General features: G+C 50.7%; 4 protein-coding genes across 6 annotated transcripts in view; all 4 read left to right on the top strand.

Annotated features, from left to right (window-relative positions):
• The window catches only part of TBCEL (tubulin folding cofactor E like), a 19,307-nt gene extending 6,748 nt beyond the window's left edge, over positions 1-12,559 (top strand). For both annotated transcript variants that reach the window (XM_058041273.1, XM_058041274.1), the window contains exons 3-8: positions 855-994; positions 2,901-3,082; positions 4,002-4,258; positions 5,809-5,935; positions 6,768-6,884; positions 10,805-12,559. In XM_058041273.1, coding sequence (XP_057897256.1) covers positions 855-994; positions 2,901-3,082; positions 4,002-4,258; positions 5,809-5,935; positions 6,768-6,884; positions 10,805-11,123 — 1,142 coding nt within the window. In that variant the 3' untranslated portion in view covers positions 11,124-12,559. The remainder of the gene's footprint in view (positions 1-854; positions 995-2,900; positions 3,083-4,001; positions 4,259-5,808; positions 5,936-6,767; positions 6,885-10,804) is intronic.
• A 6,437-nt stretch (positions 12,560-18,996) lies between these two features.
• On the top strand, positions 18,997-43,832 carry TECTA (tectorin alpha). The gene is made up of 23 exons (XM_058041272.1): positions 18,997-19,060; positions 20,576-20,709; positions 22,177-22,464; positions 26,554-26,691; positions 27,286-27,451; positions 29,165-29,577; positions 30,214-30,784; positions 31,648-32,240; positions 32,626-33,199; positions 33,825-34,435; positions 34,963-35,524; positions 36,413-36,612; positions 37,781-38,164; positions 38,961-39,247; positions 39,345-39,625; positions 39,732-39,842; positions 40,689-40,891; positions 41,194-41,357; positions 41,476-41,724; positions 42,176-42,338; positions 43,023-43,110; positions 43,228-43,344; positions 43,732-43,832. The coding sequence occupies exons 1-23, from the start codon at positions 18,997-18,999 to the stop codon at positions 43,830-43,832; spliced, it is 6,462 nt and encodes a 2,153-aa protein (XP_057897255.1).
• A 6,909-nt stretch (positions 43,833-50,741) lies between these two features.
• SC5D (sterol-C5-desaturase) lies at positions 50,742-55,467 on the top strand. Its single transcript, XM_058041213.1, has 5 exons — positions 50,742-50,822; positions 51,384-51,601; positions 52,537-52,669; positions 53,163-53,263; positions 54,257-55,467. Exons 2-5 carry the CDS (start codon positions 51,392-51,394, stop codon positions 54,719-54,721), a joined length of 909 nt encoding a protein of 302 aa, XP_057897196.1. The 5' UTR covers positions 50,742-50,822; positions 51,384-51,391; the 3' UTR covers positions 54,722-55,467.
• Positions 55,468-62,212: 6,745 nt separating this feature from the next.
• SORL1 (sortilin related receptor 1) lies at positions 62,213-122,379 on the top strand. Of its 2 annotated transcripts, none has more exons than XM_058041166.1 (48): positions 62,213-62,273; positions 73,603-73,719; positions 74,054-74,179; positions 74,454-74,615; positions 75,841-75,908; positions 76,542-76,722; positions 78,553-78,654; positions 79,351-79,520; positions 80,273-80,465; positions 81,224-81,341; positions 81,823-81,896; positions 83,741-83,829; positions 83,939-84,117; positions 85,023-85,209; positions 86,184-86,312; positions 86,561-86,646; positions 88,926-89,098; positions 89,268-89,399; positions 89,524-89,615; positions 90,646-90,892; positions 91,472-91,610; positions 92,600-92,773; positions 92,919-93,032; positions 94,004-94,126; positions 94,531-94,650; positions 97,088-97,210; positions 98,326-98,433; positions 98,954-99,085; positions 99,478-99,609; positions 100,604-100,738; positions 100,993-101,148; positions 102,005-102,154; positions 103,118-103,246; positions 104,701-104,827; positions 105,362-105,531; positions 106,918-107,030; positions 107,334-107,438; positions 108,528-108,600; positions 109,671-109,753; positions 110,003-110,099; positions 110,672-110,856; positions 112,157-112,276; positions 112,365-112,529; positions 113,853-114,027; positions 114,404-114,510; positions 115,356-115,548; positions 116,722-116,934; positions 117,905-122,379. In XM_058041166.1, exons 2-48 carry the CDS (start codon positions 73,630-73,632, stop codon positions 117,970-117,972), a joined length of 6,327 nt encoding a protein of 2,108 aa, XP_057897149.1. In that variant the 5' UTR covers positions 62,213-62,273; positions 73,603-73,629; the 3' UTR covers positions 117,973-122,379. The 2 variants fall into 2 exon arrangements, with proteins under 2 accessions (XP_057897149.1, XP_057897148.1); XM_058041165.1 differs by having other exon boundaries at positions 97,085-97,210.
• Positions 122,380-140,182: the final 17,803 nt, after the last annotated feature.

Raw genomic sequence — 140,182 nt, 5'->3', positions numbered from 1 at the left:
GTTAGATTTTAATGGGTTTTCCTGCTCCAGAGACGTGGGAAAGCCATGTTGTACATGAAGGAGAGTAAGACTGATGGCTTGCCTTGCCTCAACGTGGATTTCTTGTGTGGAAATTGTTCCCTGTTACAAACCCCCAGCTTTTTGTCATGGTTTAGCCTTAGCACAGCAGGCTGTGATTGAGATCCAAGTCCTTGGTTGCAGTTTTGAGTACATTCACCTGTCGGAGGAGGAGCTGGAGCAAAACCAAAGCAGAAATGGAGAGGCAGAGCAGAGACCTGAATTTCTGAATGAATGCTGAATGCTCTACATTGAACCTTGGGAAGGGAAAGCTTAGAAAGGAAATATTTAAATACCCCCTAAGAAATGTTTAAATACCTCCTAAGAGATATTTAAATACCTCCTAAGAAATGTTTAAATACCTTCTAAGAAATGTTTAAATACCTCCTGGCTGTTACTAGGCCCAAGTGGGCTCAGGGCAGGAGGATAAGGGAGTCTGAGTGTGCAGCTGGCACTCCCCATGTCCTGTGTCCTATCTGCTGCAGCTGCTGCTGGGGAACAGCAGAAGTTGTGGCAAGGACTGATAGGAGACAAGCCATAAATGATAAAGGCAGGCCTGAAATGTACAGAAATACATGGAAGAACTGAAGAGCACTGATAGGAGTGGTGCTTGATGTTTGCAACCAAGACTTCAGGGTGGCGTCAGCTACAAAATCCGTGTTTAACCCGAAACCGGTGTAAATTCTGACATTACTGCTGGATTTCTCTTGCTGGCTGTAACATCCCTGCTTGGGGCTGGGGTCTGTAACTCCAAGGCAGTGCTGAGCAGAGGCAGCTTCTGTTTTTCCCTGTGCCAGACCGCCTGAACCTGCCCAGTGTGCTGGTGCTCAACAGCTGCGGCATCACCTGTGCCGGGGACGAGAACGAGATCGCCGCCTTCTGCGCCCACGTCTTCGAGCTCGACCTCTCTGACAACAAACTGGAAGACTGGCATGAGGTAAAACGGTGATGGGCACCTCAGTGGGTGCCTTTCACAGCTATTACTGCCTGCAAATGCGTTGCTTTGATGAGAGTTCCATTTTGGTGGCTCCTTTCTCATCTCTGAAGGTGATGTTTATTTACTTTGACAGCAGCTGAGCAATATATGTGATGAAATTAATCCAGTGTGGCATTTCACTCCTGTACCTTGTGACTTACAGTCTTGGCCCCTGGGTGAGAAATCTGTATTTTTATTTTATTTCATCGTGCAAAGCACTGGATCTGGCATTTCTGGCACCAAGAAGTTAATGAGCAGTTTAGTTTTTAACAGAGTGGCAGTTGATTCCCAGCTTTGCCACTGTGATGGTGGGCAAGGTATTTATTCCCTCTCCACATTTGTTGCCTTATCTGCAGAACAGATTTAATAATATTTACCACAAAGGGTATTTCTGCAGCCTCATTAATTAATGCTGTTGTAAATGCTGTTGTAAAACCCTTTGAAGTGCTTGGGTGAAATAATGCTCAATAAATGCAATGTAACAGGAGTGAAACAATCTCAATCCATTCAAGTGTCATTAAGTTCCTCACTGGATTATGCTGTCCTTTTAGGTTAGTGTTTATTGTTGGAAATGTTTGGGAAAAAACAGGATATCATGGGGTTTGTGCCATCAGATTGTCATGTCTTTAAGCAGGGAGGGAATGCAGAGTTTGCAGTGTCCCAGCTCATCTCTGGTCATACCCTGCTCCCTCACAGGCTGCACATCTCACACCCTGCTCTGTGTTCAGTCTCTTCAGGCTGCCCTGGAACTGAAAGGCTTCTGTGTGTGCTGGCCCCTTCCTCTGAGACAGGATTCAGTTTTCACAGCCCATCCACACCAGATAAATATCTCCCCACCCCTAAAACCTGCCCGTGCTGGGGATTCCAGGTGCCTGGGTAGCCTGTTCCCATGCTTAGCTAATAACCTCATAGGCTAAACTGTGTAATTTAAGTCTCCTGTGCTGCAGTTTCAGCCAATTTCTGCCTGCTCTGGTCTCAGCAGGCAGGAAGAGCATCATCACTGTTCCTTATACAGCAGCTTTTTATACCCACTAAGAACTTTAATACCTCCTTTCCTTATTTTAATATAATACTGAAAAAAATACCCTTCTTCCAATCATCCACCATAAGCCATTTTTTGGTAAATGCTGTGGTTTTGGTGGACTGATGTCATCCAATTTGCCTTCTTTATCCCTGAGGTGCAGCACCCAAACCATGGCATCACCTGAAGGGGGTGTGGAGTGAGGCAGACTCATTACACACCTGAGTTCATGAGACAATTCCCCCTTTGCCAACAGCTGGGCTAAAATAAATTTATTGACCTCTGTGTGCCATGGTCTGCCCATCCCAGAGCTTTGTGGAGATCTCCAGCCAGCTGTTCTGACTCACAATTCTTTTCTGCATTGATGCCTGCTGGTGTTGGAAGCTCCTTCCCACTCAGTTCCCCCGTCAAGGAGGGAATTGAGGACTGGCTGAGCTCTGTGGGGAGCTGGAGAAGTTCTGAGTGTTGGCCATGGAGGCAGGAGAAGTGTCCATGTCCCCCTGTGAGCAAGGCTGGCTCCTGGAACGTGCTGCTGCTCAGCCTTGGGGTTGAGGTGGATTTATGACCTCTCCCAAGGGACTCCCTTTCTCTTATCAAGCTGCTCCTAGAGTGTAATTAAATGAACTCTTGAGCAGAATGAGCAATTAACCAATCCATCAAGATCAGGAATGGCTGGAGTATGAATTACAGGTAGATATCCCTGAGTTTCCCCCCATATCATTGCTTTGTGATGGTTCCACAGAGCCCCTTTGAGGAGGTGGGATATTCTTGCCAGAGGTTTGATTACTGCCTGATACACATTTCTTTCTTTCTGTTTTTTTTTTTTTTTCTTCCCTCCCCACTTAGGTCAGTAAAATTGTGTCCAACGTTCCCCACTTGGAGTTTCTAAACCTGAGTTCCAACCCTCTCAGTTTGTCCGTTCTAGAGAGAAGTTGCGCTGGGTCTTTCGCTGGCGTCCGCAAACTTGTGCTCAACAACAGCAAAGCTTCCTGGGAAACAGTGCACACCATCCTGCAGGAATTGCCTGAGTAAGCCTGCAATCTGGGGGTTCACTGCACTCAGGTTATGGAGTGAGGGCTGAGGGGGCTGTGAGGATGAAATATCAGTAGAGAAAAGGATGTTTTCCTCTGGGAGTTTGGGGACTCCAGGTGAGGGCTTTACATTGTCCTAAAAACCAAGCTTGGGTGGTGCTGTACAGCCCAGGCCTTCTCCTCCTCCAAACCTAAATACCAGAGGTGGATAATCACCCCAAAAATGTAGGAGGGTCACACTTGCCTCTGAGTCACTGTGCAGGACATACCTGTTAAATGGGAGGTACTCTGAGGGTCTGGCCACTTGTCAAGGAATATTTCATCCTGCTTTTCTGTGCTCAAGTGTTGATTTCTGTGGTTTGGTCACAGGCCACCTTGGCATTCCGCTGCCATGGATGTCCTCAGTGGCTTTGTTTGGATGACAGATCCCTCTCTGTGTGGCTTTGTGAGCAGAGATGAGAAAACCAGAATGTCCTGCATGGCCGACCTACACTTCTCTGGGATTGTGAGAGTTCAGTTGTCAGAAAACTTATTGGGATCTGTTCTTTCTTTAATGGGAATCTTTGATATAGGGGAAAAAAATCATCATCAGTGTTGTATCAAAATCCCATTTTAAATTAAGCTGAGAGCACCGAGAGCAGGTCCCAGTCACTGCTGGAGCTGGGTTGGTGGCTTGTTGGGCACAGAAGCAGAAGACAGCCCCAACCAATCTGTTACACAATACTAGGAGAGACTCAGGGAGCACTTAAAAGGTTTTTTTAATCTCTGAAAATATGGATGGGAGCAGAGATGCAGTTGAAACACTCTATGTGGAGTGCTCAAAGGCCTTCTCTGCAGTGAGGTTCTCAGAGCTGTTACAGAAAGTTGTGTTAAAATCCCATAAAATTGATGATGTGATCCTTTGTGCCCTGTGCAGCTTGGAGGAACTCTTCCTGTGCCTTAATGACTACGAAACAGTGTCTTGTTCTCCAGTTTGCTGTCAGTCTCTCAAGCTCCTCCACATAACTGACAACAATCTTCAAGACTGGACTGAAATTCGAAAGTTGGGAATTATGTTTCCATCCCTGGACACACTTATCCTGGCTAACAACAACCTCACCACCATTGAAGAGTCAGAAGATTCCCTGGCAAGGCTCTTCCCCAACCTAAGATCCATCAACTTGCACAAGTCAGGTGAGAGCCTGGGAGCTGGGATGGGTTTTGTGGGTTCATCAGAGTCTCTCCTCTGTATGACAAGCAGTGAACTTGCCCATCTCTGGGATTTTCCTGCTGCTTTGGGTACTCAGTCATTATCAAAGGATGAGTCAGAGCAGTGTGGAGCAGTTAATCCAAATGAGCTGGAAAGGTTTTTTTTATGTTGGTAGTTTCCCTCTGTTTCCCATCCCTGCCTCAGGTACTCCTGGCTGGGGAAGGATAAATAAATGCCTGGCAGTGGAGGGGATGAAAGAATCCCATTTTGCCTTTATTCCCTGTTTTATCTCAGGTAAAATGAGGGCATGTGCAGGTATGCAGTGTGGATCAGGCATCCCCCAGCAGAATCTGTGCTCACAAGTGATGCTGGCAGCTGCTTTTACACTCCAGCCCCAGAGAATTTTCAGCCAACGCTCCAGAAAGAGAATGAGCAGTTGGAATATTGGGAAGAGCACCCTGTGCTGGGAGAGAAGGAGCTGCAGGGCAGCTCGTGGGGGCTGTGATGTGTTTGTGGATGACACATACACCAGAAATTCATCTGCAGGAGTGCTTCATGCACCAGCAGCTTTTGTTCTTTACAGCTTTATATGCTGTGCAAGTGCTGCTGAAGTGTCAGGCAGGTAGAAGGGACTTTATTAACATGCCCTACAATGTAAGCATCAAGGAATCCCTGTAATAAAAGCTTAACTAGAGGAGGAAAAGCCTGTTAAGCTGCATTTGAAAGCACTGTCTCACCGAGGAACAAGTGCTCTTCTGGTAAGTAGTTTTGCAGTTTTGATGCCAGGTGCTTAAGAAGTGTGGGCTCTGTGTTGCATTTTGATGTTTTGGGAGCTGAAAGTCAAACAGGAATCCCAAGGAGGTTGTTAAAACTTTTTGGGGGTTTTAGAGAAAGCTGCTGCACTCTGAAGTTCTGGCAGACGTGGACTCTGAGATGAGTTGTGTTGATCTCACCACACAATTGTGGCTCTGCTGTGCTCAATCCTCAGCTTTGTTTTATTTTGCCCTCCCTGCTTGCTTTGTTATCCCAAATGTCAGGTCTTGAGGGAGCTGAAAACGAGTTAAAACCTTTTTCATTAAATGGCTGGATGGCTTCTGGGACTGTTTCACCATTGGGTTATGAGTAGAAATGGGACCCAGGGTGGTTGTGTATGTGAGGTAAAGCCATTTGATGGCTGTTTAGTGATGCCTGGAATGAAGGAAATGCTGGTGGCTTTAACTGAAGGCAGCATCCCTTTATAAAGACATCAGTGATGCTGGTCAGCCCCAGCAGTGAGGCCAAAGGCTGAGTGGTCCATAAAAAAGCCATGGAGAGCATCCTTATACACTTGGAAACAGCACAAGAGAATTTCAGCTCCTCTGTCTTGTAAGCCAATGTTGATTTTTTTAGCAGCACATGGTGAGCAAAAAGCCAGCTTCTCAAAGGAGCAGCAGTGACACTCTCCTGTCACATATGTTCTTTGGCTGTGTCTGATTATCTTGGATCCATGATGTGTTTTCTGTGTTTGTTAACACAAATCTTCCCTCCTGAGCAGGTCTGCATTGCTGGGAAGACATTGACAAGTTAAATTCTTTCCCGAAGCTCGAGGAGGTGAAATTGCTGGGAATTCCTCTGCTGCAGTCTTACACCACCGAGGAACGCAGGAAGCTGCTAATAGCCAGGTCTGTTGGTTTGTTCTGCTCAGCAGAAACATGACAAGGCAAAGAGGGCTGGGAGCAGGTGATCAGAGGAAGAGGCTGGCAGGAGATGAAGTTCTGTGTGAAGGCAGAAAGATTGGAGCTTGATTTGTTGGGTGGGAGCAGCTCATCAGAGGAAGAGGCTGGTGGGAGATGGAGTTCTGTGTGAATGCAGGAAGATTGGAGCTTCTTTTGTGGAAAAACCAGAGAAGTGAAAATCTTAAATGTGAGTTCTCTTCTTCTCAGGGGATTTTGTGAGGCTCCTCTGTGCACATTTGGTGAAATAAAAATGCCTAATTTTGAATGTTATTGAGAAATTACATGGAACATTCCCAGTCTCTCAAAGGGATTAAGACCTGAACTTCCTGGCAGGAATTCCCATGGTGTGAAAGCTGAGGCACTTTGATGTGCCAGCCTTGTTGTTGAGCCTGTGTGGGCTCCTGTGGCCGTGTTCACAGAGGCCTTAGGATGAGGGAAGAGACGAGGATCTGACTCCATGTTTCAGAAGTATTTTATGATATATATTACATTAAAACTATACTAAAAGAATAGAAGAAAGGATTTCATCAGAAGGCTAGCTCTCAGACAGAGAGTCTGAGCCAGCTGACTGTGATTGGCCATTAATTACAAAGAAACCAACATGGACCAGTCACAGATGCACCTGTTGCATTCCACAGCAGCAGATAATGTTTACATTTTGTTCCTGAGGCCTCCCAGCTTCTCAGGAGGAAAAATCCTAAGGCAAGGGATTTTTCATGAAAAGATGTCTGTGACAGGCTCCCTCCTGGCTGACTGTGGCTCTTGGTGTGTGCTGCAGGTTGCCATCCATCACCAAGCTCAACGGCAGCATCGTGGCCGACGGCGAGCGCGAGGACTCGGAGCGATTCTTCATCCGCTACTACATGGAGTTCCCTGAGGAGGAGGTTCCCTTCAGGTAGGAATTCTCTGGAATTGGACAGCAGGGACTGGCCAGGTGATGGGAAATATGTGCCAGCTGTTCCATCCCTCACCTTCCTCCAGCCTTGTCTCCTTCAGTCTGTTTGGGTTGAAATTGTTGTATTTATGTTGTCTGATTACGTGTGGGGTCACTCCTGAGTAAGATTTGGTCTTAAAAGTGTGGCAAGTGCCATTAAACAACAGGACAGTTCAGGACATGACCTTCACTGTTTCCTGGCCTCTCCCACAGCTCCCTTCATAATCCACCTGTGTTTGGGAGTGCCCAAAGCCAGGGCACATGGTGCTCTGCACTGCCAGGCCAGGGCACCTAATCCTCGGCACCATCTGGTGTGTGGAATGTGCCTGGCAATGGGAAGCTGGCCCCTCACTTTCAGGCCTGCAAATCACAAGTCTGATGGGTTTTCTTTGCCAAAAAAGTACATCCAATGATCTGCTCATCTTGGTAAACTAATGAACTTGGACAGATGCTGTTCAGTCTGTATCTTTTTTGTGCCAGCATCCACTTACTGCTCCTGATGGGCTGAGGAGGGATCATGGAGCATCAGGCCACTGCTTTTACCTGCCCTCTGCCCTAAAACCTCACGTGCTTTTGGACAGCAAAGCTTTATTGTCCTTTTATTACTGAAAAGGGGTAGGACAGGAGTGTGTGTGTGACTGTGAGGGCACAGGCAGAGGTGGGGACACACTGAAGGTCACAGGTCTGGCCTGGCATGGATGACTGAGGTGCAAATGGCATCTGCTCAGTGTTTTCCTCTGCTTAACTCTCAGCTTAAATCCATGTTTTTCTAAAGCACTGGATATGTGACTTGCCAATCCAGTAAGGGGGTGGGAAGGCTGGAAAGGGGAATGAGGGCATGGCATTTTGTGGGAATATTAATAGGGTCAGTGATTATAATATTTGTTAAAAGCATGCTGGGGTCACTTCAGAGGCAGAGGGCACTCATGTAGTCAGACAAGAGACAAGACAGCTGGTCCTTTTTCTGAGGACAAGTCATGACTTGTAATTTTAGAGGGCCTTGAAGCGTAAAAATTGAAGGAAATATTGGAAAGGATAACAGCAGAGACAGAGAATGCAGGAGAGAGGAAAGGGAAGGGGAGATGGGACTGTGAGCTCATGGTGCTGCTCCCAAAAGGGATTAATTTCCATAACATTTCATATTTCTTATGTTTGGTGTGACGGGGTGTCAGTGATCCATATATTGCTGGGAAGGACACAGTGGGGTACAGCTTTAGGCACTCATGCTGCCTGGGACCTGGGGTTTGGGACCAGGCTGTGTGTCACACATCACCACACACCACTAGGCTTGGTTTGCAGGTGGGATCTCATGTAAAAGATGACTGGCATCTCACCCATCCCAGAAAACCAGGCTCATTTTGACCAACATGCCAGCTTTCTGCTAGAAAAATCACCTCCCCCTCAGATTTCTTAGCCTTTAAACACTAGTGCTGCCTTTTCATGGTCAATGGCCTCTTTGTCCAAATCCCTTCATCTGTGCAGCGTTTCCAGGAGACTTCTGCAGTGCCAGAGAGGGTTGGGGGTCACTGCAGACTCTTTTCTAGTGAAGCTGCAGATGGCTGAGAGTGTCCCCAGTGTTCCAGTTCCTGGACCCACAGCCAGCAGCCCCTGTCCAAAGGGAGAGCTGGCATTCCTTGCAGAGGGATTTTGTGTCTGTTTGTTGTTAAAGCTTCCCCTTCCTCGCTCCCAAATCTGCTGTGGGGTGGCTCCAAAAGGGGTTTGCAATTAGAAACTAATCAGGACACCCATGTTGTGGCTGGGGTCTGACATCTGCATTGCAGTGCTGCCTCGAGCAGAGGGAGAGCAACTTGAGCAGGGAGAAGTCGCCAGTGGGAGCAGCCCCCCTCCAGACTGGCAAGGTGCAGCCTGTGATAAGCTCTGTCACCAGAACCCCCCTGCTTGCTGCATTGCTGTCTGCAGCTGGAAGGGATCAGGCAGGCAGGGAAATGGCAGGAACAGTTTATCTCTGTGGATGTGGTGGTTCCAGGGTGCACAATCCAATATTGGCTGTCTTGTGGAGTGACGTCCTCGCGTCTGGGGGGTTTTAATGAGCCCTCTGCTTGTCTGCTGCTCTGTGTATCTGCACAGTATCACAGACACTTCCAGCCAGGCTCAGGTCTTCAGCAACCTCAGAGTCTGTCAGGCTGCAAGGGGTGATTAGAAAAGTCTCCAGGGTGCCTATTATTGGGGTTCAAAACATACCTGTACCAGTGTGCCTTGGTGCTGATTGGTTTGAGGGCAGCCACTCACTCACACTCCCCACTTTCTGTGCAGCTCACATGCAAAGGAGGAGGGTGCAAAGCTCATTCTGCCTTTCCTCAGCACAAGAAAATTTCAGGCAGTATTGCTTGACCACTGCATATTTACAGCACATATTTGGATAATCATGGCTCTCTCATGGTGGTTCTCTCTCCCAGCTTGTCTAAAATTTGTCCCCCTCTTCATCCTCTCCCCACCACCAGCCCAGTTCATTCTTAATGCATGAATCATGACAGTAATTGTGGCTGGCCCAGAAGTTGTTGCTGCTCTGCAGAGTTAAAGGATGTCCCAAAGGGGGCTGAGGGGTTGGAGCAGCAAGAGGTGGGTTCCCCTCTCCCTCTGTCCTGTCAGATGATGCTGCTGGCAAATCCTTCCAGAGAAGGAGAAGCCCTCCCCACTGCTGCCACTGGCTGGCATTTGCTCTGCCTGCAAGTGGGTTAAACGTGGGCAGTGTTGTTTTCTCTCAGCACTAATGGCTTCCCCACATAAATAGGGCTGCTCCCACCACCCTGCCTGTGAGAGCAGGGCACCATCCTGCCCTTGGGCGTGGGACTGGGGAAATCCTAGTGCCTGGTGGCCCTTACCTCAGTGCCCAGCACACAGAGGGGCTGCTGTTCTCCAGGAACATTCCTGCCTCCAGCAGGACTCCCTGGGGTCAGCAGCCTGCCAGATCCCATGGCTGCCCCGGGGCTGTGACACCGCGCCCATCGCATTCAGCCCCGCCTGGGATCGGCAACACAAAGCTCCTTCTGTGCCGGGCCTCTGAAACGTTACCTGTGCTCAGCAGCTCTCAGCCTTTGTCATCCCAGTCCCATTGTGTTTTGTGCTGCCATTTCTCCTCTTTCCCAGCCAGGCAGGGAGATGCAGCCTGGACCGATGGGAGCGATACCAGGGGGGTGTGGGTGACACAGACTTTCCATTGCAGGGACCTTGGGAAGAGCACTCACAGAACTTGGCTGCAAGGACAAGGTGACAGAGGAGTGTGTGCCTCTGCTAGTAAAACTCCCATCTTGTTTTAGAGCAGGTGTGAAGGATCAGCTGGCAAGAAGTGCCCTGTTTGTTATCAGCTCTCAAACTGTGCAGCAGCTCACCTTGTTTTGGTGATCTTGATGATCCTGTGCTCAGTGGAGTGTAACATTTGGGACCTAGCTGGCCTTTTGGAAAACAGCAGGAATGTCTGATGATCAGTTAAGTCGTGAGGCCACAGATACTGGGAATGTAAACTGAAGGCTGTGTCCTTTTTGTGAGCACTGCCTTGGTTCTGGCACTCTTCAGTGAAGTGTTTTCACTGGAGCAGGAGGCGCAGAGTTGTGAGCACAGCGTCCTCTCTTTCTTCCAAATCCCACTGCAGCCATGGCTGGGATTTCTGAAACTGTAGGAGCCCAAACTGTTGTTTTGAGACCAGTCAGCTTGAACACCTCAGGCTGGTGGTAATTTCACCTTTCTCAGCACGACACTTCTCCCTAGTGGGACACTGAGCCATGGTGCAGCCTGGGCACCGTGGGACAGTGACTGGAGTGCTTGGGACTTTCTGGGGCTTTCTGCTGGAATCAGGGTCAGTGTTGTGTCATGGGAGATGTGCCCTGGTTGTACCTTAACTCTGGGCTTGTTGAATTTTCCAGGTATCACGAGCTGGTCACCAAGTACGGGAAGCTGGAGCCCTTGGCAGTGGTGGATCTGCGGCCTCAGAGCAGCGCCAAGGTGGAGGTTCACTTCCAGGACAAGGTGGAGGAGATGTCCATCCGCCTCGACCAGACTGTGGCAGAGCTGAAGAAGCACTTAAAAACTGTGGTGCAGCTGTCAACAAGCAACATGCTGCTCTTCTACTTGGACCAGGAAGCTCCTTTTGGTCCCGAGGAGATGAAATACAGCTCGCGGGCGCTGCATTCCTACGGCATCCGGGATGGGGATAAAATTTACGTGGAGCCCAGAATGAAATAGCCTTTTTGCCCACACCCACACGCCCCCACACACCCACACACATGCATTGAGGAGTTTGTTGCAAGGTTTTTATTTTGGTTGGTTGGTTGAGGTTTGGTTGTGTTTCTGTAGCAGGTAATTTCTTAGCCCGGAGGAAGTGCCCTGATGTGAGAACCATGCCCACCATCCACTGCAGGTGACCTTGAGGTGACAATTGACTTCAGGACGTGTGTTTCAGTGTGGGCAATACCTTGATGTTTCCTTTGATGCTCCGGTATACTCGTGATTTGGCATGAATGGTCAGTTGTTCAAGCTAAACAATGCCAGGGTCCATAAGGGAGGAGACAGCTCGGTGCAGATTTTGACCTGTTGTTTTCTTTTCCTGAATTTTTTGGTGTTTTGCTCCACCAGATCTCCCTTTGGCCTAGCTATCCAACTGTGGCTCGAGCTTGCTGTAGTATTTTCTTGCAGCTTGGTGCTGTCTCAACCTTTTGTTGTGCTCGAGTTCACAGGAAAGTTCTCCATCAGTATTCTGCTTGATTCAGAGCTCAGGTACTTTAGTGCATCCACTTCACTCCACTGGTTTGCTTTCTGTGAGTGCACAACATGGGGGAAAGAAAAAGAACTTCCCAGAAAGAAACTTTCTTTTCAAAGTGCACGCTCTATATCCACCTGATTTTGGAGGGAAAAAAGAGGTTTTGGCTGCTGTACCCATCTCACACGGTGCCTGCAGCCTGTGGGGATAAAGGATGTGTTGCAAAGTGAATTTTGGGAGGTGGTGGATGAGCGCTGCATTGGAAGGGCTTTTTGAACAACAGGTCAACAAGGGGTTAAAGAGCAGCTTCCCCTGTTGTCCATCCTGATGCTGAAGAGATCCCTCCATGCACTTCACCTTGTACCAGTGGGTGCTGCTAGTGGAATGGCTAAAATCCCTCTCCTGGGAGAGAGGAAGAGTCAAGTTGAAGTTTGTGTTTGTTGCTGTTGCACCAGTTCAAACCTAGCACTTTGCCCGGGACCCCTGCCCGGGGGTCCCTGCGTAGGGTCCGGACTCGGAGGAGGTGTTGGCTTGGATCAGCCTCTGGAGGTGGAGGAACAAAGCAGCTGGACCCACGTTGGGTGTTCAGCAGGGTTCATTCCAACAAAGCAGCTGGACCCACGATGGGTGTTCAGCAGGGTTTGCTGAACAAAGCAGCTGGACTCAGCGTTGGGTGTTCAGCAGGGTTCATTCCAACAAAGCTGCTGGACTCAATGTTGGGTGCTCAGCAGGACCCACGTTGGGTGTTCAGCTGGACCCACGTTGGGTGTTCAGCTGGATCCATGCTGGGTGTTCAGCAGGTTTTACTCAAACAAAGCTGCTGGACTCAGCGTTGGGTGTTCAGCAGGGTTCATTCCAACAAAGCTGCTGGACTCAATGTTGGGTGCTGAGCAGGACCCACATTGGGTGTTCAGCAGGACCCACGTTGGGTGCTCAGCAGGACCCACGTTGGGTGTTCAGCTGGATCCATGCTGGGTGTTCAGCAGGACCCACGTTGGGTGTTCAGCTGGACCCACGTTGGGTGTTCAGCAGGACCCACGTTGGGTGTTCAGCTGGATCCATGCTGGGTGTTCAGCAGGTTTTACTCCAACAAAGCTGCTGGACTCAGATTGGCTGTTCAGCAAGGTTCACTGAACAAAGCAGCTGACCCCTGTTGGGTGTTCAGCAGGTTTCATTCGAAAAAACCAGCTGGACCCACAGTGGATGCTCAGCAGAACCCATGCTGGGTGTTCAGCAGGACTCACACTGGGTGTTCAGCAGGTCCCACGTTGGGTGCTCAGCAGGTTTCCCTCCATGCTGGGTGTTCAGCAGGACCCGCTTTGGATGCCCAGCAGGTTTCTCTCCCTCTCTCTCTCTTGGCTTTCCCTTCGCAGGCATCGCGTGCTGCTGCTTCACGTAGTCCCTGTTTTCTACTGCAGAGCAGATCCCCTGCCTGGTCAGTGAAATCCTCCTCCTTTTTTCCTCTCTCTTGTTTCGCTTTCCTGTGTCTTCCCTGCTCCAAGTTGAAGAGTTTCCCAATTTCCTGTTCCAAGCAGCTGCTCAGCAGTTTTTGGAGCTGTGCAGCGAGGGCTCTAGTTACACATGAACTCCTGACCTTCATTTTGAAATGCTCCCTTTATCCCCACGTGCACTTTCTTTCCCAGGATGCTTTTTCCCACATCACTGAGCTCCTTTGGTATTCTTGGAGTTGTGTATTTCTCTTCACATTTTACCTGGATTGTGGGGTGGGATCATTGGGGAGGGGACTAAGTATTAATTATCTCATTAGTCTTCAGGTTTAGGATTTGGGGATTGTTCAGAGGGGATTAGTTCCTTATCCAAAGCAAGGGTTAAAATGGGAGGATTTAGAACAAGTTACTAATTTGTGCCTCATCCCCCTGCCAAAAATAGCAATTTCTTGGCCCCATTGAGATGAGCAATAGGGAAGGGAGTGAGATTTTCCACAGGTAACATAGATTTTCCATAGATCCATGGTACCTGTAACCTAAACAGCAGGGAGATAGTGGCAGTATAACATAAAATGATGCTTTTATAAGCTAGAGCTTTACTGAAGATGTATTTTCCATTCGGGCAGCGAAAATAATTTGCTGCCTGATAGCAGAACCCTTAAGCCAACACTTCTGTATGATATATACATACCTACCAATAGGAAAAGTTGTGGTTAATAAGATATTTTGTTATAAAGCAAAGTTTTATGAAGATATGGTTGTTTAATATTAGAAACCTATTTCAGCCCTTGACCTCCAGTGTGAGTAGGAGATCCCTGAGTGGCTGCAGAGTCCGAGGCAAGCGACCTGTGGGGATGCAAAAGTATCTCTGACCCAGCTCTCCAGAGCAGGAATTGCCTCTGTGGGTGTATTTATGGCATTGTACCTGCTGTCAGTGAGATGCCGTAACTCTTGTCCAACTTCCTCAGCACAATTAAGAGCCTGGGTTTCAGAGAAGGGAATAAACAAAGGCCATTGAAGAGTGGAATGGGATGATAAAGAAGGGCCAAGTGCTTTTAAGTTTGTTTGCCCATTAAAAATTGGGCTGTCCGTGGAGGGATTGGTGCTGTCACCTGCTCAGAACTGGCAGTAAATGCTGCTTTTATTTGTGACAGACCTGGTGGGAAGATGGAAAAAGAGAGCACACAAGGTTAACAGGTGCTGGGGGTTTGGTGCTGGCACCCAAACCTGCTCCCCTGGTCCCTTCAGGTGTGAAATCACCACCCTGCTGTTTCTCCAGGGGAAGGTTTTTCCCAAGGCATTCACCTTGTGTGCAGGTAGTGGAGCAGTCGTGGGGTAGAAACCAAAAATCTTGGTTGGCTTCCCAAGGAGAAGGAATAACCCCAAAACCAGAGAGGGTTTGTGTGGGACCAAACAGCACACAAGGATGTGGCAAAATACCCCAAGTCATGGTGCCTTGTGGGGAAGGGTCCTGTGTGTGTGCCACCCAACAGGGCACCATGTCTTGGGGAGAGAGGAGAAGGTTTGGGTGCTGAGTGAGGGTGTAACTGTGGCAGGAGGTTTGATTTAAACCTCTGCCACGTCCAGGCATTGCCAGCCTGTGCCCTCTTTAGCTAAAGGTCCCAGGGTCTGTCACATCTGCTTGAGACAACAAAATAGATGTGCCAGCTTCCCTGGTTTGTGTGTGCTTCTACCTGAGGGCTGCTTTTGTGTGTTGTTCATGCATCAAAGTCTGCACAGCAGGCAGAGCACCTGCTCCAGGAGGACTCGGGTGACAGCTGAATACCAAAGTGTCCCACGGCTCCGCGTGCCCAGTTTGAGGCTGTGCTGTGTGGTTTTGGAGATGTTCCTGTTCAATATCCATATTTCTGGCCAGATGTTGCAGGCAGATCGCTGTTACGAGCATGCACGGGGTGCTGGCTGTCCTCTGCTCGCTGGCTGGGGTTTGTAATCTCATTTTTTGGGAGCTGCAGGCGTGCTGGTGGCAGGTGTGACCCGTGGTGGCTTGGGGGACGTGGTCTCCTGCTCTGGGTCTGCAATCCAGTGGAGGTGCCACAGCTCTGCCTCCTCTCTTGTCAGTGACATTCTGTGCAAGACTTGAGAATGCAAATGACTGCTTAAAGCAGCCCAGAGGCTAAAATCTGTATTCTGGCAGCTGTGCCTCCCTGCTTGGGATGTGGCACTTTTGTGGCAGCAGAGACGCCTCCCCCAGAGCAACCTTAGAGGGGCTCCAGCCACCTCAGGCCTTTCCCTCTGTGATTGCTGTTCTGCAGTTCCTGGAAATTTCAAATATAATTTAAACATGAAGATCTGTTCTTGCTCCCTGTTAATATTGCATCCATCTGTAATTTCAAAGAAGAAGAACTGTAAGTCCATCTGGTTTTTGATTCTGGTTTCTCTCCCAGGGGATACACCTCCCGCTCCCACAATTTGCCTTTGGTTTGCTTGCAGACTTAGTGGTGGAATTCAGGCCAAAATAGGTCATTGGTTTGGATCAGTTCAATAAACTTATGTAAGTTTTTACACTAAAACCCCCAGTGTCCTGAGCTTTTAACTTTTATGTCGCCTGAAGCAAAAATATTCCCTGTTGTCACCCCAAAGCTGTGAGTGAAAACTGCCAGGGGTTTTTTTGTCCTGCTGGTGGTTTCGTTGTGTGTCCATGAGCTCGGGCACAGCCACCTCACCTGTGCAAGGAGAGGAGAAGTCACTTCCAGGAGAGCTGGAGGATCTGATCCTCCTCTGGGCTGCATTTCCCCATGACTGGGACTCATCCCCACTGCCAGGTGAGGAATAAAGCTCAGGCTCACTCTGTCTCTCCTCACAGGCACTGGCCTTGGGGTTAAAACAAATTTCACCCTCATGGCCTGCACCAAATGACCCTGGGGGAGGCAGGAGGAGAGAGATGCTCCTGTGGATGGGAAATTTCCTGGGCAAATCCATTTCCAGAGCATCTTCCACGGGCTGTGCTTAAAATGGGAACGAGACAAGGCCCTGCCAAGGTCAAGCAGCCACAGAAACCCTTGTGGCATCTTTGAATCTTGTTTTTCCTCAAGGTAAGGCATGGGAGGAAGTTTTCTGCTGGAAGAATTAAGAAAAGAAGAAGTGTTTGGTTGTTCAGCTGCAATGTGTCCAGCCCTGCATGATGAGAACATCCCTGCCAAAAAAGAAGAGAGGCTGGAAGACAAAATCCTCCCCAAAGAGTCCCTGAGACCTAATCAAACTTCATCAGTGTTCACTTGCCCAGACAAACAGGACCAGAATATTAAACTGACAAAGGAGCAGAGGGAAACCTAATTTCACCAGTTTTCTCTGTGTTACAAAACAGAATGAGGAGAGTCAATTGATTTTCCTGGAGCTGGTTGTGTTTAAAATGTATGGGAGGGAAGGGAAGAGCCAGGATCCAGGCTGGAAGTAATCTGCCCCTGGAATATCAGTCAGTGCTGATATCCCCCTGCCCTCCTAAAATAGCTGTTGCCTTAGAAAAGGGTAAAAATAAATTTAAAAATGAAAGATTCCTCCTAGCAAGGCCGTGCTTGGAGGATGGAGGGAAAGCAGATTCTGGGATTTGATGTGGAGGCAGCGAGTGGAGGCACCATTTGCTGGTGCCCTGATGTGCTAGGAGAGGTAAGAGAGAGTTTTTTTGGGGAAAACTTGCTGAAAACACTGCCAGGAGCACCAGGGGTAAAAAGTCTGGGCTTCTTGTTGGGCTGCTGGCAAAGGGTGGGGAGGACAAGGGGAATTAAGAGCTCCTAAAAGGGAAAATAGGGAATAAAAGGCCCCCACCCCAAATGTCAGCGGGGAAAATCAGCCCAGCTCAGGCTGTTTTCTCATGCTGGGGTTGGACAGTGCCTGTCTGAGCTGACAGGATGGAAAATCAGCTCTGCTGATGGATCCTTCACCCCTCAGCTGCTGTTCCAGCTCTCCCTCTCGTCCAACATGGATATGAACCAACTCAAAGCAGCTGAAATCTTTTTTTTTTTGGGGGGATACAGATTGGGCTCAAACACAGGGCTGTGGTCAGGGAAAATCCCTGTGGAAACTGCAGGTGTACAAGTGAAAATGATAATAACACTCACAGCAGCGAAGGTGCCCACCAGCACCAGAGAGGGTGGAAATGGGAACAGCAAAGAAACCTTCTGTGGGCTGGACTGGGTGAGTTTTTCCTTTTCCACCTGTAAAAAAAGCAGGAGTTGGATGGCAAAGCAGCTCCATTGAAACTCCAGGGCAGTGCCTTTGAACCTAGCACTGTTTAATGCTAATCCTGTAACTTTATATAGATGGGCTTTTTTTTTTCTCTCCCCCCTTCACACAAAGGAGGAAGGGGCTCAATTCTTCTGAGGGTTGGGTTTTCTGTTCCCTGAGCAGCAGAGCTGCGAGCCCAGCTCTGTCTCTGTGGCATTTCCATCTGAATCCACCTGAAGGGGGTGAGCTTTTGGGCAAGAAAGAAAGAAAGAGGCTTCTCTCCCTCTCCAGGCCAGAATCTGATCTCTAGATTAGCCTGCTGGTTATCAACAGAGGAGCAACAGTTGTGATTGCAACTCAACCCTGCTCCAGCCCTGGAGGAGCATTGAGGAAAAGGGAGTTTTCACTTGGGAGAGCAAAGGACTGAGCCTTGGTTTCAGTCAGCAGCAATAATTGGCATGGCAGCACGGGCATGCAGTCTCCATTGACATAGGATTTCTCCCTGCTCTACCAAGACTGGTCTAAAATTTCAGACCTGATTGCTCCTCTAGCCTACAAACAGGTTGGTAATTTATTTTTTCCATACCTAAAAATTTGTATTTTTGGGTGGGATGTGTTCAGAGGCGCGTTCTTTGCTGTCTGTCCTGCTCTGCTCTTGTTCTCACTCTCCCACAGTCCCCACTGGTCCCTCTCTGCTAATGAGACTCAGATTTACAATCTATCCAAAATTCTGCCACTCTCCTTTCACCTTTCCAAGACAGGGAATGTGCTAAAACTTCTCCTTGGTGGAATGAACTTTTCCCCATGGAGAATGTGCTCGCCAAGATCTTTCCTTCCCCTGTGTTCCAAACTCTGAGTGATGGGAGTGATGTGGGGTAAATCATGGGATATTCCCCCCATAATCATGTACTTTGTGGCATTTAGAAGGAGTTGGATCTGTAAATCCACATTTTCCATAAAAACGGATCCATGGGGAGAACACGGAGGGTTTTTAGGGAGATTTTTAAGGCTGGGAGGCTGCTGTTGACACCCTGGCTGTTCATGATGCACACAGTTTGTGTGGGGAGCTCCCAAATCCCTTCCCAGCTCTCCTGGAGAATCCCAAACCTTTCCTGGGAGCTCTCCCTGAGCCCTGCCCGTGCGGAACGAGCACAATCAACAGGCAAAGAAACCAAAGCAGGTGCTTTAGCAATATTTTCTATTGGATTAATAACCAGTAACAAATTGCATTAGGCACAGAAGGAATTAGGGCTGGCACAGGATTTCGCTTTCATTTTGCATCTCCAGCCTCTCATTGATCGCTGCACAAGGAGCTGCCCAGCTGTGTAAATGTTTGTGCTCCTTCCACGCTCATCCAGCCCCCTGAGCGATGGCTCTGGTGGCAGCCAGGGCAGAGGATTAGCTGGAGCTGAAGCCCCTGGACCATGAGAGCTCCTCACAGCTCTGCTGCTCCCCTGGGATCATCCCTGCTCCCAGCAGATCAGGAATTGCTCAGGAGAATAAGGAGCACACGGAGAGCTGCGGCTGTTCACAGCTCCCAGACGTGAAATGAGCTCCTCCAGGTGTTTCTGGGTTTCCTTTGGCGTGGTTTGCTGCTATCACCAGGTGTTTCAGGGACCTCACCTGAAGCTCCACATGTCAGCAGCAGCCAGGCAGCTCCGGGAACCCCCTCAAGGATGAGTTTTCCCACCAATGTGATGCATGGCTGCGTTTGTCTCCTTCCTGTAGGATGAACAAGAGATCATTTCTGGGAGCCTGGGTGGCCCTTTTGGTGGTAACAGCACAGCAGAGAGGTGAGTATCTCCCTGCAGGAAAATATTAAAATATTCCCCAAATGGGCTGTGCCCAGAGACCCCAGAGGGCTTGGGAAATGACCCCATTGGGCTTGGGAAACACCCCAGAGGGTTTGGAAAATTACTCCAGAGGGTTTGGAAACCACCCCAGAGGGTTTGGGGAACAACCCCAGAGAGTTTGAGGAACACCCCCAGCTCCTTGGCTGGAGCAAAAACAAGAATCAGAGTGACCTGAGTGTTCCCCATGGCGAGGGAGGGACTGAGAATACTGAGGGCTGCTTGTGCTTGTAATTTTTTATGGTTGTGTGTGCACCTGGAGCATTCCAGAGGAAGCAGGGGTTTGGGAAATGTCTGTGTTAGGGCTGCTGAGCAGGTCTGGTAGTGTGGCACTTGTAGAGGTAAAGAGGAATTGAGGAATGTCTGCAGCCCTGGAGGAGCAGAACATGAAATGACAGCAGAAATCTGGCCAGGACAAGAAGGGAAATGTGCCCTGGGGCCTGAAGAGGCTGCTTGTGCCCCAAGCCGACGGATTTTAGGCTGGTAGAAAAGCAGCAGGCTGAAATGTGTCAAAAACCATCTTCTGAAGCACTTTTGGGAGAGACAGTTATGTTCTCTGGCAGCGCCTTTTAGCAGGAAAGTGAATTTTGCTGGGAAATTTGGGGGCAGCCGCGACCCCTCAGGCTGTGAGCAGGGCAGGAGGGAGGTGGGCACTGCCAGGAACGTGGCTCTGGGGGCTGGAACTGGGGCTGCTTGCCCCTCCGAGCACCTCACATGTGGAACAGCCTGTCCTGCCCATCCTGGAGCAGGGCATCGTGACCGTGTTCACGGGGTCCCGGGATGAGGGAAGAGACGAGGATCTGACTCCATGGTTCAGAAGGCTTGATTTATTATTTTATGATATGTATTACATTAAAATTATAATAAAGGGATAGAAGAAAGGATTTCATCAGAAGGCTGGCTAAGAATAGAAAAATAAAGAATGATAACAAAGGTTTGTGTCTCGGACAGAGAGTCTGAGCCAGCTGGGCTGTGATTGGCCATTAATTAGGAACAACCACATGAGACCAATCCCAGATGCACCTGTTGCATTCCACAGCAGCAGATAACCATTGTTTACATTTTGTTCCTGAGGCCTCCCAGCTTCTCAGGAGGAAAAATCCTAAGGAAAGGATTTTCCATAAAAGATGTCTGCGACAGGGCATGGACCCACTGTCCTCCCATGCAGCCAACACTGAGGGGGTTTGACTTGGTCACAGTTCCAGGGGAGACAAAACTTACTCAGGGTGCAGCCTGTGGTCACTCTGCTGTGCCCTGAGTAACCTGGGTGATGCTTTTCCTCCTGAGCCTGGCCTAAAGCCAGTCCCACAGCCAGCAGCTCTGCCCTGGCTCGATGATGTTGGGGTTTGGTGCTGATTTCTCCTTTGGCTGCTGATTTTTGGGTTTGGTGCTATTTTTCTGTGGCCTCTCTGGCATCAGGACTGTCCTGACCCTTCTCTCTTCTCCCTCTCCTTCCAGCTCACACCATGGCAAGCCTGTACCCATACTGGCAGAACGACACCAAAACCCCCAAAGTGGACGATGGCAGCTCCCCTGAAATCAAGATCTCTGTGCCATTCATCTTTTTTGGAGCCCCATACAGAAGCATTTATGTAAGTGGAGAAAGCAGATCCTTCCCTTCATCCTTTCCCTTGCCATTATTGGCTGCATTTTAAACATGCTCTGCCTGTCACCAGGAATTGGAAGATTTATTAGCAGCTACCTGACAAGTTCTTAGATTTCATGAACTGATAGGTTTTATGATTAAGAAAGTCAAAGGTATATTTAATGGGATAATGTTCATAGGAAAGGAATCTAAAAGGCAATAAATTTTCTTTGTGGGTGATTAAATGGCACAGCAAAGCGAAGGGCCTGACACAAGGGACATTATTCCTGCTCCATGACAAGAAACAAGAACATGCAGGACCTGCAGGGGGGAGAAGGGGCAGCAGCTTTGTGGGGCCCCAGACAAGGCCAGGCTGCTGCTGCTCCCAGGTGATGGCACAGCAAAGCCTGGCTATGGGGACACCAGGCCTGGGTTGGTGTCACCTGAGCTCACCCAAACCTTAGACAGGGCCTAAATCAGCCTGGCTGTGCCACGTCCCAAGTTTTGTAGTCTCTGTGGGATCAGAAGAAGAGGCAAAGACTCGTCCCTTCTCCAGCTGGTGTTGGTGCACAGCAGCACTGGGAGAGCAGAATCCCATTCCAAACCCTTCTCTGGTGGGGATTCCAGCACCCAGGGCAGCACTGCCGTTTGTTGTCCATCCTTTGCAAAAATGTTGTTTTGGGGAGCATCTTCAGCAGACCCTGGGGAGGCTGAGGGGGCACCTCCCTGCACTTGGGGAGCCCCAGGATCTGTCACAGGTGACAAAGCCAAAGGCAGATTTTCCATGCAGCCACCTGCACCACCATCCACATCCCTCAGTGCTGCAGGGCTGAGTAATCCCAAAAATTGAGCAATCCCTCAGCAGATTTGGGTTCCATCCTGCTCTGATGGGTGCCTCTCCTGTAGAACCCTATTTTGAAGAATTTTCAGGGTTTTGGGGCTTCCTGCACCAACTCTTGCCCACCATGAGTAGGATGAAGCTGAATCATGCTCGGGCTGCTCACCCTCTGTCCGTGTATGAACCCAAACCCTCTCTCCTCACCCTTCCCACCAAACCAGCCTCTCTGTACTGATTTATTCTGCCAAACCACCTCTTGGGGAGCCCCAGGATCTGTCACAGATGACAAAGGCAGATTTTTCCATGCAGCCAACAGTGTCATCCGTGTCACCATCATCCACGTCCCTCAGTGCTTCAGAGCTGAGTAATCCCAAAAATTGAGCAATCCCTCAGCAGATTTGGGTGCCATCTCCTGCAGAACTTTGTTTTGAAGAACTTTCAGGGTTTTGGGGCTTCCTGCACCAACTCTTGGCCACCAGGGGTAGGATGAAGCTGAATCATGCTCGGGCTGCTCACCCTCTGTCCGTGTATGGGGAGAAAAGGTTTGGGTTCACACTTCCCACCAAACCAACCTCTCTGTGCTGCCTTATTCTGCCAAACCACCTTTGCTCAGACACCCCGGGGGTCTCCACGCAGGTCAACAACAACGGAGTGATCTCCTTCAACGCCCTGGTCAGCCAGTTCACGCCCGAGGCCTTCCCGCTGACGGACGGCCGCGCCTTCGTGGCGCCCTTCTGGGCCGACGTGCACAACGGCATCCGCGGGGAGATCTTCTACAGGGAGAGCACGGAGCCAGAGCTGCTCCTCAGGGCCTCCAGGGACATCCGCAGGCACTTCAGGGACATGGCCTCCTTCTCTGCGCGCTGGCTCTTCATCGTCACCTGGGAGGAGGTCACCTTCTACGGGGGGAGCAGCACGACGCCGGTGAGGGGCTGCTTGTGGGTGTATATCATGTCTTGCCCTGTAAGGAGGGGAGTTTTTTGTTTTGTGTCTTGTTCCCTCCAAAATGGGGAATTCTGGGGGTTCGTTCGCCTCCAAAGAGGGGAATTTTGGGGGTTGATGGAGGTGTTCTTCTTCATCTGTGTGTAAAATTGAGGAGGTGACCTTCTATGGGGGAACTAGCACAACGCCGGTGAGGGGTTTCTCGTGGGTGGATTTTATGTCTTGTCCTGTAAAGAGGGGAGATTTTTATTTAATGTCTTGTCCCCTCCAAAGAGGGGAATTTTGGGGGTTAAATTTTGGAGGTGTTGTTCATCATCTGTGTAAAAAATTGAAGAGGTAATGTTCTACAGGGGAAGCAGCATGATGCCGGTGAGGGGCTTCTCATGGGCGTATTTTTTGTCTTGTCTTCCAAAGAGGAAAATTTTTTATTTTATGTCTTGTCCCCTCCAAAGAGGTGAAATTTGGGGGTTCGTTCACCTCTAAAGAGGGGGATTTTGTGGGTTGATGGAGGTGTTCTTCATCATCTGTGTGTAAAATTGAGGAGGTGATGTTCCACGGGGGAAGCAGCATGACACTGGTAAGGGACTTCTCGTGAGTGTTTTTTAAGTCTTGCTCTCTAAAGAAGAAAATTCTTTATTTTATGCCTTCTTCCCTTCAAAGAGGTGAATTTTGGGAATTGTGGGGGTTAAATTTTGGAGATGTTCTTCATCATCTGTGTGTAAAATTGAGATCACCTTCTATGGGGGAAGCAGCATGACACCAGTAAGGGGCTTCTCGTGGGTGTATTTTATGTCTTGTCCTGTAAAGAGGGGAGATTTTTGTTTAATGTCTTGTTCCCTCCAAAGCGGTGAAATTTGGGGGTTCATTCACCTCCAAAGAGGGGAATTTTGGGGGTTGATGGAGGTGTTCTTCATCTGTGTGTAAAATTGAGGAGGTGACCTTCTATGGGGTAGCGCCACGACACCGATGAGGGGCTTCTTGTGGGTGGATTTTATCTCTTGTCCTGTAAAGAGGAAAATTTTTTATTTTGTGTCTTGTTCCCTCCAAAGAGGTGAAATTTGGGGGTTCATTCCCCTCCAAAGAGGGGAATTTTGGCCGTTGATGAAGGCATTCTTCATCATCTGTGTGTAAAATTGAGTGAGACGCTTTGCGCTCCTGCTCCCCAGTTCCCTTCTGGGCAGAAGGGATTTTTCATTCTCTCCCCTGAGCTTCACTCCCTGCTTTGGGATCCCCAGGGAAAACATCTCCTCCTCAGTGTTTGCAGGATCCAAGCAAGGCTCTGACACCAATTAGGGCTTTTTGGCTCGATCACAACGCATTTCTTGCATACAAATTCAGCTGTTTCTGATGGCAGCTCCCTGCCTGCATGGGAGATTGATCACGCTGATCAGAGTCACACTAATGACTTGGCCACATCACATGGCCACAAATGTGCGAGCTGCAGCTCACAGGAGGGGGATGGCAGTGGGATGTTTGTCAGGGCAGCTTTTAAATATCTGGTGAATTTGTGAGCTGTGACTGCAGCTGATGTCGGGAGGCTCGTGCTGGACTGCTGGTAGGGGTGGAGATAGAATCAGAGTGGTTTGGGTGGGAGAAGATCACCTCCTTCCACCCCCTGCCGTGGCCAGGGACACTTTCCTCTAGACCAGGCTGCCCCAAACCTCATCCTTGAACAGCAAAATGAGGGATCCCAGCTCTTGTCTGGCTTGTTCAGGCTTAGCCTGTGTGCTGTGAGTGCCAAAACCCAGCTTCTACTGTCTCAAGGAGTTGGCTCTGATAAACACTTCAGCTCTTTTCCATTTGTTAGAGAAGCTTGAGATTTCATGCATTTTTTTTTTTCCTGGCAGCACTTGCAGAAAAACCCCACATATATATATTTATATATATATATATATTTTCAGACATCAAGCAATATAGAGATTCGTGTATTGCCTGAAGAATTACATTTGCAACACAATGCAATTTATTTTGCTTTAGAGCAGCCTCCCTGCTCAGCAGCAGCCAGGGCTCGGGGTTGGCACGGGGAGTAGCACCGTGCAACTTAAGCAGGAATTTCATCGCAATGCAGAAAAACTGCAGGAAATTTGGGAACATGGCCTCAGGGACGCTGCACTTGCTGCCTGGAGATGACACCTGAGAAAACAGGTTCATTCTCTGAGGGCTGGACAGAGAGAGTGCTCCATGGCCTCCAAAGAGGGGAATTTGGGGGGTTGATGGAAGTGTTGTTCATGAGGAGAGCCAGGTGTGAGATTCTCCTCCTGCCACCCTCCCAGAGGCTCCTGAGCATGGAAAAGCTGCTGTGGCATTCTCCGAGGCACTGCCTTTGCGTGTGACAGGTTTGTGATCTCCCAGCACTGCAAAAAGCTTGGCAGAGGTGGGCAAGAGGAAACCAGGAGTGGGAGAGAGAATCTCAGGGAAAGGATGAGGAGTGGAAGTGGCTCTGCTGCACTCCCTGCCCTGGTGTGAACTGTGCCATTTGCAGCTGCTCAGAGGCAGCTCTGCCCACACCTCTCCCTCTCTCTCTGCCTCTCCTGACAGCTCCCAGAGCTGCTTCGTCTCCGAGTTCCCGAGTTCTGCTGGCAGGGGCCTCGTTTCCCTGGCAGTGACATCCCCTGTGGCGTGCAGGCAGCCCTGGGCTCCCCTCTGGGGCATCCTCGGAGCAGTGGGTTTGCTCCAGAGCTCCTGAGATCATTCTCAGTGCAGTGGGTTGGCTCCAGAGCTCCTGAGATCATCCTCAGAGCAGTGGGTTTGTTCCAGAGCTCCTGAAACAATCCTCAGGGCAGTGGGTTTGCTCCAGAGCTCCTGAGATCATCCTCAGGGCAGTGGGTTTGCTCCAGAGCTCCTGAGATCATCCTCAGAGCAGTGGGTTTGCTCCAGAGCTCCTGAGACAATCCTCAGAGCAGTGGGTTTGCTCCAGAGCTCCTGAGACAATCCTCAGAGCAGTGGGTTTGCTCCAGAGCTCCTGAGACAATCCTCAGAGCAGTGGGTTTGCTCCAGAGCTCCTGAGATCATCTTCAGGGCAGTGGGTTTGCTCCAGAGCTCCTGAGATAACCCTCAGAGCAGTGGGTTTGCTCCAGAGCTCCTGAGATCATCCTCAGGGCAGTGGGTTTGCTCCATGGGGATGGGACGTGGTGCCAAGTGACCCCCAGCCCTCCCCTTCCTCCAGCAGCCACCAACTGCTCTCAGTGCTCAGGGCTCCTGAGATGATGCAGGATAAAGCCCAGTGGGAGATGTTTGGGTCTGTGGGCTTTCCCAAACACCTGGGGACTGTTTCTGTGGCTGCAGTTTCCTCCCCAGTGTGCAATGCCCACATAGCCAGGCTCAAAGGGTTGCTCTGCATTAATTAAAAGAGAGGCAGCCCACATTTGCTAAAATCCTGCTTGTTCAGAGGCCCGAGGAGCTGCTCTCAGGGCATGGATGGGAAGGACAGGGAAATGCAGGGAGCTGAGAGAAGGGGCTGACTGAGCTCCCTGCTGCTGGACCTGCAGGGATGGAGGGGATGTCTCAAGGGAAGGAGCTGCTCCTGTCCTCCTGCACGGCCCTAAGAGGGAATATGGGCTCTTCCCACCTGGATCCTGGCCGGAGTTGGTGGGGCTGGAAACGCAGAGTCATTTCAAGCGAAGGGAGGAACGCGAGCAGAGGATTTAGCAGGTGGGGAGGGGATTTGGCAGGCAGCAAAGTGCAGGATATACGTGGCTGGCTTGGATGTGATCCACCCTCAGCAGCGTTGTGGGATGTGAATGTGGAAGGGAACCGGGGAGAGATAATGCAGGAATGGAGCTGAGACAGGGTAATGGGAGATAACAGATCACAGCACCAAACCCTGTCAGCTTGTTCTCATGCTGCCATCTATTGGTGTTCCCCTGGATCAGAGATGGTCCTCACGTGCTCCCAGGTGGAGGAAGGAGCAGAATTGGAGCTGCTGGAGCTGTGGCAGCAATTTTGGGAATTTTGGGTCTAATTCCACTCCTGCTCCTCACGGTGAGGCTCACCCTGAGCCAGACCTCACTGTGGGCAGGAGGGCAGGAGGAGAGCAATGCCCCCAGTGAAGGTGGCCGTGGTTTCCCACAGGTGAACACGTTCCAGGCTGTGCTGATCACAGACGGGGTGTCCTCCTTTGCCCTGTTCAACTACCACGAGATCAGCTGGACCACGGGCACCGCCAGCGGAGGGGATCCCCTCACGGGGCTCGGCGGGGTGATGGCTCAGGTGAGGCTCCTGCTCCCGTGTCCCCATCCCCGATGAGCTCCTGATGGCTGCCTGTGGCTTTTCCAAAGCATCCCTGCTTCCTCAGGCTCCTGGGTCCCTCAGCATCCCCAGCACTGGCCTTGCACTCAGCTGCTGGGGTGAGCACTCCAAAATGTGGTGGTGGCAGCAGTGCCATAGCCAGTCCCTCTGCCTGAGGAAGGGGACATTGCTGCATAAAGAATGCAGGAATCCTGCACCCCCACATTGTTTCCTCGTTCATCTCTCCCTGCATTGCTCCCCCACTTTATTTTGGCCCCTTAGTTCGCACACCCTTAGATCTGTATGTACATACATATGTATCTATATAAACATAAATCTGTGAATATACTTCCCTTCTGCTTGTAGTGCTTGTTTAGCTTTTCATTCACATCCAGACAACCTGAAAACAGAAATTTAGACAACCTGAAAACAGAAATTTAGACAACCTGAAAACAGAAATCTCCAGAAAGAGCTGTTAACACTAAAGAAGATGCACTCAGGGGGAACAGAGGAGCGAGGAAATGCAGCACTGCTTTCCCAAGGTGGGTGATGGAATTCGCTCTCTCTCTGCTTTAGGCTGGCTTCAATGGTGGAAATCTCACCAACTTTTTCAGCATGCCAGGCTCCAGAACCCCAGACATTGTCAATATTGAGGAAACAACCAACGTGAACGTCCCTGGGCGCTGGGCTTTCAAAATAGATGGCAGAGAAATAGACCCGGCCAACGGCTGCAGCCTGAGAGGTAAGGGAGAACTGGCATTGCTTGTCCCCACATTTTGGGGTGCAGTGCAGCCAAAGGTGATGCTGTTGGGGTGCTGCATGATCTGTGCTTTTGCCAGGGCGTCCCCATGAGCTGCAGCAGGGACAGAAACAGAAGAGAGGGTTCAGTCCTGGCACATCTCCGAGTTCCTGTGATAATTGGTGGCAACAGGAAAGACCTGGGGACAGCAATTTCCTCCTGCCCATGAATTAGGGAAGCTGATCTTGTGCCATTTCCCTTGTTTGTGCATGAGGCGCAGCAGGGTTTGAAGGCAGGACAAATGTCGTGTGTCTGCAGCAGTTACAGAGCGTGTGCCTGTCACTGACAGTGCGGGGCCATAAAGGGATTAATCGATGCACAGGAGCTCTGCTGCTGAAAGATTATTGCATTTCCATTTGACAAATAAAACTGTCAGGAGCATCCACTGTGCTCCAGGAGTCTTTCCAGCAAGAAAGGATTGTCATTTGCTGGCAGACGCTGGAGACATGTGGCTTCTTTGTGTCCTAGTTTAGGACTGCTCGAGGTTCACGAGATCCCAAGGCTCTTGCAGCTCCAGCAGAGTTTTGGGAAAAGCATTTCCCAGCTGCTGACCCCTGGAAGAAAGGCTGGACTTTGCAGAGAAGCTGGAAACCAGTCTCAGCTCTGCAGGGGACAAGAGGAGTGCGAGTAGATCCCACCGCTGGATTTAAATTTCACCGTGAATGGCTGATTGCCCTCCACAAGAGGAGATGCAGCACGAGCTGTTGGATCCCAATGACACCCCCTTCCCAAATTCCCCACGCCAGCATGGTTGGAGCGTGGGCCTTGCCGAGAGGAGACATTTGTTGCAGGGAAGCAGAAAACAGCTTGGTTTCCTTTTTTTTTTTTTTTTTTTTTTGGTAGGAGGCAGGGAAGAGAACAAAAAGTTTAGGAGAGGTAAACTCAGGCAGAGCACGGCAGAAGCCACGCGCTGGAGGAGTGTGAAAAATGTCCAGATGGAGGGGAGAGAAACCCTCACGGGGACTTGCCATCCTTGTTCTCCAGCCTTCCCCCTGCCTCTCCTGTCTCTCACCAGCCAAACCCGCTCCCTCTCTGGGGCTGTGAGATCACTCAGCACCATGCTGGGGCTCGTGTGTGGGGTGAAGCTGCTTATCAACAGCTCTTTGGTGTACTAACTACTACAAGCTCCTCCTGAATGGGAGTAAATTGCTCCTGGGGCTGCTGATGACAGAGTGACTGTTTGACCGGCACGAGGGAACTGTGGAAGTGAGAGAAAAGCTGGAGGATGGTGCAAGTGGAGCAAAAGTGCTGGAAACTGCCTCCAAATGGGGCTTTTCCTTTGGGAAAACAGCACAAATGCCTCGTGTGCCCTGCAACACTGAAGAAGAACCAGAGTGGTGGGTGTCCAAAATGTGTGGAATAACCTTCAAATTCTCCAGCACTGACCCCGGATTTGTGACAGCACTCGCAGCATTCCAGGGACTCGTGGCGTGGGCAGGACACAAAGAGGATGCACCACACGTTAGAAATGAAACTTGGGATTTGCTGAGCGGCTCTTGCTGGGAGTTTGCACCAAGAAAGCAGCTGAGAAGCCCAGCAGCAGGACACGGTGGTGGTGCCTCCACCACAGGACCAGCAGGCCCCGAGGGTGGCTCAGAGCCTGTTTCTGTTTCAAGAGGTGATGTAGCGTGGATTTTCCCCTTTCTGTCTTTCTAGGACAGTTTCTCCGCCAAGGGGAGATCTTTTGGGACAACTCCAACTGCACCACCAAGTGCCGCTGCCTGGACTTCAACAATGAGATCCTGTGCCAGGACATGGCCTGTGGCCCCTTCGAGGCGTGTGAGACGAAGAGCAAATTCTTCCAGTGCGTGCCGGTGGAGAGCAGCACCTGCGTGGTGTTCGGAGATCCACATTACCACACCTTCGACGGCTTCCTCTTTCACTTCCAGGGTTCCTGCTCCTACCTCCTCGCCAGGCAGTGCTGGCCAGGCTCCCAGCTGCCCTACTTCAACGTGGAGGCCAAGAATGAGAACCGAGGCGGCTCCTCCGTCTCCTGGCTGAGGGATATTTATGTGGAGGTCTACTCGCACAAGATTGTTCTCCCCAGGGGCGGCTTTGGGAAGGCAAAGGTAAGGGCTCTGCTGGAAGGGGAGAACTTGCCAGGGCAGCAGCCTGGAGGGTGTGGGATGGCACCTCTGGGCCTCGTGTGTCCTGGGGAATGGGCATGGGTGACACAAAGGGCCTGTAGCTTACCAATGGCTGTCCCTCTGTGCATGTCCCTATTCCAACACTGTCACGGACGTCTTTTATGAAAAATCCTTTCCTTAGGATTTTTCCTCTTGAGAAGCTGGGAGGCCTTAAAAACAAAATGGAAAAAATGGTTATCTGCTGCTGTGGAATGCAGCAGGTGGATCTGTGATTGGCCCATGTTGGTTGTTTCTAATTAATGGCCAGTCAAAGTGAGTTGGCTTGGACAGAGAGTCCAAGCCACAAACCTTTGTTATCATTCTTTCCTATTCTATTCTTAGCTAGCCTTCTGATGAAATCCTTTCTTCTATTCTTTGAGTTCAGTTTTAATGTAATATATATCATAAAATAATAAATCAAGCCTTCTGAAGCATAGAGTCAAATCCTCATCTCTTCCCTCATCCTAAGACCCCTGTAAACACTGTCACACTAGACCCCACAGACAGCTGTCCTGTCCCTGTCCCAGCACGAGGGCTCTGCTGTCCCTGGCTCTCAGCCATCGGGTGTTGTCCCCACAGGTGGACGACCTGATGGTGTCCCTGCCCATCTCCTTGGACCTGGGCGCAATCAAGGTCTACCAAAGCGGGCTGTCCACTGCCCTGGAGACTGACTTTGGCCTGCTGGTGACCTACGACGGGCAGCACTACGCCTCCGTGTCCGTGCCGGGCTCGTACATCAACGCCACGTGCGGGCTGTGCGGCAACTACAACAAAGACCCCGAGGACGACGTGCTGCGCTCGGATGGGAGGGTGGCCACGTCCGTGCCAGAGCTGGGGGAGAGCTGGCAGGTGCCGCACCCCGAGCGCAGGTGCTCCACGGGCTGCCTGGAGAACTGCAGCCTCTGCGACCCCGCCACCGAGGCGCTCTACTTCACCCCCGAGTACTGCGGCTTCATCAACAAGAGCGGGGGCCCCCTCTGGGAGTGTGGCTCTGTCCTGGACCCCACTGCCTTCATCCACAGCTGTGTCTACGACCTCTGCAGCGCCAAGGACAACGGCACCGGGCTGTGCCAGGCCATCCAGGCGTACGCCACCGTGTGCCAGGCCCTGGGCATCTCGGTGGGAGAGTGGAGGAGCCAGACGGGATGCGGTGAGTGTTTGCCAGGGGTTTGCCTGTGTGCCCAGAAATGTGTGACAGGAGGGGGAGGAAATCCAAAGGAAGGGATTGCCTGGAGCGGAGGGAGTTGGGAGAGAACCGATTGGTCCCTCCTCTCCACGGCATCACACGCTTGCTCTGGCAAAAGTGTGGCACAAGTCAGGCGTGAGGTGGGAGCTCCACGTTGCTCTGGAGGTCATCAGCTGCCATGAGGAGGGTTGGAGGCTGGACTGGAAGGGGCACTGGTTGGTCAGTCACCTTAAATAGCTGTGGGTGACTCAGTGGCTCAGGGGCTATTTTGGAGACGCTCAGGCTGGCCAGGGAGACCTGGGTGGGAAATTGTGACTGTGTTCACAGGGGTCTGAGGATGACGGAAGAGATGAGGATCTGACTCCATGTTTCAGAAGGCTTGATTTATTATTTTATTATATATATTACATTAAAACTGTACTAAAAGAACAGAAGAAAGGATTTCCTCAGAAGGCTAGCTGAGAATAGAATAAGAAGGAATTACAACAAAGGCTGGTGGCTCGGGCTCTTTGTCTGAGGCAGCTGACTGTGATTTGCCATTAATAAAAAGCAACCAACATGGGCCGATCAAAGATCCACCTGCTGCATTCCACAGCAGTAGATAATCAATGTTTACTTTTTGTTCCTGAGGCCTCTCAGCTTCTCAGAAGGAAAAATCCTAAGGAAAGAATTTTTCATAAAAGATGTCTGTGACAGGAAATGGGGGTTGCAATCCTACCCCTGAGGGGTCCGTGGGTCACTCTGTGTTGTCTCAGTGAGAGGGTGGCAGCTGGCCCTGAACCACGCTGTAACGCATCCCTCTGTTTGTCACCCCTCTGCGCCCACAGCGGCGGCCGTGCAGTGCCCGGAGCTCAGCCAGTACTCGGTGTGTGCCAGCAGCTGCCCTGCCACCTGCTCAGACCTCACAGCCCCTCTGGCCTGCGCCTCGCCCTGCACCGAGAGCTGCGAGTGCCCCGAGGGCCACGTGCTCAGCGCCGACCACTGCGTGCCCGTCCAGGGCTGCGGCTGCGACGTCAACGGCCGCTACTACCCCGTGGGGGAGTTCTTCTGGGCATCCCCAGACTGCACCGTGCACTGCCGCTGCCAGCCGGGAGGGGAGGCCAGCTGCTTCAACACCACCTGCCCCGAGGGAGAGATCTGCACCATCGAGAACGGCTACCGGGGCTGCTACCCAAAGAGGGAGACCGTGTGTTTGGTGGGGCAGGACCAGGTGCTGCAGACCTTTGATGGCATCACCTTCCCCTACCCGCTGGAGCAGTCCTACACGCTGCTCAAGACCTGCCCAGAGAGGTCAGACTTCATCGAGGTGGACATCAACCAGAAGAAAGTTGGCTCTGCTCCCAACGGGCCGCGCGTCGTGCGGGTCCAGGCTGCTGGCCAAGACGTGAAGATTGGAGGCACCAGGCTGTCAGACATAAAGGTAAAGGTGCTGCCCAGGGACAGGGTGGGAGGTGGTGGCTTGTGGTGTGATCCAGTGGAGATTATGGGTCTGCGGCTGTGGTCACCACACTTGAGCCATCATGTGGAGGGCCTTTGGGTGCCTGTGAAGTTGTTGCCACAGCACTGCTCCTTCTGTTTGCTGAGGAGCCTTTCCTGCCTCCTCCTTCTCCTGCAGCTTGCTTTTCCCCTGGAAGAAGCATTGCTTTTTGTGGGGCAAAACCCAAAGATACAGCTCTATGCCCTCACTCAGAGGAGGCTCTGGGCCTTGGAGGGCGGGTCTGGCTCAGGAAGTGTTTAATGCACACAGCGTGGTTGGACAAAGCCACATCACCCTCCCTGAAGCCTCTCCACCCTGTTCCTTGTAGGTGAATGGTTACGACGTGGAGCTGCCCTATTTCCACCCCTCTGGGCGCCTGGAAATCTACCGGACTGACAACAGCACTGTGATGGAGTCTGAGGGGCTCCTGGCCATCAGCTACTACGACTCCGGGCTCCTGGAGATCCGCCTGTCCACCTCCTACTTCAACTGCACCGCAGGCCTCTGCGGCCTCTTCAACGACAACGCCACCGACGAGTTCTGGCTGCCCAAGGGCAAGTTCACGGACAACCTGGAGCTCTTCCTGGAGAGCTGGATCACCTTCGACGAGTTCTGCAACGGCGAGTGCGGGGACCTGCTCATGGCTTGCAACAACGACTCGGAGCTGCTCAAGTCCTACCGGAGCCGCTCCAGCTGCGGCATCATCAACGACCCCACCAACAGCTCCTTCCTGGAGTGTCACAGCGTGGTCAACGTCTCGGCCTACTACAGGACATGCCTCTTCCGCCTGTGCCAGAGCGGGGGCAACGTGTCGGAGCTGTGTGACTCGGTGGCACGCTACGCCAGCGCCTGCAAGAACGCCGACGTGGACATCGGCCAGTGGAGGAGCCACAGCTTCTGCCGTGAGTCCAACAAAGCTCTTCCTCACCCACAGTGGGGAGAAGGGAGTTAGGAACCCGCCAAGCTCAGGCAGAGTTGTTTTGGTGGGGATCTGTGGGCAGAGCAGCTTTTTTGTGGGATGCTGGAATCACAGGCAGTGGATTCTGGTGCCAGCAGAGAGAGATTTCCCAGGGAAGCGGTTTCAGGGTGGCATTTCAGGAGGCAGGAGAAGTTTTATGGGGCACTGTAGGAGCGTTCTGGAGCCGCAGATGGTGTCTGGTGGTGCTGTACGCCACCACCAGAGGATAATTTGAATAACGCTGGATTTTAGCTGTCGCTGTAAACTTGCCTCATAACTCATAAGCAAATGTGACAAATCCCGAGTGTGGCAGTAGATGGTGGGAAGGCTGTGCCTGTCTCTGCCTCAGAGGTGTTTGTTTGGGAAATAACAGGAGGAGATGATGTTTGGCATGTGGCAGGACCAGGTTGAGATGTGAGGGTTGCAAAGGGAATGGGATGAGCCAGTGGCCACAAGGTGCTGGAACAGTTTCCCCTTTTCCCCAAATCCATCACCATGCGCTTTTTGCCTGTTCCTCACCCCGTGCTGTCGGAGCTGGGGCTCAGGCTCTGTGTTTGCCAACCCTGCAGCTCTCGCCTGCCCGGAGAACAGCCACTTTGAGGAGTGCATGAGCTGCGTGGAGACCTGCGAGAGCCTGGCCTCGGGCCCCGTGTGCAGGGACACCTGCTCGGAGGGCTGCCAGTGCGACGAGGGCTTCGCCCTGCGCGGCACCCGCTGCATCCCGCGCCGCGAGTGCGGCTGCAACTTCGAGGGCCGGCAGCTGGCCACCAACCAGACCTTCTGGATGGACATCTCCTGCCACTTCCTGTGCTACTGCAACGGCTCGGACAACAGCGTCTACTGCGAGAACGTGTCCTGCAAGGACGACGAGTACTGCCTGGAGGAGAACGGCCTCTACTACTGCCACGTGCGCACCGACGCCTCCTGCATCATCTCGGGCTACGGGCACTACCTGACCTTTGATGGCTACTCCTTCGACTTCCAGAGCAGCTGTGAGCTGGTGCTGGTCACCAGCATCTCCCGGCCCAGGGTGGAGCGCTCGGACACGTTCCCAGCGTTCACTGTCACGGCCAAGAACGAGGATCGGGACACCTCTCTGGCCCTGTGGGTGAAGCAGGTGGAAGTGGAGGTCTTCAATTACAGGATTGTCATCCACCGTGCCTACAAATACACTGTGCTGGTGAGTGCAGGGCCATGAGGGATGTGATTGTTTCTGCAGGAGTTAAACCCTAGACATGAGGCTTTAGGGCTTACAAGGTTTTCTGGGTGTCAGCTTATGCCTTGGGCTCGTCCTAGCGTGCTGCCAGGCACGACTTTTGGAGAGGATTTTTGTTTTGGCTGTGGAGGCGAGGTCAGCAGGGAATTTTGGGGGTTGATGGAGGTGGTCTTCATGATCTGTATGTAAAATTGAGGAGGTGATGTTCTACAGGGGAAGTGGCATGACACTGGTAAGGGACTTCTCATGAGTGTATTTTATGTCTTGTCCTGTAAAGAGGAAATTTTTTTTATTTTATGTCTTGTCACCTCCAAAGAGGTGAAATCTGGGGGATCATTCACCACCAAAGAGGGGAATTTTGCGGGTTGACAGAAGTGTTCTTTATCATCTGTGAGTAAAATTGGGAATGCCGAGCCGCCCTCATTTGTGTCCTTCTGTGGAAGCTCCCACCACCACTCCCGCCCACGGTGTGCCTTGTTCCCTCCCTGCAGATCAACGACGAGCGTCTCTACCTGCCCCTGAAGCTGGGCCAGGGCAAAGTGAACATCTTCGCCTTCGGTTTCCACATCGTGGTGGAGACCGACTTCGGGCTGAAGGTGGTGTACGACTGGAAGACCTTCCTGTCTGTCACCATCCCACGGGGCTTCCAGAACCTCACCTATGGCCTCTGTGGCCGCTACAACGGCAACCCCGAGGACGACCTGGTGGCTGCAGGGGGGACACCGGCCAGCAGCATCGGTGACTTTGTGCAGAGCTGGGCCAAGCGGGACGCGTTCTGCCGCGTGGGCTGCGGCGACCGCTGCCCGGCCTGCGGCAAGGTGGAAGGGTTCTGGAAGCCCCAGCAGCTCTGCAGCCTCATCCCCAGCCAGAGCGGTGTCTTTGCCAAGTGCCACAGCAAGATCAACCCCGGCTTCTTCTACAAGAACTGCCTCTTTGACACCTGCGTGGATGGGGGGGCCATGCAGACGGCCTGCAGCTGGCTGCAGAACTACGCCAGCACGTGCCAGACTCAGGGCATTGCCATCACTGGCTGGAGGAACTTCACCTCGTGCTGTAAGTGCCACCCTGCCTCCAGGTCCTTCTTTTCCTGGGGTGCCAGGGAGGGGGAGGCCAATGGCGTGGCTGCCAATCCCTCCCACGCTTCCTGGGTGAACTCTGGGACGCCACAATCTCCTGGAGTTGTCACAAACTGCATGTGGTACACCAGGAGCAGGGATGGAAAAGGGGAAGTCTCAAGGTCAGAAGGTACAGGGATGGAAAATGGAAAGCCCCAAGCTCAGAAGGGACAGGGATGGAAAAGGGTAAACCTCAGGCTCAGAAGGGACATGGATGGAAAATAGAAAGACCCAAGCTCAGAAAGGACAAGGATGAAAAGGGGAAGCCTCAAGCTCAGAAGGGACAGGGATGGAAGATGGAAAGCCTCAAGCTCAGAAGGAACAGGGATGGAAAAGGGTAAACCTCAGGCTCAGAAGGGACAGGGATGGAGGGAGAGCCTCAAGCTCAGAAGGGACAGGAATGGAAAATGGAAAGCCTCAGGCTCAGAAGGCATCAGCCATCCCCCACTGCTAACCAGGAATTATTTCAGTCAGCCTCGGTGCCAGCAGTGCGTGTTGCTCTAATGAAGCTGCAGCCCCTTGTCAATAGGATGACGATGTGCTGTTCAATCAGGCTCCTGAGGATGGGCACCGCACGCATCCCTGGCAGCCAATCTGTCTGGCAAATCAAATGGGAAGTAATTGTCCTTGCTAACGAGACTGAAAATTAAATTTGTGTCGTTTTCCCTTCTAACAAGCAAGCTCATGGCTCAGAGGCCCCTCTCCCACGGGGTGGTGAGGCCACAGACTGGCACCCATGCATGACAGGTCTGAATCAGTCCCTGGTGGGGAGCCAGGCTGGTGGTGTCCATGGAGCTAATCCGTGCCTGTTTTGTCCCCTGCTCAGCTGTCAGCTGTCCCCCCAACAGCCACTACGAGAGCTGTGTGTCCCTGTGCCAGCCCCGGTGTGCTGCCATCCGGCTGAAGAGCGACTGCAGCCACTACTGCGTGGAGGGCTGCCAGTGTGACCCTGGCTATGTCCTCAATGGCAAGAGCTGCATCCTGCCCCACAACTGTGGCTGCTACTCTGATGGCAAATACTACGAGGTACGCAGCTCTTGGGGCCTGCTCCCTCCCTCTGGATGATATTGCTGGGCAGAGTTTGAGGCTGGGCTGGTAGCAAGGCTAGAGAGGAGAGGGATGTCCTTCCTTGGTGTGCTGCATTTTTTTTTTGCATTTTTCTATGCAAAAAAAAAAATCATGCAGTTTGTTGGGTGAAGGTGACCTGGGTGTCAAGCACAGAAAGGAGCTGGTGGAGGTTGGATGGAGAGAAGGTGACAACTGGGATGAGTGCCAAAATCCAGTATTGTATGATCACATTGTGGTAGGTATTCACACATTGTAGATTAAGTGTTTTACGTGAAATTTGCTTTTTTTGTAGCTACTGGATGTCACTGAGGAGTTTGAAGCAGCAGAGTTCTGTGGTGATAGCACTGGTCATATCATAGTCATTTGTATTTGAACAGTGAAACTGTTCTGTGCAAGGTGCCTTTGCTCCATGAGGAGCCAGTATTGGGGTTCTGTCAAACGGGCTTCCTTGCAGATGGGTTGGTGGCTGGCAGAATGTGAGAAAGAGGCCACAGGGGTATTAAGCACTGTGGCTTTTTGTGTGCACAAGAGGTGAGGGAGGTTTTGGCGGCAGTGCAAGCCTGACTGTGGGTAGCAGAGATGTTGCAAGGCAGATATTACAGCGTCCTGAGTGGGTCGCTGGGGATGGTGAGAGACGGACGAGAATCTTGTTTCTTGATCAGAAGGCTGGATTTATTGATATATGATATATAATACATTATGACTATACTAAATAGAATAAAGAGAGAAATTTGCAGATGCTTGCTAAGATAAGAATAGAAAGAAAGAATCTATAACAAAGTTGTGTCCAGGGACTCTGTCCCTAGCTTGTTCCTGTGATTGGCCCTTAATTATAAACATGGGAACATGAACCAATGACAGGTCAAAATAGGTGCATCCTATTGCATTCCACAGCAGCTGATAACAATTGTTCACATTCTCTTCTGAGGCCTCTGCCTTCCAGAAGACGCAGAAATCTGAAAGAAAGGATTTCTGTGAAAAAACGTCTGCGAGAGGCAGATGCAAGCTGCCAGCGCGTCCTCTGCCCTCGTTCCCTGCCCTTGCTTGCCGTGTGACGGAGGGGTGCAAACCTTGCCCAGACCCCCTCCGGGCTGGCAGCGCGGCCGCTGACGGGTCCCTCTTTCAGCCCAAGCAGCTCTTCTGGAGCGGGGACTGCACGCGGCGCTGCCGCTGCTTCCGGCGCAACCTGATCCAGTGCGACCCGCGGCACTGCAAGTCCGACGAGGAGTGCGGGCTGCGCAACGGCGTCCGCGGCTGCTTCAGCACCCGCAGCTCCTTCTGCCTGGCGGCCGGCGGCGGCGTCTTCCGCACCTTCGACGGCGCCTTCCTGCGCTTCCCCGCCAACTGCGCCTTCGTGCTCTCCACCATCTGCCAGAAGCTGCCCGACTTCTCCTTCCAGCTCATCATCAACTTCGACAAGTGGTCCTCGCCCAACCTCACCATCATCTCCCCCGTGTACTTCTACATCAACGAGGAGCAGATCCTCATCAGCGACAGGAGCACTGTCAAGGTGGGGTCTCGTCAGGGGCTGGGAGGGGATGGTGGGTGGCAGTTCAGGCTGCACCATGGTCTCCACAAGGGCTCCAGGCTACTGTCAATGTTTTCACAGCTGGGGGCGTGGGAAGCAGCTGTGGGATCTTTTATGAGCGGCTCATGCCTGTAGGAGTGTTGGAGGGTAGGATGGTCGGGACAGACAGACATGAGAGATCTCCGCAGCCAGGTCATGGAACTTGGGGTTTATTGCAAAGGGCCTGGGTGCAGGGCCCTGCTGGGAGCTGCCAGCCACAGCTCAGAGCAGGACTGAGAGAAGAGAGGGGGAGAGAGGATGAGAGAGCGAGGTTCCTGTTACAATACCATAAATCTTCTTCTGTGTTGAATATTCTGATTCTCACTAACCAATCTAGTACAATACATAATTCCTATAGCATTTACATACAACCTATAAGAATCATTACACTATCATACTGTGTTACATTTTAAACCCTAAAAACTCCTCTTTGGGCCCCTTCTGCCAAGCTGTAGGGTCTGCTCTGACCCTTGGGCCTGTCTGCAAGCAGAGGGTGTTGTTCCATCAAAAGGGGATCACCTTCAGCCAGCCACACCATTGTTTTCCAGTTGTTCAGTAACTGAGGGATCTCAAAGCTTGCTTTCATTTCAATCTCGCTTATGGTTTCCATATTCTCAAAATCTTTTGCCAGATGATCATATTGATAAGGCTTTCCTGTTTCATCTTCCCCAACACATGCCCACATCTGTAGGCAGAGGATATGGGAGGGATGTCAGCTCTTGTCCTTTTCTCACAATAGGTGAACGGAAGCCTTGTGAGCATCCCCTTCGTCACGGGGCTTTCCACCAAGATCTTCAGCCAGGAGGGCTTCCTGGTCATCGACTCCAGCCCCGACATCCAGATCCGCTACAACGGCTTCAACGTCATCAAGATCATCCTCGGGGAGCGGCTGCAGAACAAGGTGTGCGGCCTCTGCGGCAACTTCAACGGCGACATCACCGACGACTACGCCACGCTGCGGGGCAAGCCGGCCGTCAGCAGCGTGGTGCTGGCGCAGAGCTGGAAAACCAACGGCATGCAGAAGAGGTGAGTGCACAGCCAGCCCTTCCCCGCCAGGTGGGAGCGGGAATGGGAGCAGGGCTGGCCACGAAAGGAGCCCCCACCACGTGTCCGGTGCCCACAGCTGCAACGAGCTGCAGTACTCGCAGTACGCCGCCTCCTGCGACAACGTGCAGATCCAGGAGCTGCAGAGTGACAACTTCTGCCTGAAGCTGACCGACATGAAAGGCTTCTTCCAGCCCTGCTACGGCCTCCTGGATCCCCTGCCTTTTTATGAGTCCTGCTTTCTGGATGGCTGCTACAACCACAAGAAGGTCCAGCTGTGCGGCTCGCTGGCTGCCTACGGGGAGGCCTGCAGGACCTTCGGCATCCTGGGCACCGACTGGATCGAGAAGGAGAATTGCTGTAAGAGGACTGGGGCTGCTCGGCTCGAGAGGGAGAGGGGCTAGAGGTGGCTGCCCCACGGTCTGAGGGTAAAGGTTGTGTTTGTGCTGTGTCTTGTGCTGTTTAGCAGGAGTGGTGGAAGATCCCTGCGTGGGTGCCGACTGCCCCAACCGCACCTGCGAGCTGGACAACGGCGGGGAGCTGTGTGGCTGCATCGAGCCCCCGCCCTATGGCAACAGTGAGTGCCCTGCTCTTGACCCTATGGGGACAGTAAATCCTCTGCTCCTGGCCTTGTGGGAACAGTAAATCCTCTGCTCCCGGCCCTGTGGGAACAGTGAGTGCCCTGCTCCTGGCCCTATGGCAACAGTGAGTGCCCTGCTCTTGACCCTATGGGGACAGTAAATCCTCTGCTCCTGGCCCTGTGGGAACAGTGAGTGCCCTGCTCCCGGCCCTATGGAAACAGTGAATCCTCTGCTCCTGGCCCTATGGGAACAGTAAATCCTCTGCTCCTGGCCCTATGGGAACAGTGAGTGCTCTGCTCCTGGCCCTGTGGGAACAGTGAGTGCCCTGCTCCTGGCCCTGTGGGAACAGTGAGTGCCCTGCTCCTGGCCCTATGGGAACAGTGAGTGCCCTGCTCCTGGCCCTATGGGAACAGTGAGTGCCCTGCTCCTGGCCCTATGGGGACAGTAAATCCTCTGCTCCCAGCCCTATGGGAACAGTGAGTACCCTGCTCCTGGCCCTGTGGGAACAGTGAGTGCTCTGCTCCTGGCTGTGGGGTCAGTGCTGAGTTCCACCTTGGATCATTATGCTACAGGTGCTTTGGGAAGGGATGTGCTGAGGGCTGTGACCTCTGCCAAGATGGGTTTTTCTGACCATGCACAGTTCAGGAGGGGAGCAGAGAGCAGGGAACAGCTTTTCTGGTGTGCACATTGTGGGCATCTCTGGTTTTGGAGCACTTTGAGCAGCAGGGGTGTAGGATGGACAGAGCACAGCACAGGAGATGATCCCAGCCCATTTCTAGTGGAGCAAAGAAGTGCCAAGGGTCATTTGTGGTGATCTGAAGTTGTGTCACCTTCTCCCCTAGCCACCCACGATATCATTGATGCGGAGGTGACCTGCAAGGCTGCCCAGATGGAGGTGTCCATTTCGAAGTGCAAGCTGTTCCAGCTGGGCTTTGAGCGTGAGGGTGTGCGGGTCAACGACCGCCACTGCCCCGGCATCGAAGGGGAGGACTTCATCTCCTTCCAGATCAACAACACCAAAGGCAACTGTGGCAACCTGGTGCAGGTGAGCTGGGACACGGGGCACACCGGGCTGGGAGTGTGGGACAGTCCACTGGAGTCCAGCTCAGCTCCAGGGTTGGGGCAGGGCAGTGCAAGGGATGCTTGGGAGGTGCTTTAATGGGCTGGGGGTCAGGGAGAACACAGGAAGGTTTTGCAGAGTAGGGAGGCAACTCCAAACCCCACCATTTCTGGTCAGAGGTGGAGGGGCAGCAGGTCCCTTGTCACTCAGCTCATTTAGAGGTGCTCGTTGGGAGCAGGGAAGCAGGGAGAGCTGGCATTGAGCAGTGCCCTGTGCTCCCTCTGCAGTCCAACAGCACTCACATAGTGTACAAGAACACAGTGTGGATAGAGAGTGCCAACAACACGGGCAACATCATCACCCGGGACAGGACCATCAACGTGGAGTTCTCCTGTGCCTATGAGCTGGACATCAAGATCTCCCTGGACTCGGTTGTGCGGCCAATGCTCAGGTAGGAGCAGGGCCTGTTACACAGACGGGTGAGGCAGTGCTGGGTCTGAAGCCAGGCAACAATTCGGGGGTTCAAAACCTTTCCACCAGCTGAGCCAGCGTTTCTTTGTCATCGTTAGCGTGATTAACCTGACGGTGCCGACACAGGAAGGGAGCTTCACCACCAAGATGGCCCTGTACAAGAACTCGTCCTACAAGCACCCGTACAGGCAGGGCGAGGTGGTGCTCACCACCCGGGACGTGCTCTACGTGGGGGTCTTTGTGGTGGGGGCCGACTCCAACCACCTGATCCTGATGCTGAACAAGTGCTACGCCACCCCCTCGCGGGACAGCAACGACAAACTGCGCTACTTCATCATCGAGGGAGGGTGAGCTGCCACGAGCCCCAGTGGTTTTCATGGTGTCTGGAAGGGTGGTGGCATCAGCTGGGACAAGGACCTAGAGGCCAGTGGGATGGTTGATCAAAATCTGGAGAGAGTGAGAAGCAGTGTTGCTAGAGCAGGAGTTAATTTGCTTGGTGTGGACACAGCCAGAAGCCCTGTGTGTGACAGAGTACCAGGTGCAGAGAGAAGCTCTTTCCTTGTGTCCATCATGCTGTGGGCAACACCTAACTGCAGGAGACAGGGGGATATGGATCATGCACAGGCATTTTGGGAAGTTGGGAATGCCAGAGAGAGGTGACAGAGGCAGGGAGTGACACCCTTGACCAGACAAGCCATGGCAGGATCTAAGCACCCCACTGTGGGACCTGGGGTGAGGGCTTTACGGGGACAGGGAGGGTCACTGGAGGGTGGTGCTGAGCACCAGTGCTTTGCACAGGTGCCAAAACATGAAGGACAACACCATTGGCATCGAGGAGAACGGGGTGTCCCTGACGTGTCGCTTCCACGTCACCGTCTTCAAGTTCATCGGGGACTACGACGAGGTTCACCTGCACTGCGCCGTGTCCCTCTGCGACTCCGAGAAATACTCCTGCAAAATCGTGAGTGGGGCCACTGCAGAGGGCGGGGATGCTTCATTTGGAGGGCTCTGGCAGCGTGCAGTGAGCCCTGCTGGTGTGGCGTTGGAGAGGTGACCAGAGATGTAGCCCCAGGGGTGAGATGGGAGGGTTGTGTGTCCCTCTAGGCATGGGGAGGAGACGCTCTGTCACAGGCAGGTCACCCTGGGACCTTGTGACCGTGTTCACAGGGGTCTGAGGATGAGGGAAGAGACGAGGATCTGACTCCATGGTTCAGAAGGCTTGATTTATTATTTTATGATATATATTATATTGAAACTATACTAAAAGAATAGAAGAAAGGATTTCATCAGAAGGCTGGCTAAGAATAGAAAAATAAAGAATGATAACAAAAGCTTGTGGCTCGGACTCTCTGTCCAAGCCAGCTGACTGTGATTGGCCATTAATTAGAAACAAGCACATGAGATCAATAACAGATGCACCTGTTGCATTCCACAGCAGCAGATAACCATTGTTTGCATTTTGTTCCTGAGGCCTCCCAGCTTCTCAGAAGGAAAAATCCTAAGGAAAGGATTTTCCATAAAAGATGTCTGCGACAGGGCCTGTGCTCTCTGAGCCTGGTTGCAGGGCCCCTCTGGGAGCTGGAGGGGCACAGAGGGGGCCTGGGCCATGCTGTGGGTGACAGAGGTGCTGTTTGTCCCCACACAGAACTGCCCTCAGCACACGAGGATGGCCAGTGCCTTCGGCGAGGAGTCCAAGGAGCAGATCCTCTCAGTGGGACCTATCAGGAGGAAGAGTAAGTGTGGGACCCCATGGAAAGCTGGGGGGTCTGTCTGCCATCCCAGCCTCGAGGAGCCAAGGATCAGGGACTGGGAGCATGGCTCAGGTGTCCCCCTTTGCTGTTTGTGCCCAGGATCAGACTGGTGCGAGGACAACGGAGGCTGTGAGCAGATCTGCACGAGCCAGGCGGACGGGCCCCTGTGCAGCTGTGTGACAGGGACGCTGCAAGGGGACGGCAAGAGCTGCAGGGGCAAGTACCGGGGTCAGGGGGGCACGGCAGGGCACTGCCACCCCAAAATGGGGCTGTGGGGTGAGCAGTGTGGGAAAGGGGCTGGGATGTGTGGGGTGTGGAGGGCAGGGAGCCAGATGTGCCCTGTCCCTGTCACCTGAGGGCTGTGCGGGCACTGCTGGCACTGTGCATCCCATGGGATCTTCATCCTCTGGCTAAGGGAAAAAAAAAAACTCAAAAAATGCTCATTTTCCTTAAACAAAATAACCTCATCTCACATGGCTGCGTTGGCAGCCCCCAGCTCTTCAGGGGAGCACTTGGGTGGGCACCAGCCTGGCACGATTCGGGGGGCACGGGGCAGGCAGGCGCTCAGAGCCTCATCTCACGTGGATCTCGTTGCGTTGGCAGCCTCCAGCTCTTCGGGGCAGCACCGTGCCCGAGTGACCCTGCTGCTGGCGGCCCAGCTGTGGCTGTGGCTGCGCTCGGCCCCGCGGCCCCTGACCTCGTAGGCGCGGCCCCGCCGCCCAGCCAAAAACTGTTCTCGCGCCAGCCTGAGTCTTTGTAGGGTAGGAGACAGCCCCCCCTGCCATGGCCACGCCGCTGCCCGCCCGGCCAGGCTGCCAGGAGGCCGAGGGATGTCACCGGAGAGAGGTGGGACGCGGAGCCGGCGGTGACGTGCGGCCAGCACAGCGACGGCTGGAGGAAGAGGGGGATGTTGATGTTTGCCAGCGGCGATGTGGGACTGGGGTTTGGGGTTTGGGGTTTTTTTTTTTACAGCTTTCCATCGTTGATGTGGACTCGAGGAGGGGTTTTGCAGCTTTTCCCCAGGCTCTCCCTTGTGGGGTGGTGAGGTGGCCCACACCAGTGTTAGTGTGGGACAGGGTGGAGCACGTGCTGTCCCCTCACATCTCCGCTGTCCTTGGGAGCTGCCACCAGGGTCCAGTGAGCTCACAGACTCAAGCAGAGGTTGGTGTTGGGCACAGAGCAGTGCATTGCCATCTCTGGGTGTTGTGACATCTTGGGACCGAGTCACCCTCTGACTCTCCGGGGCAGAGGTGGTGCTGAGGTTTGGTTCAGAGAGCCAAACTCATCCACGGGGGCCTGGAAATCTTGGCATTGTGCTGTGGTGGTGACAAGCTGGTGCCAATAATTGGAAAGAGGTGCTTTCTGGTGGGCAGGAATAAAATCAGAGGAAGGAGGGATGAAATTCTCTGCCATGTTTGCGTGGTGTGCAGGGGTTGAGGATCAGAGCAGGGTTGGGGTCTGTGGGCCCAGGGCAGCATTGGGGTGCTGGTGAAAGAGTGGGGAGCAGCCTTGGGGTGCTGGTGGGTGTTGGGGGGGCTGTGTTGGTGTCTTGTCTTGTGTTTGTACTCTGTGAAACGGCTGCGTGGGAATAAAAAGTGTTGTAATCCTTCGTAAGCACCGGCTCCTGTGTGATGGGGGTGAGGAACAGCGGGGCCTGGAGGACACCAAGGCTGCCAAGAGTCCCTGGGAGGGATGGACAGGGAGCTTTGGGGTGCCAGGAACAGAGGGGCCTGGAGGACACCAAGGCTGCCAAGAGTCCCTGGGAGGGATGGACAGGGAGCTTTGGGGTGCCAGGCAGGGGCACAGCAGAGCTGAGGGCACGGGTTGTGGCTGGATGTGGGTCTGGCAGGTTTGCCATGGGGTGGGCTGGGATGTAGGGCAGAAGGAGCAGAGGAGATTTGGGTTCTGGAGCAGAGGAGGGCATCTGGTTCCTTTCCTCAAGACAAGAGGTGGGTAACAGGATGTCATGGACTCTGCTCTGCTTGTTCTCTGCCTCTCAGCTCCCTCTCTGTGCCCTCTGTGTGTGTGTTAGCTCTGAATTCTCTCCTTCACCCTCTTTGCTGCCTGTGACTGCCTCTGCTGCCTCATTCCCCCATTTCTGCTCCTCCTTGCTCTCCTGTCCCTGCTCCCTCTGTCCTCACTGTGCCCTCTCTCTGTGCTTCTTTGCCTTCCCTCTCCTGTCCCTGCTCTGTGCCCCCTCCCAGAGTCACTCTCAGCTGGCCCCAGTGTCTCTCTGTCTCTTTGCCCTCTCTCTCCCACATTTCCCCTCTGCTCTCGTTGCTCTCCAGGTCTCCCCTCTCCCTCTCCGGTCTCTCGTTGCCCCTGGCCGTGTCTCCCACCCTTATCTCGTTAATTCCTGAGCTGCTGAAGGGTGGCGGCAGCGTGGCCGTGCTGCACCCCAGGGAGCTGCCGGGGGCTCTGGGGGTGCTGTGGCTGTGGGGGGACACCCCGAGGATGGGGAGGATCCCCAGGGCACCGGAGGATGGTGCTGGCTGGCCTTTGGGGGCTGAGCAGGGGAGTGAACGGCGCAGGGGGGAGGTGGGAGCGCTGCAAGAGCTCGTGGGGATGGTAAATATTTTCTTTGGCTCTTAAAGGGTTTGGAGATTGACCAAAGAGCGATGGTGAGAGGAGAGCCTGAGTGTGGGGAGCACACTGACCACAGCCCTGACCACAGAAATGACCAAAGAACTGACCACAGCCCTGACCACAGCCCTGATCAGAGAACTGACCACAGCCCTGACCACAGCCCTGACCACAGAACTGACCACAGCACTGACCACAGCACTGACCACAGAACTGACCAGAGAACTGACCACAGAACTGACCACAGAACTGACCAGAGAACTGACCACAGCCCTGACCACAGCCCTGACCACAGCCCTGACCACAGCTCTGATCACAGCCCTGACCACAGCCCTGATCAGAGAACTGACCAGAGAACTGACCACAGCTCTGACCACAGAACTGACCACAGCCCTGACCACAGCACGGACCACAGCCCTGACCACAGCCCTGACCACAGAACTGACCACAGCTCTGACCACAGCACTGACCACAGCCCTGACCACAGAACTGACCACAGCACTGACCACAGCCCTGACCACAGAACTGACCACAGCCCTGACCACAGAACTGACCACAGCACTGACCACAGCCCTGACCACAGCACTGACCACAGCCCTGACCACAGCACTGACCACAGCTCTGACCACAGCGCTTGCTGGGAAGGACGAAAGTTTGACAAGAAAGTTTCACAGATTTGTGTGCTTGGCAGAAAGATTTTTGAATGGAGGATCTGCTTCCATCTCTACTCCTTCTTCAAGTTTCGATATAGAAGAAAAGAATTGCTGAGCCAGTCTCACTGGATAACCAGTGAGGCAAAAGGTGTGTTAGTTAGAAGGGGTTTGTATGGCTTAGAGCAAAGGATAAACCCACCCCAAACCAGAAGATGTTTTTACCAAGCAGAAAGAGATCACAGGCAAACAAGGCAACAAAGCTGCAAATCAAAAAAAGGTCTCAGAATTTTCCACTGCAAGAAAACTGAAAAACAACTTCCAGCTTGAACTGCAATGTACTGACTTTTCTTCCAACTGTATATGTTTTTCTTTTGCAGACTCCTGGCTGATTTAGCCCAAATTTATTAAAGAGTGATTACCTGCCTCTATGTTAATGATGATTAAAACCAAACCCTGGTTGAGTTGTGCTGTTAATGGTGGTACCCCAATAAATTTGGTTTCAAGTTTCAAACGCTGTTGGTGTCTTTTACATCCATCCAAGATCTGCAGCTCCAGAGGGTGACGGGGTGGGGGGACAGAGGGAACAGATTGAGCTGGAGGGCTCTGAGCTGCTCCAAATGCACGGGAATTTCCCCACCCCAAATCCCAAGGGGGCACAGAAGGAGCTGTCACACAGGGCAGGGCTGGGAGCTTTGTCAGGAATAACTCTGCTCACCCTGAGGAACCCAAAGGAGCAAGAGAAACCCCAAATTATTCATAGCTGACATCAAGCAAGCCCCAGAACGATGCAAAGGGACCCCAAAGTGTGTGGAGAGAGCGAGTTTGAGGTCAAAAACCCATGATGACCTGAAGGAACCCCAAGTTTTAATTTTTGACCTTTAGAAATCCCAAAATGACCGAAATAACCCCAAAAGTGACCTAAAGGAACCTCAAAGTCTTCTGGAGAGAGTTTGAACTCCAATAACCCCGATGACCCATAGTAACCCCAATGACCTATAGTAACCCCAAATTTTAAGGATTGACCTCCAGTAACCCAAAAATGACCTATAGTAACCCCAAATGTGACCTAAAGTAACCCCAAAATTTTCAGTAGAGAGTGAGTTTGACCTCTAATAACCCAAATGACCTATAGTAACCCCAATGACCTATAGTAACCCCAAATCTTAATTTTTGACCTCTAGTAACCCCAAAGTGACCTCTAGTAACCCCAAAATGACCTGAAGTGACCCCAAAAGTGACCTAAAGTAACCCCAAACTTTTCGTGAGAGAGTCAATTTGACCTCAAGTAACCCCAATGACCTATAGTAACCCCAATGACCTATAGTAACCCCAAATTTTAAGGATTGACCTCTAGTAACCCCAAAATGACCTATAGTAACCCCAAATGTGACCTAAAGTAACCCCAAAATTTTCAGGAATGAGCAAGTTTGACCTCTAATAACCCCAATGACCTATAATAACCCCAATGACCTGTAGTAACCCCAAAGTGACCTCTAGTAACCCCACAATGACCTAAAGTAACCCCAAATGTGACCTAAAGTAACCCCAAAATTTTCAGGAATGAGCAAGTTTGACCTCTAATAACCCCAATGACCTATAATAACCCCAATGACCTGTAGTAACCCCAAAGTGACCTCTAGTAACCCCACAATGACCTAAAGTAACCCCAAAAGTGACCTAAAGTAACCCCAAAATTTTCAGGAATGAGCAAGTTTGACCTCAAGTAACCCAATGACCTATAGTAACCCCAATGACCTATAGTAACCCCAAATTTTAATTGTGGCCCTGTAGTAACCCACAAAATGCTGACAGTAATCCCAAAGTGCTCTACAGAGAGTGAGTTTGAGCATGATAATTAAGCTAATTAAAATTTGGGGCTACTATAGGTCATTGGGGTTACTAGAGGTCATTGGGGTTACTTGAGGTCAAACTTGCTCTCTCCAGAAAATTTTGGGGTTACTTTAGGTCACTTTTGGGGTCACTTCAGGTCATTTTGGGGTTACTACAGGTCAATCCTTAAAAATTTGGGGTTACTATAGGTCATTGTGGGGTCACTAGAGGTCACTTTGGGGTTACTATAGGTCATTGGGGTTACTATAGATCATTGGGGTTACTTGAGGTCAAACTTGCTCTCTCCTGAAAATGTTGGGGTTACTTTAGGTCACTTTTGGGGTTACTATAGGTCATTGTGGGGTCACTAGAGGTCAATCCTTAAAATCTGGGGTTACTATAGGTCATTGTGGGGTCACTAGAGGTCATTTTGGGGTTACTATAGGTCATTGGGGTTACTATAGGTCATTGGGGTTATTAGAGGTCAAACTTGCTCTCTCCTGAAAATTTTGGGGTTACTTTAGGTCACTTTTGAGGTTACTATAGGTCATTGCGGGGTCACTAGAGGTCATTTTGGGGTTACTATAGGTCATTGGGGTTATTATAGGTCATAGGGGTTATTAGAGGTCAAACTAACTCTCTCCTGAAAATTGTGGGGTTATTTTAGGTCATTTTTGAGGTCACTTCAGGTCATTTTGGGGTTACTACAGGTCAATCCTTAAAATTTGGGGTTACTATAGGTCATTGTGGGGTCACTAGAGGTCACTTTGGGGTTACTATAGGTCATTGGGGTTACTATAGGTCATTGGGGTTACTTGAGGTCAAACTTGCTCTCTCCTGAAAATTTTGGGGTTACTTTAGGTCACTTTTGGGGTTACTATAGGTCATTGTGGGGTCACTAGAGGTCATTTTGGGGTTACTATAGGTCATTGGGGTTATTATAGGTCATTGGGGTTATTAGAGGTCAAACTTGCTCTCTCCTGAAAATTGTGGGGTTACTTTAGGTCATTTTTGAGGTCACTTCAGGTCATTTTGGGGTTACTAGAGGTCACTTTGGGGTTACTAGAGGTCAAAAATTAAGATTTGGGGTTACTATAGGTCATTGGGGTTACTATAGGTCATTTGGGTTATTAGAGGTCAAACTCACTCTCTACTGAAAATTTTGGGGTTACTTTAGGTCACATTTGGGGTTACTAGAGGTCAATCCTTAAAATTTGGGGTTACTATAGGTCATTGGGGGTACTTGAGGTCAAAAATTAAAATTTGGGGTTACTATAGGTCAAACTCACTCACTTCATAAAATTTTGGGGTTCCTTCAGGTCACTTTGGGGTTATGACCCCATAAGAAACCCCATTTATTTGGTGGAGGCCACATTTGTACCAAAATAAAAAAAAAAGTCTCTATATTCTAATAAAAAGAGCAAACAGGGCTGATTTAAAATAATTTTTATTGAGAAATAATAATTATGTACAACTTTATCCCTTTTTTAACTTAGACCAAATATTTCCTCCAGCTGAGCCCAAACCCATTTTATTTTAATGCTTAAATAAAGATGATTCCAGAAGGAATGAAAGTTCTGCACAGCATTTCCTCATGGAGCAACGATGGATTTTTCTTTCCTCCTTCATCTTTCCATATCAATATCCTGCATTTGTTACAGATGGATAAAAATGTGCATCAAACATGGAATTTTTTGGAGTTTCAGATATATCTATAGCCATCTATATAATCTATATCTACCTATATTATCTATATCTGTGGCTATACAGATATACACACTTTTATATATATATATAGATAGATATAGATATAAATATCTACATATCTATTTTTATATATTTTTATATTTCTATATAGATATCTATATAGAAATATATATATTTATATATAGATAGATATAGATAGATTAGATATAGATATCTAGATATCTATTTATATATATATTTCTATATTTCTATATAGATATCTATATATTTATATATTTAGATATTTATATATAGATTAATATAGATAGATAGATAGATAGATAGATGATATAGATATCTAGATATGTATTTATATATATATCTCTATATATCTCTATGTATCTCTATTTCTATATTTTTATATATATCTATATATTTATATGTTTATATATATAATATATAGCTATACCTATAAATATAAATCTATATATCTATATATCTATATATCTATATCTATATCTATATATATATATATGCAGATAGCCATATGCACATATATTTATCTATATGCACACAAATATTTCCCATATATATTTGGGAAATATATATATATATATATAATGTTCAAGACCGAGGGGACAGCAGGGAAGGAGCTCGGAGCAGGCAGAATTCCCTAAAATTCCCTAAAATTCCCCAAAATTCCATCTCCGGCAGCGCTCCGCACGCCCCGCCCAAACCACGCCCCATCCCGACCACGCCCAGCACCAGGCCACGCCCACGGCCCCGCCCCAGCCAATGGTTACGCCCCCAGCCCATGACTCCGCCTCTTTCTGCGCACTGACGTCACCACCCGAGGTGGCGCGAGCCCTTCCTCCGGTGACGTCACGTGGCGCTACCGTGTGGCCCCGCCCCCGCCCCGCACCACTGTGGGACCTGTGGCAGGTAACGGGATGGGGGCACCGGGAATGGGGATCGGGGTACCGGGATGGGAGACTGGGGTACCGGGAGGGGGGGTTTGGGTACCGGGGTGGGGGTACCGGGCTGGGGGCACCGCCGGCAGCGCCCCCGCGCTCCCCGCGCGTCCCTCCCCGCCGCTGCCGGGCCACCTGCGGCTCCCGGACACGGTGACGCCCCCCTGGCCGCCCACCCTGCCCGGGGAATCGCCCCGCAGGGCACGGAGCGGAGCCCCCTGAGCTGCGCCAAAAGGGGTTTGGCACACCCCAGCTGTCACCCGTCCCGCTGCCACCCACAGCCCGCTGTGCCCTGCCACAAGTGTCCCCTCCGAGCTCAGCGCACAGAATCAGGCGCGTCCCCCACTCCTGCGTCTGCCCCGCTTCACACCCACGCCCTGCGCGTTCCAGATCCGCTCCCCATTCCCGGCCGAGGCCACCCAGCCAGCCAGACGGCATGCCAGCCCTGCCAACCCCTGCCCACATCCTGGCGGGCGCCGATATCCCGTGCTGGGCAGGGACAGCTCGGTCACAGCGAGTCCTTGTCCCGCAGGAGCCACCATGGATCTGGTGCTGGAAGCCGCGGACCGGCACCTCCTGACGCCCTACGTGTACCCGGCGGGGTGGCCCGAGGCCGAGCCGTGCCGGCAGCTCCTCAGCCTCTTCGTCATCACCAACCTGGGCGCCCTCGCCCTCTACCTGCTCTTCGGCACCCTCAGCTACTACTTCATCTTCGACCACGAGCTCAAGAAACATCCCCAGTTCCTGGAGGTGGGTGCTCCTTGCTGGCTGCTCACCGGGCTCTGAGGGTGAGGGAGGCTCACTGGGATTGGCCGTTAATTATAAACAACCACACGAGACCAATCACAGACGCATCTGTTGCATTCCACAGCAGCAGATAATCAATGTTTGCATTTTGTTCCTGAGGCCTCTCAGCTTCTCAGGAGGAAAAATCCTAAGAAAAAGATTTTTCATAAAAGATGTCTGTGACACTCGCCCAGGCCCTGCGTGGCACTGTCCCCCTCGCCATCCCCTTGGCCATCCAAATGTCACTTGCCAGTGGTGTGGCACGGGCTGTCCCTGCTGTCACATCCACCCCTCTCTGCCTCATCCCAGTGCCACATCCCACTGACCCCCAACACCCAGCTCGAGCACAGCTGTCCCCATATGAGCAGCACCCTGTGTCCCACACCGTGGCACAGATGCCACGACAAAGGGACGGCCAAGACGCCAGCCCTCCTGGCCTTATGAGGGGCATTGGGGCTCTCAGATGTCCCCTGTGCCCCACAGAACCAGGTGGAGATGTCCCCTGTGCCCCCTGACCCCTCTTGCCACACCCCACAGAACCAGGTGAGCTCAGAAATGTCCCTGACCCCTGATCCCTGTTGCCACACCCCACAGAACCAGGTAGAGATACTCCCTGTGCCCCCTGACCCCTCTTGCCATGCCCCACAGAGCCAGGTGAGCTGGGAAGTGTCCCCCATGCCCCTGACCCTGTTGCCACACCCCCCAGAACCAGGAGATGTCCCCCATGCCCCTGACCCTGTTGTCACACCCCCAGAACCAGGAGATGTCCCCTGTGCCCCTGACCCTGTTGTGACACCCCCCAGAACCAGGAGATGTCCCCTGTGCCCCTGACCCTATTGTGACACCCCCAGAACCAGGAGATGTCCCCTGTGCCCCTGACCCTGTTGTCACACCCCCAGAACCAGGTGAGCCGGGAGATCTCCTACGCCCTGCGCTCCCTGCCCTGGATCAGTGTCCCCACCGTCGCCCTGTTCTTCGCCGAGGTGCGGGGCTACAGCAAACTCTACGACAACATCGAGGACTCCCCGTATGGTGAGTGACCTCCCCGCACCCCTGCCACACCTGGGTCGCCTCCCTCAGACCCCATTTCTCCGATGGCAGCCCCAGGAGATCCCCCTGGGTACCTGCTGTCCCAGCCTGTGAGCCAAAAGCCCAGGTTCTCTGTAGGAGAACACCCAGACGCTTTCACTCAGGGTTGTGTCCCCCTCCTTGACACACTCCACCCTCCACAAGAGATCCTTCCTTTCCCTGGGCACGGCTCCCAGTGAAACAGCACCTGACTCACCTGCCCTGAGTCACCTCAGTGTGGCAGCCCCTGACACGATTCACCCGTGTCTCCCACCATGAGGACCATTGTGGGGACCCTCACAGCCTCCTGATGCCCACGTGGCACAGCCTGAGCCTGTCACCTCAATGGGGCAGACTCTGACACGATTCACCCGTGTCTCCCACCACGAGGATCATTGTGGGGACCCTCACAGCCTCCTGATGTGCCACCTCTAACAACCCTGTCCCCCCTCTCCAGGCTGGTCTGGTGTCTTCCTCAGCATGCTGTCCTTCCTCTTCTTCACTGACATGGGCATCTACTGGATACACCGTGGTCTCCACCACAAGCTGTTCTATAAGGTATGGGACAGGACAGGGGACTCTGGACAGGAGTCCTTGTCCTTCTCGGGTGGGAATGGCTGAGCAAGGCTTCACCGTGTGATGGTCATCAATACACTATTAATTAACCTTCCTCTGTATTTCCTAGTATCAAAAACAATAACCAACTGTCACCATCACTCCATAACCAGCCCCAAACAAACACAGAATTAACCCCAGAACTAACCCCCCTCCCCAAAAAAAAAAAACCAAACAAAAATACAAACCATGATCATAAATCATCAACCAATCACCCACCAAATTTTACATTCTTGTAGCTTATAAAAAGCATGGCACTGAAGATGTCAAGCTGAGAGCCCTTTAGGGCACATGTCCCCCTCTCATTTTGGGTGGTGGTGGCCCAAATAGCATCCCCTGGGGCCATGAATCTGGCTGGGGGACCCTCTTGTGATGGTGGTCACAGGGGTCTGAGGATGAGGGAAGAGACGAGGATCTGACTCCATGTTTCAGAAGGCTTGATTTATTATTTTATGATCTATATTATATTAAAACTGTAAGAGTAGTTTTAATACAATATATATCATAAAATAGTTTTAATATAATATATATAATAAAATAAACTAAAAAACGAAAAGAATAGAAGAAAGGATTTCATCAGAAGGCTGGCTAAGAATAGAATAAGAAAGACTGATAACAGAGGTTGGTGGCTCGGACTCTCTGTCTGAGTCAGCTGACTGTGATTGGCCATTAATTAGGAACAACCAACATGGGCTAATCAAAGATCTACTTGTTGCATTCCACAGCAGCAGATAACCATTGTTTACATTTTGTTTCTGAGGCCTCTCAGCTTCTCAGGAGGAAAAATCCTAAAGAAAGGATTTTTCATAAGAGATGTCTGTGACAGGGCACATGTCCCCCTCTCAGTTTGGGTGGTGGTGGCCCCAACAGCATCCCTTGGGGCAGTGAATCTGGCTCTGGGGATCCACCCTGACTGACAGCCCCGTGTCCCCACAGCGCTTCCACAAGCCCCACCACCTGTGGAAGATCGCCACGCCCTTCGCCAGCCACGCCTTCCACCCCGTGGATGGCTTCATGCAGAGCCTGCCCTACCACATCTACCCCTTCCTGTTCCCCCTGCACAAAGTCACCTACCTGGGCCTCTACATCTTCGTCAACGTCTGGACCATCTCCATCCACGACGGCGATTACCGCGTGCCGCGGCTCCTGCGGCACATCATCAACGGCTCTGCCCACCACACCGACCACCACCTGTACTTCGACTACAACTACGGGCAGTACTTCACCCTCTGGGACAAGATTGGGGGTTCCTACAAGAGCCCCACATCCTTTGAGGGCAAAGGCCCCCACGATTATTTGCGCAAGCTCCGAGAGAAAGATCCGGGAGCGTCCAACGGCATCGGGGCCTCCAAGAAAGACCTGGGAGCATCCAACGGCACCGTGGCCTCCAAGACTGAGTAGGCTTCCTCCAGGTGTGTCCTTCCTCTGGCTGGATCTTGTCCCATTCCTCACCAGCCACCCAAGACTGTTTCCCACGGACAAAGAGTCCCTGATGACGTGATCAGCGTGCGGTGATTTTTGGTGAGCGTCCGATCTGCCCCGGTCCCAACTCGGCGGCGTCCGGCCTTGCTCCAACCACAGATCTGCTCTGATTTTCCTACTGCTTCCCCTCCCAGCTCCCTTTGGGTCTCTGATGAGGTCCCTGCGCTGCTTTAGTGCTGTTCTGATGCTTTGCAAGAAGAATAACATGGCACAAATAGAACAGTAATGTGGCACAAATTAACGTGACTTGTGGCAGGGGCTTTGTTCCTCTGCTGCTCCCCTTTGTTGGTGATTCATTGTTCCCATCATGGTGTCCATCAAGACAAGCTGTATTTTGGAAAAAACCCTACCTTTTGGAGGTGGTGTGGCTTCTTCTGATGGCTCCCTTGGTGGGACTTCTTGCACTCAACCTCCTTCCTCTTGCCCGGGGATGTCCCATGGAAGCATCATGCCTGTAGGACAGAAGCAGGCTTTGAGTCTTGTGGGTGTCTCTGAGAACACTGAGGGGGAAGGGAGGAGGACCAGGCACCCAGATGTGAGGGGCAGGGGCTTCTCCTCACTCAAGGATTCGTGGTCAGCTTCCCCCCTTAAGGGCCTGTGTGTTTCCTGCTGAAATCTGGGGTGACCTTTGGGGTGACCCATGTTTAATAAATCTCAATTGCCAACTTGCCTGCTGTTTGCTCCCTTCTCCCTGACTCCTGGGGCAGCCCATTTCTGTCCTACAGCACCCATGAGGGGCTTGGCACCGAGCCGTGCTGTGCTGGCAGCAAATTTGGGCCAAAACAGCAGAAGATGGGCAAAACACAGAGTGGCCAGAGCCACCACAGAACCTCAGGTGTGACCGCGTCCCTGCACAGTGACAGCTGTGCTTTCCCACGCCCTGCTCCCCCAGTTTCACCAGTCCCTGGAGCCCTTGCTGGGGATGGAGACCCCTCTGTGTGTCCTTGCTGGGGATGGAGACCCCTCTGTGGGTCCTTGCTGGGGATGGAGACCCTTCTGTGAGTCCTTGGGGATGGAGGCCTCTCTGTGAGTCCTTGGGGATGGAGGCCTCTCTGTGAGTCCTTGCTGGGGATGGAGCCCCTCTGTGGGTCCCCTGCAGTGGTGACATCCCCTCTGTGGGTCCCTTGCAGTGGTGGCAGCCCCTCTGCTCCTCGTCCACCCTCAGCTGTCCCCAAGGCCGCACCACCACACCTGTGGCACCTGGGGAGCACAAGGGACACCTGCCCCATGTCCTGCCACCACAGTCACACTCTGCCTTCTCCTTTTCACCATGCCAACCTGCTCTGCCCACGTGGACAGCACCCCTGAGCCCTGTGTGCTGATTAACCCGGGGTCAAGGCAGAGCCCAGATCAAACACGGTGGCAACACCACAGGCCTTGGCCAGCCTGGTTCCCAGTCCACTCTTGGAAAGGCCCCAGGGTTCTCGGGTTCTCAAAATCCCATCCTCCCACCTTAGCAGAGCCTGGGCACCCAATCCTGGGTGGGTGCAGTCTGGGGGCCCCATCCTGGCAGCGTGGGGACAGGCAGTGACCCTCACAGGGCACCACATCTTCATTCCCATACGACCAAACTCCCTCACTGACTGCCCAGAGCCGCTGCGAGTCCTCCAGGGGGACATCGCTCTGAGCCAAGGCCTCTAAAAGCCTCATTAGGAGGGTTTGTAACTGCATTGACCCCATAATTGAAGTCCTGGGGTGAGATTGCATCACTCTGGTGCACTCACCCTCCCACGGCCCTGCTGCCTGGCACTGCCCCGGGGTGGATCCGCAGCTCCGGGCACGGGCACGTCGTGTCCTGCCGCTCACAGATCGTGTCCTGCCGCTCACACGGCCTTGCCAAGGCTGTCGCATCCCCGCCGTGGCCCTGGGGCTCTGGAACACGGAGCAGCTCCGGCTCTGCTCCCCTGGTGCTGCTGCTGCCACAAGATGGGGATGTTGCTCATCACGGCTGCACCTGCGTGGATGCCCTTCCTCCTCCTCCTCCTCCTCCTCCTCGGTCGCTATAGGACACCAAAGAACACAAGCTCACACGCCTGTTCTCAAGAAATGGTGAAGAAAAAACCGAAAGTTTATTTTCTGACTCTAACATTTATAGTTGCCCAAAAGTGGCAGTGGATTGGAGGGTGACAGTGCCACCTCTCCAATGACACTGGACAAACCAACAGCCCATCAAATTTCTCCTCCTTCATAAAGGAATGCAAAACAGTGCGAACCAACACGATGTGGACACACAGCTCTCTCAAGGTAAAAAGAATTTTAAATTTCTGACTCAAACATTTATAGATTTATGGATAACATTTATAGATTTCCAAAAGTGACAGTGCCACCTCTTCAATGACACTGGACAGACCAACAGCCCATCAGATTTCTCCTCCTTCATAAAAGAATGGAAAACAATAAGTTATTTACAGAAAGTGTGTGAGAAAGTTTGCCACAAGAATATCAACATCAGAAGGCTCAGAAAATCTTAAAATCCCAGGGTGACACTCCTCCAGCGTGGGGCAGGAGGGGCTCTCCTAGAGGACACGCACGGGGTGTCCCTGCTCCTGTTCCATGACCCCATTCCTCACGTTTTTCCTGTCATCAGAGCCTTTTCTGCTGATTTGTCTGCAAGAGCTGCCCTGTCCCACCCCACACAGAGCATTTCCTTCCCTCCTTTCACCCCCACACGTTTGTACCACGCACTGAACATCCCCCTCAGAGAGCCCCCAGCACACCAAGTGTGTGTGAGAATGCAACAACTGGGCGCCTCTGACACAGCCCTGAGCCCTGCAGGGAACCCTACAGCCATCATCATCCTCTGAGGAAGGCTCTGAGGCCAGTGCCATGGGTAGGGTGCAATCCTTGGTTCCCTGATTGCACTCCAGCATCAAGCAATGGCTCCTTTAAGCAGCTTTACCCTCTCAGTGAGACTTTATGGAAATGGCTGTTCCAGCCCCCCCAAACCCTCTGGGAGCTCTAAAGCTGAGACAGGGAAAGGTCTCAAGGACGAGGGGAAGGAAAACCAGGGGGCCAGGGGCTCCTCCTCACCTTGCTCTTGGAGTTCACAGCTTTTGCTGCTGATGAAATCCAGATGGACCTTAAAATAAACTCTGCACTGTTCCCCTCTCCCCTTTACAACAACAACAAAAAAATCCCCTGGCAAGGGAAACGTGTGTTTCCCTGCACAAAGAAAGAGCCATTCATCTGTGAGCATTTAGCAGGGCTGGGCTCACCCAGCCACTGGCTGAAGCTCCCACCCTGTGCCCACCGCAGGGGCACAGGGACCCTTCTTACACCCTGCAAAAAGTGTGAAAAATGGGCTGGAAGAGAGACAGCAAACCCCCAAACACCATTTTCCTCCATTTAGCACCTCAGCAAAGGCAGTTCCTCATTTCCTCCCATTTCTTACTCTATTCCTGTTAGTTGAACCTGCTTTACCTTTCTCCTGCAAGAAATAAATACACTAATGATTAGCCACATTAAAACCCACCACACTCACCAACACAGCAGTTAGAAAATCTCAAAATTTCAAAAAAAATCTAAAACTAACAAACCAAAATTGTTACAATTCCTCATCTCCATGTCCTTTTTGAGTCCTTCTCATCTGGCCCAGAGATGAGAAGGATTTACCTTTCTTCTATCTCACAACAAGAAATAAATTCACTGATGATTAACCAACACTAAAATCTACCACACTCACCAACACATCAGTTAGAAAATCTCAAAATTTTTAAAAAATCTAGAATTAACAAACCACAATCACCGCAATTCCTCATTCTAGGTCCTTTTTGGGTCCTTCTCATCTGGTCCAGAGATGAGAAGGACTTTACCTTTCTCCTAATTCTATCTCACAACAAGAAATAAATACACAAATGATTAACCAACACTAAAACCCACCACACTCATCAACACATCAGTTAGAAAATCTCAAAATAAAAAAAAAAAAAATCTAAAAATAACAAAGCAAAATCGCTACAGCTCCTCATCTCCACGTCCTTTTTGAGTCCTTCTCATCCTGCCCAGAGAGCAGCTGGCTGCAGGGATTCCCACAGAACCAAATTCCCTCAGTGACTCTGCCCAGAGCCACGGTGACCCCCTGTCCTCCACGGGGACATCACTCTGAGCCCAGACCTCTAAAAGCCTTTTTAGGAGGCTTTATAATTGTATTGACCCCATAATTGAAATGCTCTAACTGGGTTTCTAGGTGAAAGCACCTCGGGGAAAGCTCTGGACAACGTTCCTGCTATTAAGGCAAGTGGAAAAGGAGGAGGAAGATTGCCTTGGGGCTGTCCATGGGATTTACAGGCTCCCATTCCTTCACTGCTGGGCAATATCCTTTTTTTTTTTTATTGGAAATGCTGGAGAGGCAGAGGGGTTGAAAGCCATCAGTGTGTTCTCAGTACCTCAGAGACAGCAAACCCCCTCAAAACACCATTTTCCTCCATTTAGCACCTCAGCAAAGGCAGTTCCTCATTTCCTCCCATTTCTTACTCTATTCCTGTTATAGTTTGAACCTGCTTTACCTTTCTCCTGCAAGAAATAAATACACTAATGATTAACCACATTAAACCCCACCACACTCATCAATACATCAGTTAGAAAATCTCAAAATTAAAAAAATAATCTACAATTAACAAACCAAACTCGCTACAATTCCTCATGTCCAGCTCCTTTTTGAGTCCTTCTCATCTGGCCCAGAGATGAGGACTTTACCTTTCTCCTAATTCTATCTCACAACAAGACATAAATGCACTGATGATTAACCAACACCAAAACCCACCTGAGCCACCCACCTGAGCTCAGGCCATTTCTTAGCAGCAACACCATACCTAAAAACCACCAGGGCAGGAGATGAGGCTTGGTTGGGTACTCAGTGACAGCACAGGGCTGATGCCAGCGGGCACAATCTGATTTATTGGGGCTGCTCAAAGTGCTGGGCGCCAGCAAATTTGGGCCAAAAGAGCGGGAGATGGGCAAAGCAAGGATGCAGGGCAGGATGGGGGAGCAAGGATTTGAGGCAGGAGATTCCAGTGGCACTGGGAGATGACAAAATGACACTGGGAGATGACAAAATGACACTGGGAGATGGCAGCAAAGGTGAGCTGTGCCTGTTGCTCAGCCCTAGCTTGTCTCTCTAAGTCGCTTTCTGAAAGGGATGCACAGTGACCAGGGGAGCAGCACCAGGGGAATCCCACAGCTGGCATTTTGAGCTGCCCCAATAAATCAGATTGTGGCAGCTGGCATCAGTGCTGCGCTGTCCCTGCACAAGCAGCCAAGCATCTCCTCCCGCCCTTTGGTGAGTTATGGGCACGTTGCCCGTGCCAAGTGTTCCGTGGGCAGCACACGGGCACTGGCACAGCTCAAACCCAGCTGCCATGGCTGGGAGAGGGGGCACAAGGCCCTGCAGAGACCCTGAGTGTTTCTGCCTTCCTGCTCCCACCATGTCTTGCTCACGTTCCCAGCTCTGCCCAGGTGAAAACACAGCAGAAACTGAGACACTTCCCACTGTCCCAGGCTGCTCCAAGGCACATCCAACCCAGCCTTGGACAATCCCAGGGATCCAGGGGCAGCCAGAGCTTCTCTGGGCACCTGTGCCAGGGTCTCACCACCCTCACAGGGAGGAATTTCCTCCTGATATCCAATCTGACCCTGCGCTTTGCCAGTTTGAAGCCTTTCCCCTTTGCCCTGTCACTCCACACTCTCCTAAGCAGCTTCTTCTTTATTTCAACACAGTTTGCTTTCATTCACTCTTGCTCCCTTCAACTCAATTCCCGGCTGCTTCATTTCTCTTTACTCCATTTCACAGAAATGAACTTGAACTCATTATTTCACTTATTATTTCACTTCACTTATTATCTGGATGTGAAGAGAGGGAGAGGGAGAAAAAGAAGAAGAGAAGAAAGAGCAGGGGAAAGGAAAGGGAGACGAGAAAGAGCAGGGAAGAGGTGAAGGAAGAGGAGATGCAGGGAAAGGGTCCTGAGCTTTCGTCCATTTCACAGAAATTCACCAGAACTTATTTCACTCCACCTCGTGAAGCTCGGGGATCCGAGCATCCTCCGGAGAGGCCGAAAAAGATGGAGAGGGAAGAAAAAGAAGAAGAGGGAAGAAAAGAGCGAGAAGGAGGCGAGAAGAGGGGAGGGGTCCCGAGCTTTAATCCATATCACAGAATTTATCACCAGAACTTATTTCACTGCATCTCGTCAGGAAGCCAGGAGCATCATCCAGAAAGGCCGAAAAAGATGCAGTGGGAAGCAAAAGAGCAAGAGGGAAGAAAAAGAAGAAGAGGGAAGAAAAGAGCGAGGAAGAGGCGAGAAGAGGGGAAGGGGTCCTTTAATGGACCCTTGAATCCATTTCACAGAAATCCACCAGAACTTACTGCACTCCATCTCGTCGGGGAGAGCCGAGCATCCTCCGGCGAGGCCGAAAAAGATGGAGAGGGAAGAAAAAGAAGAAGAGGGAAGAAACGAGGGAGAAGGAAGGAGAAGAGGGAAGGGGGCCCGAAATTTAATCCGTTTCACAGAAATCCACCAGAACTTATTTCACTCCATCTCATGAAGCTCGGGGAGCCGAGCATCCTCCGTAGAGGCCGGAAAAGACGCAGTGGGAAGCAAAAGAGCAAGAGGGAAGAAAAAGAAGAAGAGGGAAGAAAAGAGCGAGGAAGAGATGAGAAGAGGGGAAGGGCCCCGAGCTTTAATCCGTATCACAGAAATTCACCAGAACTTATTTCACTCCATCTCGTGAAGCTCGGGGAGCCGAGCACCCTCCGGAGAGGCCGAAAAAGACGGAGAGGGAAGAAAAAGAAGAAGAGGGAAGAAAGGAGCGAGAAGGAGGCGAGCAGAGGGGAGGGGGGCCGAGCTTTAGTCCATTTCACAGAAATTCACTAGAACTTATTTCAGACGGTTCCCCGAGACTCCATCTCACTGGGGAGCCGAGCATCCTCCGGAGAGGCCGAAAGAGACGGAGAGGGAATCAAAAGACGCAGAGGGAAGAAAGGAGCGAGCAGAGGAGAGCAGAGGGGAGCAGAGCGGAGCAGAGGGGAGCGGAGGGGAGCAGAGGGGAGCGGAGGGGAGCAGAGGGGAGCAGAGCGGAGCAGAGGCTCGGGGGCCCGAGGCTCGGTGCCCGCGGGGGGGCTCTCGGCAGCAGCAGCAGCGCTCGCTGCCCATGCACATTGCACATTCTCTCCGGGCGGCGGCGCGGCTGCCGCTCCTCCCGGCCCCGCTCGGCCCCGCTCGGCTCCGCTCCGCCCGGCCCCGGCGGCACGAACATGGCGACACGGAGCTGCGGCGGGGCCGGCCGTGCCCCCGCGCTCCCCCGCCGGCTCCTGCCGCTCCTGCCGCTGCTGCTGCTGCTGCTGCTGCCGGTGCCCGCTCCTGCCCGCTCGCCGCCGCCGCCGCCGCTGCTGCTCCGCGCCCCGCCGGCCCCCGCCGAGCCCCCGCGGGGCCGCCGCGCCGCGCCGCGCCCGCCCGAGCCCATCCAGGTGTACGGACAGGTGAGCCCGCGCCGCGGCCGGCACGGAGGGGCGCAGGCACCGCTGGAGCCCCGAGCTCCGGCAGCACACCCCGCTCCGCACCGGGGGTCGCGCCCGGGCAGGGCTCGGTGCGGGGATCGCGGCTCTCCATCCCCGCATCCCCGCGGGCTCGCAGGGAGCAGCCAAGGGCACGCAGCGGGGATTGGGGCCGGGCATCCCCGGCAAGGGAAGGGACGGACAGGGATTCCCTGCGGGCAGCGGCGCCGTGAGCCGGGGATGCTCGCCCTGAGCCGGGCAGGGGGAGGTGACGCCGGGGGGAACCATGGCTCTGTGCGAGGCACCGTGTCCTTCCTTCCTTCCTTCCCTCCGTCCCCGCGGTCCTGGCGTGCCCCAGCCATCCTCCGCTGAGCCTCGGGAAAAAGGGGAGCGGAGCGGCTCACGGCAGGCAAACACAGAAACTGCTATTGCTGAAAGTATCCCTGCTCGGGCTCCATTCACTGGCAAGTTTTGCTGCCAGGACCATGAAGGCTCCCCCTCATCCCCCTTCTTTTCCATCTCTTTTGGGTGGTGATGACAAATTACACCCAAATTACACCCTTGGACTTTAGGCTGGGGAAAGCTTCAGCTTTTTAAAGGTTCTGGTTTATTTTTGATGTACCCGCACGCTGTCTGCACTTCTCTGCCCTACTTGATCCTCCTTGCTGACACTGCCTGTGTCCCCATCACGTGCCCAAAATGCCAATGGGGGGGGGGACCAGCCCACGGAGGGACATGGCACACTTGAGGAGAGGCTTTGAGCCTTCGGTGACATCTGCCTTTGCCTCCTTGGATGGTGTTTTCCCCCCTGGTGCTCTATAATTTCCCCTTTTTGCTACTTGTAGGATCAGTCACGAGGCAGGGCCGGCCCTGGAGCTGCTGGAGGGGCACATGCAGGGCTGGTGCTGCTCCTAAAGCCCTTCTGTTCCCTTGTTTAGGGAAAAGCTGTTCCTCCTCCCCTTGAAAATCTGCTTCGCCTCCTCTACCTCCTCAGCGTTTGGCTGTTTTTAGCATAACACAGCTACCCCATTTTAGAAGAAAACATGACACTTGTCTCTCATGCACGGCAAGGCATTGGTGGCACTTTCCCTTCTGTCTCCCCATGCCTCCCATCCCCTGCCAGGCAGGGAGCAGCTCCAGCAGGGATGTCCCTGTCTCCTGCTCAGGAGCTGCAGGCCCTGCAGGGTGCACTGACCCTGTCACCATCCAGAACAGGGCTAATAGGAAGCAGTGGGAGTTCAACAGTTTGCCGCTGTTTGGGATTTTCTCATTGCCTCGAGCTTCCAGGAGGGGTTGGCCTGGGGAATGGAGTTGCTCTCACTGGCAGCAGAGCTCACAGCGCCCCTTCCTCCCTCTGCTGTGGGGCAGGACACACAGATTTTACAGCCCAGGTGTGTCACCAGGAAGAGCTGCTCTGCACTAAACAACATTCATGAGCTCTCTACAGCACTTCAAATCAGGGCTCTGCCTCAATGAAAGGGACAGGAGGGAGCCTGTGTGCCCTGGGCTGCGTCACAGATCTGACCACACGAGCTCCTAATGCCTGGCAAGCCGGAAAGGCCGTGCAGCTCCGTGCTCAGGGGTCTCGTGCCTGGTCACAAGCACCCAGCAATCCCCATGACCTCCCTCCCCCAGCTCCCCGCTCTCCAGCAGCAGCAGAAAATCAAAGTGCAGTCAAAGCACTCCTCTCCCGGGGCCATCAGCACGAGGGGCAGTGCTGGGAGCCAGCATCCTTGTGTTGTGTCACTGCAGTCCCTGCTCTGGGACACATCCCAGCCCCGTGCCTTTGGCAGGTCACTTGGCCATATGCTGCGCTCTGGCTCGTGCCCCCAAACTCCCTGCCCTTCCCTGGCTCTCTGACCCAGGCTGGGGGCACAGCTGAGAGCCCAGGCTGTGCCCAGGGAATGGGGAGAGCAGGGTTTGCTGCTGTGGGGGTGATGGCATCAAGGGAGCAGAGGGAGGGATGCATCGCTCTCTGTCTGGAACCGAGCAGGGGAAGATCATCCAAAGCCTTTGTAGCTCCTCAGGAGCCAAGCACAGCTTACTCAGCACTGTCAGGAGCAGGCTCAGAGCCCTCTTGCCTTGGACACCAAAGCACAAGATGTAACTTGGATTTTTTTATCTGGACCCTCAGTGCTGAGCACATCCTTGCAGCAAAACTTCCCAGGAACATCCCCAAAGAACAGGACCAGCAGCCTCATCCCCCTTTGTGGCTTTTCCTGGTTTTTTTCTGACTCTGAAACAGCAGCAATCAGGAGACCAAATGCCTGACTCGAGTCCATCAGCTTGGAGACAGAGCAGGTTTTGTTCCCTTGCCCAGCCCTCACCTCTGTGGGATCGTTGGTGAGGGTTACAATGGACAGACTGTTTGAGGCAAGCACTGACACGAGGCAGGACCGTTCTAGGATGCCACTGGCAGCAGAGGAGCATCCCCAGGGCAAGAAAACTTCACCCTTGGGGTGAGCAGGGCTCCCTGAACCCCTTCCACAAGGGTGGCACCTCATCATCCTGGCACGAGCTGCTGGCCACCAGCACAGGGGCTGGTCTGCCACCCACCCTCCTGTCCCCTCACAACCCTTGTGCTCCTGCCTACACAGCCCTGCTCAGTCCTAGAAATCACAGAAATCACGGGAAAAATCACAGGAAAATCACAGAATGACCAGGCTGGAAGAGACCCTAAAGATCACCCAGTCCAACCCAGCCCCAGCACCTCAACTCACCCCTGGCACCCAGTGCCACATCCAGGCTTTGTTAAACACACCCAGGGATGGGGTCTCCACCACCTCCCCCGGCAGAACATTCCAGAAATTTACCACCCTGTCTGTAAAAAACTTTTTCCTTGTATCTAACCTATCTAAACAGGGCCTGCCTCCAGGATTTGCCATTTCCACCATCCCACATAAATCCTGGTTGCTGGGTGTGAACCAGCCCTGAACCACAGAGAACACAACAAACACAGGAGAGCAAAGCAGCCGCTCTGGGGGTGTGCTGGGCTGAAGGGTGACCATGGGAGGGGCATGGGGACACTGTGGTGTCAGGGCTGTGGCACACAGAGAGAAAAAATGCCAGGGCAGGAGCCCAGATTGGCTCTGCTGGTGCTGAGGGGAGCGATGAGAGCATTGACACTGCTGAAACATCTCTGACCTTGACCTGCAGGCATCCCTCCCCCTTCTCTGGCAAAGGTTTATCTGGAGCCACCCCCAAAGCACACAGCTCGCAGGAAATCATTGCTTTAAACCACGCTAGGACAAAGGACATCATCTCTGAGTGCTGGTGGCTGCTGTGGCAGCCCCTTCCCCTCTGTGCTCTCACTGCAGGGCTCGAGCCTCTCCCTGTGCTCAGCCTGTGTGTGGCTGTCCCCTCTGTGTGTCCCTGTCCCTGTGTGTGTGGCTGTCACCTCTGTGCCTCCCTGTCCCTGTCACCTCTGTGCCTCTCTGTCCCTGTGTGTGGCTGTCCTCTCTGTGTGTCCCTGTCCCTGTCCCCTCTGTGCCTCCCTGTCCCTGTGTGTGTGACTGTCCCCTCTGTGCCTCCCTGTCCCTGTCCCCTCTGTGCCTCACTGTCCCTATGCATGTGGCTGTCCCCTCTGTGCCTCTGTCCCTGTGTGTGTGGCTGTCCCCTCTGCGCCTCCCTGCACCAGTTAGTGCCTGCTCTAACATCATTTTTCTGGGGGGAACTATTTAATTGCACCCAACCTTCCCGTTTGCTGATCACCCATCCTGCCTTTGAGGACAGCCACCGAGTTTTCATCATTCCCAGCCCGTTCACTACAGCCTGCCCTCTCAGCAGCCCCACTGCCCACCCTTCTGTGCTGACGGAGGCCTCAGACGATGCCCTGCCCGTCGTGCAGAGCTGGCAGAGAGCCCTGCTGCTCCCAGGGGAGGCAGGGATTGCTCTGCAGGGCGAGCTCTGGAGCGCAGACATCAGTCACGCCGCATCCCAACTGAACCATACTTAATTTTGACCTACTTTGCCGGCCTGGCAGAGCCTCCCCAGATCAGACTTTAACCTTGTGGAGGTGCCCTGGGTGGTGACGTGTCCCAGCTGCAGCTCTTCCTCCCCATTGCTGAGTCTTTCATTGCGCCCTGAGGAGGTTTCCCTGCTCCTGGCATTTGCTTTTTGCCAGGGCTTGATCCCTGCAAGCCACGCAGCTCCTGGCACCATAATGGCTGGGAGAGGTATTTGTGGTTTTATTCATTCTTTTTCCCCTCCAGCAGATTCCTCACGGATCCTGTGAGCGCTGTGATGTCCCAGGGGCATCGCTCAAGGTTTCCCAGAGCTGCAATGCCAAGCTCATGGCACACTTTGGACTTCTTCTGCAGCCTTCTTCCCTCGTTATGGGGGAGTGAATTTCATCAGCACTTGCCAGATCTGCTGGGGAACTCTCCATTCCCACCACATCCCTGCCCCTCTATCAGTTTAGGTTGTTTCTGGATTCCTACCCTGACCCCAATCTTCCTCTTCCCCTCCCATTCCCATTCTGCAAACAGCAGCTCAGGGAGAGCTCTCTTGGTGGTGGCGGAGAGAAAACAGCCCTGCAAGCAGCTGATTCCAGTATTAACCAAATTAACACGGGGCCTGGCGCTCTGCGAAATGAGTCAGCCGTGTTTCACATCAATGATTTCAGACCCTGGCATTTGCAGTCCGAGCCACCGGCAGCTCCACAGGTGGCGGGCACGGGCGGCGTTTCCAGCTCTCCTGGCAGGGCTGGCAGCAGATGCTGGGGAGAGGAGCAGAAGGTGCAGGAATGGAGATTCAGCGGGAGAGAGCGTGGGGAATGCGGCGTGCCGGGAGAAGGAGGCACCCCCGGCATTCCAGGGCTGGGGGCAGCAGCCATCCTGGCACTCTGGGACCCTGCTAGGAGCAGGAGCCATCCCTGGCACTGTGGGGATGGGAGCAGGAGCTCCCCTGGCACTCTGGGGCTGTGCCACAAAGCCACCCAGGAGCAGAAGCAACCCCTGGCTGTGCCAAGAGCAGGAGCCGCCTCTGGCACTCTGGGGCTGGGAACAGGAGCCACCCAGGTGGCAGGAGCCACCCCTGGCACTCTGGGGCCACCCAGGAGCCACCCCTGGCACTCTGGGGCTGGGAGAAGGAGCAGGAGCCACCCTGGCACTCTGGGGCTATGCTGGGAGTAGGCTATGCTGGGAGTAGGCTATGCTGGAAGCACCCCTGGCACTCTTGGGCCCAGGAGCAGGAGCCACTCCAGGACCCTGCCAGGAGCCACCTCTGGCACTCTGGGGCTGGGGACAGGAGCCATCCCTGGCACTCTGAGACCCTATTGGGACCCACCCCTGGCACTCTGGGGCTGTTTTGGGAGCAGGAGCCACCCCTGGCACTCTGGGGCTGGGAGAAGGAGCAGGAGCCACCCCAGCACTTCTGGGGCCCTGCCAGGGAGCAGGAGCCACCCCTGGCACTGTGGGGATGGGGACAGGAGCCACCCCTGGCACTGTGGGGCTGTGCGGGGAGCAGGACCCATCCATGGCACTCTGAGACCCTGCCAAGAGCCACCCAGGAGCCACCCCTGGCACTCTGGGGCTGTTTTGGGAGCAGGAGCCACCCCTGGCACTCTGGGCCAAGCTCCTGCATCAGCTCTGCCAGGGGGAGGATAGAAAATGGGCACCAAGGGCCTGGCACTTGTCCTCTGCAGCCTCCAGAGAGCTGGAATGAGGAGGAGCGCGATCAGAGCACCCTCTTGTTCTGCCCTGTGCTTCTGACTCCTTCTTCAGCCCCACCAGCTGCTGGGATCAAAATATTTTACCCATTCCCCTTGTGCACACATGTTCTGGCAGCTCTGGAGCCGTGATCCGAGCTGGCAGCACTTGGATGGTTCCAGAGCTGCTCAGGACCCTTGCTCTGTGTCAGCCTCGCTTATCACACAGCGCTGATAACTCATTAACTACTCAGAAATTCCCTGGGAGCTGCATTTGTTTGTAGGTCACTGTGAGGATGGGAAAACAGCCCGGTGATCCCCAGGAATCTTTGTTCTGCTCTCAGCTTTGCAGCCCTGTGTGACAGCATTCACAGGGGCCTGAGGATGAGGGGAGAGACGAGGATCTGACTCCATGTTTCAGACGGCTTGATTTATTATTTTATGATATATATTACATTAAAACTGTACTAAAAGAATAGAAGAAAGGGTTTCATCAGAAGGCTGGCTAAGAACAGAAAAAGAAAGAATGATAACAAAGGTTTGTGTCTCAGAGAGTTGGAGCCAGCTGACTGTGACTGGCCATTAATTAGAAACAACCCCATGAGACCAATCCCAGATGCACCTGTTGCATTCCACAGCAGCAGATAACCATTGTTTGCATTTTGTTCCTGAGGCCTCCCAGCTTCTCAGGAGGAAAAACCCTAAAGAAAGGATTTTCCATAAAAGATGTCTGTGACAGCCCTGAGCTCTCACAGTGCATCACCTCCCAAGGAATCGCCAGCACCCACCTTGAGCTGCTGTGCCAGCCCTGGAGTGGAGCATTAATGCCTTAATCCTCACCAAAGCAAGCCCAGGGACTCACACAGAGCTCCCAGGCCCGCTGGACACCAGGAGCAGCCCCTCACGCTGTCCTGTCACTTGTCACTGCTAGCACACAATCTTTCTGCTGCAGCTCAGCACAGCCAGCAGTGAGATTTCTGCATGGAGAATCGCATTTCCCACACAGAGCAGGGGCTCCAAGGCTGGGATTTAAAGGAAAGAGCTTGAGAGCTGCCCCTGCCTGTCACCCACCCCTGACCAGCCTGCACCCATCCATCACCATTGGCCAACCAGCCTCATTCACCTACTTCACAATCATCCCACTTTTACTCCCCCTTGCAGCTGCCCTAGAGAATAAACTGCTCAAACTCGAATTAACTCTAATAGTTTATAAAAACATTGCTCTTGTAAGCCAAAGATTGAAGATTAAACCCCTTCTTACAGTTACCCCACCATCCTATCTCAGGAAGAAAGGACTCAAACCCTCTCTCCAACTCCCTAAGCTGGCATTTTTCACATTTGTCACATGCCAGCGGTGAGGCCCCTCCACAACCAAAATCCTTCTCCAAACTCCAAATCTGGGCACAGGCAGCCAAGAGGGATGAGGCAGGAAGGGAAGCTGCAAGTTTAGGTGCCAAAGAACGTGGGCAGGGCTCCTCTCCCAGCCTTGGGCACTCAATTCCTGACCTCCATCACTTCTCCAGGCTCAGCAGGGCAGCAATCCCATCTCAGCTCCCAGAAATTCCCCCTACCAGCCCAGCCTGGAGCTCATACCTGCTCTCAGGTGCCTCCTCCTGGGGCTGTCCTCTTCCCGTCCCATCCCTGCAGGGCGTTCATTGGTTGGAAGATGCTGTTAACAAAGAAACACACACAGAGCAAAGCCACAAACGCTGACTCCATTGCAGCCTCTGCTGTGTCTTGGCTGCACTTTCCCCCTCCTGGACTTCATTTGGCACCTTGCATATTAGGAGGGCAAATTAGAATTTCATGCATATTTCATATACACTTAATCACTTGGCAAAGACCAAAACACTTCCCCATTAAGTGGAATTTATGCTAAATGCTGTTTCCATGAGGCACCAGTGACTGTCTGCTCAGAGGTTACAGCAGTTCCCCGGGCAGCTGTGCCCTGCTGGGGGAGCTGGGGACACTGTGACAGTGCCACAGCCTTATCCCAAAGTTATTGGTTAATGGTTGTTATCCTGGTTAATGGAACATCACCCCCTAGCTGTGTGGGTCCTGCTTGGTGCTCCCCTGAGCCCTTTGGGTTCCCTCAGAGCTCTGACGGGCTGCAAAGCAGCAAAAAGCAAAAGTGTGGTGCTCATAAATCCAACCATTGCTGTACAACCCCTTCCTGGGAGAGTTACAGCATCCTTTGGTTGCCTTCTCCTGCTTTACACCCTCTAGTAAGAGCTTCTCCAGCTGCTCCAACCCTTCCTACTGAGTACTCCTTGGTCCTACCAGGGAGCCAAACCTCACCTGACTCCAGTTTGCCTTTATAGAGGGACTCTGCCTGAGCCCACCCTGCTCCTCAAGGGCTAACAAAGCTCAGCTGGCCCCCCTGAACCCAAACACGTTGCCCCTGCCTGGTTTTTGGGTTTCACTTAACTTCCCAAGTCTCCAAAAAAGTGATCTTGCTGTCTGCTTTATCTTACAAGAATAAAAAAGATACAGAGGTGTGACCGTGTTCTCAGGGGTCTGAGGATGAGGGGAGAGACGAGGATCTGACTCCATGTTTCAGAAGGCTTGATTTATTATTTTATGATGCATATTATATTAAAACTATACTAAAAGAATAGAAGAAAGGATTTCATCAGAAGGCTGGCTAAGAATAGAATAGGAAGGAATGATAACAAAGGTTTGTGGCTCGGCTCTCTGTCCGAGCCAGCTGTGATTGGCCATTAATTAGAAACAACCCCATGAGACCAATCCCAGATGCACCTGTTGCATTCCACAGCAGCAGATAACCACTGTTTGCATTTTGTTCCTGAGGCCTCCCAGCTTCTCAGGAGGAAAAATCCTAAGGAAATGATTTTTTCAGAAAATATCATCGGTACATTGACGAGGTTTACTACTGAGGTTAAACCAAGGTGCAGATAGGTGTCTCCTCTGGTTTTCCTGCTTTTGAAACTCCAAGTGTTGGATTCCTCGTGGAAAAAAACCCAAAAAACCCCAGAGAAGTACTATTAAAATGGGCACTGAGGTAGTGACTAACCCCTCCTGGCTGAGAGGATCTGAAGGACCGAGTTTGTGTTCTAACAGTGCCCACCTCCAGCTCGGTCACTAAAAAAGCTGCACCCAAAATAACCTGCAGAGATGTGGGAGATTTAAACGGGGTTATTCTGCTTCCAGAGCAGGGGACGGGGAGGGCAGAGCTCAGCTCCACACCCCAGGCTGTCTCAGAGATCAGCAGCAATCCCTCCTCCTCCTCCAGCCTGTTTCCCTGCATCCTCAAACAGCGTCTCTTCCTTTTCATTTTTATTTTGTTTTCTTTTTTCTGGCGGGCACGCAGGGCTCTGGCTGCCTGGCTTTGTAGCTGCTGCTGCTGCTGCTGCTGGCTGACCTAAATCTGAGCCGCGTTTGGAGCCGGGAGCTCCGGCGGGGTTTGCCTGGTGAGAGGGTCCCTGCCGGGTTATGCTCCAACCCGGGGGATGCTCCAACCCGGGGGATGCTCCAACCCGGGGGATGCTCCAACCCGGGGGATGCTCCAACCCGGGGGATGCTCCGGCCAGGGGGATGCTCCAACCCGGGGGATGCTCCGGCCAGGGGGATGCTCCAACCCGGGAGATGCTCCAGCCCGGGGGATGCTCCAACCCGGGTGATGCTCTGGCCCTGGGGGATGCTCCAACCTGGGGGATGCTCCAGCCCCCAGGAGATGCTCCAGCTCCCAGGGGATGCTCCAACCAGGGGGATGCTGCAGCCCCAGGGGATGCTCCAGCCCCGGGGGATGCTCCGGGCTGAGGATTCTCCAACCTCGGGGGATGCTCCAGCCCCGGGAATGCTTTGGCTTGGGAGATGCTCCCTGCCAGGCTTGTGGTCGGTTCTCTTTCCTCTCCTGTGAGCTATTGCATAAGAGGGATTTGAGGGCTTCTACTTGGCTCTCCCCCCCTCCCTCCCTGCCCGTCTTCTCCCAGAATCAGTTCCTTGTTTTTGCAGCGTTTGGCTTGCTGGAGGTTAAAGCAGCCCCTTCTCCAGGCGGTGCTGCTCGCTGATCCCGGGGTCAGCGGGAGCTGCAGGCTATCAAGCCTAAGAAGGGCTTATCCTGTATTTTTACAGCTTCCCAAGGCCCCAGCTCCGGGGTTAGAGCCCTGGGCTGAGCTGTGGCGTGCGAGGGCTCAGGCACGCACTGCTCTGCTGCATCCCCGGCCGGGCTGAGCTGCTCTCCCGGCTGTGCCTGCTGGCTGCTGACAGCCACGGAGGGTTTGTCCTGCCCTGTCAGCTCGCCCTGTGCTGCTGCTGCTGCGAGAGCTTCCCCATAGAAACAGCGCCGTGCTGGCAGATACCGCTCACATGGGAATAACGGGATCGTGCACGGCTCCGTGTGTGCTGGAAAGCAGCAGGGAAACGTGGAATATCCTGGGCTGGAAGGGAGCCAGCCCTTGGCTCTGCACAGACACCCCAACAATCCCGGGCTGTGCATCCCTGAGAGCAATATCCAAACACTCCTGGAGCTCCTGGGGCTGGCACCCCAACAATTCCACCCTGTGCATCCCTGAGAGCAATATCCAAATGCTCCTGGAGCTCCTGGGGCTGACACGCCAACAATTCCACCCTCTGCATCCCTGAGAGCAATATCCAAATGCTCCTGGAATTCCTGAGGCTGACACCCCAACAATTCCACCCTCTGCATCCCTGAGAGCAATATCCAAATTGGAGCTCCTGGGGCTGACACCCCAACAATTCCACCCTGTGCATCCCTGAGAGCAATATCCAAATGCTCCTGGAGCTGTTGGGGTTGTGCCCTGTGACCGTGTTCGCAGGGGTTTTCGGATGAGGGAAGAGACGAGGATCTGACTCCACGTTTCAGAATGTTTCATGATTTATAATTTTATGATATATATTACATTAAAACTATACTGAAAGAATAGAAGAAAAGGTTTCATCAGAAGGCTGGCTAAGAATAGAAAAGAAAGAACGAATAACAAAGGCAGCTCTCTCGGACTCTCTGTGATTGGCCATTAATTAGAAACAACCACATGAGACTAATTACAGATGCACCTGTTGCATTCCACAGCAGCAGATAACCAATGTTTACATTTTGTTCCTGAGGCCTCTCAGCTTCTCAGGAGGAAAAATCTTAAAGAAAAGATTTTTCATAAAGAGATGTCTGCGACAGTGCCCTGCACAGGCACCCCAGCAATCACACCCTGTGCATCCCTGGGAGCAATATCCAAACACTCCTGCAGTTCCTTGGGCTGTGTCCATTCCCTGAGGAGCCCCCAGCATCCTCTGGTTGAAGAACCTTCCCTGATATCCAGCTCAACCTCCCCTCCAGCATCTCAAGGCTGTCCCTTGAGTCCTGCCATGGTCACCAGAGAGAAGGGATCAGTGCCTGGCCCTCTGCTTCCCTGTGTCTCATCAGCCTGGATCTTAAAACACGTCCCAGTGCTTGGTTTGAGTTTTCATTCTCATCATCCCCTGAATCTTGTTTGCCTGAGGAAGAACAAAGGGAAAATTCACCCTTTTTGGCACATTCTGCTAACATGTTCAGGAGAGATGCTGCTTTTTTTTTTTTTTTTTTTTTTTTTTCCCAAAGTCTGGTATTCCCAAGGAAGGGTGGCTTGAGAGGGTGTTTGCTGTCCCTGGGGTGAGGCTGTGACTCAGGGTGTCCTTTTATTGGCGTTGCAGGTCAGCCTGAATGATTCCCACAATCAGATGGTCGTTCACTGGGCAGGAGAGAAGAGCAACGTGATTGTGGCCTTGGCCAGGGACAGCCTGTCCTTGCTGGGCCCCAAAAACAGCGATGTAAGTAACACACCCTGGCCCTCTGCAGGTGCACCAAGGTGGTGGTGGCTGCTGAGCTACAGCCTGACTTGTTCTTGTGTCCTGAGACACAAAAAAAAGCCCACAAGTTTGGGTTCAAAGGCACAAAAGCATTAAATATCACAATAATCCCCCACAAGTTTGGGTTCAGAGGCACCAAAATATTAAATATCCCCTGTGCTGCCCCATGGGTTCAAGGCATGGTTGGGAAAATCTCAAATCTTTCCCTGCCTTGTAATTCGCTGAGTTTTCACCAGATCTGTCAGAAGTGAGATCAGAACTTTGTGCTTCTCACCGTGGGGCTTCTCCTTTGCAGGTTTACGTGTCCTATGACTATGGGAAGAGTTTCAAGAAGATTTCGGAGAGGTTCGGCTTCGATGGGGGGAACAGCAGCGAGGTGGCCATCGCCCAGTTCTACCACAGCCCTGCTGACAACAAGAGGGTGAGGGGGACGTGGCAGCTGGGCCTCTGTCCCTGCTGTCACAGGGACAAAGATTGTTGGGGTATCTTCATGTTTTGGCCATCCAAGGGTGTCTGGACACCCCTTGGGCCAGGCACTTCTTGTGCCTTGGTGATGGTCAGAGTGTGGTGGGAGCAGGGAAAACTTTCCTCCTCCAAAGTTTGCCCTCCCAAAGCTCCCCTGGGATGTGCACGTCCATCGCTGCCAGCCTGGGCCCTGCTCTGACCTTCTGCCCTGTCTGTCCCTCCACTCCCAGTATATCTTTGTGGATGCCTTTGCCCCGTACCTCTGGATCACCACCGACTTCTGCAACACCATCCAAGGCTTCTCCATCCCCTTCCGAGCAGCTGACCTCCTCCTGCACAGCAGGAACCCCAACCTCCTCCTGGGCTTCGACAGGTCTCACCCCAAAAAACAGGTGAGCACTTTGCTCAGGTGGGGAAGCAGCATCCCACCCTGCCCTGTGGGATGTTCCTGTGGCCTCTCACAGCTGAGAGCCACCGTGCCTGGTCCTTTGTGGCTTGGTGCTTTGGCCATTCAGGGTGTCTGATCTCACACGCAGAGCTCCCCAAATCTGCCAGGTCGCTCCCTTCCCTACAGTCTGTCCTGTTCTCACCTCTGGAGAATGAGGACACGATATGGGACCGTGTTCACAGGGCTCTGAGGATGAGGGGAGAGACGAGGATCTGACTCCATGTTTCAGAAGGCTTGATTCATTATTTTATTATATGTATTACATTAAAACTGTACTAAAAGAATAGAAGAAAGGATTTCATCAGAAGGCTGGCTAAGAATAGAAAAAGAAAGAATGATAACAAAGGTTTGTGTCTCAGAGAGTCGGAGCCAGCTCACTGTGATTGGCCATTAATTAGAAACAACCAACATGAGACCAATCCCAGATGCACCTGTTGCATTCCACAGCAACAGATAACCATTGTTTGCATTTTGTTCCTGAGGCCTCCCAGCTTCTCAGGAGGAAAAACCCTAAGGAAAGGATTTTTCATAAAAGATGTCTGCGACACTCTGGCCATTCAGGGAGTCTGATCTCACATGCAGAGCTGTCCAAATCCATCCCTTCCCTGCAGTCTGTCCTGTTCTCACCTCAGGAGAATGAGGACACAATACCTGCAGGCTGCCTCTCTTATTTCCCTTCCCTTCTCCTCCATCCACGCTGCTCCCAGCCACATCCATCAGCCCAACCGCCGTGGCCATAACTCACCACAGAGCCCTGGCAGCTGAGGCAGGGTGACCTCTGCAGTGTTTCATGTGGGCCTGTGGTTTGCCTTTGGGTCCCGAGTAACAAATTGCTGCTTGAATACAAACACTTTTTTTTTCCCCTTCTGGAGCTGCTGGGTAAAGATTGAAAATAATTACAGCACCTTGAGATACACACTGAGTAAAACCTGGAGGTAAACAGTGGGAAAACAGGTAAACAGTGGGAAATCCTTCTGGCAGAAGGCTAAAGGATATTTTTTTTTTTGCTGTTTGGGTTATCTGTTATTAACAGAAAAGCTGCTGTTGCTCCAGGAGCTGCCACATGAAAAGCCATGAGAGTAGCCATGGATGGACACGCTGGGTGTCTTGAAGGATTGGGTCTGTTTGTGTCCCAGTCCTGCTGGCATCTCTCACCTTTGTTGTTGCAGCTCTGGAAATCAGATGACTTTGGCCAGACCTGGATAATGATTCAGGAGCACGTGAAGTCGTTTTCTTGGTATGTACTACACCCAGCTCCTGTCCCTCAAGAGAAGAAGACACTTCTCCTGCACTGTTTGCTGTCCTGTGAAAATCAGAAATCTGGGTACCAGGGTGTGCTCCAGCCCTGCTCCCCTCACCCTGCACTGTGGGCATGGTGACAAGTGACAGCCTGGCACCCAAGGGTGTGATGGTGCTGACAGGGGCCTGAGGATGAGGGAGGAGACGAGGATCTGACTCCATGTTTCAGAAGGCTGACTTATTATTTTATGATATATATTACATTAAAACTATACTAAAAGAATAAAAGAAAGGATTTAATCAGAAGGCTGGCTAAGAATAGAATAGGAAGGAGTGATAACAAAGGTTTGTGTCTTAGACTCTCTGTCTGAGCCAGCTGTGATTGGCCATTAATTAGAAACAACCCCATGAGACCAATCCCAGATGCACCTGTTGCATTCCACAGCAGCAGATAACCATTGTTTATATTTTGTTCCTGAGGCATTCTCAGCTTCTCAGGAAGAAAAATCCTAAGGAAAGGATTTTTCATAAAATATATCTGTGACACAAGGGTGCTTCCCATTCCCCCTACCCCATCTCCTTGCTCCTGCTGCCTTGTTCTCCCGTGTCACCGTGTCCCCTGTGCCCCCAGGGGTGTGGAGCCCTACGACAAGCCCAGCACGGTGTACATCGAGCGCCACGAGCCCTCGGGGGCCTCGACCGTCATCCGCAGCACAGACTTCTTCCAGAGCCGGGAGAACAAGGAGATCATCCTGGAGGACGTGCAGGATTTCCAGCTCAGGGACAAATACATGTTTGCAACCAAGTCTGTGGTGAGTGAACTCGCTGCCGAGGGTGGATGTGGTGCAGAACCGCAGCGGGCAGGAGCGTCTCTGCTGCGCCTCAGAGCCTTCAGAGCTCGCTGGTTTGTCACAGAGGTGTCGCCCGGCCCGCCAGCAGCTGCCACCCCTGTGGGCTCACAGCGTGGCTGCCCGTGCTGCTCTCCCCGTGGTGTTTCCATGCCCCTGCCTCGGGCAGGCTGGGCAGAAGTAGGTCAGCCTGCAGAAGGCTGGGAGCAGGGAAAAGCCAGAGGATGGCTGGGAGCATCGGGGAGGGGGTGGCAGGGGAAGGGGGACGTGGCTCGGCAGCTCGGTGGTTAAAGGAGGCCGCTTGTCAGAGGAGATTACCGTCAAACGTGGACCAGCTCCAAGCAGCCTCATGTGCTCCAGCCTGGAAGGGAAGCTGCATTTTCAGTCTGCTTGCCTAAGAAAAGAGGATGTGGGCGAGCAAAAGTGATCTTTTGGTCCCTCTGCAGCCAAAGCCTCTCTGTGCTTTTTAGTTCTTGGTAAAATTCGAACAAACCTGAAAGAAAGCAAGAAAGTGTCAATGCTTCCTCTGAGGGCCAGGCCTTTCTAGATCGGAGAGGGATAAAGTCCTGATCCTTCTAGAATGCAAGCAGCAGCTTTCTTTTCAGAAGATGCATTTCTCCCCTGCAGCTGCCATTGAGTACTTTAAGAAGGAACCCTTTATTCAGGGGTGGCTGCTGGCAGAACCAGGGAGGGTTTCCTGGGCATTGGTGACACCTCCGGCCCCCTGAGCGGGCACAGCGGTGTCTGACACAGGCAGGGAATGTTTGCAGAGCAATTTCAGTTTCTCAGAAGTCTCCCTTGCAGGTAGTACAGCCTGTGCCTCCCAGGGCCCATCCCCTTGGCGCTGTGCCTGCTCTGTGGTTTGCAGGAGATTTTATCGAGGGCTCGGTGCTGGTGCAGGGTGAAACACTGGGGGTGGTTTGTGTCTCTGCGGGGAAGACACACCACTGAGCTCAGGGACAGCATCCTGAAAGCTTGAGGAGGGTTTGGGCACCATTTGGGGGGTGCTTTGGAGCTTTTGCTGCTTCTGAAGCACTCAGGGGCCAGCGGGCAGCACGCCCTGCTTCCTCCTGCAGCTCTAGTGATTAAACATCAGTAAAATCACCCATATTCCACCCCACAGCAGGCACTGCTGGGAAACACCGAGACAGAGGGAGGCTGGCTGCAAACCCCTCATTTGGGAGTCACATCCCCAGGTCTGGGATGAGGCATTGCCTCCAAGCCTGGCTGCAGCAGGGGGGAAGGACAGGCTGGGTGGCAGCGGCGCCCAGGGCTCTGACTTCTGCTCCTTTCCGTGGGAGGCACGGTTGCTTAGTGATACAGAGGATGGGGAAAAAAAAGAGGAAAAAAAAAAAAAAAAAAACAAACCAAAAACCAGGCCGCTTATTTTTGGAGCCTAGATCTGGGTTTAGGTCCTCACCATTGGCATCCTGTATGAAATAGGGTGCCCCCAGATTTTTTACTTTCTCGGCTTCGTGCCGGCGCCTTTCGTTTTGCGCAAATCGATAAAAATAGGAAGGAAAGGTCAGCGTGCTCTGAGGAGAAAGGAGGAACTAAACCCAGCCTCCTTACCGCCACCTGACTGACCAGGAAGGACAGTTTGTCTCCTTGCTGAGCCCTGGCTGTGGCAATTTAAACCCTGAGTGGGGATCACTGCTCCCAGCGTGGCGCGGCTGCCGCGCTTTGCCCACGTGCATGGAGAGGGAAGTCCCAGGCACTGGGGGATCCCAGTGGAGATGAGGGTGACTTTTTGGGGTGGGAGCCCCTCCTAACGTGTCCCTGTGCTCTGCACAGCGTTTGCTCGGCAGCTCACAGCCCCCCTCAGTCCAGCTCTGGGTCTCCTTCAACCGCAAGCCCATGCGGGTGGCACAGTTCGTTACCAAGCATCCCATTAAGGTAAGTGGTGCTTCCCGAGCAGCTTCCCAGCTCCCAGCCTTGCCAAGGACACCCTGCAGTGCCAGAAGCAGCTCCAGGTGCTGCAGGAGAGGGAAGGAACCTCGTATGACCCTGCTGGGGGGTGGCAGAGCCAAGGCCCACATTGGGATGATCTCGTTGTTTACACGATGGCACCCGGACAGTCACTGGGGATGGGGCTGGCAGCAAAGCCCAGACACCAGAGAGGGGCTGATCCCACTGCTCTGACTCTGCTTTTGGGGACTTTACCCCTTCCCATGGCGTGGGGTGCACTGGCACGACCTGGAGCATGCAATTCTTGCAGGCTGAGGAAGCCCAGGGCACTGCCAGAGCTTGCAAAGAGTCCCTGATGCATGAACCAGATATGCTGTTGGTGTCCCCAGGCTGGTGGGATGAAGGAGGGCATGAGAAGCAAGTTTTGGTGATTGGCAGAGCAGTGGGGTGCACTCCCAGCCTCAGGGGGGTCCAGAGATACAGCACACATGAGGCTTGGGACCAGTGCTGCTCCAGGGGGCTTTGAGAGGAATCACTGTGGGGGGAACACAACAGAAAAAACAAAGTGGAGATTTTTCACCTTCTGAGTGGAAAAAATACAAAAAAGTAGAGGCAAGATAAGAGGAAATCCAAACCAGCCTGTGTGCACACACACACACAAAGCCTGTTCTTTGTGCCCCACAGGAATATTACATTGCTGATGCCTCAGAGGACCAGGTGTTTGTGTGTGTCAGCCACGACAACAACCGCACCAACCTCTACATCTCGGAGGCTGAGGGCCTGAAGTTCTCCCTGTCTCTGGAAAATGTGCTCTACTACAGCCCAGGGGGAGCTGGCAGCGACACCTTGGTCAGGTAAGACAGGACTTAGCAATGGTCCCCTGAATTGGGAATAATTAACCTTGACTCCATGATTGCAGAAGGCTTCAATCTATTGTACTATATTATACTATAATTTTACTATAATTTTATTTTACTATAATTTTACTATAATTTTATTTTGTTATATTATTCTATACTATATTACTATTATAGTATATTCTATTATACTATTTTGTACTATACTATAGACTATAGTATAATATTCTATTATACTATATACTATACTATTCTATAGACTATAGTATAATATTCTGTTATACTATATTATAATATTATATTGTATATTATATTATTCTGTTACATTATACTACATTGTACTCTACTATACTTATTAAGAAGTTCAGCACTCTTACAGTCCAATACAGTTTTACTGAATTGGTCAATCCATCCAAACACCATCCAGTGTCCAATTAAGAATTCACCCTTTGGTGAACGAATTTCCATAAAGCATTCCACATGTGCACAACAACACGTGCAGCAAGTGGAGATAAGAATGGCTTATCATTCTTTTCTCTGAGCTTTCTCAGAGCTTCCCAGGAAAACCCTGAGAGAGAGCTGTCTCTCTCTGTTCAGAGGATTTGTGATTACCACAAGGCAAATGAGAACAACGACCAAAATCCGCGATTTTTGGCTCTGCCACGTCAACGCGTTACCTTTGCCTGCCAATCCCCCACACCCCCAGCCTTACGGGAAGGGGTTCAGTTCCCATTTCCCCCACCCCACAGGTACTTTGCCAACGAGCCCTTCGCGGATTTCCACCGCGTGGAAGGCGTGCGGGGTGTCTACATCGCCACGCTGATCAACGGCTCCTTCAGCGAGGAGAACATGCGCTCCGTCATCACCTTCGACAAGGGCGGCACCTGGGAGCTGCTCCAGCCCCCCACACAGACCCACTATGGGGAGCACATTGACTGCCAGGTACCATGGTGTGGTGGGACAAGGAGAAGACCCCCAAAAATAGCATTTGGGGTTGTGGTTTATTAATGAGGGGTTTGGTTTGGAGAACATGTGGTCTGTCATCACCTTCGACAAGGGCGGCACCTGGGAGCTGCTCCAGCCCCCCACACAGACCCATTATGGGGAGCACATTGACTGCCAGGTACCACAGGGTGCTGGGACAGGGAGAAGACCCCCAGAAATGGCATTTGGGGATGTGGTATATTAGTGATGGGCTTGGTTTGGAGAACATGTGCTCCATCATCACCTTCAACAATTGATGCTGGGAGCTGCTCCAGCCCCCCACGTGGACCCCTTATGGGGAGCACATCGACCCCCCACACGGGGGGTGGGACAGGGAAAAGACCCCCAAAAGTGGCATTTGGGGTTGTGGTTTATTAGTGATAATAAACTTGGTGATCTTGGAGAACATGCGCTCCGTCATCACCTTCGACAAGGGCAACACCTGGGAGCTGCTCCAGCCCCCCACACAGACCCATTATGGGGAGCACATTGACTGCCAGATACCATGGGGAGCTGGGACAGGGAGAAGACCCCCAAAAATGACATTTGGGGATTTATTAGTGGTGGGCTTGGTGACTTTGAGGTGTTTTCGCTCTACAAAAAGAGGTTGAAACAGCAATGCCACCATGAGGGAGTCCCTCCTGGCCTTTCCAAGCAGAGAGGACTGGAATATGCAGCATGAGGGGTGGATGTTAACCCACTGTTGTGTTTCCCAGCTGTCCCAGGGCTGCTCTCTCCACCTGGCCCAGCGCCTGAGCCAGCTGCTGAATTTCCAGCTGCGCAGGATGCCCATTCTCTCCAAGGAGTCGGCGCCAGGACTGATCATTGCCACTGGTACTGCTTTTCCCTTGCCTTGGGGGTGTTGTTGCCAGGCAGTATTTAGTTTGTACAAGCAGGTTATAAAATGCAATTAAATGGTGCATTTTGCTGTCCTTTCCCTGCTGCAGTCCCCATGCAGTAATTACAGAGGGAACATTTCACTGCAGCACAGAGATGTGAGAAACCTGCTCTGCTCTGATCCTCTTTCCTGATCCTCGTGAAGGGCTTCTTTAAGATTCAGAAATTCCTGTTTGTCTCGCTCTGTTACTGAAGAAAGCACACATTTTGTTTAATCATGTTTGTAGCCATGGGTTTTTCCCCCATCTGCTTTTCAAACTTGAAATAGTCCTTGAAATATTTGCTTTTGAAGGGATTAATTTATAGTGTGAAGAATCATCTCCTCAATCACAGATAAAAATAGTTTGGAGGTGTCTGGCTTCCTTTTAAGCAATCACTTTGCATTCCTCAAGAAGGATGATTTCTCCCTTTCTCCCAGGCTCTGTTGGCAAGAACATGGCAAGGAAAACCAATGTTTATATCTCGAGCAGTGCTGGAGCAAGGTGGAGAGAGGTAAGGCTGCTCTTACACCTGCCAGATCAGCCAGTGTGGTGGGGGAACAGGAAGAATTTTCCAGCAATATAAATGAGTTATATTAAAGGTGATTTCATATAAATACAGGAGCTGGAAGGTTCTCAATACCTTAAAATGAGGGAAAAAGGTTTTTAGATGAAGAATCAGGCGTGGGTTGGTTGGAGAGGAGCCTCTGGTGTGGATGGTGGAATCAGACACAGGAAAGCTCCCTCTGTTTTTCCTTTACACCTGGAAGAATATTTCCTCAGCACATTTGGTGTCTTTGAGGTGGGACTGACAGCCAGGGCTTGGTCTGTGAGAGAGTCTGGAGGGGCTCTGGCTCCTTCCAGAGAAATGGGAGCTGCCCTTGGTTTATGGGGAGTGTGCTGCTGTTCACTGAGTGGATGTTCTGGTCTGTGGCAGTGTTTGTGGTGTGCCTGTGCACTCTGCAGCCAGTGCAATGTGGTGTTCCAACATCTGCAAGCCATTTAATCCTGGGAGCTGAGCAGCCTCCTCTCCTCCTGTGGATGCTGCGCGGTCAGGGTGAGGTCTGGGCAGCTGCCCTGGGGCTGGGGCACGCCACAGCTCTGGCTGATGCCAGGGGGGGTTCAGAGGCTGCTCCTGGCTCCAGAACCCAGCAGGAGAGCAGCTGTGGGGAGCTGATAGGGCAGGGTATCCAAAACCAGAGGCTTTCAGGTGCCAAGCTCTATAGGTGGCCATTGAAACTTAGTATGTATTGCATAGGTGGCCTTTGAGCCACAGTAAAATCTATGTATTGTATAAGTGGCTTTGCCCCACTCCTAGTTCTTCTAAATGGGCTGCAGCTGTGATGTCCTTAATTGGGTGGCAGCTGTGGCTAATGAGGATAACTGGGATAAAAGGGGGTGGGCTGATCAGGGAGGGCCTTGGAGGGGCCCTGATGAAGAAGCAGGAGCAACACTGCTGTGAGGAGCTGCTTGTGAGAAAACCACCCTGAAGGTATGGGACTCTAGAAATATGATAACAGCAAAGCTCCCCAGGTTTTCCTTGGAGTGCAGTTAAAACGTTCTGATTCAAATCTCCTGACTGATGTTTGTGTCATGAGCAGAGGTGCAGAATGACCCAGCAGAGGAGCTGAGCAGCAGCACCACAGCTCCTCCTGCTCAGCTTTGACTGGGAGGCTCTGCAGATCACACGGGTGATTTCACAGCCCAGAGAAGAAAGGAACAATGTATTCAGTGCCCTGAGTGTCCCCAAGTGTGACAGCACGTCCTATGAGCAAGGTTTGGCATGGACACGCTCCCTGTTTGCATCCCAAGGTGCTCTGGGCTCCCTGGATGGGAAAGCAAGGCTGATTATGTGCTGGAGGTGTAGGTGAGCGTGAGATCCAAGCTTCTGGCCATGGATGAATTGTCTCCAGGGCTTGCTTCTGCATGCCATGGCCCCACTTCTCTCTGGACATTCACAAGACCTTCCACAGCCTGAGGGAACCCGACTTCTCTGCAGTCCTGGGATGGCCACAAGTCAGAGCTGGGTGTCAGGAAAGCCTCACAGAGGTGACAAATGAGAGGAGGAGTGATGGACTCTGGTTTTGTGTCATGGTGCTTCTTCCACTGGTTCTTTCCCTGCACAGAGCACAGGAGGAACAGAGTCCAGGGCTCAGGGCAGCTTTTACACGCATCTCTTAGGGGAAATGGGCTGGCTGTTCTCATCTGCAGATGGTGTCCCATAAACACTTGAATCTCTGGTGCCTCCAGATACTTGATTTGGCTGAAGCATTAGCTTGGCTCAGGCAGAGTTTCTGACCAAGCCATTCCCCTTCAGAGCAGAGCTCTGGTCACCCCTCAGCACTGTCTCTCTTCCAGGCACTGTCTGGACCCCACTACTACACCTGGGGCGACCACGGTGGCATTCTGGTGGCCATCGCCCAAGGCACCGAGACTGACCAGCTCAAGTGAGTGCCAGGGCACAGGGGCTGCTCTGCTGCTTGGCTGGGCATGGCGGAGAGTGCCCTGCAGCAGGGCATGCCCCTGGCACCTCTCCCAATCTCCTTTTGTATGCAGGTACAGCACAAACGAAGGGGAAACCTGGAAAGTGTTCACGTTCTCGGAGAAGCCGGTGTTTGTGTACGGGCTCCTGACCGAGCCCGGGGAGAAGAGCACCATTTTCACCATCTTTGGTTCCTACAAGGAGAATGGCCACAGCTGGCTGATCCTGCAGATCAACACCACTGACGTGCTGGGTAAGGGGACGGGTGGCAGAGCCATCTCTGGGGTGGCTGTGCAGATTGGAGAGAGAGCATCTCCTCACACCCTGTCCCAAGTGTCTCATGTCCATGTGGACACAGCTGCTGAAGGCACTCATGTGCTCTCCTTGTATTCCTTCCCTCCTCACTGAGGAATCTGTTGAAAAGGAAAAGAGAAAAAAAAAAATTTCCTTCTGAAGGCTTGTGCCTATGAATGTTTTATAACCCATTTCAGCTTTGATTGCGAGGCAGCATTTTAATCAAAGCGCAGTTAAACCCAGCAGAGGAATTTGCTTGACTAAAATTTATCACCGATTCCCTTGACATTTTGTTGGGAACGGATCTGTTTGGTAACCAGAACGAGTTCATTCAGATTCCCTGTCACTGCCACGGAGCTGCCTGTTCCCTCCTGTCACTGCGTGCCGCCGCACGCTCCCAGCTGGAGCTTTCCTTTTTCTGGAAGTTTTGTGCCAGGGGAAGGTGGAGGGGGAGGGAATCACAGAATCACAGAGTGAACCAGGTGGGAAAAGACTTTTGGTTGGAAAAGACCCAACACGTCCTCATCAATTAAACCATGGCACGAGTGCCACGTCCAGGCTTATTTTAAACACCTCCAGGGATGGTGACTCCATCCCCCTACCTGGGCAGGTGATTCCAGTGCCCAATCACACTTTAAATTAAGAATTTTTCCCTAATGTCCAACCTAAACTTCCTCTGGCACAGCTTAAGGCTGAGTCCTCTCATTCTCTCAGTGGTTCCCTGGGACAAGAGGCATTGCTGTGGTGTGGGGCTGGATGCCGGCACGCCTGGCACTCCTGGGTACATCAGCATCTCTCTGTCTTTAAACCTGGCATGCTGCAAATTCTCACCTTTCTGCACCCCAAACTTGTTTCTCCTCTCAGGGGTCCCTTGCACAGAGAATGACTACAAGCTGTGGTCACCCTCGGACGAGCGAGGCAATGAGTGTTTGCTGGGGCATAAAACCGTTTTCAAAAGGAGGACTCCTCATGCAACCTGCTTCAATGGGGAAGACTTTGACAGGCCTGTCATGGTCTCCAACTGCTCTTGTACCAGGGAGGACTTTGAATGGTAAAATAGCAATTAATTTCTCCTAGTCTGGATTGTAAATCCAAGATAAGTATCTGTGACCAATCGCTCCAAGTGAGCAAACATCCAATTTATGTAGCTCGGAATGTTGCCGCTTCATTTTATAGCAGAGAGGAAACTAAACAGACTGAAAACATCCTTTCATTAATAACAGGGCATGAGACTTAATTAATGTCTTTAGAGCCTTTTGGGAGCCTCTGAAAGGTTCCACGGAAAAGGGAAGTATTGTTAATCCATCACCTTCCAAAGGAGAATGGGTAATTTCCCATCACAGACAGAGACCCACTAAAAATCTTTGTGATTCTGTAGCCACAGGGGTGCAGCTGGCCCTGCTGTTGCCCTTTGACTGCAATTCCCACAATCCTGACTCTGCTTTCAGGATCAGGAAACACGCTCTGGCAAACTGATGAAAAGGTCTGGGGTTAGAAAGGGAACTGCTTTTTGGGGCTTTCAGTGGAGCTCACAGCAGGCTGCTGCTGTCTGATGCTGAGACCAGGTCTGGCTCACCACGAGCACACTGAGAGCAGGGCTGGTGGGATCCTGCCTCAGAATTCAGCCTGGGCTCCCTACAGAATCCCAATGACAAAACCTCTTTCCCCCACAGCATTTTCCAAAGGACAGCCGCACTGTAACTCCCGTTTTGCCAGCAGGAGACAGAGCAGTGACCCGAGCCAGCTCAGCAGCAGCACTGGGGCTGGCAGCCAGCTTTGCCGAGCACACTGCCTCAGCTCTGCCTCACCTTCCCCAGCCTGCCCAGCCGTGGGCAAAGCTGATTTGCAAAGTGTTCTTGAAACACCCTGTCTGGCTGGGAGGTGTTCTGTGCAGCTAAATACTGAGAATAAACGAAGGGTCACTTTGGGTTCTTAAAAATTCTAGGCAAAAATAGAATCACAATATAGCATGGCTGCATTTTTTGCTTTTCCCTGTCCCTCCCTATGTCTTTCTTCTCCTTGCAGTGATTTTGGCTTCAAGCTGAGCGATGACTTGTCCTTAGAGGTTTGTGTCCCTGACCCTGAGTTTGCTGGGAAACCCTATGACCCACCAGTCCCTTGCCCCGTTGGCTCAACCTACAGGAAGACTCGAGGGTATGTGCTGTGCTTGGGAGGGCAACCTGATATTCCAGTTTATCTTACTGGTGATTGAAAAACCCCCAACAACCACAAGACCCACAAGAGTAGCAGCAAACAAACATTTTAATCCAAGCGCAGTTAAACCCGCTTAGGACGTACATGGCGATTAAACACCACAGCTTATTCTGGCTGCGCAGGGTGGTTTGTTCACAGTTTTTTTCCATGGAATAAACGAATAAACTGTCTGTCTCTGTGTGTTGCAGCTACAGGAAGATCTCTGGGGACACTTGCACGGGCGGAGACGTGGAGTCGCGGCTGGAGGGGGAGCTGGTGCCGTGCCCGCTGGCGGGTGAGTGTGGGCACCAGGAGCTGCTCTGGGCACAAGGGCTCCATTCATAAAACCTTTGGCTGGTGCCTCAGGGACCAGGCACAGAGTCCCAGAGGGCTCTCAGACAAAACCTGTGACACAGGAGCCTGGGTGGGTTACAGATCACACCCTGTCCTGTGGCTGGAGCTGCTGAGGGTCCTGCTCAGGAGCAGGGGCTGCCCACAGTGCTGAGCCCTCTGAAGCCCCGAGGAGCAGGCTGCAAGCAGGATCCCCTTCCCCCTGGTCACATCCTTGCTGTAGCTGGCTTGAACCCAACCAGAAAGACAGGAATTATTTCAAAGACATCCCCATCCTTGGGAAGGTCCCCTTGGGAAGGTGTGACTGTGTTCACAGGGGTCTGAGGATGAGGGAAGAGAAGAGGATCTGACTCCATGTTTCAGAAGGTTTGATTTATTATTTTATGATATATATGATATTAAAACTATACTAAAAGAATAGAAGGAAAGATTTCATCAGAAGGCTGGCTAAGAATAGAAAAAGAAGGAATGATAACAAATGTTTGTGGCTTGGACTCTGTCTGAGCCAGCTGACTGTGATTGGCCATTAATTGGAAACAACCACATGAGACCAATCCCAGATGCACCTGTTGCATTCCACAGCAGCAGATAACCATTGTTTACATTTGTTCCTGAGGCCTCCCAGCTTCTCAAGGGGAAAAATCCTAAGGAAAGGAATTTTCAGAAAATATCATGGCTACAGGAAGGTCCCACTCTGAGACAGCCACCATGTGCAGCCACTTTGGGGCCAAACCAGGGCAGACCTTCATCCCTCACACCTCTGCCTGCCAGAATTCACCCTCCCCATGCTTATTTTCTCCTCTGGAGCATACAAGGCACTTCAGCAATCCTGTGCTCCTGTGCTGCCAGAGTTATTTGCATTCTGCTCATTAGAGCTTTAATTTAATCTGCCGTCACGAGCTGCGTGATCAGCATTGCTGCTTGCTGCAGCTCCAGGGCCTCAGGCAGGGCAGGGGCTCCTGGAAGGGCTGGGAGCTGAGCAGAGCAGCCAGACCCACCAGCAGCAGGCTCCCCTGCACCGCCCCAAAATTTTTCAGCGTGCAAAAAGATATTCCAGGTGTGGAACAGCACGGGGAAGCATCCCCTGAGCTGGGACCCCTGCCAGCTCTGCACTCAGCTTTACTCCTGACACGTTATTCACCCCTCTGAGCCCTCTTGAGCTGTTTGGAGAGCTGTGTTGGGCATGCTGAGAAGGGCCCTGCTGATTGCAAAGTAAACCTGCTGTCCCCACGGGCCGGCCTTTGAAGTGCTGTGTTCCCAGAGATGGGCTGGGGATCCGTGCTGGCTCGCTCCATGGTAACACTTTCATGTACAGGATCTGTTTCATATCTCCCCATAATCTCATTAGGCATGCACAGCCAGAGTTACTTACTGACATTAGCTCTACTCATTAATAGCATTATTGGACTGGACTGGTGCTGGGATAAAGCCCAGGAGAATTTGTCCTGGACCAGGATCCCATTACCTGGGTTGGGCTCCACTGGGAAACAAAACCTGCTCTGGGATATTTCCTGGGGCCAGTGTCCCTGAGGACTGGCAGAGTTGCATCACTCGCGTTCTTTTTGATGTTGGGAATATTTAAGGAAGAGGAGATCTGTGACCGTGTTTCACAGGGGTCTGAGGGTGAGGGAAGAGATGAGGATCTGACTCCATGTGTCAGAAGTCTTGATTTATTTTTTTATGATATATATTACATTAAAACTATACTAAGAGAATAGAAGAAAGGGTTTCATCAGAAGGCTGGCTAAGACTAGAATAAGAAAGAATCTTTGATTGGCCAGCTCACTTTGATTGGCCATTAATTAGAAACAACCACATGAGACCAATCACGGATGCCCCTGTTGCATCTCACAGCAGCAGATAATCGATGTCTACATTTTGTTCTTGAGGCTTCTCAGCTTCTCAAGAGGAAAAATCCTAAGGAAAGGATTTTTCATAACAGATGTCTGTGACAGAGATCAGTATTTTGTTTCTCATTGGCAGCCCGAAAGGGGTCGGGGCAGGTTCTGTGCCTCCTCCTCCTCCTGGACCAGACAATGCCCACAGTGTGTGCCCAGCCCCATGAGAGGCTATTACCACATTCCCATTAACCTAATCCCACTGAGACCAAAGCTCTTTGCCTCCCCGAGGTGCTAAACCAGGGGTGAAAACCACCCGCTATTTTCTTTCTTTTGCCCCTCGAGCAGCCAAGAACGGCCACTAAACAAGGCGTTGTTGTTGCAGAGGAGAACGAGTTCATCCTCTACGCCACCCGATACTCCATCCACCGATACGATCTGGCCTCGGGCGTCAGCGAGGAGCTGCCCCTGGCCGGGCTCAGGGGGGCTGTGGCCCTGGATTTTGACTACGAGCACAACTGCCTCTACTGGGCTGATGTCACTCTGGACATCATCCAGGTGAGCTGGGAGCAGGGAGGCATCACCCCCTTGCCGCCCGGCTGTTGCATCCACACCCTGAAATGCAAATGTTTGTCCTGGTGCTCCTCCCTTCCAAGCTGTCTGTCCCCTGACCTTCAGGCAATTCCTCGTCTTTTGTTCTGATTATTTTTCATTTTTTTTTCCCCAGCGTCTCTGTCTCAACGGCAGCTCTGGGCAGGAAATAATCATAAGCACCGGGTTGGAAACAGTGGAAGCTTTGGCTTTTGAGCCTCTCAGCCAGCTGCTCTACTGGGTCAACGCTGGGATTCCCAAAATCGAGGTACAGCTCTGCCCACCCGTGGCAGTGCATATTTTATTATTAAGGAGCAGTAATTGCCTGCCACAGATTCTGTGTCATTTCAAGTAGCAAACACACCTTGTCCTGGCTTTGGTTTTGGGTCTAGGTTGCCAATCCAGATGGAGACCTGAGACTGACTGTCCTCAACTCCTCGATACTGGAGCGACCCAGAGCCCTGGCTCTGGTTCCTCGAGATGGGTAAGAAAGGAAAAATCACAAGTATTTCCCTGCTATTCCCAAGGAAAACTGCTGCTCCCTCACCACCTCCTCCTCAGGGAGCACAGCTTGGTGAGGTGAAAATGGGGGCAGGCACAGCACAGTCCTGCCCTGTGGAGCCCACTGTCACCACTGCATCCCGAACTAAGGCACCAGCTCCCTCAGAGCACAGATCACCAACTGTTAATTCCTTCCTGCCCATACATATCCATTGGTAAATAACTTTTCCTGCCCGTAAAACTGGTCTGGTCAGTGGGGGAAGCTGCAGTGATGCGTGAGAAACTGAGCTGTGCTCGAATTCAAGAGCCCAATCTGAGTTACATCTTTCTGGGGTTTGGCCTCGGCTGCGAGTGTAAGCTCTGACAAACCAGAGCAGTTCACGGCAAGGTAACCTGCAGCTGCACTCCCACCACAGAGCCTGCAGCTCAAAAGCCTCTGTGCTGCTCGTAAATCTGCTGCTGGTGGTGCTCATTAGAATTGCAGAGCTCCCTGTTCAAAGGCATGTCGGGCAAGAGGAGCATTCTGGAATGTGGAGCATTCCACCCTCTGCCTCTGCTAACCCCCGTCCTTTTGATGAGCTGCTGTCACCATGTTCGCAGGGGGCTCAGGTGGAGGGAGCAGACAAGGATCTGACTCCATGTTTCAGAAGGCTTGATTTATTATTTTATGATATATATTGCATTAAAACTATACTGAAAGAATAGAAGGAAGGATTTCCTCAGCAGGCTGGCTAAGAATAGAATAGGAAGGAATGATAACAAAGGTTTCTGGTTTGGTTCTCTGTCCAAACCAGCTGGGCTGTGTTTGGCCATTAATTAGAAACAATCAACATGGGCCAATCAAAGATCCACCTGTTGCATTCCACAGCAGCAGATAACCATTGTTTACATTTTGTTCCTGAGGCTTCTCAGCTTCTCAGGAGGAAAAATCCTAAAGAAAGGATTTTCCATAAAAGATATCTGTGACAAGCTGCTCTGTGTGGATTCAGACTAACCTCTGTGCCTGCTGCCAGGTTGATGTTCTGGACAGACTGGGGGGACTCCAGGGCTGGCATCTACAGGAGTGACATGGACGGGTCCCTGGCCGGCTGCATCGTCTCGGAGGGCGTGCGCTGGCCCAACGGCATCTCCGTGGATGACCACTGGATCTACTGGACTGAGGCCTACATGGACAGGATTGAGAGGGTGGATTTCAATGGCATGCAGAGATCTGTGATCCTGGACAGCCTCCCTCACCCCTATGCCATTGCTGTATTTAAGGTTTGTTTCCCCCGTTGTTAGTTTTTACATAGCATGCAGGCTCTGAGGCGGGTGCTGGAGGAGCACGGGGCACACTGAATTGTGGAGGATAGGGATGTGGGTTGGAGCCCACTTTCTCTCTGTCTGCTTCCCTGAAACATTCCCACAAATATCTGAATTTGAAGGACAGGGATGTGATTTGGAGCAGGCGTGACACTTTGTCTTTCTGCTTCCCTGAAACATTCCCACAAATCCCTGAACTTGAAGGATAGGGATGTGGTTTGGAGCACACTTTGTCTCTCTGTCTGCTTCCCTGAAACTTTCCCACAGATCCCTGAAACCAGCAGGGAGGTGCAGCCCAATCCAGGACCAGCATTCCCAAAGCAGCTGCACTGCAACATTTGCTGCTCAGCAGATCACTCTGTCACTCTCATTCCTGCTCAGATCCCACGTCAGGCCTTCCTCTTCCTCTCCCCCTTGGGTTGGGGACACTTTTCACTCTCTCTTTTGCAGTGTTTAGGGTGATGAGTGCAGGTGGCAGTGATGAGCACGGCCCTGCAGGTGCCTCTGCTCACACTGAGAGCCAGGCCTGTGTTTCAGAATGAGATCTACTGGAATGACTGGTCACAGCTGAGTATTTTCAGAGCATCCAAAACCAGTGGCTCCAGGATGGAGATCTTGGTTGGCCGACTGAATGGGATCATGGATATGAAGATCTTTTACAGAGGAAAGACAACAGGTAATGATGCAGATGATCCTCCATGGGATTTAGGAATGTGTTCTTTCCCCATTTCCACTGGGCCATCCTGGCTTGCATTTCCTGACCACCCATTCCTGCAGGGCTTGAGGCTCTCAGGAATGAGTTTCATCAGGGCTATATTCTGCTTTTGGCTCCTAGGAGAGAGAGCTCCTAGGGCACTCAGCTGTGGTGGCACCTCATGGTTTGTGTCAGATCCTGGCTTTTCCACCAAAGTGTTGTATAGACCAAAAATCACTGGATTCAGGGCTGCACTAACTCTGCCCTCCTTTAATGTCTGTCTGCATTGTGCCAAGGCAATGCTGACCCCCGTGGGCAGTTCATACCCATTTCCACATGGGTACCAGACCACTGAAGGGCTCCAGACTGGAGGGGCACTCTGGGGGTGTATCTGACATCCTTTGGTGGACCTCCAAAGCCACTGGGATGAGCTGTGTCCCTTAAAGGCCCTCAGACTCCCTGGAGATGGCTCTGGACATTCCTAGGGGTGACCTCAGCACTCAGCCCTGCAGAGATGGATCCTGAGGGGGTCTGAACCCTAAGCAGGTGGCACTGGGATACCAGTGCCTGTGTCCTGGGTTGGCAGGTGACACTGGGGTTCTCATGCCTCTGTCCTGGGATAGAAGGTGACACTGGGGCTCCCTTGTCTCTATTCTGGGGTGGCAGGTGACACTGGGATTCCAATGCCTCTATCCTGTGGTGGCAGGTGACACGGGGACTCCTGTGCCTGTGTCCTGGGCTGGCAGGTGACACTCGGGCTCCTGTCCCTCTGTGCTAGTCTGGCAGGTGACACTGGGATTCCAATACTTTTATTCTGGGGTGGCAGGTGACACTGGGGCTCCTGTGCCTCTCTCTTGGGGTGGCAGGTGACACTGGGATTCCCATGCCTCTGTTTTGGGGTGGCAGGTGACACTGGGGCTCCTGTGCCTCTGCCCTGACTCTGTCCCCTTCCTCCTCCTGCCCTGCTCCAGGGCAGAACGCCTGCATCACCAAGCCCTGCAGCCTGCTCTGCCTGCCCAGGTCCAACAACGGCCGCAGCTGCAAGTGCCCCGAGGGGGTGGCCAGCACGGTGCTGCCCAGTGGGGAGCTCAGGTGTGACTGTCCCCACGGCTACAGCATGAAGAACAACACCTGCGTCAAGCAAGGTAAGGCCCTGCATCAAGGGAGGTGAGGTCCTGCCTGGCTGAGGTGGCTCCTGCCATTACCAGAGGTCGGTGTGACCTGTCCTCTGGCCCATTTCTGGAGGCACAGCCTCATGCCAGCTTGTTTCTGCTGTCCCTCCTGCCCCAGAGAACACGTGCCTGCCCAACCAGTACAGGTGCTCCAACGGGAACTGCATCAACAGCATCTGGCAGTGTGACAATGACAATGACTGCGGGGACATGAGCGACGAGAAGAACTGCCGTGAGTGTCCTGCCCTGGTGGCATTGGCCAGGCTCAGGTGTCTGCTCTGGTGCCACCTCAGCTGATCTCCACGCTCCTTTCTCAGTCAAGGGGAGCAAGAAGCTCTCTGGGGGTGTAACTCAGCTCTTTGGTGACTCCCAAAGCAAATTTGGGATGGGTTTGTCCCAGTCCCCTTGAGCAGATGAGGCATCAGTGTCTAAAGTTTGGTAAAGCTGATGCCAACTCTTGCGCTAATTGTCTTCTGGAGCTAATTGAGGGCAGAGCCAGTGAGGAAAAGAGAGCAAACAGTGCTGACACGGGCCTCTTGTTGAGATAATAAATCAAGTTCACTCGTTAAAGATGGAGGTCACCTTTCTGAGCAAAGTTAGGAACAGCCAGTGTGTGCCGGAGGGACAGATGTTCCACAGCTTTGCACAGCCTGAAGGGTTTGGGTTAGTGCACTGTGGAAAAAGGACTGGGTTTGGAGTTAGGAATCACTGGAGGACCAGGAGAGAGGCTGCTTATGCCCATTTTGTACCAATGAGGAATTCATTTCCCTGTCAGCAGAGTCCAAGTTTGAGCTCAGTGGCTCCAGGGGTGGGAAAACCTCTCCATTCCTTGGAGGTGCCACCAGCTTGGCACAGAGATGCTGCCTTGGATAGCGACACTCATGGCCAGCTTCTCCCCTGCTTGGGCTGCCCTGGGGTTTCAGTCCCTTTGTGGGGAGCACACGGCTCCTCAGCCTTGGTTTCCTGCTCCCTGGCTTGGCAGGGGACATCAGGAGTTTCAGTCCTGGTCCCCAGACAGAAAACTGACCCCTGTGCGCTCTGCTTTGCATGGAGCGCCTAAAAATGGCATTAAAACACAAGAGCAGGAATTCAGGTTGGGCTGGCGGGATTCTGTCCCTGTCTCTCCTACCCTCAGGCAGCAGAAACCATTTTCTTACCACCACCTTCTCCTCCTCCTCCTCCTCTTCCTCCTGTCTCCATCAGCAACCACCGTGTGCGACGCCGAGACCCAGTTCCGCTGCCAGGGCTCGGGGACCTGCATCCCCCTGTCCTACAAATGTGACCTGGAGGACGACTGTGGGGACAACAGCGATGAAAGCCACTGTGGTGAGTGCCCCTCCTGCCCTGGGCACGGGTGGGCAGCTGCTCTCCGTTGCTCTCTGTGCTGCTCAGAGCTGCTCCTGCTCTGGATGCTGCTCAGGGATGATGGAGGGGAGGATCCCACTGTTGGCCCTTTCTCCTCCTCATTTACACCTCATTTACAAATTCACTCAGGGCTGGGAAATGGGGGACAGGACCAGCATTTCCAGGGTTTTTGGGAATTAGGGACATGTCAGAATCCAGCACCATCATGTACCGGGAAGTGAGGGACAGGACAAGAGAGCAAGGCCGTCTGCTGGTCCTTCCCCTCGCTGTGTTCCAGCTGGGAGATTTCTGTGCCGTCATTATCCACCTTTCCTCTCTGCTCCTTGGGCATTCCCGTGCCCTGAAGCCCAATATTTTGTTTGCAGAAGCTCACCAGTGCAGGAATGATGAGTTCAGCTGCAGCTCAGGGATGTGCATCCGTCTGTCCTGGATGTGTGATGGGGATAACGACTGCAGGGACTGGTCTGACGAAGCAAACTGCACTGGTGAGTGCTCAGCTGTTGCTCAAAAATCTCCTGCTGCTCCTACTTTTTCTTTCCAGCCTGGGAGGCATCAGCCAGTGCCTTGTGCCTCAGTTTCTGTGCTTGTTAGAGCACCTCAGGGTGATGTGATGCCCCAAATCCAAGGATTTCCTTCGCCCAGGTTCACTGGGAATTTGCTGGCAGCTTAGATGCTCACACAGTAACCCAACTTTGCTTTTTACCTACAAAATTGCGCCCACAGGCAAAGCTCTGTGGGATGGGAAGTGGTTTTGTGGCTGCTGAGCAGCCAAGGGCTCTCCTGCAAGAAGAGCTCATGTTGCAGGGAGGCAGAATGAGGCTGGTGGGCACTGGCAGCGTTTCACAGCTTTCACTCTGTTTCCTTGCCATTAATCAGGGGCAGAAAACAGGCACGCTTCTCCTCAGTTAGTTGATGTGAAGAAGAGGCAGGTTTGGTTTGGCAAGTTTAGCTTGGCAGTTTTAGTCCCCCTCTGGCAGCCTCATTGCTCCACGGGCTCGAAAACCTGAAGAGGGAGTCCCACACAGAAAACCAACTCTTGGTTTAACTTAAAACTTGTACAAAAGCAGCCTGGCTGGCAGAAATAACCTTGCTCCTACTCTGTGCCTTCCTGTGCAGCTCCTGTGAGCCTCGCTGTGTGCTTGGAGTGGAAAGTCACAACACTCCACCCTCCTCACCACCACAGTGCTGCTGATGTTCCTCAGCAGCCTCCCGAGGCTCACACACCCACACAGAGCCCTTTTCTCATCAGATAAAACAACAGATAGCGCTGCACTGGCCTTTTCCACTAGAAACAATCAAGCAAAATCATCAGCCAAACCAAAAACCTCAGTGCTTGCATGGGAAGAAACTTCTCAGAGCAGGCAGAGCACCAGTCTGTCAGTGAAAGACACAAAGTTGTATTTATCAAGCCATACATGGGATATTTCATGATAAAAGACTGAAAGTTCTATTTATCAAGCCATCCATGGGATATTTAAGATAAAAGACACAAGGTTGTGCTTATTAAGCCATTCATGGGATATTTAAGATAAAAGACACAAGGTTGTATTTCTCAAGCCATACATGTGATATTTAAGGTAAAAGACACAAAGTTGTATTTATCAGGCCATCCATGGGATATTTCAAGCCATGTATGTGGTATTTCAAGATAAAAGACACAAGGTTGTATTTATCAAGCCATCCATGGGATATTTAAGATTAAAGCAGTGCTTTCCATGGCATGGGGAGCCTGCAGGGACCAGGATCTGGGAATGCTGGCAGCAGCCTGGAGCCTTTGGGACAGAGAGTGGCACCAGCTGCTGTCCTGGGGCTCTGGCAGGAGGATTTCAGAATTTAAGAGATCTCTTTCAGGTCTTTGAGCTCCTCTTTGCTCACCCCTTGTGGCATTTGCTGTGCCTGGAGCACCCAGGGCTGATCCTGGTCATTAGTATTCCATGAGTGTGGCTTTGTAAGGAGGTTTAATTTATATTGGTATCACTTATCTCTCGTATGAGTTTCTCCAGAGAGAATTACTACAGGAGAGGAACCTACTTCAAAAAGCGTGTCAGGTTTGTAAAGCCCCGAGTTGGAATTATCTAAGAGGATCACAATTATTTGAGGAACATTCCGTCTGACTTCACCGGGCTGCAATTATTGCTCTTATCTGAAATAATTACATTTCATGCTGAATACCTAATAGAATATTACTGCCAGCAGATTGTACTATTTGGAAATATCTGCGAGTGCATGTCACTCTCTAACCTGAAACTCAGGATCGTGCCATTTAATTAAGTTGAACACTGATTTTCTCAATAACTCTGAGTGCTCTCCTGCTCGAGGAGCAGGATTTGTCTCTGAAGTGACAACACAAACCAGGCTGCAACCCAGATACCCCACAGGCAGATATTTTTCCTGACAGGAGCCTAAGGAAAACCCCCAGGGAGAATCGTATTTCTTGTTTGCTTTGGCAACATAGAAGAGCCTTGTTTGCCTTAATTAAAAGCTCTCTCTGTTCTGCCCTGCACGGGGGACTCTGCTGCCCTGCCAAGCCCTGCTTGATCTCGGTGACATTTCTCACCGTCTCTGGCACGGTGCCACCGCTGTCACCTCTGCCCACGCACCCCAAGGGCTGAGATCAAAGGGACAGAGGCTGCTGGCCTTGGGGAGAGCTTTGGGACATCTCTGCCCTGTAAAAGCCATCCCTGAGCACCGCAGGCTTGTGAGCAGGAATGGCACAGAGAGGGGGAAGACCATGAAAAAGTGGGAATTCTGAAGGAGTTCTCCTGCCTGGGCTCCATGGGGTGGCTGCTTGTGCTGGGAGCCTGGTGGGAGATGCTGGGGCAGGGAAAGGAGCAGGGTGGGACTGTGCGGGCTGACGCTCTCAGCTCAGCGGGGACGCGGTGACAGCCACGCTCAGGTGCCGCCCTGCTCTGCTTCCAGCAGTTTCTCACACCTGCGAGGCCTCCAGCTTCCAGTGCCACAACGGGCACTGCATCCCGCAGCGCTGGGCGTGCGACGGCGACGCCGACTGCCAGGACGGCTCTGACGAGGACCCTGCCACCTGCGGTAACCTGGCCTGTGTGTGTGTGTGTGTGTGTGCGGGGGGCTCTGCGTGGATGGGAGGGATTTCTGCACTCCCGCGGAGATAAAACAGCGGCAAATTCAGGGGGAGAGCACCACACCCCTCCAAAAGCGGTCACAGTGCAGAGAAAACCTATTGTAAATCAAAGGGGAGAGAATGATGAGGAGGACTCTATGGGTATCAGAAGGCTAATTAATTACTTTATCATACTATACATACCAAGGGATGTGTATAGTATGATAAAATAATTAACATTTTATTTATATAATTTGTATAATATCATAATTATTTCATTTATATAATTTATCTAAAGTATTTTATTTATATAATAGCGTAATTCTTTTATTTATATATTTTATTTAGATAATTTATCTAAATTATTTTTATTTACATAATACAATAATTCTCTTATTTATATTTACATAATACAATAATTCTCTTATTTATATTTTTATTTATATAGCTTATCTAAATTATTTTTATTTATACAATATCATAATTCTCTTATTTATATAATTCATATGAACTAGTCTATTTACATAATATCGTAATTATTTTGTTCATAAAATTTATTTATATAATTTATACAAATCATTTAATGTATATAATATAATGATTAATTTTTATTGCATTTTGTTTATGTAATTTATATTCTTTTATTTATATAATATTATAATTCTTCTTTTCCTATAATATTTTTATTTAGATAATTTATATAGATTATTTTATTTATAGAATATCATCATTCTTTTATTTATAATAATAATATAATAATGATATTCTTTTATACTATTTTATTTATATAATTTATATAAATGAATACTATCAAACACACACTTCTTGGCCCTGATAGGCCAAAGGAGCAAAACATCCTCACTTTGGGTGAGCAATCTCCATATTGCATTTTACTTTAGCACAACACAGGCACAGCAAGCAAGATAAGAATTGTATTTCCCTTCTTCTCTGCTTGTTTCGCAACTTCTTTCTGTTCAGAGGGCATGTGAATACCACAGACACCCTGGCTTTTTTTTCCGCTAATTAAAACAACCATAACAAAACCCAAAAAAACGCACAATGTCCGCCCAATTCTGCCTTTCAGAGAAGAAGTGCAACGGCTTCCAGTGCCCCAATGGCACCTGCATCCCCACCAGCAAACACTGTGATGGCATCAGCGACTGCTCCGACGCCTCGGACGAGCAGCACTGCGGTGGGTACTGGGCTCGGGGAAAACCCAGGTTTTGCTTTCAAAAAATAATTTTTGAAAAGGTTTCAAAAAGCCAGGGGTTTGTCTTATTTTATCCAGAAAATCTAAAATCTGTAGTTTAAGCATATTAGGTGCTGTCTGAACCGGCTTTCTGCTGGTAAAAAAGCAAAGCTGCGTTTATTTTTCTGCTCTGCCCAAGCCAGGAATGGCAGTAAAGCCACTTTACTGCACTGGGAGTCAAGCCTGGGAGATAATGGGCAGTCATGGGCCCACTGTGAAATCAGCAGGTCAGCAAAAGGCACAGCCTGGGGGGCACCAAACCCCTCCTGGTGCCTGTGCCCGCCCTGAGGGCTGATCTGGTGAGGATCAGGGACGCAGCTCAGACCATTTGTGTCAGGAGCTCTCTGTAAATCCCCAAAACCCTCCCTGAGCTGCGCTCAGACCCGCACAGCCCCTGGTGGGTGACGCTGCAAGGACAGCAGAGGTGCCAGCCCTGTCCCCCTGTCCTGCCCCGTGCCCGCAGAGCCCCTGTGCACCCGCTACATGGATTTTGTGTGCAAGAACCGGCAGCAGTGCCTGTTCCACTCCATGGTGTGCGACGGCGTCGTCCAGTGCCGCGACGGCTCCGACGAGGACGCCGCCTACGCTGGCTGCTGTGAGTGTCACCAGTGTCACACTGCTGCCATGGGAGGGTGGGCACAGCATGGGAACAGAGCCCTGGGGAGAGCCAGGGTACCAGGGATGCCAGCTATGGGTGCTGTGAGTGTCACTAATGTCACAAATGCCCAGGGGAGGGTGGGCACAGCATGGGAACAGAGCGGTGGGTGGGCTACCAGGGATGCTAGCTATGCTGGATGCTGTGAGTGTCACAAATGCCCAGGGGAGGGTGGGCACAGCGTGGAAACAGAGCCCTGGGGAGAGCCAGGGTACCAGGGATGCCAGCTCTCCTAAGAGACGGCTCTAGAGCTGCTTAGAAATCTAGGCTTGCTCCTTCCTGCTCAAGCTTTCCTGAAGCCCCTGATCTTTACACCCAACCTCTCCCTGCAGCCCAGGATCCCGAGTTCCACCGGACCTGTGACCAGTTCAGCTTCCAGTGCCAGAACGGGGTGTGCATCAGCCTGGTGTGGAAGTGTGACGGGATGGATGACTGTGGTGACTACTCTGACGAGGCAAACTGTGGTGAGCAGCACCCCCAGAGCCTTCTGCCACTGCAGCTCCAGCCTCCTTTGGATTCCAGGAGCATGGAGCAGTGTCCTCCTCATGTTCTCACTCGTGTGTGTGTGAGTGCAGCACATCCCAGCCTGTCCTACCTGCAGATCGGTGTCGTTTCCCTCCTGCTGCAGGCAGGTGAAGTGAAGCCTGCAGAAAACCTGGCACATCTTGTGCTTGACTGACTCCTCTGTGACCGTATTTACTGCACAGCCTGCCAGCCCTGAGCAGACAGGCGGTTTGCAGCCAAACCCAATATTTACCACTGTTCCCTGGGTGGCTGTAGGAGCTGTACCCAGCCAGGCGAGGCAGCTGCAGCCTCATTTCAGAGCTGCAGGGTTTGCTCCTCCATTTCTGCCATGCTCTGGTGGATCCTGCTCTGGTTCTGAGATCGGGATGGTGTCTTGTGACCGTGTTCACAGGGGTCTGAGGATGCGGGAAGAGATGAGAGTGTTGACTCCATGTTCAGAAGGCTTGATTTATTATTTTATTATATATATATTACATTAAAACGATACTAAAAGAATAGAAGAAAAAGTTTCACCAGAAGGTTAGTTAAGTTAAGAATAGAAAGGAATGAATAACAAAGGTTTGTGGCTCAGACAGAGAGTCTGAGTCAACTAGGCTGTGATTGGCCATTAATTAGAAGCAACCACATGAGACCAATCCCAGATGCACCTGTTGCATTCCACAGCAGCAGATAACCATTGTTTACATTTTGTTTCTGAGGCCTCTCAGCTTCTCAGGAGATAAAAATCCTAAGGAAAGGACTTTTTACGGAAGTTGTCTGTGGCAGTGTCTGGCCACAAAGAACACAGACAAAACAGTGATAGTGACAGAGCGAGGGCTGGGAGTGCTGGGGATGATGAGGAAGGAATGTGCTTGTGCTGCTCAGGTGATGCTCCCACCTCTGAGCTGTGCTGAGGTGGCCCTGTGGCTCACAGGACTCTCCTCTCCTCACCAGAGAACCCGACAGAAGCCCCGAACTGCTCCCGGTATTACCAGTTCCAGTGTGGGAATGGGCACTGCATCCCCAACCGCTGGAAGTGCGACCAGGAGAACGACTGCGGGGACTGGTCTGATGAGAGGGACTGCGAGGGTAAGGACACACTGACATGGACGTGACAGGGACTGGGACCTGCTGAAGGATCACTCTGCCTCCCCACAGCCCCCAAAATGCCCCACGAGGGCACTTCCATGCCCCTTTTACTCTGTATTTTTGGATATCCTGAACACAGAAACCATGCAGGTGAAAACACTGGGTTTGTGATGCCTCGCCTCCTTCCCCCTCAGCCAGCAGGGAGCTTACACAGGAGCAGGAGCTCAGCTCGGCTGTCCCTGGTGTATTTTTAGGCTCTCCAGTTCATCCCATTACCACGCTGATCCCCCCGACGTGCCTGCCCAACCATTTCCGCTGCAACAGCGGCGCCTGCATCATGAACAGCTGGGTGTGTGACGGCTACAAGGACTGCTCCGATGGCTCTGATGAAGAGGCCTGTCCCACCCCAAGTAAGCCCTCCTCTCCCTCACCCCTTCCCTTCTCCCAGGTCACATCAGTTTCGTCATGTTGAGATATTTGAGGTCAATTAAGGCGTCGTTGATCATTTTCAGGATTTGGTGGTTTTTACAAAGATTGAGGGCCATTGGTTGTTTCTGTATGTGGAGATGAGGATGATGAGGATGGATAGGGCGAGTGATCCTAGGTAGGCTTTGATTAGGCTGGAATGGAGGGTTTATTTGTGGTGTGAAATGTCCCCTGGCTCCGGGGTCACCCTCCAGCAGTGCCACCAGCTGGGACAGAGCTCCAGAGCAGCACATTCCTGCAGTGGTGGTCACAGGGGTCCCAGGAAGAGATGAGGATTTAACTCCATGCTTCTGAAGGCTAATTTATTATTTTGTGATACATATTATATTAAAACTATACTAAAAGAATAGAAGAAAGAATTTCATCAGAGAATGGAATGATAACAAAATCTTGTGAATGACCAGACAGTCCAAGACAGCTGACTGTGATTGGCCATTAATTAGAAACAACCCCATGAGACCAATCCCAGATGCACCTGTTGCATTCCACAGCAGCAGATAACCATTGTTTACATTTTGTTCCTGAGGCCTGTCAGCTTCTCAGGAGGAAAAATCCTAAGGAAAGGATTTTTCAGAAAATATCATGGCTACACATTCCCTGCAGAGCCGAGGCTTTTCCAGCCCTCTGCAGTCAGCAGAGAGGATGGCCAAGGCGTCATCCCCATCACCTGCTGATGGAAGGAGGTTGCCATCTAGTGGAGTCGGGACTTGGGGACAGCGCTGCCCGCTCCTGGTGGCGGTGCCAGCCCTGGAGCTCTCCTGTCTCTGTCTCTGTGTGCAGGACCCAACGCCACAGCCACGTCCCCCGCGCTGCCGGGGCGCTGCAGCCGCTTCGAGTTCGAGTGCCAGCAGCTGCACAAGTGCATCCCCAACTGGAAGAGGTGTGATGGAGTCAGGGACTGCCAGGATGGCACCGACGAGAGGAACTGCCGTGAGTGTGGGCAGGGACAGGGGCGCACCTGCAGCTTTCCCCTGGAGAGCTCCCTGAGTGTCCTGGAGGGCTCAGAGACCCTGGCACAGAGCCCCAGACCCCTGTGCCTTTCCTTGAGCCCTTGGAAAAAAACAATTACCAACCTTATATGAAGATTTACAAGCCATGACAGTTTAAGTAGAATAATAGTGAATTTATCACAGGGTGAAAAAATAGATTTTTGGGGTTTTTAGAATGGGGGTTTAGGGGGCAAGATGGAGGGATCTGGGTGTGTCCAGCCTTTCTCCTTCTTCTTCTTGGCCTCCATCTTCTGCTGTGATGGTGGCACTTTTGGATTGGTTTAGAGTAGAAGCTCACTGTTTAACATAGGGGATAGGTATTGGGAAGTTATGGTAAATATTGTACAGGTAGTTTTTGGTATAAAAAGATAACACTGCTCTGAGGTAGGCAGAGTGCCTCTGACTGTCCTGCTGAGTGGACCTCAGCTGGAAAGGAGAAAAAATGTTATAGATAAGAAACAATAAACAACCCTGAGAATGAGAACTGAAGAGCTCTGACTCCTTTGAGTGCTGAGCTGAGAAAAGAGACTTTCTAAAATATCTCAGAGTCTGACCAGCTAGAGAACCCGAGACTAGTGAGGACAGGGAAGCCTCTAAGGAAAAAATCCTTTACAGAAAACAGAAATCCTTTACAGGAAAAAAAAATTAAAAAAAAAAAAAAAGGATAAAAGGTCCAAGGGGTGCTATTCCCATTTATTCCCATTAGTCCAGTTGATTTTCATGGGATGAGCTCCAGGTTCCTCTGAAGGTGCAGCCAGCAGGAGACACCCCAGAGTGTGCCACACTCCAGAGTGTGCCACACCAGCCCGAGCTCCATCCCTGACATGCAGCCACCTGCAAACATTCCAGTGCTGCCGAGGGAACTTCCCTGCCTCCAGTCCTGACCTGTTGTGCCTCTTTTCAGCCACTCCAAGCAGCCTGTCCTGCCCCAATGGCTTCAGGTGTGAGGATGGGGAGGCCTGCATCCTGCTGCCGGAGCGCTGTGATGGGTACCTGGACTGCTCAGACAGCAGCGATGAGAGGAACTGCACAGGTGAGCAGCATCCCCCGTCCCATCCCTCACTCCCTGCTCCCTGTCAGCACACAGATGTGCTCTCCTGGATGTGTGGCATTTCCCTCACAACATCCTTCATTTATCTGCCTCTGTTGTCCAAGCATTTATCACCAGCCGGGACAAACTTCCCAGCAGCTTCTGCACTGACAATTTGTCTTCCAGCAGCCTCAGAGACAGAAAAAAAAAATAAAACCATTTTAGGATGGATAGGAGCAAAACTGGCAATTTTACACAGCCCACAGGTGAAATGAGTCTCCTGCTCTGCCCTGCTTTGCAAGGTGACCCTGGGGATGTGGCACATGCCCTGCTGCCATCCCTTGGTGGCCCTGTGGTGGCAGAGGGACAGAGCCCACCCTGATAGCAGGGATTGATCACTGCCTCCAGCCAGCCATGAGCTTCAGCAGCTCCCCCACAGAACTGCTGGGGGGGCTGGCCATCAATCAGGTTTAGTTCTTTAATTAAATATTGATTGGGAGAGGCTGGCAGGGTCAGGGCAGGGGGAAGGAGCTGCTGAGGTGCACAACTCAGCTGCTACACCAAGAGAAAACCAAACCATTCCTTTTCCCTTGGAAAAATTGCCTTGCCGTGCTGTCCATGGCCCCATGTGCCTGCTGGATTTAATTCCAGCTGTTTGGGGAAAGCAAAACAGCAGCCATTTGCCCCTGCTCTGCTTGGTTTCTGTTCAGCACCAAAGCTGAGCATCCCAGCAGAGCCAAACCACAACAGTGGGATTTGGGCTCCAGAGACAGAGGGATTTGGGCACACAAAGAGAGAGCAGGGAGTGACCTGGTGGGAGCAGGACATGGATTTGGGACATTTCAGATCAGCACCTCCCTTCTGGGCTGGGTTCCACGGTGATTTTATCCCCCAAATCTCCTCTGAGAAGGTCAGGCAGTGATTCAGCCACAGAGTTTTTGTCCAGGCAAGCCCCAAACCTGAATTACCAGCCTTTGCCCGGTCCTGCTGCTGAGCACAAGATGTGATAAGGGAAAACACACAAAGAAAGGGCCTGGGTGGTGACAGGGACAGCACAGACTGATCACTGCAGGAGAAGGGTGGCAGTGAGCTGTTTGCACTCACACAATCCCAAAATTCCTAATTATTTCATCAACAGCCACACTTTCTTTCCTTAGGGGAAAGGGGATGCTTGCCTGATGCAGCATAAAGGTATTTTGGGTAGAATTAAGAGCACCAGGGATAAATCCCTGCTCTGATCTGCCCTCTGTGAGCCCAGGATAAATCACACATCTCATTTAAAGGGTGCAGACACCCCTTCAGTCAGTGCTGTCCCTGCCTTCCCTGTTGTCAGTGTCACAAACAAAGCTCCTGTTTCTCTCCTGGGCACAGGGCTTGTTTCCCTGCAGTTAATCCCCTTTTCCCATTCTCTGGCTTGTTTCCCTGCAGTAAATTCCCTTTTCCCCTTCTCTGCTCAGATGACACAATCGTGTACAAGGTGCAGAACCTGCAGTGGACAGCTGATTTCTCTGGGGTTGTCACCCTGACGTGGGCTCGGCCAAAAAGGATGTCCTCAGCCTCCTGTGTCTACAACATCTACTACAGGTACATCACCCCTCCCTGCTGCTGTGGCAGGTCAAGAGGACAAGCATGAGCACAGGTGTGCCTGTAGTTACTGCAGAAAACTGCACAGAATCAGGCCTGAAACTTTCAGATCTCCTTAATCAAGTTCTGCTTGGAAAATGTAATATTTGGTAGCAAAAGAGGCACAAAATAGGTGCAGCCAGAGGGAATTGTGACAAATTGCGTTGGTTTCCTCCTTGACCATGTACTCAGGCAGTAAAGTTGTTATATTCATTGTTTTTTCCACTTGGGCCTTGTCTTTGTGGGACCATTAACAGCAAGAACAAAGGTAATAAATTTGAGCACAAGAGTTGCAGAAAAGCTCAGGGGCTTATAAGTCACCAAGGCAAGGTTAGTTCAGACTTTCCAGCAGCATCTTTTCAAATTGCAGTTGTGGCACTATCAAAACGAGCAGCAACCTTTTAAAATGGTTCCATTTTTGGGACAAATACATATGTTCCATGGCAAAAAAAAAAAAGCCCATCCTGATGGGAGATGTGTGGCTCTGTCCCTCAGGATGGTCGGGGAGAGCATCTGGAAGGTCCTGGAGACCCACAGCAACAAAACCAATGGCGTTCTCAAAGTCCTCAAGCCCGACTGCAGCTACCAGGTGAAGGTGCAGGTGCAGTGTCTGAGCAGGGTCTACAACACCAACGACTTCATCACGCTGAGGGCGCCCGAAGGACGTAAGCACAGCTGCTGCTGCCACCACTGCCTGCCACGCTGCTGCCAAATTGTGTTGATTTGTGCTGCTTTGGGATGAATTGTATTTGCAGGGAATGCCCCAGCCAAGGCAGGAATGATGCATCTGACTCCGTGTTCTCAGAATACTGTTATACTATAACACTGTTAATGTATTACATATATAACATAAATACTGTTATACTATAATGTATTATATATATAACATATATATACAATACATTATATATAGATCATTATAATTATAATCAGTATAATTATTGCACATACTGCAATATATTAGTTGTGTTATAATATATTAATATATTCTATATATTAATATAATATATTAATATATAATAATTATATAATATTAATATTTTCTACTATAATACTATTAATATATATAACATATATATACATTACATATCTTATTAATATAATTAATATATTTTACATATATTACAATATATTAATTACATTATATTATTCTTAATAATATATTATATATGCTATTAATATATTCCACTATAATACTATTATTACTATATTTATAATACTATATTATGTTCTCATAATATATCTCCATGTTCTCAGAATACTATATTATACTATAATACTATTAATATAGTATATATACAATAGATTATATAAATTATATATATTAATATAATATATAATTATATATTACAATATATATTATTTATTGTGTTATTAATAATATATTTTTATGTACATTATTGATATATATACCATAATACTATATTTATAATACTATATTATACTAAAAAATACTATACTATACTATAGAATACAGAAAATATACTGAATCCTGAAAAGATAATAATGAAAACTCGTGACTCTTTCCAGAGTCAAAAAGCACCTTGGCCTTGATTGGCCAAAGAGTCAAAACTCAAACCAGAAATCCAATGAAACAATCTCCAAACACATTCCACACAAGCAAAACAGAGGAGAAGCAAATGAGATAAGAATTGTTTTCCTTTTCTCTGAGGCTTCTCAGCTTCCCCGGAGAGAATTTTTTTCAGGGAATGTGAATGCCATAGGGCTGAAAAGTAGAGATATCCCTGCTGTGAACAAGAAAGGTCTTTCCTTGGGCTTGGGAATTAATCACCGAATCCCCAGGCTGGAAGAGAGCTCCAAGATCATCAAATCCAACACCTCAACTAAACCCTGGCACCCAGTGCCACATCCAGGCTCTGTTAAACACACCCAGGGATGGGGACTCCACCACCTCCCTGGGCAGAACATTCCAGAACTAGAATTGTGCTGGACTGGGAGAAAGGGCCATCCACCCCTTTGCCCTGATTTTCGGGGAGATGCTGCTTTTCCACCACTGTGACTGTCACTAATATTTCTCTTTCTCTCACCAGTACCAGATGCTCCTCTGAACCTGCAGCTGTCCCTGAAGAGAGAAGCTGAGGGTGTGGTGCTGGGCTGGTGGAGTCCCCCCGTGAACGCCCACGGCCTCATCCGGGAATTCATCGTGAGTCCTGCTGGCCCTGGGGACGTGGGGACACCAGCACACAGCCAGCTGCACAGGGGTGGGCCTGGAATGGGATATTTTGGGGAGGAAATCTACTGGGAGCATCAAGCATGTTGGGAGAAGAAATGCTGTGGGCAGCACCACAGCCCTGGAGTTCTTAATTTCTCTCTTTCTTAGATGTTGTGTTTCTTTCTGCTGGCATTTTATCTCAGAGGGATAAGCAGGTCTGGGATAGAGGCAAACAGGTCTCTCTGCTGGCCTGTGCTATTTTTGAGCCCTCATGCCTTGTTTTGGTGCTCATAGGTGGAATACAGCAGCAGTGGATCCAAGGAGTGGTCATCCCTCAGAACCACCAAGAACTACACGGAGATCAAGAACTTGCAGGTCAACACTCTCTACACAGTCAGAGTGAGTATTTCCAAAGCTCCCTCTCAGAGGGAACATTTCCAGAGCTCTCAGAGCATTTCCAGAGCTCTCAGAGTATCTCCATAACTCTCTCTCAGAATATTTCCAAAGCTCCCTCTCATAGTATCTCCAAAACTCTTTCTCAGAGTATTTCCATAACTCTTTCTCAGAGTATTTCCAAAGCTCCCTCTCATAATGAGTATTTCCAAAGCTCCCTCTAAGTAAACTCTCATTCCTAAGTGGCCTAAGTCCTGCACAGCCAAAAACTTGCTAAAAAAAATATTTTATTAAAAAAAAAATCTTGTTAAAGCCCTGCCCTTTAATGCCAACCCACACCACCACTGCTAATGTTCCAAGCCCTTGATTTGCTCCTTTGTCCCACAAGGCCAGGCTGGATTACAAAATCCTCCCTGCTAATTGCCCATTCCAATGTCACTGCAGTTGCACTGGATGTGGGCCAGAGATAAATTGGGTCCTTGGTGTATCAGTGGGAAAAGAAGCAGATCTGCCTGTGGGGAATGTCTGCACAGGGGAGAGGCTGGGTAATTATAGACAGAAGTAATAAGGAAAGGAAATGAGAAGTCTGCACAGTGAGCCCTGGGAAATGAGTGCTTTGCCATTGTCCATCCTCCTGAGCTCTTGGGGAAGTTCACTGCGAGGGGGGATGTGTCCCCTCCTCCAAATCTGTGTTATTCTTTCCTCCCATGCTATTCCCTCCCAGTATAACCCATCCCCAGATAAATCTTTGGAAGTATTTCAGGCCTTGCATGTTCTTCCCTGGCGTGGCCCTCACCCACTTTATGGCCCATGGAGTCCCCAGCTCCTTATCTCGATGGGCTCCTCAAAGATCCCATCAGAGAGCAGTTATCTGCAAAGAGGCTGCACCTCCCTCCTCTTAGATCCCTTTAATTGACTTTAAGCACTCGGCTTTATCTCTGCATTAAGCATTTTATTGCCGAGTAATTAAGCCATTGTTTGCTTCCAAGTCCCGTTCCCAGGAGCCCCGCCAGGTCTGTAACCTTGCTCTCACCTCCCCTCTCTGTTTGCACTGGGAAATGTTGCTCATGGTCCCTCTCCCTCTGATTTCCAAAGGTTGCTGCAGTGACCAGCCGAGGGGTGGGAAACTGGAGTGAATCCAAGTCCATCACCACTGTCAAAGGCAAAGGTAAATGTTGTTTGGGTGACCACAAGGCAGAGGAGCAGCTTCAAACATCAGCAGCATCCAGAGCCACCTCCCTGCCCTTTATTCTCCCTGCTGAGCCTTTCACAGCTTTGCTGTTGAAAATGACCTCTAAAAAGTGAATTTTTCTCTCATCCTGAGCTGCCTCAGAGTTCAATGGCATCTCTGGAGGGGTCACTGCCTCTTCCTTGCACAGGGGATGGATGTGATGCCCTGGAACTGAGCCTGTCCTCCCTCTCCCAAGCTGCAGACGGATTCCCTCAGACTTTTGTAGGCCAAATTCTGCCTCCAGATAGACAAGAAATTACCAACTCCATCACTCTCACTCTAAAAGGATGCTGGCTCATCCTTCTCCCTCTTAGGTCACAATTATTGTGGCTCCTCCTGCAGGTTCAGACCATAAAAACAACCACAGCTCCCAAGAACTATCACAACATCACAGCAGAGAAACTCAAACAGCACAGTAAATCATTTCCTTCCCAACCTGTTTTTGCTTTTTAAGAAAAGCCTTTTGAAGTCGTTTGTATTCGTGCCAAGTTTTCCATCCAAACTTATGTCCCTGCATCAAAATTGTCAGCTAATTTGGCAGATGAAAGAAGGGAAAGAAAACACCAGGCTGCTCAAAGTGCGGGATCCAGATAATGTGAATTACCTGATGGTTAGAAAAACAGAGGTAGAAGGAACAGAAACAGCTCTGACTTCAGGTTTTGCAGGAGGGCTCAGCACCAACAGCTCCTGATGTTCCTCAGCAGCTCCTTGGAAGGGCAGGAGCTGTTTCCTGGGATAGGAGCTCACCCTGCTGAGTTCAGAGGGAAATCCCTTTGCCCAGACCCCTCCAGCTCCAGCCTGCACTGAGCAAGGCACAGATAAAGCAGCTTTTCAGTGCTGGAGTTAAAAATCAGTGTCTTTTCTGAGGGGGACTGGCTTAGGCGAGGTTGGGATGTCCTGTTCTGGGAGCTTTTAACACAAAAATCTGTATTTTATCTGTCCCCTCTCAAGAAATATTTTTATTTCTTTGTGCTGTACTAACAGGTCTTTTCTCTCTTTCCTCCCAGTCATTCCTCCCCCTGTCATCCACATTGAGAGCTACACTGAGGACTCCATAAGTTTCAGCCTAAAAATGACCACGAATATCAAGGTAAGAGTTTTTCCCCTTCCATCTGAGCTGGGGAAATGGTGAATAGAGGCTGGGAGAATTTGTCACCCACTGAAGCATTGCAATTACCAATTATTTCGTGCCAAATCATTTCTTCCTGCTCCCAGACTGCCCTGGGGCTCTTAATTGGGATGGAAAATACAATGCAAGGACTGTCAGGGGTCTGACAGTAGCCCTGGTTCCCTGTGTGCTCCAGCTGAGCTGATGGCTCTGTGTCCTTGGCCTTGACAGGTCAGTGGCTACGTGGTCAACATCTACTGGACATTCGATAGCCACAGGCAGGAAAAAAGGACTCTGGTTATAGAAGGAGAAAAGTCCATCCAAAAAGGTAAATTCTGCTCAAAATGGAAAGCTTTGCTTTGGTCAACACTAAGCAGAAGGATTTGTGAGAGGTTATTGGATTATTTTATTTCTTTTTTTGCTACTAGTAGTTCTCTTTAAGCAATCCTGTTTAAATCTGTACAGGACAAAGCAGCAAATTCTCTGTTCTGAGGACCTGGAGATTTCAAAGCAGATTTGGGATTTACCCCCAGAGCTGCTCCAGTCCTTTCTCATCACATGGGGTTTTGTTTGTTGTTCCGTTTTTAATCTGCCAAAGGGAGCAGAAACAGGACAAGGATTTCTTGGGCTTGCACACAGTAATGACATTTCTGGTTTGGGAAAATCTCAGTGTGGATTTGTGAAATCATCCAGGCACAGAAAAGCAAGGCTGGGTTGGATTCCAGAGTCTCAGATGCTTTAGTATAAAGGAAATTACTGCAAAATCATGAAAGCACAGCCCAGGAGAGGCAGGCTCCTGCCTGTTTGTGATGCTGACCCTTCCCTTGTGCTCTCACCCCGCTCTTGCTGTGCTTTGTTGCTTTGCCTCACCTAACAGTGCCTCTTTCTCTTCTTGCTCAGTGGCCAATCTGACAGCTCACACCCCCTATGAAATTTCTGCTTGGGCTAAGACAGAGCTGGGTGACAGCCCTCTGTCCTTCGTGCACGTGGTGACCAGCGGCACAAGGCCAGTGTCCCCCAGCCTCAAGGCCAAGGCCATCAACCAGACGGCCGTGGAATGCAGCTGGACTGGCCCCAGGAACGTGGTGAGGCACCAGCCCTTCCCTCAGAGCAGCTCACAACCCCCCTGAAACCAGGATAAATTGTTTGGGTTGAATTCCAAGGCCCTGAAAATTTTGGGGATGATGAGGGAAGGAACCTCCTGCCTTTTAAACAGAAGCAAAGCAAGGTTTCTTGTGTTTGTTGCAGTGAGAAGTGGCTCAAACACAGCACAAAGCCCCAGCAGCCTCTGAATCAGCTGCTGTCACCTGAGCTGAGCTCAGGGGTTTTGGGTTGGGAGTTCAAAGGAAAGTGGGCAGATTGAACTCGGGCAAGACAGAGGGAAAAGCAGGAAAAGGGTCTTTGCTTCATGCCCCTAAAAAGTGATAGCCAGTGGGAAATGGATTTGTTGAAAATTATCAAAGTCTGACAGAATTCTATTTCCTAATTACAATACATTATAAGCATTTCTTAACCTATCAACTTTTACCACACCACACTGTAAATACCTCAAAACCAATAATCTAAAATTACCCCACATAAATCCTACCACAGTTCATCTTTCATAGTCCTATTTCTCCAAAATATCCAGTCTTATATACAAAACCATCCTTTAAAACTTGTTTCTAGTTCCATTTCCCTCTCAAAAATATCTGTCCTATTCCATGACATTTCTAACTCAACATTTCTCCAAAGTATCTAGTCTTATGTAGACAACCATCCTTTAAAACTTGTTTCTTGTTCCATTTTTCTCTAAACAATATCTGTTTCTAGCTCCATTTCTTTCTCTACAATATCTGTTTCTAGCTCCATTTCTTTCTCTACAATATCTGTTTCTAGCTCCGTTTCTCTCCTGACCATATCCATCCTATCCCATGACATTTCTAACTCAACATTTCTCCCTATTATTTAGTCTTAGTTATAAAACCATCTTTTAAAACTTGCTTCTAGTTCCATTTCTCTCTCTACAATATCTATTTCTAATCCCGTTTCTCTCTCAACAATATTTGTTTCTAGTTCCATTCCTCTCTTGACAATATCTGTTTCTAGCTCCATTTCTGTCTCTACAATATCTGTTTCTACCTCCATTTCTGTCTCTACAATATCTGTTTCTACCTCCATTTCTGTCTCTACAATATCTGTTTCTAGCTCCATTTCTCTCCCAACCATATCCATCCTATCCCATGACATTTCTAAGTCAACATTTCTTATCTCAAGGTTTACACACAGATACGCGCCACGTAAACCTCCTGTCAGACTTTGAGAATTCTCCACAAATCCATTTCCCGCAGCAGCCAGGGGATGCTCTGGCTTGTGCCAATCCCTTCTGTGCTTTTTCCTCCTCAGATCTATGGAATTTTCTACGCCACGTCCTTCCTGGAGCTGTACAGGAGCCCCCACAACAGCACCACCAGCGCGCACAACGCCACGGTGCTGGTGCAGCGCGACGAGCAGTACCTGTTCCTGGTGGGCTCCCCATCCTCCTCCTCCTCCTCCCTCTGCCCGCCCCTGGCTCCCCCAGGACGCCGCCCTGACCTCTGTGCCTCCCTCCCAGGTGCGGGTGGTGTCTCCCTACCAAGGGCCCCCGTCTGACTCCGTGGTGGTGAGGATGATCCCGGATAACCGGCTGCCGCCACGCCACCTGCACGCCGTGCGCACCGGCAAGACGTTCGCCGTCATCAAGTGGGAATCGCCCTACGACTCGCCCGACCAGGACATGGTAACCCCTCACAGAGCCTCCTGCTGGCCCTGTGAACGCTAAAACCCCGCCCCAAAAACAGATCCTTGCCTTTTGTTGTCTGGAGATAGCTAAAAACTCTACGACTTTGTGAAAGTTGTAATGACGGTATGTTTGTTATTGGAGCGCTGGACACATGTGGAGATTACTTTCTTTAAAAGACGTGTGTACTTTTGGGAACTTCAGGTTCCCAAAAAGAGAACTTTCAGGTCCCTTTTTATCTCTCTCTCAAATACATATGCATAGAATTTCACACTAGGTTCATACATAATCATTTTTAAGAATCTTGCGTGATGTTTGCTGCTGGTTCTTCTGTATTAGAAAGAATTCTTAGGTCAGGTTGAGCTGCTCTCACAGCAGTGTCTCTTCCTCTCTTTATCACTCTCTGTCTCCCCCCCCCTTATCTCTGTCCTTCATTGAAGCAGTTTCCCTTGAGCTTGGGCCTTGCAGTCAGGCTACACAGGCTTAAAGATGTACATTTCACCTAAATCAAAATGGATTTCTGCTCTGCACAATTTTTACTCTGTCTCATTTTCTTCTGCTGGAGAAAGCCTGAGGTCAGGTCTATGCTCCGCATAAAATCAAATTGCTGACGCCTCCAACATCTTGGTTTCCTCCCTGCTGGCCATCAGCTCAGGAGTGTAATACAAAAAAAGAGCCAGGTCTGGGATATCTGTTGCTGACCAAGTCTAAAACCAGCCCTGGGCATGTGCCAAAACACCTTTCTGGGCTTTGGCTCTGCCCAGGAGGGTAAGGCTGGGCTGGGGCACTGCTCCTGCCTCAACAAAGCCCAGTTCTGTTTTCTGCCACGCTGGAATACACTCAGGTCTCGCTCCATTGAAGGCCAGTCATTTTCTCAGCAAGCTTTCCCCTCCCATTCTGCTCCAGAGAATTTAATAGCAAAAGTTTGGAGGTAGAAACTTCCCAGCAGAGCTGGAGACTCTGACAGGGCAGGGGTTTGCATTGCATCCTTGTGATTCACTGAGAATACAGCCTGAGCTTTTCCTCCTGCTCTCATCTGTTCCACTGACTGCATTTTCTGTATCAGTAAATGCTGATTTTCTGTAATTTTCTGTATCAGTAAATGCTGATTTTCTGTATCAGTCTTTTTCTGTATCAGTAAATGCTGATTTTGGGCAGGGATCCAGAGAGAGGCTTGGAATTTTGCTCCCCAGGCTTTCTGTAAAGTTCAGCCTTGATTTAAAGCAAATTTTACCCGCCCTGTTTAATGTCCTACCCCTGTTTAGCTGAAATTCTGCAGGAAAATTAGATTTTTTTTTTTCCATCCATTTCCTCCCCATCCAGCTCTATGCCGTGGCAGTTAAAGATTTGGTGAGGAAAACAGATAAAATCTACAAAGTGAAAAGCCGGAACAGCACGGTGGAGTACACCATAAAGAAACTGGAGCCAGGAGGGAAATACCACGTGATTGTCCAGCTGGGAAACATGAGCAAGGAGTCCAGCATGAAGATCAACACAGGTGAGGGACACAGCGCCCATCCTGAGGCTGCAGGAATGTTCCTGCAGCTCTTGGTCCTCTCCCACAGGCAAAGCCCAGTTTTGGGAGGTGGTTACACCCCAAAACATCAGCACTGGAGAGGAAGCTTCTCCAGTGATATCCAATGTTTTCCTTCTGATAAATGGAGAGGGGAAGGGCACTAGTTTGGCTGTGTGCACATCGCCAAGTACCAAAAATCCCTCCTGCATCCTCTCCTCCAGCACATCCCTTTTCCAAGCAGAGTATTGTGCTGATCCCTAGAAAACCCCACTAACTTTCAGAATTTACTCCATTTGTGTAAGAGGAAAGTGCCACCAGTGCTACAACCTCACCTGCTTCCGCTTTTTCCCATTTGCAGTCCCTCTCTCTGCACCGGACGCCTTAAAAATCATCACTGAAAATGACCATATTCTGCTTTTCTGGAAGAGTTTGGCACTGAAGGAAAGCAATTTCAATGAAAGCCGGGTAAGTTTTGCTGTGCGTCCTGCCCTACAGAAAATCCTGGAGCAGAGTCAGTGCAAGGCTCCTTTCACAGGTTCTGAAATCCATCCTGTCCTTGGTGAGCCCTCTAGAAGAGCTCACTAAAATTCATGTCATGGCTGAGGCTCTGAAGCTGATAGATCCAATCAGTCACCTTTTAGGAACATAATTATCCTGCTAGAAAAGGACAATTGTCCCCTGTGTGAAAGGACTGAGGAAAGGACACTGCCCTGCCATGCCAGGAAGTCTGAAAGTTGTTATTCAGACTTGGATAGGAAATCCGTGAAATGCTGTCTGTCAGAGCATGGGCAAGGAGAAAACTGCACCAAAAAAACCCTCCCCATCCTGGATTCTGTGCTTGGATGGGCTGGGGTGGGTGCTAAGGATAGAGTGGAGCAGACAAACCAAACCAGAGTCATTTAGGTTGGAAAAGCCCTCCAAGATTGGGTCTGAGCTGTGTCCAGTCCCCACCTGGCTGAGTGCCACCTCCAGTTGTTTCCTGAACATCCAGGGATGGGGACTCCCTGGGCAGCCCTTCCGATGTTTAACAACCCTTTTAGTGAAGAAATCTTTCCTAAAATCCTCCCCTGGCGCAGCTCGAGGCCGTGTCCTCTCATCCTGTCACTTGGCAGAAGAGAAGTCTCTCCTCCCTCAACTGGCCAAGGTCAGTGCACACCAGCAGGGCTTCCTGGAGGAGACTCCACCCTGCTCCCTCCCAGCAGGGTTCATCAAAGCCAGATCCAGGAGGAAAACCAAATTTCCAAGCCCTTTTGGAAGGAGCAAACCCGCCCTCCGCAGCTGAGTGACTTGGGCTTTGTGTTTCCCCTCAGGGCTACGAGATTCACATGTTTGACAGCTTGATGAACATCACAGCCTACCTGGGCAACACCACAGAGAACTTCTTCAAGGTGTCCAACCTGAAGATGGGCCACAATTACTCATTCAGCGTGCAGGCACGGTGCCTGTACGGGGGACAGATGTGTGGGGAGCCAGCCACGCTTCTCTACGACGAGCTGGGAACAGGTGAGTCCCCATTTCCTCCTCATCCTCCTTAAAAAACACTCAGGAAGCCTCATAAATTTCTTTTGGGATGTGTCGCCCTGTTCTTCTAAGTTTTTCTAAGCCTTCTGATGTTTAAATTCTTGTAATGGAGTTTCTCGTGCAGTTTTATGTAAATAATTATTGGTTTACATTCCTCTCTGGAGGAGGAGAAATTTGATGGACTGTTGGTTTGTCCAGTGTCATTGCAGAGGTGGCAAGTTCATCCTCCAATCTGTCACAGACACATTTTAAGAAAAATCCTTTTGTTAGGCTCTTTTCTCCTGAGAAGATTCAGCTTCTCCATGTTTTGCTGCTTTGGAATGTGATTTGGAGAATTGTTTACCCAGCATGTGAAATTGTTTTTACTTGATCACCAATGTCGAGGCTGTGAGCAGCCACAAGATTTTATTATCATTCCTTTCTATTCCTTGCTGGCCTTCTGATGAAATCCTTTCTTCCACTCTTATAGTAAGTTCTAATGTATAAATTTATTTTAATATAATATCTAAAATAAAATAATAAATCAGCCTTCTGAAACATGGAGTCTGTGGCAGTGTTTGCAGGGGTCTGAGGATGAGGGAAGATAAGAGAATGTTGACTCCATGTTTCAGAAGGCTTGATTTATTATTTTATGATATATATTACATTAAAACTGTACTAAAAGAATAGAAGAAAGGATTTCCTCAGAAGCCTAGCTAAGAATAGAAAAAGAATGATAACACAAAGGTTTGTGTCTGACCAAGATAGTCCAGACAGCTGGACTGTGATTGGCCATTAATTAGAAACAACCACATGAGACCAAACACAGATGCACCTGTTGCATTCCACAGCAGCAGATAACCATTGTTTGCATTTTGTTCCTGAGGCCTTTCAGCTTCTCAAGAGGAAAAAATCCTAAGGAAAGGATTTTTCATAAAAGATGTCTGCAACAGGAGTCAAGATTCTCATCTTTTCCCTCGTCCTGGGACCCCTGCGAACACCACCACACCAATCCACTGCCACATTTGAAAGTCTATAAATACTAGAGGCAGGAAATAAACTTCCTTTCTTTTCCCTTCTTCTTACCTTGGAGTCCCAGTGTCTGTGTTGTTTTATTTTGTGTCCCATTGTGACCAGGGATATGCTAAAACAGCACTCGTGTCCCTCCCTCACCAGGTAAAGACCCCTCAGCCACCAAATCGGGCCAGGCCACGGACGTGGCTGCCATCGTGGTGCCCGTGCTGTTCCTGCTGCTGGTGACGCTGGCCATTGGCTTTGTGGTGCTCTACATGAGGCACAGGAGGCTCCAGAGCAGCTTCACTGCCTTCGCCAACAGCCACTACAGCTCGCGCCTGGGCTCGGCCATCTTCTCCTCGGGGGACGATCTGGGTACGTGGCCCTGGTGGCATCACTGGGGCCGTGACATCGGGGCAGGAATTAATTCTTTATCGCAGTTTGGGACGCTCTGGCAGCACAACCATCCATGGGTTTGATCACAGAGTACAAGTCAGAGAATTAAAGAGTCGTTAAACTTGGAAAAGATCTTCAAGATCATCAACCGGCAAAAGTTTCCCCAACCAAACATTTTTATCAAATAAGCCTCTCTTTCCGATGCAAATTGCTTAAAAACACACTGAGGATGTGAAATCGGGGCGAGAATTAATTCTTTATCGCAGTTTGGGCCATTCTGGTATCACAGTCTATGGATTTGATCTCCGAGTACAAATCACAGAATTACAGTGTCATTAAACTTGGAAGGATCTTCAAGATCAAGTCCAACCAGCAAAAGTTTTCCCAACAAAATGTTTTTATCAAATTAAGCCCCTTCTTCTGATGCAAATCACTTAGAAATGCATTGATGATGTGAAATTGGGGCAAGAATAATTCTTCTATCATTGTTTGGGCCATTCTGGCATCACAATCTCTATGGGTTTGATCTCAGAGTGCAAATCACAGAATCATGGAATAGTTTAGGTTGCACAGACCTTTAAGACCATCAAGTCCAATTGCCAAAACTTTTCCCAACCCAACATTCTTACCACATTAAACCCCTCCTTCCAATGCAAATCACCTAAAAATGCATTGAGGATGTGAAATCAGTGCAAGAATTAATTCTTTATCTTGGTTTGGGCCACTCTGGCATCACAATCTCTATGGATTTGATCTCAGAATACAAATCACAAGACCTTCAAGACGATCAAGTACAACCGCCAAAATTTTCCCAATCAATATTTTTATAAAATTAAGCAAGCCCCTCCTTCCAATGCAAATCACTTAAAACCAGATTTTAAAGTGCTGAGGATAAAACCCAGATTTTTTAAGTGCCCCCTAACAGCTCTGTTTTGGGTTTGTTTTCCAGGAGATGAGGACGATGAAGCGCCAATGATAACTGGATTTTCAGACGACGTCCCCATGGTCATCGCCTGAAGCTCATTTCTGACTGTACAAAACCAAATGGTGTAAATATTTTATTTGATAAAAATAGTTGATTGTTTATTTTAAAAATGCACTTTGAGTTGCAATACGTTATTTTTATATGGGCCAAAAAAAGAAAAAAATAATAATAATTTTAAGAATACACTTTGTAGTAATCAACTGTGAATTGCAGACTAGGTTGGTTGAGTAACAAATTGCTTTGATTTAACATTAATTTAGTCTTACAAGGCTATGCTTGCTGGGCATGCTTTTAAGTCTGTGAGATATTTTCCGTTGACTAAATTGGCTACTCATTTTATTTTTCTAAGACAAGAATAAATTTATTTAAAAAAAGAAAAAATTCAGGAGATTATATATGTAGAGAGAGATAATATAGTCCCTGAAGGTTTTGCTTTTACTTTAGGACAAAAAAAACTCCTTTGGACTTTGTTTTATATGAAAGTATTTTTGTTGTGTTAATTTATTGGGAAATCTGGTGAGGAACAGATTTCCAGAGTCGTCAGACATTGTACACATTCTTGTGTAGAACATGTGCCACTTTATCTCGCAAGGCAGTCGTATCTTGGCATCCCCATCATTGTCCTTGCCATGATAATAAAACCCCTCATTTTCACTGAGTTTTTCTCCCTTTTAAAGACCCGATCTCTGAGCAATCTTAAAGTACAGCAGCGTATTTTTTAGGGGTGATTTTTAGCTTCCTGCTGCTGTGGGAAGTCAAAAATATCCCCACACCAAATGTGGGGATTTGCTGCTGCTGCCCCTGCCCATCACATGGGGCTTGGTTAATCTGGAGCTTACAACCACCACATCACCGGAACAAAAAACTGCCACTTGCACCTTAAAACTCATTTTCCAGGTATTTTTAGGATACCCCTCCTCCGTGGAGCTTCCCTCAGCACAGTGGTGGGATGGAAGGGGGAATCTCCAGTGTGTGCAAATCCAGATTTTTCACACTCACCCAGAGCAGTAATTACTGAAAATTTAAATTAATTTGGCCCACAGCAGGGATTTGATGCTCCCTCATCAGAATTTCCGAAAAGCAGCTGTAGTTTTACCTACAGCTTTGGAAATAATATAAATATACACACACACACACATACATGTTATTTTCTCATCTCGCATTCCCAGCAGACACAATACTGGCTGCAGAGCCAAATGCAAAGAGTCTGCTTGCCACTTGTTTGGAGCTTTGATTTTGTGACAGCAAAATGTGAATTTCACCAAAAAAATGTGAACCTCACCACTACCTGCCAACCCAGGGGCACGACAGGAGAGGATGTTCAGGGCTCTCCCCTGGCTGTGCTCGATATATGCAAAACTTCTCACCAGGAAATGCAGCACACTGTCTTGTCACACTGTTTTTGTGAAAAACAAAAGGTATTTTTGCTGTGTAAATTAAGTTATAATTGCAGTCTTCCTACAGATGAAACGAGAGAGGCCAGCTATGTTTTGATACGTGACTGATCCGTTTAATTTCACAATAGAAAAATGTATATAAAAAGAAAAAAGTTGAGGTCTGGATGGTTTGATACTCTAGAGAAATACTGACTCTATTTTCAATTACTGGTATTAGCATTCCCATACTGGTGACAGATTTTTTTTCCTCCCCACCAAAGCTGGGACCAAACTAGAATCAGATTTTTATAAGTAGCAGCAAGCTCGCAGAGTTGCAATATTTTTACCTTGTCAGTGGATCAGGTGCTGTTCAGGAGTTGAATTTTTGAGGAAAACCAACCCAGTACACACAGCTCAATTTGTTATAGCTACACAGAGAGACCAGACTCTGACCCAGAGGCTAAACCAGCCTCAAAAACATAAACCAAAAGATTTTATGCAGGAGAGGAAGCCTAAAAACAGAGAAAAGGAGTATTTAACCCCTTCTTTATAAAGCAAATTTTTTTAGCGCAGGTAACTGAAAATTACAATGTAGCATCCCAAAATCTGGTGCCTCTCTAGTGAGGGTTAGGAGGGGTTAAATTCTGATATTTTACTCCCCCAGGGTAAATCCTGCTGCAGTAAAATAAGGAGAATTTAGAGTCTGGCCCAGGGGGACCCTTTTAACCACTTTATAGCCTGCAGAAATCCCTTGGCTGGAGATTTCCAGGCATCACCTGGGGGACAGGTCACTCCTGGCCACTCTGAAAGGCTCCTGGCTCGGAGACGTTTGTGTAGAACAAAGCGTTTTGTACCCAAACCCAGCACTTTTGGTTAAATCCAACTCCCAAACACAGCATGGGCAGAGCAGAGCCCTCTGTGGAGCCACGCAGGGGTCTGGGGACATTGCAAAGCCACTCAGAGCTGTCCCCAAACCCTCCCCTTCACTGCAAAAATCACCACTGTGCTCTCAGCAAAGCGACTTTCACAGGGCTAGTGTATTTTATATGTAGAGGTAGAGGAGTCTGGGCTCCAGGTGGGGAGAACCCCATGCAGTTCTGGGGTAAATTGTATATTTTTATGAACTTTTGAAGCACGGAATCTTGTTCACGGAGACATGCAGGGGGTGGGAGGGTTCTGCTGTAAATATGGAACGTGGATGTGGATGTATATTTTGTTCTGGTTTCGTTTTCAGTAGCCTTATGTGACGTGACATGACTTGCTACCCTAAATTCCGGGAGGTGGTTTGAGTTTGCTTTATAGGAACGCAGTAAAATGTCTGGATCAAAAAAGGGTATGGGAAATACCCTGGTTAGGAGGAACTTCCAGCAGTTAATTTGTGTTTGCACCCATTTCAGAGGCCCATGAGCACTCTCAAGTCCATTTGAACAAAAGACTAAAGTTGAACACAAAAATCTGCTGAGGTTTTGGGCCATGAGGCTTCTTTTGCTTTGGCTCAGGCTTTTTGTGAGGGTCTCTTTTTTGTGTCCAGGGTTTGGTTTTTACAAGAAAGGACAAGTAGGTACCATTTCCAGGCTGCAGACCTATTAAAAGTCAATAAAAGGCTCTTTTCAGTCTGAATAAACCCCATGTGTGGGTTGCCAGCCTGTGACCGTGTTCACAGGGGTCTGAGGATGAGGGGAGAGATGAGGATCTGACTCCACGTTTCAGAAGGCTTGATTTATTATTGTATGATATATATTATATTAAAACGGTACTAAAAGAATAGAAGAAAGGATTTCATCAAGCTAGCTAAGAATAGAAAAAGAAGGAATGATAACAAAGGGTTGTGGCTTGACTCTCTGAGCCAGCTGACTGTGATTGGCCATTAATTAGAAACAACCACACGAGACCAATCCCAGATGCACCTGTTGCATTCCACAGCAGCAGATAACCATTGTTTACATTTTGTTCCTGAGGCCTCCCAGATTCTCAGGAGGAAAAATCCTAAGGAAAGGATTTTTCATAAAAGATGTCTGTGACACCAGCCCTGTAAATCTCCTGAACCCAGCAAGAGCAGAGCCCACGCAGGAAGCAGCTGGAGCAGGGGTTTGGCCAAGGGCCTGAACCCCAGGAAAAATGCAAGAGAATTTCAGAGAGGGGTGAAATTTGGGGAGAAAACCCCTGGCTGCAGATATTTAATGTGCAGAAGAGCCAGCTCTCCCTGACCTAACCTGCTCCAGGTGCTCCCACCTTGACACAGCCTTAGGAGAGAGCTCAGCCCCAGGAAAAGCCACTTTTCCTTGGACACAGATCAGGTTATGGAGATGTTTGGGAGCTCAGAGGCAGCTGGGAAGGGGAGGGAAGAGCAGACAGGCAGAGCTGGCTGCCAGCACCCACATCTTGTGGCCTCATGGCCACAGGAGCTTTGTGTTTGTGGTCACCTTGGTGGTCACCAAATTTCACGTAATTTCACGTTATTTCACTGCTCCTGTCCCCAGAGTCACCAAACCCCTCACATTACCCACCAGGGAAGCCCAGCTGAGCCAAGGGAACCTCCCTGAGCACAATTCCCATTCCTGGCAGGGCCACAGCTCAGTGTGAGCATCTCCATGCTTGGAATCAGAATATATTTAATGACAAACTTCACCTGCTCGCTGATGAAACAGCAAAATGTCATTTTTCCAGCAAAACCTTTTCTGAAAGAGCTTTCAAGTCTCCTTCAAATGGACTTGAGAAGGGAAATGGTGCAATAACTCAGCTACTCTTGGACCCCAAGAGCATCTCTGCTCCTGGAAATAGCTGCAAGATTCTAATTAATCCTTACAAACCTGCATCAGTCCACAAGCAGCCAGCCTCTAATAGAGGTAGTGTCACCTTTGAATCAGGTTCTTTAAGTGAAGTTTAATGTTGTGCTATTTCAATTGCTACTCTGTGTCCTTTATTTGTTTGGTTGTTTGTTTTTGTTTTCATTCATTGATTTCTGCTATGTATTATTGCACAATTTTGAAGGAATTTTTGTCTGTCCATATTTTTTTTTTCCCCACTTAATGATAATAATAAAAAATGGATTGGGTAAACAAATCAGTTTCTGTGTTCTGAAATTATCCAGCATCTGTGTGTCTAGTGTAGGAAAAAGGAGCTTTTTTTCTGAACACAATTTGTGTTCAGAATTCAGGATTTTAGAATCACTGAATGGTTTGGGTTGGAAAGGACATTAAAAATAATGTAATTAAAAATTAAAATTAAAAAAATTAAAAATTATTTATAAATTAAAATTAATTTAATTTCTGACCCCTGCCATGGGCAGGGACACCTTCCACTATCCTGGGTTGCTCCAAGTTTCATCCAACCTTGGGCACTTCCAGGGGACATGGAGCTGCTCTGGGCACCCTGTGCCAGGGCCTGCCCACCCTCAGAGGGAGGAATTTCTCCAATATATCTATATATATCCAATTTAATACATATATGTATCCAATCTAAAATATCCAATCTCTAGGATATCCAATCTAACCCTGCCCTGTGTCAGTTTGAAGTTGTTCCCATCCCTTCAGTGCTCCCCATCAAACGGCAGTGACAGGACAAGGGCAGGGAGAATCAGGAAAATTGAGTTTGGTGCAGACCCTGGGAGGTGCCACCCTCATTCCTAAGGCAGTCACGTCTGCCTGTCCCTTCCCTCAAGGTCACCAACACCCCCAGACGCCAAACACCATCTCCAACCTGTCCAGGCTTCACCTCCACGTTTGCCCAGCACCACCTCAGGCGTTATTTTCTGTGTTTCAAACCCATTTCCAGGACAATCCCACCCCTGCACCTGGAGCAGCCCAAATCCAGCAGGATTTTTGCTGCCAGGGAAGGTAATGAGCAGGCAGCAGCCTCCTCACACGTCCTCATTTCCCAGCCCAGATAATTGGAAAGGCAACATGTGATCTTGGTGGACATAACTGAGGCGTGCAGCATCCTAAGTGTTGCACTTCATTAACATTTAGCTTAAGGCAACGTTAACAAACAGTGATTCCTTGCTCCTCGGTCCTGAATAAAGCTGATTTTTGTTTCCTAGTGCTGCTGGAATGGATTGTTCCCCCCAGGAGGTACAAGGAGCTCCACCTCATTCCAGGCACCCAATTTCTGCTGGAGGAACTGACGTGACTCTGAAGCCTCAGTGCTGTGACTGAGAAAACTTTAATGGAATAAAAGTTTGCCTCATCTCCCAGCAAAACCTGCAGGTTTCTATGGATAGGGAAGGTTTCCACCCTAAGCTTTTATTGCCTGTAACCTTTTTCCCCACCATGATGAGAACCCATCAAAGAGGAAGATTGCAGTTCCTGAAGGAGCTTTGGATGGAGCACAAGGCACAAACCCATCACAACTCGTCTGGGCACCCTGTGCCATCCTCACAGAGAGGAATTTCTCCCTGATTTCTAACCCAGGGCCTGCCCACCCTCACAAGGAGGAAATTTCTGCCTGATTTCCAGTCCAGGGCCTGCCCACCCTCACAAGGAGGAAATTTCTCCCTGATTCCTAATCCAGGGCCTGCCCACCCTCACAAGGAGGAAATTTCTCCCTGATTCCTAATCCAGGGCCTGCCCACCCTCGCAAGGAGGAATTTCTCCCTGATATCCATCCCAGGGCCAGCCCATCCTCGCAAGGAGGAATTTCTCCCTGATATCCAATCCAACTCTGCCCTGGGTCAGTCTGAAGCCGTTCCCATCCCCTCAGTGCTCCTGATCAAACAGCAGGGACAGGACAAGGGCAATGAGAATCAGGAAAATTGAAAGCTGGATCCAGGCTCCCCTCACTCTGCCACTCCTGAAAATTCACCACTTTCCCCCAAACAGCATCAGGGGCTGCTTCCTGCAGCCACAGGGAGGGGAAGATGTGGATCTGCCTGCAGGAGTGAGGAAACCAGGTGGAAATAGAGCAAAAAATCCCTTCCCACCAGGGGTTAACTTTGCTCAGGATCGATGGGCTCTGATGTTGAGAGCAGCTGAAGTTCTGGCTCACTGCTCTCCCTTTGAGCAAGCACCACCAGTGCTTGTGCCAGACTCCTGAATGATTGTGTTTAGCCTTTCTCAGCTGGGAAGATGAAATAACTGAGGATATTTCACAGCAGAACTCAAGCTGGATTTGGGGATGGAGGAGCCAAGAGCTCCCAGATAGCCCAGCTGAAGGAAGGAAGGAAGGAAGAGCAGGTCTGTGGGAAGGAAAGATTCATGCTAACCATCAACATCTTGGCTCCTACCACAAACCTCCCAACCTGCCAAGTGTGGGATGCAAGAAAAATGGCATCTTCCAGGACGTGAGGTTTATTTCTTTCCTGTAAATTCCAGGCATCCAGAAGCACACAACCTCAAACTCTCAGAGCTGGGCTGACGTCATGCTCTGAAGATTTTTCCTCCCCTGGCTCTGCAGACCTGGATTGATTTAGGGAGTAGACCTGACCTCTTATTTTTCAGAGCACCTGCATGGGGCTGTGCTGGAAAGAATCCCAGGGTGATGGATGATCATAAAAAAGGAGCTAGACAGCAGTTTGGGAAAGGAAAGACACTCAGTGAGCAGGAGGTGATGAAATTCATCCTGAAGCTACAACCAGACACTGGCTGCACAGGAGGGGAATGTTTTAGAGTGGAGGGCCTGAGGCAGAGGTGGACAAGAAGTGACATTCACGTCACCAAGCCTCTCATCTCCAGGCTGGCCTGGCCAAAAGACAACACTTATTTTCCCTGGATCTTTCTGTAGCTGGTGAGGGAAGCAGATGCTCTCCAAGGAGGAATTTGGAACCTGAATGGAGGTTTGGGGTTTGAGTGAGCCCTTCTCAATCATTTTTGTGCACTTGGGAGAATGGCTGCCTGTGCATTTTGCATTTCCCCAAGCCTGAGAGAGATCCCAAAGGGTAACGAGAAGATGGAGAAGAGGCTGGAGGTTCCTGCTGGCCTGGGCTCTGTGTAACAGCAGGCAGGATCCATCCCTGCCCAAGCTGAGCGGGTCACTCCAGGCCTCGTCTGCAGCCAAGAAGAGGCACAGCAGTTCAGAGAGAGCTTCCCTCATCCCAAAATAGGTCAGACTCTCTTTGCTATAATGGGAACTCAGCGGCGACTGCCTCACGCCGAGCCTGGGGACTGTGAGACACCAGAGCCGACGTGAAACGAATCCCAACCCAGATCTGGGCGAGAACATCCCCCCTGCAGCCAGGCAGCTCCTGAGGCACACACACCCTGCAGGCGGGAGAGGAGCCCTGGCCAAACATCTCCTCTTTGTTAGCACCTCTCTCTGCAGAGAGCAGAGCCACAGTTCTCCTCCCAACACCCTCCCCACTCCCCTTTTGGGGCTGCTGGCTCCTTTGGGGTTAGCCTGGCTCCGAAGTGACCCAGCTTTCCTTCCTCCCTGCCAGGGCTTTCTCAGGATCCCTCAGAAAGCCAGGAACAGAAGCCTGGAGGCCAAACCCCAGTTGTGTGCTCAGTCACGGGACCAGCCTGGTTTCCTGTCCAGCTCCACTCTGCAGTAGCTCTGTGGAAGCCACAGCCAGCCTGTCTCTGTCCCCTGCAAATCACCACGCCAGGCTCAGAGCTGGTGAAGACAATAGCGTGTTTGGCTCGTTCTTCTGCATCAACACCATTCCCAAATGTACTTTTCCCTCCTAAACTTATTTAACCTCGCAACCAAGAGCCACAGGGATGGCGAGCTGTTTGTTCCGAGCCCAGATCTCCCGGGAGAGCAGGCACAAAGAATAGAAGGCAGCCTGGAGAGATGGGAAGAGGGAAAATCCAGAGCGGGATTCGAATGCGCCGCCCTTGGAGACGGTGCCAGTGACCTGCTAAGGGTCCAGCCATCATAAATAAATGCTGCTTTTATTGTCTGGCCAAGCACGGTAATGCCTGAGCCGCTTCCAGCGGGTGGGGCCGGGCTGCTCCGTGCTGAGACAAACCAGATGTGGCTCACCCATGCTGTGCTGTGCTGTGGGGGATCCGTGCTGAGCCCCTCAGATCAGGCGTTTGTCAGTGCCCTCCCAAAGCTGCCCAGGATCAGGGGTTTGTCAATGCCCTCCCAAAGCTGCCCAGGATCAGGGGTTTGTCAATGCCCTCCCAAAGCCCAGGATCAGGGGTTTGTCAGTGCCCTCCCAAAGCTGCCCAGGATCAGGGGTTTGTCAATGCCCTCCCAAAGCCCAGGATCAGGGGTTTGTCAGTGCCCTCCCAAAGCCCAGGATCAGGGGTTTGTCAGTGCCCTCCCAAAGCCCAGGATCAGGGGTTTGTCAGTGCCCTCCCAAAGCCCATAACTGGAGCCAAAAACTTCTGCCATGGTGGGGAATCCTAAGTGAGACACAACATTGACAAGAAGTGACAAAGCCATGGGGTGACAGTGCCATGGGGTGACAGTGCCATGGGGTGACAAAGCCAAGGGGTGATAACACTGTGGGAGGACAAAGCCATGGGGTGACAACGCCATGGGACAACAAAGTTATGGGGTGATAATTCCAAGGGGTGACAATGCCATAGGGTGATAAAACCAAGGGGTGGCAATGCCAAGGTGCAACAATGTCAAAGGATGACAAAACCAAGGGCTGGCAAAACCATGGGGTGACAAAGCCATGGGGCAGCAATGTCAAAAGATGACAAACCCATGGGATGACAATACCATGGGGTGACAATTCCATGGGTTGACAAAGCCATGGGACGACAAAGCCATGGGATGACAATAACATGGGGGTACAATGCCATGGGGGGACAATCCCAAGGGGTGACAATGCCATGGGGTACAGCCCAAAACCTGCAGCAATTAAAGCACCGCGCTCCTCTCCTTCTCCACAGCCCCACCAGACGCTCTGCACTGGTCCCAAAACCCCCCAAAAGCCAGACCCCAGATACACTTATGGGAGGGTAGAGCTGAGAGGCAGCTCTGCCTGTGCCAGAACCGATAATTCACTTTTTAACCTGTTCTTTTGGCCGGTTCAGCCCAAAGCCAGCAGTTCCCAGCTGGCCCTACTGCCACCCATGTGCAGTAGATGGCAGCAGAAGCTTTAGTCACTGGCCACCAAACTCCAAAGAATCCCTCCTCCTCCTCCCCCCACCTTTTTTTTTTTCCTTTTTTTTTTTACTTTTTACTTTTGGTGGCCTCAAAAATTATTAGTTCCAGATGAGCTCCCGCCATTGTAATAGTCCGTTTAACCCGATCCACTCTGGGCAGAGTCAGTGCAAGTTCAAATGCAGCATTTTCACGTGTAAACCACACATCAGAGACATTTTTTTCCGCGCGGCTCTGGGCACTCCTCGCGCTGCAGAAAAGGGGAAATGCAGAAGGTTAAACCTCACACACACACACGGCCCCGGCCGTGGGCAACAATGGCACTTTGTCAAGGCAGCGCTGCCAGAGCGGGGCTGAACTTCTGAATTGAACCAGGAACCTCAGCACTGCTTCTCCCTTTGAAGATTAGCACTAATAAGCCAAACCAGTGGGTATTTTGTTTTATAAGGAAAGAGCATTTCAAGTCACGTACGCTGCTATTGTTGGACACAAAACATGTTCTGTCTCTGCCTGTGGTGACTCCAGCGACTGTTCCATGCTTGTCTTTTGCTGGGATTACCTTTATTTTTATACTATATTAAATTTACCTCCCACCATCTCTCAGGCCTGTTAAAACTGACGGCGTTTCCCAGGGCTAGCTACACATACATAGTTAAAAACCCCATTTTATTACCATATTATTTGATTATCATATTCAAATTTTAGGCCTTTTTTTTGGACGAAGTATTAAGAAACAATAATCAAAACTACCAGATTTCCCTCCTACTGGAATAACAGGCGCATCTCATATAAACAAGCTCCATGTAAGAGGTGCATTAAATGATTTGTTTCTGGTAAACGAAGACAGCTCTAGCACAACACATGGAAAATTTCATGTTGTTTGCTTTTGTAATTCACTGTACACACAGCCTTTAATCTGAGGATCTCCAAGCACTCTGCACAGTTTAATTAGGGCCCACAACTGCCATGTTGGGGAAGTACATTAAGCGCTGTTCTGCTGATTCTTTACAGATGGGCAGGCTCAGGGGCTGAGTTGTGCGCTCCAAATTTCCCTCTCCCCACCCTGGATGGGTCCTTAAAGCTTTTCCATGTGGCCTTCCCAACGACAACCAGAGAAAATAGCTGAACTTAAAACCCTACCCAAACAAGAAAATTTGCTTTCACCCAGGGCTGAGCCTTCCAATGACGAGTTGTACCTGCAAAGCGTCCGACTGCATTCCCACTCCCTTAATTCTGGTGGAAAACCATGTGGATCAGCACAGGGCCTGGGTAATTCTGTGATTCTGCCTCAAATACTCCCCTCACCCTGCCTGCAATGGGTTAAACCCCAAACCCATGTACCAACGTGACCCCAACATCGGGTCAGGAGCCAGACCCCGTCCCAAACTGAGACCTGCCGGGCCCCAGCTCGTCTGTTTTGCTGCAGAGCTGGGAAGAAGAACATCCCAGCATCTTGGCTCCCAAAGCCCCATTTTTCCACGGCATTCTCTCCGGCGGGATCTGTGTGGAAACCGCTCGCAGTGCCGGAGCCACGGGACAAATGAATGGGAATTCACCCTGCCAGTGATATCCATCATGAGACACAAGGCTGCACAGGGGAGGGGCACGCTGAGCCCTAACCAGCTGCACATGTACAGTGTCTGCCTCATCCAGGCCCTGGCCTGGGGCACTGAGCAGTTGCTGAACCCTGGGAGAGGGGATGGGGAGCAGCCGGGTCGGCCCCTGCTCCCGGCCGGTGCCCTCACACCTCGGCCACCAGTTCCTCGCTGGCCTTGGGAATGGGCAAGCAACCAGCTCTGGCCAGGGAATGAATAGGTGCTGAGGTCATTGAGCTTTTCCCAACATTGTTCCAGCCCTGGCTGCGGAGCAGTTCTCCATCTCTCCCGTGTTCCTTCCCCCTCTGCTCTGCGAGCTCCTTTGTTCTCGTGTTTACAGCGGCATCGATTTGCTGTCAGAAAGCAACATGGCCTTGGAGTTTCTGTACACACAGCCCAAAGCCAGCCCCTGGAACCTGCCCCTCTCACAGCCTGACTCCCTCCACGGGCTGCACTCGGTGTTTCAGATGCCACTGCCCCTTCCTGCTCCTCTCAAACCCGCTGGGAGAGTGGGGGCACAAACCATGGCCCCACCAGAGCCCCAGAGAAACACCTGGGCAGCACCAGCACCAGCTCCTCCTGCTCCTCTTTCCCATCTCGAAAACATTCACACTGATCCCTTCAGATTTTCAAAATCTCAGACATCTCAAAGGTTTCGGTCGTGTTTTCCTCTTGTGAGTTGAGAAAATCCCCTCCCTGCTGCCTGAACAAAAGTCTGGGTTGGTTGTGCAGAGTAAGCAGCCCCAGCGCTGCTGTCCTCGCTGTGTTTGCAGAATGGATAGAAAACATGAAAGGACAGGGCATAAACCATCTCCCTCCTGCCCTGCCAAGATGAAATCCAGCTTCTGGGTCCCTCCTAAAGATCCTAAAGAGCTGAGGGATTGCTGCTTTAAACCACGGGACCATGGGCTCCATCTCACCTCACGAAGGCACCTGGGGGAAGAGCTGCCAGGGTCTCTGTGCTGGGTGCTGCACCAATTTCCATGACCTGCTAAGAATTCCCTGCCTCTCTCAGCTTCCAGCCAGTGCTGCTCCAGGTTTTAGAGCAGCAGCTCTCTGCTCAGCTCTATTTATTGCCACCTCACAAACCTCTCATGGCCATTCCCCTGGCATGTGGTAACTCAAGTCCCTTTAGTGGCTTCTCAGAGGGCTGAAGCTCCCGTTTTCACCTGGTTCCAGTTTCCAGGTCCCCTCTCTTTTCCAAGCTCCATTGCTTCTACCTGCTTTTGTTCGGCTCTCCCGTGAAAGGAGGGGTTGGAAGGGGTGACAGGTCTGTAAATATATCGGATTGTCTCTGGGAGAAAAAAGGTAGAGCAGAAAGAGTGATGGATACACTCTTCCCCTCCTTGCACTTGGGACAGATGAAGGAAGATGGCAGATAATTGCTCTTTATTGTGCCCCGGGTTCACCTTAAGATGAAGGAAGCGATAAGATTTCAATTAATGTCATTTAAGATTTCCCTGCAAGCTGTCCTGCTCCTTTCTTGGCTCCTTTCCTCCTCTGAAACTCTGGTCCTCAATGCTGCTTTTGTAACCCCACGGGAGCTCCCTAAATGGGCCACATCCTCACCTGGTGAGCCCTGGCAGGGCTGCACCGACAGCACTGGAGCAATGCTAATTTAGACCAGATGCCAATCCCCCTGCAGCCCCGCTCTGGATTTATTGTAGGGCAGGATAGATAACATACTTCATTATACAAAGCAGGGATCGTTTTCCAGCTTGCCCAAGAATGAACCGAGGAGCTTTTCTAATCAGCTTAAACTGATCAAGATATCCAGGCATGGAAAGGCTGATATGATATCCAGGTTTCTGTGTAAGGCACCTAATGCTGAGCTTTCTTACTTTCCCGAGTGACTGCATCAAATTCCTTGGGATTGCTTCCCTGAAAAAGGAGAATGCAGGGAGCTGCAGCCCAGGGAGCTGGCACCCTGTTGAATAGCACACAAACACACTGGGGCAGGGAGAAATCTTCACTACACATTGGTTCTTTTAAAGGGAAAAAAAAAATCAGAAAAAAATATACTAAAAGAACTAAGTGGGCGCACGAAGCTGCTGGTGAGATTTTGCATACCAGAAACATCTGAATTTGGATCTCATTTTACCTAAAGCCAGAAGAAAGCACTGAATCACCAAGGTATCCCAGAACAAGCCCCAACATCTTGAAAACGTTCACACTGATCCCTCCAGATTTTCAAAATGTCTCCTTACAAATATCTGCTGGCACGCAGTCACAACATCCTCCTTTCTGCCTGCGCCGCTGCGGAATAAAGCAGAATTTCCATGCAAAGAACGACTCCACAGCCTTCCTAATTCAAATAAATTATATGTATGCATTTATGGCTACAAACAGCAGTGAAACCCCCCCTTACAAACATCCAAATAGCTGAAATTCTCTGCCCCCCCTGCAGATCCACTAATGTTTATTGTACCCAAGAGCATCCATTTTCGCTCCTCTGCTATATATACACGCATGACGTTTCCATATGTTCTGCAGCTCAGCTCCCTGGTAACATCCCACCCTCCAGGGGAGGGGGAGAGCCTGGAAGCAGGGGGGGAGCTCAGAGAGAGACCCCAGGTCGGGCAGGAGCAGTGGAGCTGAGATTTTGTGCTTCCTCCTCATCCTCCTCCTCCTCCTCGAGCACCTGAATGCAACCCGTGCTGCCACACAGAGATGCCACAGCAAAAACTGATTTTCCTGCCCGTGCCCTGAAGCAGAAAACCTTCTCCTGATCTTTTTTTTGGGGGTTTTTTTATACAATAGCCATTCCCAAGGTGTGAAATCTGCGGGAGGGGGGTGGGGGGCAGGTTGGGGAGGGGGTGCTGCATCTGTGAATATGATTACAGGTTTAAAACGTGTGAAGTCTTTTCAGATTTAATGAACCAGAATGCGACTTTCATTTTGGCTGTGCATATTTTGAACCCTAATATATGTTTATTTAGTCTAATTAATTACCTTTTTTTTTTTTTTTAATTTTTTCCCCCTCTGAAAGATACCTGCTCAGCTCTCCCAAGTATTTTGCAGTACCCACACACAACAAAGGCTGTTCCTCTGCAATGCACTGGCTGAGACCTCCTCCTTCCTGGGCTCTGCATGGGAGGAGGAGGCTGATTTGAGAAGGAAACACTGCTCTCCAACAGATTAGAAAATCATTTTCCCCTCCTGGGTCGATACTGAGGCGCTGCATTTACCTGATGTGCTTTGAGCAGGTGCTGTGGCTGGAAAAGCCAGACAGGGGGAGAGGAGCTGGGCAGAAATGTGGGATTAAGGAGAGGCAGGGACAGTGTGAACGCTGCCCAAGTGACCCCCTCGGAGAAAAGCAGGGATTTACATTTCTCCTCTGTGGTTTCAATCCTCCAGCTCAAGGCAGGGAAATAACATGGCAAAATAAAGCAGGAGGAGGAAGTCCTTGAATGGCAGCAACAGATACCAGCGTGCAACAACTGAGCCACGAGCCTTTGAGGAGCAGGGAGCACAGGCTGGCAGCCTGGAGAGGGAAAAGCTGGCACAGCCATGAGGGAAATCCTTCCCAGCAGCTCCAAGACAAAGGGCAGTGCCAGCCAGAGCCAGGGCAGGGGATGGGAATGCTCAGCCAAGGCAGAAGGTGATGAAATGGGTGATGTTGTACAGGGCACATACAGAGCCTTCCATCTGGTGACCCTCCTCCAACTGCCTTTGTCCTGCCAGGTGATGACCTGCTCCAAACCCTTTTTTATTTATTAATTTATCATTTCCATCATGCCCTGAACCTGTTTCCCAGACAAAACCTCAAGTCCTGAGCATGAATCCATGCTGCTCATGTGATCACTATTGATCACAGATAGAAAATCTGCCTGTATTGATGGGCAGGATGATCCATAAACCCCCCAACCTGGGGAAAGCTGCTGACCTGCAGTGAATATTTGCAAGGCCACGTCCCTTTTCTGCTGCCTGCAGATCTGGCAAATCTGAAACCCTCATCAGGCACTTTCTGATCCCATTTTCCTGCCCTGGAAACCCTTCGCCCCAAACATCAAACAGGATTTTTTTTTTTATTTTTTTTCCCCCCCCCCTCTACTAGGAAAAGTTTTTCAGGACAGGAAAACGGTTTCCTGTCCAGACCAGACACCGGCTTCCTGCAAGCTCTCCAGCAGATCATGTAATCCTACGCCCCTATTTGTAAAATGAAGATGATCGATTGCCTTTGTCTCCTCTGCTCCAACGTCCAAGCTGTGGTCCTTAAAGCAGCCACGTGAGCAGGCATAACTCTGCCCTGATCTCACACAGCACTGCAGTCAGGCTCATAAATAATGGCAGAGTTACGAAAGTAGGATTTACAGTAATGCGTCAGAGCCCGCGATGACAAAATCGCCTGGGTTTACTCTGAATTTACATGGGAATAAACAAGGCCAGACTTTTGCCCTCGTTCTGCACAAGGACCCCAGGCTGTGTGTCTGTGTTCCATCTCCTCACCCCCACAGCCTCTTACGTGGAATTACGTTTATTTTAACGTGAGGGATTCGGAAATTGAAGTTTCCCCCAGTCTCTGTGGGCTCTGCCCAGAGGTGGCTGTGGGTGATGGATGGGGATGTGGGGAGGGTTTTGCTCCAGAGCAAGCTTTGGGCTGTGCCTGCCCTTCCACGTGCACCCCAACAGCAACAGAACACTCAGCACGCCTCATCCTCTGGAGAAATCCATATAAACTCACCAAAGCCAGCTCTGCTTTGGGAGGACTGGGAGCTGAAAGGGTTAACTGGCTGCTCTAGGGTCGAGCTCTAGTTACACAGAGAAAATTAAAAAAAAAAAAAATTTGGACATGAGCCATGAATAGAAATACTCTGAAAAGGGGAGTTGGTGAGGTCAGACCTGGTAGGAACAAAATGGGGGAGCCAAGAGCCATCCTGCAGTGGAGGAAGGAGCTGTGTGGGCACATTGGGGCAGATTCCTTCCATCCCTGACACCTCCTCAGCCACCTGAGCCTTCTAACATGGCCCACAGGGTTCCTGCTGCCTTTCCAGGGGTGACTCCAGCATGTGGAGCTCCAGGGAGATGCTCCAGGTCAGACCTGGAAGGAGAAAAATGGTGGAGCCAAGAGCCATCCTGCATGGGAGGATGAAGGTGTGCTGAGCAGGCTGAGGCAGGTTCCTTCCATCCCTGACACCTCCTCAGCTCCCTGAACCTTCTAACATGGCCCACATGGCTCCTGTTTGCCTTTCCAGGGGTGACTCCAGCACATGGAGCTCCAGGGAGATGCTCCAGAGACAGGAGTCACCACTCTGACCCTGCACCCCACAGGGATCCATGGGATCCACCACCAATTTGACCCCCAAAAATCCCAAAATTTGTTAACTGGACCACTGACCCCCAGCTCTGACAAAGCACCCCAGTGGTGGGGTAGATATCTTTAGGACTTTGATTGTGTTTAGGGTGAGGAAAATGGTAGCAGTTATAATAGACTACAGGTAGAAGTTGAGGAGGGTGAGTTTAGGGTTGTAGATGATGATGATTGCTATTCAGCCTGGGATGGAAGAAAAGGCCAGGATTTTTCAGATTTGTGTTTGGTTGAGTCCTATTCACCCTCCCAGGGTGAGAATAAACAAGGCCAGACTTTTGCCCTCGTTTTGCACGAGGACCCCAGGTTGTGTGTCGGTGTTCTATCTCCTCGCCGCCACAGCCTCTTACGTGGAATTACGTTTATTTTAACGTAAACGGATCACCAGGATCACCAGGATACACCCAGCTCTGACAAAGCACCCCAGGGGTGGCCACAGAGGGGTCCACGAGCCACTGCAGAGCCACAGGAAACAATCCCAGTGTTCCCACATGGGCTGACAGGGACAGGCTGGGATGACTTTCCAGGAAAAGCAATGGGAAGGACGAGATGCCAAGAAGAGGCAGCAGCCCCAGGAGGTTGGAGAGGTTGGAGAGGTTGGAGAGGTTGGAGAGGTTGGAGAGGTTGGAGAGGAGCTCCATCCCTCTTGGGGATGGATGTGGTGACCCGGGAGGGGCTTTGCTCCGTGGTTATGTAAGAAAACCATCCCTGCTGCAGCAGCAGAGGGTTCAGGGGGAGAGGCAGGCGAATCTGCTGACTTGGCTGCTCCTCTGTCACTGCTGACAGCACAAACAGGGACGGCTTCACAGCCAGGGCCTGCAACAGCGGGGTCCTGCTCAGCTGTGCTCTGAGAAATTGATATTTTCTGCTCTAAGAGCTCAGCACAGAGCGTGAGGCTGGTGGGTTTTCTGCAGGGCTGGGAACTGAGCTCTCCCACCAGCTGCTCCGCCAGCTCCTCCTCCAGCATGGAATGGTTTGGGTTGGAAAGAACCTCAAACATGGAATGGTTTGGGTTGGAAAGGACCTCAGACATGGAATGGTTTGGGTTGGAAAGAACCTCAGACATGGAATGGTTTGGGTTGGAAAGAACCTCAGACATGGAATGGTTTGGATCTGAAAGGACCTTAGGAATGGTTGGGATACAAAGGACCTCAAACATGGAATGGTTTGGGTTGGAAAGAACCTCAAACATGGAATGGTTTGGATCTGAAAGGACCTTAGGAATGGTTGGGATACAAAGGACCTCAAACATGGAATGGTTTGGATCTGAAAGGACCTTAGGAATGGTTGGGATACAAAGGACCTCAAACATGGAATGGTTTGGGTCGGAAAGGACCTTAGGAATGGTTGGGATACAAAGGACCTCAAACATGGAATGGTTTGGATCTGAAAGGACCTTAGGAATGGTTGGGATACAAAGGACCTCAAACATGGAATGGTTTGGGTCGGAAAGGCCCTCAAACGTCATTGTCCATCATGGAGTGGCCGCAGCACAGCAGAGATCACAAACTCACAGAGGCACAGATGGGATGGGGCAGGACCAGGGGTACCCCCGCATTCCCCGGATGTTTCAGGATTCTCAAGGATATGTCAAGATCCTGGGATAGCTCGCGATTCCCGGGGATATCTCAGCGTTACTGGGGATGTCTCACGATTCCTGGGAATATCTCTCAATTCCTGGGATGGGGCATCTCTCGATTCCCAGGAATATTTCATGATTCCCAAGGACATCTCTCGATTCCTGGGATATCTCTCAATTCCCAGGATATCTCATCATTCCCGGGATATCTCTCAATTCCCTGGATATCTCACCATTCCCGGGATATCTCACCATTCCCTGGATATCTCACCATTCCCGGGATAACTCACCATTCCCGATATATCTCTCTATTCCCGGGATATCTCACCATTCCCGGGATATTTCACCATTCCCGGGATATTTCACCATTCCCGGGACATCTCACCATTCCCGATATATCTCTCTATTCCCGGGATATCCCTCCATTCCCGGGATATCTCACCATTCCCGGGCCATCTCACCATTCCCGGGATATCTCTCAATTCCCGGGACATCTCACCATTCCCGGGATATCTCTCAATTCCCGGGATATCTCACCATTCCCGGGATATCTCTCAATTCCCGGGACATCTCTCCATTCCCGGGATATCTCACCATATCCCGGGATATCTCTCCATTCCCGGGATATCTCTCAATTCCCAGGACATCTCACCATATCCCGGGATATCTCATCATTCCCAGGATATCTCTCAATTCCCAGGATATCTCACCATATCCCGGGATATCTCTCAATTCCCGGGATATCTCACCATTCCCGGGACATCTCTCCATTCCCAGGATATCTCACCATATCCCGGGATATCTCACCATTCCCGGGATACCTCACCATTCCCGGGATATCTCTCAATTCCCGGGAAATCTCACCATTCCCGGGATATCTCTCAATTCCCGGGATATATCTCCATTCCCGGGATATCTCACCATTCCCGGGACATCTCCCCATTCCCAGGATATCTCACCATATCCCGGGATGGGGCCGGACCCGGGGCGCGCCTCGGGCTCGCACCTCGCCCCGCCCCTCCCTCCTCCTCGCCCTCCCATTGGCCGGCGGGGCGCGGCCTCAGCCAATCAGCGCGCGCCTTCCTCGCCACGCCCTGGCAACAGGGGCGGCCGCCGGCGGGTTCATCCGAGGTGCGGCGGCGGCCGCGGAGCCGGGCCCGGCCCCGATGGGCAAAACCGGCCCGGCCCGGGGGCACCGAGCCCCCAGAGCCCCTGCCGGGCTGCCCCGGTACCGGGAACCCGCCCCCGGCATCGCCCGCCCCGCGCTCCCGGCGCCACGGGCTGTGCGGGTTCCGTGTCACATCCCAGTCCTGGGGTGTTTAATATTGCTGGGAATTCGGTGTGCTTCTGTGTTCAATATAGTTCCCTGTTTAATACATTTATATATTGAATATACTTGCGTAATCAATATATTTATATGTGGAATACACATGTATTGAATATACTTATATATTGGTATACTTACACATTGAACATACTGACATTTTCAATATAATTATATACTCAATATACTTATGTATTTAATACACTTATATAATCAATATGCTTATATATTGAATATACTTATATATCTAATATACTTATATATTGAGTATACATAAATATTGACTGTACTTATACATTCAATGTACTTAAACAATGATGATACTGACATATTCAATATAATTATATATCAGTATCCCTATATATTTAATACACTTATATAATCAATATACTTATATATTGAATATATTATATTTAATACACTTATATAAGTAATATATATATACTTATTTAAGTAATAGATATTCAATATACTTATATATTGAGTATATGTGAACATTGAATATACTTATACATTCAATATACTTAAACACTGGATATACTGACATATTCAATATAATTATATATTCAATATATAATATATTATATATATATATAAAATATATATTATATAATATATATATAATTATATATTTAATACACTTATATTATCAATGCACATATATACTGAATATATTAATACATTGAATATACTTATATAATCAATGGACACATATATTCAATATATTTTTGTGCATTCAATATACTTATATGACCAATGTACATATATATTGAGTATATTTATACATTCAATATCCTTACATACTCAGTATCCTTACATACTCAATATACCCCAGAAAAAAAATTAAATTATATATATATATATATATATATATATTTTTTTTTTTTTTTTTTTTTTTTTAATATACAGATGCAGCCTGCTGAGGTTGCAGAGTGAGAAAAGAGCTGGAATCTGTCGCCAAAAAGGTTTTAGAGGAGGTCACACACTGCCTTTCCCATGTAAAGATCAAACCCCTCTGCTCGCTCTCCTCCTCGCTATCATTTTTAATTAATGAAGGCAGCAATGCCTGCGGATACGGAACCGGGCAGAGAACGCCCTCCCCATCCCTCTGCTGCATTTCCTTTAAGGAAAAAAAAAAATAAAATAAAAAATGGCAGGGAATGATAATAAAATCATAATCTGCAAAGATTGTAATGGTGCAGCAGCTCCAGGTGGCTGAGCAGAACATTTTGGTGGTTTTTGCACTGGGGACGAGGGGGTTACGGCTCGGGGCTGCTCCCTGTGATTTATGTAAAACATTTTAGCGCACCGGAAAAGAGACAGCGCAGAAAATCCAATTCCAGATGATTCAAAAGGCACAAAGACAATGGGAGAAAAGGACCAAGTTCAGCTCATTTAAATGCTGTTAATTGTTCATTCCCATAGTGAGACGGTTCCTTCTGCAAATGAGAGAGCAAACCCTTTAATGCTGGGTTAGTTTTATTTTTTTTAAATTATTATTTTATTAGCACCGTGCCAGCACTGAAGTGAACCCAAATAATCCTAATCACTGAATAGCCCTCGCTGTTTTATGGCTTTTTTAAAGAAAGAGAGAGAAGGAAAAGAAGGAAAGCCGCAGATAACTGGCACAAAGAGGTTGGAAGTCACTGCAATCCGCACCCAGACCTCTTGGAGGTCTCGAGCACTGCTAGAAATGAGGGGGGGAAAAAAATTTAACAAAACCAACCAAACCCTTCGGAGAGGGAACAAAGTTCCATTTGCTGCTCGCCGGAGAGGGCTGCAGGGGGGTGGCTGCACCTCCAGTTCTGCTGGAAGTGTTCCCTACTTTATTTCTCTTTATCCCATTATTTATTCCTGTCCCAGGCTCGGGGTGCTGCTGAATTTTGGGCTCCCTGCTGCTTTATTTCTCTTTATCCTGTTATTTATTCCTATCCCAGGCTCGGGGTGCAGTGGGTGCCGCTGAATTTTGGGCTCCCTGCTGCTTTATTTCTGGTTTTCCCGTTATTTATTCCTGTCCCAGGCTCGGGGTGCTGCTGAATTTTGGGCTCCCAACAGCGCTGGTCGGAGGCTCTAGCGAGCCCTGACTATAAAAGCAGAGAGGAGGGAGGGCAAAAAAAAGGGACACGAGAAGGAGAAACACCATGGAGCACATTCAGGGCACACAGAGCTGGCTCTGATCCCTCCCCCAGGCTAAAAAACCCCAAGATGCTCGCGGGGATGCAGGTGAGCATCCTCCTCCTACCTCTCTGTCTGTCCCACCTGTGGGCTTCAGATCCCTGCAAAAAGGGATTTAATTCCCTGCCTTTTGTGCCTCGGTTTGGGCTCTGCAGGGCAGAGCTGCTCCTCCCCAGCAGCACAAAAATGCGAGCGAGGAAAAGCGGATTTTTCTGCAGGGAACAGAAAGATCTGCATCCGTGGTTGGGAAATGCAGAGGGAAATCAACCCAGCTTGGCCATTCCTTGCCCTCACGCCTCTAGCTGGGCTCCCAGAGGAATTCCTGGGCTCTGCTTTTGCAGCACTGCTGGGACAGGAGTAAGGGATGAGGGTCCTGCTGGGATTGTGCCCAGAAAACACCCCAAAAATGCCAGCAGTTTATTTGTCCTGCTCTTTTCCTAGTCCATGCTGCCTTTGGGTGTGGCACAAGCTCTTCGCTACCTGGATTCACAACAGCCTGTCTGGAGTCACAGCTGGATTGTCAGAGATATATTTTCTGAAAAACCCTTTCCTTGGGAGTTTTCCTCCTGGGAAGCTGACAGGCCTCAGGAACAAAATGCAAACAATGGTTATCTGCTGCTGTGGGATGCAACAGGTGCATCTGGGATTGGTCTCACGTGGTTGTTTCTAATTAATGGCCAATCACAGTCAGCTGGCTTGGACAGAGATTCAGAGCCACAAACCTTTGTTATCATTTTTTCTTCTTCTATTCTCAGCCAGCCTTCTGATGAAATCCTTTCTTCTATTCTTTTAATATAGTTTTAATATAATATATATCATAAAATAATAAACCTTTTAAAACGTAGAGTCAGATCCTTGTCTCTTCCCTCATCCTCAGACCCCTGCAA

The sequence above is a fragment of the Melospiza georgiana genome, chromosome 27, assembly GCF_028018845.1.
Source record: "Melospiza georgiana isolate bMelGeo1 chromosome 27, bMelGeo1.pri, whole genome shotgun sequence".
Classification (NCBI taxonomy): Eukaryota; Metazoa; Chordata; class Aves; order Passeriformes; family Passerellidae; genus Melospiza; species Melospiza georgiana.
This window is presented reverse-complemented; position numbering and strand designations above follow the sequence as displayed.

Bases quoted from the DNA above. Each gene is read 5' to 3' on its own strand.
- SORL1 (XM_058041165.1), top strand. From the start codon at position 73,630: ATGGTCGTTCACTGGGCAGGAGAGAAGAGCAACGTGATTGTGGCCTTG. The intron at 99,610-100,603 runs GTGAGCAGCACC...TCTCCTCACCAG, and splicing joins CTCTGACGAGGCAAACTGTG to AGAACCCGACAGAAGCCCCG. The intron at 112,530-113,852 runs GTAACCCCTCAC...CTCCCCATCCAG, and splicing joins ACTCGCCCGACCAGGACATG to CTCTATGCCGTGGCAGTTAA.
- TECTA (XM_058041272.1), top strand. From the start codon at position 18,997: ATGAACAAGAGATCATTTCTGGGAGCCTGGGTGGCCCTTTTGGTGGTA. The intron at 19,061-20,575 runs GTGAGTATCTCC...CTCTCCTTCCAG, and splicing joins GGTAACAGCACAGCAGAGAG to CTCACACCATGGCAAGCCTG. The intron at 22,465-26,553 runs GTGAGGGGCTGC...GGTTTCCCACAG, and splicing joins GGGGGAGCAGCACGACGCCG to GTGAACACGTTCCAGGCTGT.
- SC5D (XM_058041213.1), top strand. From the start codon at position 51,392: ATGGATCTGGTGCTGGAAGCCGCGGACCGGCACCTCCTGACGCCCTAC. The intron at 51,602-52,536 runs GTGGGTGCTCCT...TCACACCCCCAG, and splicing joins AACATCCCCAGTTCCTGGAG to AACCAGGTGAGCCGGGAGAT. The intron at 53,264-54,256 runs GTATGGGACAGG...GTGTCCCCACAG, and splicing joins ACCACAAGCTGTTCTATAAG to CGCTTCCACAAGCCCCACCA.